The following is a 144,179-nucleotide window of genomic DNA, read 5'->3' on the forward strand; positions in this document are numbered from 1 at the left end:
TCGATAATAAAAAATTTAAATTGTTTAAACTTAATTAAAATGTAATGGAAAACTTGGCAATTAAAAGTTAAGAATTATATAATTTATTTGAATTTAATATAATTTAAAATGTTCTGAAATTTATTTTCGTACTCCTTATCTCATAATATTTAAATATTATATATAAAATATATTAGACGATGAAGAATTATGAATTTTAATTTAAAAAGGAGAATAGCAAAATTGATTTAGATTCAAATATATAATAATTTATTCGAGGAAAGTTTTTAATTTATCAGACAGATTAATGAGAAAAGATTTTGAAATGGAAATTTCATAAATTCTTTTATTTATGTGATAATTAATTACTTTTATGTATTAAAATTAATTAATAAAATTGGAATTAAAAAATAAATAAATAAAATTGAGTGACCTTTTAAATTTCTTGCTTTTTAATATAGATTAAGTGTTTAAGTTTATGAATGTTTGTTTTATATTTACTTATTGATTTATAAAATAAATATTTAAAAAATTAATTTAAAAAAACGATGAATTCAATCGTCATTTTTCACTGGTTTATCTTCTCATTATTTATCCATTTATATTCAATTCCCTTTCATTCCTGATATCTATTTATCTACATGAAGATTTGCCCTAAAGCTCTATAAAAGAATTACTTATTATATATATATATATGAGGATAATCGTTTATATACAAATATTATCAAAATAATTTTCACTAGCAAACTTCAGCTTAAAGCTTATTCGATAACCTTTTAATATGGAATAATATAAAGCCAAATATTTATCTTTAAAAATATTTATATTCATATTAAAAACACTAAAAGGCTATTTTTATTTTAATATTTTAAATTATTGAGCTTCGATCGCTTTGCTCTCTCAGCTTATTTTTTTACACTCAAATGTCTTTGGATTTAAATAAAATCTTCCGTAACCACTTGACGGATCTCGACTAAAATTGGTATGGACATCAAGTCCAGGTCGGTGAATGTCGTAAGCTATATAGAATCTTGATCAGATCGTGCTATTCAGGAATATCACTGGAAATCTCTACCATAGATTAAGGTGGGATTTTGGGTGCTTACAAAGCGTTCGCAGCTGTTCAGTTTTGTTTACAAGCGTAACCAAACACACGTCACTCAATGTTTTCTCGGCACTTCTCGAATTTAAATAACGATTTAACGTGGCAATTGAGTTTGAACCCCAGCCTGTAGTTCTATATTCGTTTGTATATTTCTAAACATCGCTGGCTGGCACACTGAACAAGCTCAAAAGCTATTACGAACTGAATTGAGTCGTTCTGAACTAAAGTCTGAAAGGAATCAAGTTTTCAAAATCAGATATCATTGCTTTTGTTTTGAAACACACCGAATAAACTCGAGATTTAAGCATAAATCTTGCTCAATTCACTTTACAGGCGATGAAAACAAAGAATGTGATCCTTATATAATTTTATATTTTAACTAATGAGAATTGCGGCAAATAACTTCTTCTCTGCACTGGAAAATTACAATGTATCGATTGTTTTTCTTTTTTGCTTTTTTATAAAATATATATTTAAAAATATATTTATGCATATACATAAACCACAAAAATCCACTTATCCAATAATATTTTCTAAAAATAAAGACAATAATCTAAGAACTCATCTAATGTTAGAAATGTCATTATCTTCTGTAATGTAAATCGTCTAATCAAAGAAAAGAAATTTCTCGATATTTGAAAGAATATTTTTTGTTCAAATTTTATCTTTAATAAATAAAGTCAAGAATACACTTCTTTTTTCAATATAAAAAGTAATTTCTTGAGGAATTTCAACATCATCAATACAGCTACTTATCGCAGCTGGAAGTTATGACTCAACCTCTATTATGACTTGATGGAATTTTATTCTATTGGAAATTTTTTATACGTTCAAACAATAAATCGACGAAGATAGTTCTATACGTTATTAAAAAGGCTGAAATAAATCGTAGCATGGTCATTTCTTACTTGATTCTATATACAGTAGGCCTATTCTTAGGTGTAGACCTAAAAGTCATTCGTTATATACTGTATTTTAAGTTTTAAAAATATAGTATAGAGAGGTAACTGATTAAATCTGAACTTGTTAAAAGTTTGTAATAATTGGTTTATATATAAAAATTACAATATTAAGACAGGATTTTAATATTTAAAATATTAAATATTATGTAGTAAAAATCTAAGCAGTTATCTTAATATAATGCAAGCTTTTCTACATAAGTTAACCTATTATTTTAACACTATCAATAAAGGAAAAATATTATTCCGATATCTTTTACTCTATTCTCAATGCATCTACATTTATTTAAAATTCCAAATTTTTTCGATATGATTTTCTTTTATTAACTGTTTGTAACCTAAGGCAAGATTATTTTTGCAGAGCTAACAAAATGTTCCCCCGTTCAATCGACTGTCAATTTGTTTTTTCTTTCCCGGAGGCAAACGTCACCAACAGAACACGCGACAGAAGACAAGTGACTCCCATCATAAAGGGTGGCAGGGCCTCATTTTCACACCCACTCAGTTTTTGTGCCTGGCGGTATCGATATGTGACCGTACTATCTTTTTAGGAGATCGTTCTTGTAATCATTATCAGTTTCCAACAAAGAGAGCATCTTTTAAAAAAAGAAAAAATATTGGTAACTTTGGCTAAAAGATGCGTTTCATACATTGTATGAAGGAATGGGGATACTATTGAATTTTTAATTTCGATTATCTTTCAAAAATGTAAGCCCAATTCTTAAAATTTTCAGCAGCCATTTTTTAAACTTACCAGCTATTTTTTAACCGAATACCAAATAATTTTTACGTGTTATTTAATTTATTTCCTTTTAATAATTGTAAGGTTGTTCTTTGTTAAACGCGCTATGAAATTATCAGCAAATAAATTTAGGCTAAGTTTGCTAAATATTATAATTTGAATTTTATCTAGCAAAATAAATACAATATTTTAATCTAAACAGCGATTTGCTAAATGAAATTTATGCGTAATATTAAAATAAATTTAAATTGGTTAATCTAATATTAAATCAAATTTAATCAATATTACTTATTATTCTACACAATTTTGATCTTGCTTATCTCAATTGGATATACTTGAACCTGAATGAATACCTTATACTTAAAATTTCAAGATAGATACACACAGTAGGAGGTTCTAATGTAATATATTTAAAAATATATTACTATAAAATAATATCCTATAACCTAATTTAACGATTCAAATATTCAAAATATGTTTTTAAATATTATAAAAAATTAAAAAATAATCTAACTTGAATAAATTTAGTATATTTAATTAAATCTGGTTTACTCTACATAAATAAAATTCCTCTTAATTTATATTAAAATTAGAACCAATAAAGAATAACGATGATGTTTAAGCACTATGTCATTAAACAATTTTCATTATTCCTATTTTCTTAAAAATACAATTCAACAGATGTTCAAATTGATTTAACAGATTAATTAAAAATATAACGTTTTTTACAACTTTCATAAATTTAGATGAATAAAGAACGTCGATTTTTCGAAATTTATTCAAAAGACTGGCTAAAAATAGTTTTAGGTCATACATAAAGCGTAAAAGAAATTTACTTAATTATGAAATAAATTTAAAATTATCTTCGAGTAAACCTAATTCTTTTTTTTTTTTTTTTTTTTTTAAGTAAAAGAAATTGCCTTAAGATATTTAACAAAGTCACTAGTAAATTTTAAAATGCTCGAGTACTTCTTCTCCATAACAATCTTTTAATAGACTCTTGAAATCTCACCTCACGTCCTGAGAATGTCCTCTTTAAGAAATCTCACTTTGAACATTAACCATATCTGATCACTTCACACGCTCGAAACCATCTAGTTATAATCTCCCAAATTACGACATCAACACTTTCCCACTGTTACTTTAAAGCATTTCTTATCATTTGATGTTTATCTCAATATCTCTTTATATACGTGACCCGGTGACGTACCTGAGAAACTCTACACCGGATTTTTTAACTTATCTTTTCTTCTACTAACGCACGCTTTCTGTATTTTTCAAAGAAATCTTATCTGATCGTCCATCGTTGATTTATGGAAGAGCGATAGTCAAACTCGAGCTTAATTGTGCTACCTTTGACCTATTATAGGTAATGGATTCTCACGGACTCTTTCAAATTAAATCATCTTGTTTTGTCATTTTGTTCACACGGTCGGTGACATGGCCAGTCCGGTTCTTTGATTCTCTTTAATTAAATTCTCGCCGAGTAAAACTGGTTGGCTTGATTACAAAGTTTGGTTTACGTCTTAATGAATTTTACCCTCAAAATGTAATTTGATTAGTAGTGAAAGTAAATGTTATTCCACGTTCAACGCATTTAACTACGGAGACATTTTCCTACACTACACTCATTTGGCTTCATTTAAAACTTACTGCTGATTGTTCTTGTTGATTTAACTAATTTTCTTCCAAAGTAATGTCTCAAGATATTAAACTCATTAATTATATCATATTTTTTCTAACGTTCTTGTTTGATTTTAAGTTTACATCTTGATATTTTAGTTACAAAGGAAATAAATTGCAACAGTTTGGTCCGATTTAATTGGTTTTACCTTGACCCGGTTTTGATTAAATGCCAATTCCAGACCCTGAAAAGCCTCATATAACTTTAATTGACGTGGAGAACAATTTCATTAGAATTTCTAATTAAAATTTAATAGTAAATATTTAATTTTTTTTCTCATCCTTCGTGGTCTATTTGATATTTAAAAAATTCAAATTCTTTCTTTAAATTTAGTGATCATCTACGTAATTAATTAACAAATATTTAATTTTAATAGCTATTTACTATTTTAAAATAAATAATATCGAACTTAATTGAATATTTAATTAATTTTACTTTTATTAATGGCTGTTAAAGCTTGAGATACATTAATACTTACTAATAAAATTTATCTCTGGTAACAAATCAAAGAATTTTAAGTATGTATATATCATTAATTAAGCTAATGGCTTTAAATTAAGATTATTTATGGTATAAAATAATTATAAAAAATAGTTAGAAGTAATTTTAATTGTATTTTATTTAATAAAGACATTGTTAGTATTGCGTGTTATACACAATTACTCGTAATATTCTTATATGAAAAATGATAAATTTTATTTTAATGTATTAAGTTGAGTCATATTGGCTTAGCGTAATTGTTTTCATATCTTTAGACATATTATTTTTAAAATTACAAACCGTATCGTTATCTTACAGGAAACAACCTTAATTACGTGTAATTACATATTATGAACTGTTGCTTATGATGATGATAATTAAAACTGTGATAATTATCTAAGCATAAATTAACCTTGTAGGTTCACAATTCAATTAACAAATTTTTTTTCCTATTTTATTAATATATATTTAAAAAAATACAAATATTAAATTAAAATCATTAAAATACCTCTCGTAACCTATGATGCTTTATGATAACGATTTAAATATCCTTAAATTAACTTAAATTTTAACACTTTCTGATGGATTTAAGAAAGATAACAAAGGGTAGAGTCTGGGATATGAGAAATAAAATATTAGACTCGAGCCGAATTTTATAAAAGTTTGCAAAATAGTTTAAATTTGACTTAGTTACATGTAAAAGTTGCCAAAGGTCACTTTTTTTCCTTAATATTTTTTTTTTTTTTTTTTACTTGAGATAAGGTTGGGTGTGCCTCACTCGCTTCCATCCTCGGGGGGTAAATGTATTAATAATAATAAGAAGCATTTTGCATTAATGAGCTCAGTATGTTGTATTAATAATAAGGAAGATATACAACTTTGCATACCACTAAATTCCGTTCAACTTCTTTGAATAATGCTTTCGTTAGATGAGCCTTCCGCCAATTCTCGCATCGCTTCGGTAGTTTTGATGCTGTTCTTTTATTAATAGAGATATGTATCTTTATGTTTTATCTGCAATTAATGAAGATAACATATTTTAATATCGTAAAATAAATACTTGCTTATGATAAAATCATCAAAGCCAATCTGTAGGAGTGGCCATGTTTAATCTTAGTCATGCCATAATATGAATATAAAGTTAAAATTCTGATTAAATGGTTTAACTTACGAGATGTGCTTAAAATATATAAATATCGTAACAGTTTTTCTATATTTAAATTTTATTTATATTACTATTTGATAGTCTTTTTTTCCTTCCTTTTAAAAGCGTTTTAATTTAATTATGTTAAATGATATAATTTAACTTTATTAATATTTATTTTAAAGAAATAAAAATATTATCTTTAAATATAATAATCAATTTAAACTCAGTTATTTATTAAATTAATTTTTTATAGATAATTATAGCGTAAAATATCGTTTAAAATTGAAAAAAATTGAAGGTCATGAGTCGTTTTGTCATAAAAAATATATAGAAAAACGAGAAAATATCTTTTCTAGAAAGTTAAAAATAAATCCTTTTCAAAGTCAAATAATCAATTTAAATAATTGATACAAAAATACAGCATTTAAAGTTATTTTTAGTAATTTTTTATTGATTAGAACGATAGGTCAAACAAAATTCATAATAACGATTGTAGTAAATTATAAAATATAATTTTTTATTTCGAATATATTATTTTATAAAGCTCAAAAATAGAAATATTTATTAAATAAATATTCAATTATATTTTAAAAACGGAGTGTAAATGAATACATAATACAATTTTATTCATAATTTTTTCTTTAAATATATAAATAAGAATGTAAATCTTCATTATCATTGTGATTTAATCAATTAAATGATTAAAAATAAAAAATAATTTTATTTTAAAATTACTTTAAGGATGAAGAAAATATATAATCTATTCTTTTTTTCGTGCATTAAAATAGTAATAAGGTGGTTTTTTTTTGTTTTAATAAAGCCATAACTGGCACATATGATAATTTAAGTCATTCATATTTCATGTCTGTCATAACTTTTATTTTATTCTTTTTATTAGAAAATTATAAAGTTTTATCTGTCCAACAGATGACAGTTGATCTGTCATGGAATTGATTTTGAAGAACTAATTTTATAAGGAAAGATTTTCGTATTGATAGCTAGACATTGATTTAAGAAGAGTGTATGATGTTGCTTACAGGTTACTACAACTATTTTAATACTGCAAATACTTTCATACAAATTTGTAAATATTGTAAAGAAAATACTACTAAACAAACAATTTTTTCTTCTTGTAATAAGAATATCTTTAAAATTTTACACAGAAATTCATTAAACATAATCAGATTACGTATTTCAATGCCCATATTCAATAAAAGAAATATATGAAATTTGCAGATATATATATAAATAGAAAATAAAGTAATGAACTTTTTATTCCGGCATATTGTTTTCTTCTTCTTCTTCACTTTATTCTTTTACGAGATTCAATGAGATGTCAAATTTAAATTCAGATTTTAAAAAAGAATTTGCATTTGTATAAGAAACAGACATAACTAGTACACGAAAAGGTATATATTTAAATCAGACTTACATAAGGAAATTTTATAATTATCTTAAATAAATTTTTAGAATAATTTAACTGACAGGTATGCTACCTGTCTACAAAATTAAATATAACTATTATATGTTAACCTGTTAAAGAGAATAGGAAGAGATTTTCTAGTTAAAAATCATTTTTAATTAATAAAAAAATTGAGTATCCAAATAAGTAAAAATGAATACATTATATAAAATCAATATTTTAATCTAGTTTAACGAATATTACTTTAAAATTTTCGTTTTAATAAATATATTCTATTTAATATCGATTAAAAGTTTTTATATATTTAATTATAGAAAAATCTATAAAAATTGCTTTAAAGATCTTTCAAATTAATTGAAGAACAACAACGAAATTATCTATTATACAACTAAAAGTAATCCTATTATTATGCAGTTGAACCTCCAATAAAGGCCACCTTCCAACAACGACCATTCTTTTATGTCTCGTCAGTGGCTGTTGTTCGGAGATTCGACTGTATCTTGGTTATAAAATTAAAATATTTTAAAACCTGTTTAAAGAATATTATTTTTGTAGTTTTTAATAATTTAATTAATGTCCAATCTTCTCTTTTATGTAGTAGATTGAAAGATTTTATATACCTTATTATTAACTTATATACTGAAATTTATGTTCAAATTCACATTTTATCATTACAATATGACAGCGAAAATCGTAGTAATAAATCAATGTTAAATAAACTAATTTATTTAATGAATATTTTCTAAAACTATTTAATAAATTTTTTTAAAATTCGTCATTAAAGAATGTTAATTAATTACTTCTTTCTTCCATTTACGTCAGAATTTTATTCACTTAATTAATGCTTTTATTTACTATTTATAAACAATATTACATTGGAATATATTCAGAAAAAATTAATTAAGGTTATTTTTAAACTTTTTTATAAAGATAATTATAGAATATATTCTTATTACATTATAAAATTAGTCAATAAATCAAAATTTCTTTAATATTTTAATTTTCTGGAGTAAGGAGTGAAACTTTTATGTAATTCACAGCATATAAAGTTTTATTCGTAAGTTTTATCTAAATTTTATTTTATTAAAAATAAATTTTTAAAACTGATTTAGTTAATCGCTGTGAAAAATCTGTGTGATCGAATCCCGAGAAAATACTATTATTCGAAAATTTTTTGTCAGCACAAACCAGACTCGATGCATCAATCCCTCATTCCTTATCTTTCCTTGACTTCATCGAAAATATAGCCAGTCAATCATGGTGATAAGATTTTCTAAAACTAGTCTGCCGTGATAGAACTCATTATTAACTTTTAAACTGGCATGAAATTAATTATAACCAATTACCAATGAATAAAAATTTAAAAATATAAAAGTGTATATACATATATTTGTTTTGTTTAAATGCCCTATCATTAATTTTTTTTTTTTTTTTAAATTCTGCATATATTTTTACTTTTCTTGCTGTTAAAGTAATAGAAGAAAAGTATTGTAATTGGTGAAATGGTGATCTTCTGGGTTTTAAGGTCCCTAATTTAAATATATATGTATATAAACAGAGTTCAAAATTATGTATGTGTTTTTTGCCTGTATATTGCTTTATATCTGAGTACCCCATGGATCAAAAATTTTGAAATTTGGCAGGAATACATCTATATATGGGGCATTGGTGTTGTTATATTTTGGAGATTATAAGTCAAGGAGTAGGAGAGATAGAGGTTGTAGGAGTCGTATCTCTAGTGGGATCAGACTTAATAAAAATTTACTTATTTTAGCTTATTAGAAATAAATATTATTTGCATTCATAATGTTTAACCTTACCCCTACCTTTAAAAATAAGGCTTAACCTCTTGTTGAGTGTCAGGAAAGCCGTGGAAGAGCTCTTGCCGAGTTTTTTCATTTTATAAATGGTCTTCGGGACGTAACTCACATCCATATTATACAATTCCAAACCTATTTTTCACATAAAATTTTAATTTATGTAATTAAAAGCGTTTATTAAATCCCATATATTATTCCTCTCGTAATATCTTGCATCTGCAATGATTAATTTGATATTAAATCTATGATGATAATTGAAACGGGAAGGAAATTCATTCTCATTTTAACGCAATTCATGCATAAGCTGAACACAAAAAAACATCCGTAATTACTTTAAATTTTATTTTTTAATTAGAAATTTATCTATGGGCTCATATATTTCTATAAAACATTATAAATTGTAAAGCAAAATGTTCATGTAATAAAGGAGTAAATAAATGAAATAATAAAGGAAAAAAGTCTAATCACTACTATAAGAATTACTAATTTTATAGTTTTAAGTATAAATAGTTTTAAAGATTAGCTTCTTATATAAAATTAAATGTTTTCCCGCTATAAGAAGTACAAAGAATTCCTTCGTAATCATTAATTTGGTCGTTTTCAGTCCATACATTTAACTTAACACGTTACTTTCTCACTCTAATCTATCTTTAAGGTAGCTTAGATAGAAAGTTAGCACTCTAAAGATTTATAGTAGAGAAAAAGAACACCAAAATTTAAGCTTACGACTTTATACAGTAGATGTACAATCAAATTTTTATTGTTTAATTAACTAAATCGTCCCAAAATCGATTTGGTTTATTGGATTTTGATTTTGTAATTACATCTTCTGTGTGTCCACTGAAACTTTTATCAATTTCGTGAAATTCCGAACAATTTTTGTGAAAAATACAATAAAAATATGGCGGTGAGATTGATCTAATATTGTTTCAAAATGTTATATTTCAAAAATGATAGATCTGAGCGAAAACAAAACGAAATTCTTTTAAATCAATGGATGTAATCTACAACGTCTGTCAAATTTTTCTTCAAAACGGATACAATAAATAAACGCAAAATTCAGTATTATTTTTTAGTTTTTTTTCCTAAAACCGGCTCAGTTCAAACCATTTTACTTAGGAAAAAATAATAATTTATAGATTTAAGACCATATATTTTAAAATTTTCCAAAATTAAAAACTGTTTAAGTTTTGTACAGAAGTTCAACTTTCTCCTGCTTTCAAAGCAAAACTTTAATGTAATTTTTATACATTTGGTGATATTTTAAATTAAAATCATCATTGTAGTTAAAGACTTTGTAATTAATAAATTAAAAATTTTCTTTATAAAAAGAAATGCCATCATAATTTGTTATGATATTCTTTTAATTGAACTATCTCGCGAATGAAATTGAGAATTTACAATTATTAAATTCCTAAATTTGTATGACGTTTTTCAACACTCTTATCGCAATTAAACAATATATAAAATGTAAAAATTATAAAAGATTCATTATATATAGAATTCTAATACCTAAATTTCATAATAGAATTACTGTATTATTAACAATGCTTTAACAGTCACAATAACTATCTGTATAATGATTCGTTGACTGTTAAAAAAAATATTTTAGTAATTAAAATAAAAATATTATATAATGAAATCTAATTGTCTATTTTTGTACAGTAAAACCTGTATAAACCAGAATCACACAGCACTGAAATTTTTCCACTTTTGGCAAGTTTTCGTTTTACTCAGGTTCCGTTTTAGGCAGGTTTTACTACACATAACTTTAAAAAAAGTGTTTTGAAAATAATAGAACAAAAAGAATAATGCAAAAAGTTTATATAATATAAATTTATAATACTATAACGTCAAATCTAATTGTCTTTTTTAAATTAATAATTATCTATTAGAAAAAAATAGAAAATATATGTAATCTGGTTTACTTTAATATCATTATATTTCAATGGACTTATGTAAAATAAGTCCATTGAAATATAATCTGAAATATAATCTGATATAATTGAAATTGACTAAAACGCTAAATTAAAGAATTAAAAATATATGCTAATTGAATAATATAAATCGAGAGTAATAAGATAAAATTACATATAATTTGAAGACAAAAAAAAAATGTATTAAAAATAATTCGATATCTTCTTAGTAACAATTTTCATTCATTCCACGGAAAAAATTAAAAACAAAAGGGGCCAATTTTTCTTCGTAGGCTCCTGTTCAAATCTACATAAATTTGCTTTTTGAATTTTGGTATAGTGTCAGGATATAAAAATTCTATAACAAACATCGTCAGAATGCCGGGCTGCAATTTTTAATTATATTTTTTAATTTATTTAATTTAAAATATATGCTCTCCACCTAAAATTAGTAGTGGCATGCCCCTGTACAGTACTTTTCTTTTAGCAATCGAGTCGTGCCGGTCGTCTATCTAACTTCTTTCAGGGGAATTTTTGAATCGAAGTAACGTGACGTCCGGTTTGTATCGGAGGTTAATCGGAGCCTTCTGCCCCTAAGGTTTCCATGTCTTGTCTCGGATTTTATCTATCTAACTCCTTTCTTGAGATTAAGGAAGGACGGACAGACAGCTGAAAGTAGGAATTTATAGGTTTACAATTTTTTCAAATTGCAACCCAATAAAAATACTAACCCAATGTAACCTCCTCTTGTGTTTAATTGTCTTATGGCACGAGACGAACGTACAGTAAAAAAAAGTTTTTGACGTAGGCCTACAAAAAGACTACTAATTTTCTCTGAAATTATGTATATTTTTAATTTATTTTTTATGTTTTAATTGTTTAAAATTGAATAAATTTTGGTCTCAATTAAAACAAAATATTTTCATTAAAAATAATATATAGTAACTTATATATTTTCAAAATATTATGTTTGATTTAAACATTTTTATTAAAGAATTCAAATTCTAACTTTGTTTTTAAAATTATAATGGAATTAATGGCAATTAAAGATATTTTAAAGTCGTAAATAAGAAAATACATTTCTTCGTCTTATTTAAAAGCTGAAATTTTAGGCCTACTCATTAAGTTTAGTTTTATTCTAATCGCCTTAAATGTATTCTTGCATTGGATCTTTCTTTCCTCTCGGTGATGATATCATTCAGAAGACATTTGAAGAGAATAAAGAAACAAAAAGGAGTCTTGTCGGATTCTTCTTCATGAATGAAAAGCTCTAGTCTATAATCTTTTGATTTCTATTCTTATTCTGACAGAACTTCTCTAAACACGACAATTCTGTTTATTTTTCCAATAAAAAAGAAACTTTATCAGGAAGAAAAGATTATAGACAATTTTTAAAGAACAGAAATCGCTAGATCAGTTTGTCTTCGCGACCATCTATTTTTCTCATTTTTCTTATCTCGTTTTTATCTTATACAATAAGACTCGAGTTCTGTAATTTGATTTTTCTTCCTATCTTTAAAACCTGACATGTTAGATACCTCATCTATCATACTCTAAAATTGATCTGATGTCGGAACTTTCAATTTATTCGTTATAACACGGGTAGAAAATGTAAATATAATATTTAAATTATTTATTCGTAAATAAAATAAGTAAATTAAGTAATTTTTAAACTTTTTAATTCATTTTTTTTAAATTGTATTATACATAAATTGATAGCAAATGCCTATTTTTTAATAATTGAAGTGGTTTTATTACTTAAGTTTAAATGGTGTTTTTTGATAAAAAGTCAAGGAGAATTTGGAATTATTTTTAATAAAAAATTAGGTTAAAGATTTTTTTTTTGTATTATAGAACTTAGCACTTATCTCTTTACTTTATAAAAATAAAAGTTTTTAGTCTCTTTCTTTTATTAAAAGTTCCGAAAAACACTAACTCATGGAATTATATCTGCAGATAAAATTAATAATAAAGTTTATATAACATTACGTAAGCTCAAACGAAAGAAAATTTTTTAATTTATTAAGTGAAAATTAGTTTAAAAAATTAAACTACAATGTTTAATTTTTTAAAATAATTTTCATTTAGAATCTAGTTAATAAATTTAGAAATAAATTAATCTTATAATACATTAAAAACTGTCTTTTTAAAATTAATTGAGAAGAATTTTTTTTTAAAGTTAATAAATTATTTAATAATAAATTTCGCAAAATTTTTACTTTTTATAACAAATTTTAAATTTTAAAATATATTAATAAGTTAAATTAAGATTTATTTAGAATTTATCCTTTTATTTTCCATAAAATATTAAATTCGCTTATTATCCGTATGAACTTTTTAATTAATGGATAATTATAATGGATAGACTTTTTTTAATAATAATTATTGAGAAAATCAAAAATTATAATCACGTTTAAGGTTAAATAAATACGATTATTCTGTAGCTACTATCGTAATGTTGTCTTAAATTTTACTGGTTTCTTCTGAATATTTTATTTCTTCACAACTAAATTAAAAATTTAACAAGGCAAATTCTTTACATAATTAGTAATGTTGTAAAATTCCGTTTATGATACACATATAGACTTTTATTATCTATTCAAGTTATTATTTATGTTGTTATTATTTTTAAGCCTGTATTCATTCTATTTTAAACATTTTGGGCTTGCAACGATTAGCTTTTAATAAAAAATAATGTTGTATAGATGCTGTATAACGAGGTAACGAGGTATAAAATTTGGCCTGCGTTATATCGAGTTTATATATTTTTCTGTAATTGATTTTTAAAAAAAGATGTAATAATATACTGTACAATGTTTTCGGATGTAAAAAATAAAGATTTCTATTAAATTGAAAAGACGTAAAATTGAGGACAACCTTTGATCGTGTTGTAAGCGATTTTACATTGTAGGAAGTAGCGTTATATCGGATGTACAGAGCAATATAAAAATGTTATTTAATTAATTTCTAATTTAATACGTTAATATATAAAAGTAAAACGGTAATATCACTCGCGTAAAAATAGTTATTAATTAACTCTTAATAGTTATTAATTAATTAATATATTTTATGTAATATATATGTAAAAAATAGATTATTTAAAGGACTAGACATATCATTTACACGAATTTATTAAGATATGTTAGTAATTATGATTCATCAAATTTTATTTATTCAGATTTAGTCTTAAATAAATAAAATTTGATGGATCTTTATTACTATCGTTTCTTATTATAATCATATAAGGATTAATAAATAATTAGCTCAGTTTTAGGTCCTAAATTTAAGCCAACTGTTGTTGTATATAAACTCCGTATCAAATAATACTTAATATTCTACATATTAAAGTTTAATTTTATACCACTACAGAGTATTGTTAATTAAGGATATATATTTGTGCATGTCTAGGACTATAAAAAAAGCGCGAGTTCCAAGGTAAAAATCTATTACTTAAGCTTAATTTTCCATTGTAACTAGCTGATATTGTCATAATTATAGGCTTGACATATAAATGATTATAAATGGAGGACAAAATCTTCTGAAAGGAGGACATTAAAGGTGAGTTTGAATAGCGGGAGGACATTTTTTTACAATATCCTCCGTCTATTCAGAAGGATATGCCCTCTAGATGATATCAAAAAGAAGGATATGTTCTCATTTTGGAGGACATATTCTTTAAAATATCGTATGGTAACACCACATAATTACATCAATCTTAAAACACAATTAAGAATAAATATAAAAAATAATGAATAAAATTAAAATCTAATAGAAAAACAAGAATTCAGCTTATAAAAATGACAAAAAATTAATTTTGAAAGAAGAAATATCAAATCAAATCCATAAGAAAGATTTATATATATATTATATAAATAATAATAATAATAAAAATCTCTATCAAAACTTTACAGAGATAAAAATTATAGTTTGTAATTCTTTTTACTCCCGCATCTTTAATTAATTTCATTAATTATAAAATAAATAAAGTTTTAAAATTAATTAAACTAATTAAAAATGTTTAAATTATGAAATTATTCGTATAAACGAAAAGTATAAAATTAAAATACGTATATATATATACGTATTAAAATACTAAATATTAACTTCATTTAACCTACAATAGATTGAAAAAAAAGTAATCGAATTTAAAATATAATAACTATAAATTGCATTGCAAATCATTATTTAAAGTTAACTGGAACTAAGAAAAGTAATGAAAACTGGACGTTTGTAAAAGAAAATTCAGTAATTTAATCCTAATTACAATTAATTACTTCGTATACACGATTAAAACGAAAAAATGCAATTTTTATAAACATGTAATAAAATGCATCATATAAGTAAAAAAAAAAAACAAAAAATTCGACTAAGACCCACTGCTATTATCAAATTTCAAATTATGTCTGGTAATTGAAGTAGTTTGATAAAGGGGGAAAAAAATTGTTTGGACATCACTTTATCAATTTTCTTGTTTTAAATTTAAAATAAAATCTTAAATTTTACCTAATCTTAAAGAGATTTTATCTTGATAAATTTCATAAAATAGAGGTAAAATTTTATTAAATAAACAGTTATTTATTTATTTAACTTAGAACAGATTTAAATCTCATTTACGTTATTGATAATATCTTGAAAGTACGAAGAGATTTTAAAAAGAGAATATCAGATAATGCTCGGTAAGAAGAAACGCATCATATAATTTACCAATAAAGAAAATTAAATAAAGAAGATTAATAGTAAAATATATATATATATATATATACACTGTATACATTTTTAATGCCGATAAATATTCAGAAAATAAAAATATGGAAATTTTATTTTTGAAGAAGAAAAGAAACCGTAACTATTCAAATATATTGTTGAGGTATATCTCACATATGAAAGTACTCAGGGAATTGTGTTTTATGGATCACTATAACCGACTTGTTTAACTTGGAACAAATAAGGTTTCTGCATTCACAACACGTTTGTACAATCTTTAGCAGATTACCCTGAAATCCGTCGGCCTTTTTGGGTTGTGATGTTTTTTGAGATTGACTTTGTGACCTCTTTTATTTATGTTTTTTAAACCATATCTTCACTTCTTTAATTGGATCGATGGAAACTATTCATTTTGTTTGCTTGATCATAAAAATTTTCATTTCGACTTTCCAATGAAATAATTATTGATAAATTCTTTTAAAGATATAACGGCATTCTTATGAGATTTCTGATAATATATAGCAGAGAAAAAGTATGGCGAGCGGTCAAAAAGCTGATCCACCTTCCAAGATTTTTATATTCTTGGGCTCAGGGGTCCTTGAAACGTCGAGAAATGCAAAAAAGTTCGTGGGTTCTTCTGTGCAGTATGTATGAATGTTAGTATGTGTGTATAGCTTATAGCACAATTTTGCTCACTCTCTTTGAAACTTAATAACTCCCGTGATTTATGTCGCAAATTTCTGAAATTTTGCAGGAAGATTTGTGTATTAAGGGGATTGTTGCTGTTAATGTTGGTGGTTAAAGGTCGACGGAGTGGAGTTTTATGGGTCGTGTGTCGTATCTCGATTAGAGTGGACTTATTGACGATTTTCCTCGCTATTAGCATTTCCGTTTTATAATAATTAAAAATATAAAGAGCTTTTTAAGTAAAATATCATAACAGATGGCGCCATCAAAATGATAAATGTTGCCGGGAAAGTTAAGCAACTCGTTGCTAGGTTTTATTTTTTACAGGAACTTGAAACTTACAGACGTTTTTCTCAAAATCATTTTGGTTTCTTTTTTTTTTTTTGAATTCAACGAAACGAAGGAACATGATTTGTTTCCTTCAAGCGGTGACGAATTTCCCGATACAATTATTGGATAAAGTGTGAAGAGAAACGAGGTCGAGAGAAAATTCCAATACTTCTATTGATTTTTCTTATTTTGTGTGCAGATCCCAACCTTTCAAGTTTGACGAAATTTTACAGCTTTTCTACCAGGACTGTAGTTGCCATGCAAATAGAAACAGTTTTCTTTCCTCTTGTTGAGAAGAACGACAGATTGTTTTCTTTTCTTTTGTTGTGGAATTCTTGCTTGAATGAGTAATTTGTAAAGGTAATGGATCCGAAACTAGATCCTAAGTATTATTACCTCTTAGAAGTGAGTTTGACATTCCAATTACATGAAGTGATCACGAATGAATGGCTTCTCCGTTTATAAGTGGAACGAATTAATTTTTTTTTTTTTTTTTTTGGTTTTGTGGATTACATAGAACATTTTTTAAAGTCTTCTAATTATAAACGTGGAGATTCAAACAATACCACTTGCCAATCAATTCTTTTACGTAGATTAGTGTTGTACCATTTTTCCCAGAATAATTTTGTTCTTTAATTAATTTTTTTCCCTAATGCTACAGTTCGCTTTAATAGTTTAAATGTATCGATATTACTAAAATATATATATACTTTTTTGGTTTAGAAATTAAAATTTATTACTGTAGATACTTTTAACATTTTTTAAAATAATTATTTAAATTTATTTTTTCACTTTTTAAACCAGTTTTTTTAAATTTTATTTACATTTTAATTTTGAACATCTAAACCAATGCACTTTTTAATATCTCTCAATATTATAATAATATATTAAAATATTTTTATTTCAAAATTTAATTATAGAAGTAATATTTTAAAGTAAAACTTTCATGCTTGAGAGTAATTTTACTTTGATTTCTTTTTGCCTCAAGAGCTTTAACCTAGCAACACGTTCTTCGTGTTGTATTCGATATAATTAAAAATTTCGACATACACGGAACTTTTTAAATTTCTCTTGTAATTTTACAGAAAATTTGCAAAACAAGTTTTTGAAATTAAGCAATTTTTTTTTCTTTTTTTTTGAGTCGAGTATCGATTAAATGATCGAAAATTTATGAAAATAATCAATGGAAACTGACGGAACAAAAAACCATTACGTTTCTAGATAAGAGCGTTACATATTTCAGATTACATTTAGAACTAGATTATATTTAACGATCAAATTTAATTATTCTTGTATATTTATGATAATTAAATTACTGAAAAGTTAAGAATTTTCGTCTTTTTTTTTTTCTTTAATCTAAATTTTCAAAATTTAACAAAGTTATATATGAAGTATCTTCTTAAGTGTAATTAATACAACTCATTTATTAAATATTTTATCTAATTAAAATTATATTGGTCTTAAAACAAAACGGAATAATTTTTTAAAATGTTTAGGAAATATTATACGCTGCGCTGTAAAAAATCCGTAAAGATATAAAACTCAAATAAAGATACGCTTAAAAGTTTTTAAATTCATTACGTAAACATATTTTTGTACACAACTTGTACAAGTGTGTAAATGTGTATAAGTCTACTACACGTGTATAAATACTTGTACACTTATACGTGTGTAAAAGTGTACAAGCGTGCAATGTGTGTAAATATACTAATATCACATTATGTTCTAGAAAGTATAAGTATTCTAGATTTAATTTATTTTCAAATGAAACTCGTAATTAATATCTTTTCCCTCCCAAAAAAAAGTTACTGTTTTTCTTTTTCTGGAATTTCACTTCATTTGTCTGTCGTCATTTGTTTTCTTTCTTTCTTGCTATGTGACTTTTTCGATCATTCATCGAGTTAAAGAAATCCTAATTTTTTCTAGGTCCTACATTATCAATTTATTCTACATTTATAATTCTGTATTAAATCATACTATCTTATGTTTACATAAAAGTTAAGAATTTCAAAAGATTTGAGGGAAATCGTACAATTTCATAAGATAGATGTAGTGATTTCGAAGCATTCGTTTAACTATAGTGAAATGAAATCATGTCGCTTCGTCCATGGAATAATTTTATGATGTTTGAATATCATTATAATATTTCAGTTATATACACAGGTTTTATTCTCTGTTTCAGATACACTTCTTCACAATAGATCTATAATAAATTAATTTTAATCAACGTGTTTTTTTTATCACCATCCTGTATATTTTATAGAGTATTATATGTTATACACTATATCATAAAGCGTTTTGATTAATTGTAATTAAATTTAATAATAGCCGGTTTTTTTGGGCTAGTTTTAACAGTTTAATAAGCCTACAATTGAAGGAAATTCTATTAACAAATGTATTTTTATAACTGTATTTATAATTTGGAGTTAATGCTTTTTTGTTTTGATATTCTCATTTATTCATATATAGCATATATAGGCTAATTTAATATCTTACCTATTTCTGTATGCTTTATAGTTTATGTAGCTGTACGCTCGACTTTTAATAATATCTTGATTTATCTTCCTAAAATATTTATGCAGATTAATATCATTTATATAAATTGAATATCAAGTATGATAAAAGTTTATCGATAAATAACCATAATTTTCAAGTTAATACAGCATTTTCACGCAAACAGAATACATTTCTACCGGTTGTTCGGCTGAATGGAAATTTGATTTTAAGATTTTTTGTTGCTAATGTTCGAATTGGTGAACCGCAAATTTTAGATTGATGTAATGGAAAAATGATCTGTTATTCCTTAATGATAAAAGTTGATTGCAATTTAACGTTTATTTAGAAGAAAAAATCTTAATTTTTTTTTATTAACGCCTCTCGATTTATCCTTTTCTTTAATAACCTACCGTCGTTGAAAGGAAGCAGCCTCTTACCTCTTTACCAAGAAAAGTGCAGAAAAATACTTAAAACATTTTCTTTTAGATTTATAAAACTAGTATAAAATGATATATTCTGCCATGTAGATTTTAAATTTCAGCAAATATATAAATATAAACCTATATTATCTTCTAAATTTCAAATTCATAGTGAAAAAATTAGTTATTCCCTCAATATTCACAGTAAATTTTAAAATTCTATATGTTAAAATCAATATAACTGTTTAATAAATAAATTCGATTAGTTATATTATTCTTTACACATTAAAAAATAAAAATAATTATTAAAAATACGAAGCATTAAGTTATATTTAGTTAACGTTATATTTAATTTTCATACTGATAAATCTAATAGCCTTTTATTATAAGTAATAATGATAGCTTTCTTACTATAATGATTTTTCTGTAAGTATTGTACAATAGACAACAGATATAAAAGAATATCTCTTAAATGTTCTTAGAGTAAAGAATAGCCAACTTCTGCTATTGAAAGCTGGAAAAAAATTATAAAAAAATATGATAAAGATGCTGCAGTTGAATATGTCACATAATGTTTACACGGGTATCAGATTATTGGGCTTATATTATATTCTTGAAATAATAGGAGCTTATTTATAGAAAACTTATGAAATTTTTTTTTTATTTAATTGAAATCATCAAAAGAAAACGTTCTCATCTTTCTCAAAAATAAAATAATCTGCAACGAATTCAGTTTAACACGTTAGATGTCATTGATGGTTCTTTTACTTTTTGTAATTTCCTTTGTTTACTTTCAACACTGTAGGGTGAGTCGCGATAAATGAAACAATTTTTTTATTATTTTTTTATTTTACAACTTTATCAGTTAACATTGATACGAGATTTTTATTTTTGATAAAAAGTGTATATCAGAATTAAAAGTTTTGTGGGAAACTTCTTAAATATAATCGATAATATGATCGATTTCTTATAAATCAGTAAGACCCAACTATTTCTAATTTCATTAGCTTAAGATAAATATAAAGCTGAACAGTCTCTATTTTCTCCACTTGTATTAAATATGGTTTTTGTTAACAAGACATTAACATTGTGGATGATGCTTTAATTGAATCAAATATATGAAATTGGAATGAAATAAATGACACAAATTAAACTATTTTAATATTTTTAAGTCCAAATATAATCATCAAGTTTATTATCATTAAATTTGCATATCATCGTCGTGGATTTATTTTTTTAATTAAAACTTTTTTTAATCTTTTACTTGTTTTATGAATAAAATATAAAATAAATACGTTAATTTTAATAATTAAAAAGCTGATTAAACCATGGCTTTAATATGCATTCTATTATTTACATGTCATATAAGTTGAGGGGAAAAGATATTATTAATTAAAGCATACCATTATCGAAAAACATGAATAAACAAATAGTTGAATAATTAATGTGCTCAGTATATTTTATCCACAGCACCAGTGATTTATGACACTTTTGTTTCATTGTTATATAAACAACTTTATTTTAACTTATTAATTGTCATGTATAAATAGAAGATGAAGATCAATCATTTTCTTTTTATTTATATAAAAATATCGAATTAAAATAAGTACAGATGTAATTATATTTTCCATTATTATTGATTAAATTGATTTTGAATCGAGTGTCATTCAACGAAATTTTAATCCAATCTAGAAAATCATTGACTCTTTGAATTATAAGGCTTTTTTAAATATGAAATAATCGAGAAAACTTAAATTGAAGAGCGCAGAAAATCATATTTGCAATTAAAATTTACCGTTTTTTAAAATAATTTTTGCTAAATTCACTCGAAACTTTACAAAAGTTATCCTTTCACAGATGACATCGACATCTTATTTTATTTAATTATTTATTTGTCAATTGAAACTAACAAGGAAAATTCTGAAAGTAAAATCAAAAGAGTACACTAACAGGTTATACAATAATCATAAATCAGAACCTTTATCAATTTTTTTAATGAAACTTCTTCCAGTCAACATTTGAATGAAAGAAAAACATTTCCTTCTATAAGTATTTATATATAAAACTCGGACATAATTTCGAAGTATTTAGAAATATTAATTTATGAAACAAAATTTTCATCTTATTGATCTAAATGCGGCCAATAAGATGAAAATTTAATATAAAAATATTTTTCTGAAAATAATTCAATTCTTTCAATTTCATCCTCTAATAAAAATTTATATAAGATATACGAAGGGAATAAATATACAATCACGTATAGGCAGGAGAGTATTCAGGAGGGTGCGCACGATGCTACAGCTTCCTTCGATATCCAAAACAATCAATTTTCCTACTTTAAATATAAATATAAATGTAATATTGTCCCTGCATCCCTTCGACATTCTCTTTTTGAATTACATCATACATGAATAAATAAATTAATATAATCTATATACAATAATAAATGAAATAAATTAGGGAAATTCCCTTAAATACATATAGTGTGCTCTTAAATACACCATGTTTTTATATTCGTTAATTGGTAGCACATTAAATAAATTTTTATTATTTTAAATTTAGCAAAAAATAAACTTGTTAAAGTAACAAAATTTAGAAAAATCACATTGAATTTAGAAGTAAATAAACACTTTTTAAAATTAATTAGAATCTAGTAATTAATTTTTAAAAAAATTGTATTTTTGTATTTGTTTCATACGTTGAAAATCTTTTCACGCACTCGATTTTTACGAAATTTTATTAAATATTAAAATTATTACTATTTATTTAACAGTACGATTTTGTAAATTACATTTTCTATTATTTATTTTGATTCAATCTTGCTAGAACAAATAGTTCAATATATAGCAATATTATTAAATAAATAAAGTGAAAAGAAGTAGGAAGAATTGTTAATTAAAAATTAAAAATTATCTTAAAAACAAGTGATTTGTAAGTTTATAAATTTTTTAACGAATTATTAATTATTTATCAAATGGACAGTCACCGCATTAAATTTTCACTAGGGAGAAAAACATTAAACACTAGAAACTAAATGTATAACAACTTTGAAAATAATGTAATAGTAAGCGAATTGTGAAATGCTGAACGGAAATAATAAAATTAAAATAAAATTTCGACATTTATATATTTATTTTTAATGGAATATGAATATTTATATTTAATAAACGTAAAGGAGAAAGAATTTTTAAACCGAAATCCAGTTTGAGATTGATGATCAAATTTTCAAATAAAGTTTAAAAGACATTATGTAAATGTTTTTAAAACTTTTCCAACAACAAGATTTACGATAGAATATGATATATAATGTCTTCTTTCTTCATTATTTTTCGTAAAACTTTGAGCTTTTAGCTATGCTTGATTTCCTATATTCCTATATTTCCTATATTTAGCTATGCTTGATTTCCTATATTCGCTTGATTTCCTATACGTGTGGATATAATTTTATGTATTTATATTTAAATACTCGAATAAAACTGATAGAAGAACAATAACTTTTTAAGCATTGATATATTTGTTTTTATATGTAATGAATAGAAGTTCATAATAACTCGTAGAGAATAATTGAAGATAAATTATCTCATATATAATATAAATATTTCGTAAACGAAATATCTTTTCAAGCAATTCTCGTAATAATATAAAAATTAGAAGGCACAAAATTTAACAAAAACTATACAACTAGGTCCTAAATTTCAGATGAAATTCGTTCCTAAAAATGTGTACAAAAGTCGAGGAATGTCTTGTAAATATAATCACTAACTTCCCTAATAACTTAATTAATAGGTTCATACAATTAATATTATATTATAAATTAAATATTATTATAGTACAAATTTAACAAGATAATTAAATATTTATTTAATTAATTTGTACTATAATATTAAATGACAATTATAAATTACAGACTACAATTATTAAAACGCAATATTTAATTTTATTAGCATTGTAAAAAGTAGTTTTATTGTTATAAAAATAAGGAAAGAAAGCAAATTATATAACTTATGATAATAGTATTTGGTAAAAATTATAGAAAAAGAGAATATTTTATAACTTTTCCATCGTTTTTATAGGAAAAAAATCCTCATTAAAGAGGTTAATTTTTGTTATACGTTCCTCTACGTCTTCATGAATTAGACATGAATTGATTGATCATTTTATCTTTTCATGGATTAATCATAGATTCTTATCATAATTATAGATATGTTTATAGAAATCTCTTACAGGAAAAGTCTTTTTAAGTTTTACTTAGTCTCCAGGAAAACTTTTATATTGAATTCTCTTCTATACGACATCTAAGTTCGTCACTGGAAGAGATTGACGGCCTCACTTTTCATTTTTATATAATCGAAATACCTTTCATACTATATTTTATTTTCATTTGATGATAGTATTTTTTTTATTATATAAAACTTTATAAAAGTCACAATTGCTTTTATATTAAATTATTCTAAAATATTAAAATAATAATAAATAGTCGCCAATATTTTACAATTGATATTGGAATGTACGTACAGTACCATTGCTCAATAATTGAAAAAATTTTTCTATTTTATTAAATTTAAATATTTCCATTTTAAAAGGAAGAAAAATTCAGTCCCTTCTTTTTATATATATATTTTTAAATAGTTTAAATTTCTTGGAATGAATTTTTTGAATCGGCTTTTAGTCCAGAATAGGAACTTGAGGATTTCTAAAATATATTTAATCTCTTCTAACTGTATTTCGATCAATTGAAAAGTTTCTTTCGAAATAAATTTCGATAAAAGTGGAAAAAGAATGACAGTTTCGGAAATTGAATGATATGAAAATGTTCAAAACTGAATTTTATGGAGAGGTAATCCGAGTTCTGTTCTTCTCACGTCAGAAAAGACGAATATGGATCAGAATTCGATCGTCATTCTTTTTCTCTTTATTTATCTCTTATCTAAAAGAATTCGAGATTTCTTCCGAAAAGAGATATTACTGATTTACTAATGATAAATCTAATTTAAAATGGATTATTCACCATTGATCAATACTGTCACCGCAAACGTTAAAGAAAAGAATGCTTTATTTACTGAAATACGAGAAGACATATATGTACGAGTATATATAACCCTTTCATCGAAACTTTTCAGTATCTACAGTACTTATTCTAAAGCAATCTCGCCTAGAAAATAAGTAAAAATAATAATAATTTGCATGCTATTTTGGAAAATAATGAGTTACTTAAGCTTACTTAGCTAAGGGCATTGTATTGATATCGGATTTGGATCTCATGCTGTACTCAAGAGCTTAGTAAGCTTAACATGATCTTCTAAGAATAGGATTAAGAAAGTTAAGCTTATATTAATTTAGAAAAATGTAGATATATTCTATTCTGTTGAGAACTAAACTCCATCTTTCTATAAGAGCTAATTAGGAAGCTGAAAGATCTGGTCGTTACCCTTTATCTACAAAAAATACGAAGGTCTATTAGCAGATAACCTACATTTTCTTAATAGAAGAATTTTATTGTATTATATGCAAGTAGCTCAATTAGTAAATATTTTGAATTTATTTAATAAATATAATTAAGGCCTAAATTAATAATAAACTTTTATTCTAATTAATGAAACTAATTATAAAAGTTATGATTAAATAAATTTAATACATATTTATTTTTTAATATTAGTAAATGAATCTGGTTTAAATAATTAAAGAAAATTATTTTATTTATAAATAAAAATTCTTGTATTATAGATTTAAACAAGAGTTTTCTTTAAACATATCAAGATAATATTTTATATAAAATTATTGATTTTTCAAGCTTACTTTTATTATAGTTTTAACAAGTTTTATCATTGCACACATAGATTCTACACTATAATATTTAAAAAAAACTGATTATAAGTTAAACATTGGAAGCTTCTTAAAATACATAAAACCATAAATAGGCGATCAATCAATTTTAAAATATGCAAAAGTCAAGGTGTAGGGTAAACCACAAGCAAAAACTTTCGATCGATCAATCAAAGTTTACTTTAGAGGGGGAAAACAAGAAAATCGATAAATAATAAAGATCCACTTAGGCCTACGCTTGAATATTTATATCCACTGGTTAAAAAAAACAACTATTTTATTTTATTTTTTATTTGAAACGAAATTGGAAAAGGATAAGAATTGCAGACACAAATGGGATAGATGGTGATTGGTTTTCGACTTCTTGCTCATTTCGATGAACATCGATTTCTGACAAATAGGTCAAGTTTCTTTTTATTCTTTCGCTAACTTTCTTCCGAACTTTAGACACCAAGAAATCTTTATCTTATCTGAACAATAAGTCAGAAATGGTAAGTTATATCTTTCACTCAGGCGTAGATATCTAATGCAATACGTGAATTAAACAAACAAAAAAACACCATAAAAATATGAGTTTATTCTTCAATTTTTTCTCGTATTTAACCATATTTATATTTATTAATTTTATGATTTCACTTTTTAATTTAAGAATTAAAATAATTTTTCGGCTTTATTCTTCAGTAGATTGTACTGTTTCTACCAGTTAATTCGTTCAATAAAATTTTATCTCTTGTCAAACAGTTCAGAAATCTTTTTAATATAATTTTCACAACCTTGTTTTGTTATAATACACAATTCTAGTTGTATTTAATTTCTCTTAAATTGCTTTAAAAGAATTAATGCTTACATAAACAATATTAAAGAAGTACAGTACTGTAGTTTCTAAAAATAAAGCTTCTGTAGAGAAATTATGCATACACAATATTTAAATATAAGGCATATCTTCAACTTTTCTCGTTTTTTATGTTTTTTCTTTGACGTTTTCGGTATCAGAAATAGAGAAAATCCTATCGTATGTGGCTCTTCAATACTATCTTTCAGGAATATGGTTGAGAAACTTCGATATTCCATTATTTTCTATTTATGGTATGGACTTTATCGCATAACCGTAGAACTACCAATGGGAAAAATAAATAACTCTTAACAAGATTGACATAATCTTAATACAAATTTAATATTTAAAAGAATTTTTAAATATTTTATAAAAATTTAATATTATACCGATAATACAAAAATAAATTTTAAATTATAAACTATTGAGTTATAGGATAGATCTGTGTAATTTAAATATATACTAGACTGTGAATTGGCCTACGAAATAAAATTCTATTATTTTTGTTTATAGCTGTACATTCTATATATATTCAATTTTTTGATTTACATAAGTATTTTTTAATGCAAAAAAATATAGATAAGAAATTCGAGCGATATTTTACATTTAAGAAAGAAATATTCTGGCTACATGTGATTCTGATTGAAATGATAGAAGTTTTGGATGACTAACACGTGACGATTTTACAAACACATTTTGAGAAATTGCACCCATCTATACTTTTATCCTTTCAATATTTTATAAAATATGTGATAACTTTTTCCAAAGAATCTTCTTCATATACTTCCATTTTTATTATTAATGTATTTTTCTATCATAGTCTTTTAATGTATTTTATTCTCTTTCTTATTTTTGTTTCTGCTCCTCTTAATGTATTTTTCCACTATATTTAGGATTGATTAACGATTTGACATATATATATATATATATAACATAAATAAAAATATAAATATTCGATTATTTTTTGTGGAAAAAATGTAACTTAGCGGAAATTTCTGTAAATGGATTTTTAAATCATCATTTTGATAGATCAAATTTAAATGTTTTACTTCAAATTTTCAACGAATTCAACTGTGTAAATATGTAATAAAATTGTAATTTGTTTATAAATTTTTAACTTGATCAATATAAATTTTTTTATTTATCTAAAGAAAGATAAATTTGGTGAATATAATTAACAGCTTATAACTAAATATTTTCACATATAAATGTTTCAAAAAATTAAGAAAAAAATAATAATAGAAGAAATAACCGTCTTGAATGTATAACAAGCAGAAAATATAAATTTTTTTTCTATAATTTATAAAATTTAATTGCAATATGTCACATTTAAATACAAACATTCAAACCAAAATGAAATGGAAATTTTACAATTCTACGCAATGAAAGTAAAACTTTACGACGATATTCAGTTGAGGAATTGATAATTTTACAATAAAAATTTTTCTTATATCATGACACCTTTTAAAACTCTTATGATCCATAATAAAATTTACTAAGATGAGTTCTACTTGGCTGGCTATTTTATTCTAATAATAATTTAAAAATTCTAATAGCAAAAGTTTCCACTCAAAGCTTTCGTAACTAATAATAACTTTTCAGGTCATTTATAACATAGAGATCAGAGAAACATTTTTATCTTTGGATTATTTTCTCCATCACTCATTATTATTATGCGTAAGAATTTATTTCAATATTCCAATATTTCTCTCATAAGACAAAGGATAATAAAAACTGGTTTTTACTTTCTTTTCCATAAATCATTACACTCTGCAAATAAGAGAAACAAACGTATATTACAAAACTATTTTCCAAAGTAACATTAACCAAAATAATTACGTCACAAATCAAGTTTTGTTACGGCGCAGGTGTCTTGATAAAAATCAAATTGGCAAAACACGTCGTAAATAGAAGCTTGCTTCTTCTCTTATCGATGTTTATTTCCCTTCTGCTAAACATAAAACAGCTTCTTCCTTTTTGTTTATTTACTATCGATACACTACTAGGTTGTATTTTATTTTGCGTGACACATTTTTACCGTGTAAATTTTACGATTAGATGAAGGAATGTAGTATTTCCACTGTGGTATTTTTACATTTGCTTTCAAAAGTTTACTTCTCCTTTTGTTCTATTATGATGGAAATATTCTTTTGTTAAAGAATGCAATTCAGTCTTACTAGTTATGCCACTGCCATGTAAATCCCTGATTTTAATTATCTATCCGAGTTACGAATTGAAATCTGCTTCATTTGAATATGAATAGTACAGTACTTTTCCTTTGACGAAAATTTTCTTCCTACCGAATATGAATAAAATAAGAATTATTTTCTAATCGATTTGTTTATTTTTTTAAAATATTTTTTAACACTTTACTCTTTCGTTTAATTAACTTTATTTTAATTTATAAATTTTATTCTTAAAGATCATTTTGTTTACATTAATGTTCATTTAATATCGATCGTTAAATAATACGTATTCACTTTTATATTCAATTGATATATTATACTTGTAAATTAATGCCGAAATAACAAATTTGACATGCATATTTTCAGCGAAGAAAATTTAATTAGCTTATTTGCTTACTATTCCATTTCGTACAACTTTTTGAAATAAAATAATAACGGAATTTTGTGTAAAATTTTAAATAAATTAATGAACTCTATTCTAATTTTTATACTTTATTTAGTTCTTTCAGTTTATTATGCATGCTATTAATTATATTTATTTACTCACTTTTATTCTTAACAAAAGGATCTAATTTTCTGCTTCAGTAAGTAACTTGAAATTTGAAAATAAAGATTTAGAGTACATTTTCGCAAAATCCCTAAAGTCTTATATCTAAAAATGTGATATTTTAAATCAGTTTTAATTTTTAAATTTAAGAATTGTTCAATTTAAAGCTTACAATTTGAATATTTCAATAGAGAAAGAAAATTTAATGTGTTTTTTATTAATTATGTCTTTATCTCTGCATATTTCTAAATTTTCTAGTCATTTATTGAAAATTTTCTTGAAGTTGTTCGAAGAACAATGCTAAAAATAATATATATATTCACAGTAATTATACTTTATATAAATACTGAATACTTTATGTTTAGTTTAATTCCTTAAATGATTTAGTTTTAAAATAATTGAAAATATTTAAACTTACATTAGGAAAAAAGCATTCGTTTATTATTATTAACAGAGTCTACGTATTTATAATTATTATTAATAAGAAAAATGTACAGTCAATAAATATACACTATGTACAATTGATATTATTAATACAAATTCTACTGTATTGTACATAAGAAAACTATTCCATTATTAATGGATCCAGAAAATTTTATCATATAAGATAGTATACAAATAGGCAACATATAAACTAAATAAAGATTAAGATTTTAAAATTCATTACTTCCAATTTATATTTCTATATCCGATTTGAGAAATAGCAATCGCGTTAATTAAATTTATTACAGATTTACAATAAATGGTTATTATTTTTCATAAGCTTCTTCAGAATCTCCAACTAACAATAATATTACATTTACTACATTTAATTTATCTATTACCCTAAGATTTACGTAAGATACCTGCGATATAAATATCATTAATTTTAAAGAGAAAATATTTAAGGAAACATAACCTATAAGCGAGTGAAGAGATAAAATAAATACTGTTTACATCATTCGGAGGATATCTAAGAAGTAAATATTTAAAATTTTAAAACACTTTCCAATGTATTTCAAAGTTAAAATTGCGTAAAACGAGTTTTAAAACGAAAAAAATAAAATAAACACGGATTTTAAAACTTAAAATGACTGAAATGCTTATTATGATCATACCATAGATAATATTATTGTATGAATTATGTGCTTTATATTTATGTGCCTTACGTCACGTTTAATATATTGATTTTACTCTTATTACGTGTAGCAAATTATATAAAAGCGTGGAATGCTTTTAAATGGCATCCATGCTGATTAAGTAGCATTATGATCATGATGCCATTTGGCCTAAATTTAAATAGACATTATCGTTCTTGTTGCAGATAAATTATATAATATCTAAAAATATTCAGATGAGATTATTGCAATTGCTTTTGAAGTCTTTAGAAAACATTTCGTCCATCTGTTATTGAAAGAACAATTACCTATTAGAAGTTTACGGTGTTTTGTAAAAATTTTAATTTTCCTAATTTTGTTAATAGTTTCGCATTTGATAAATAACCCATTTTCTCAGTTATCTTTTTAATGGGCATTATTTTTAATGTTATAAATAAGCTTAAATTAAATTTTTAAAATGGAATCATTTCTATTTTAAGTGTCGCAAAACAATTGGATTACATTAACTAATGCTTTCTTCTTTGCGCTAAAAAGCTAAGTAAATCTCCATATTTATAGAATTTACCTTTATTTTTTTATTTATTAATTAAAAATTCAATGAATTATTAATATATTTTTGTAAATAAAACTTATTACAATAAAAATATTCCAGATTTTACTCATTTATTCATGCTTGAAAGCAAGGATTTGGAAAGAAAATACTGTTTTCTAAATAAAATTAAGTTTCTATTCAAATCAAAGTAAATAAAATGAAATAAAAATCTGGAAAAGTTTATAATTATTTTAGGAAAATGCGAAAAAAATCTCTCTACACTTAAAATATAAATTCTACACTTAACATCTTTCTCACAAGCAATATCAACTCAATGAGGATACTGAAACTTTAAATTAGAAGATCAAAGGATTAATTATACAATAAATTTAAAAGAAAATTAAGAAATAAGAGACGATAATTTTTATTTTTATTATGTCTTAAAGGTATTCTTTAAGGTCTTAAATATAGATATAATAACAATTTATATAAAGAAATACTTATTCTATATAAGAAATATCGAATTTTTTTTAATGAAGTATTTCTGAATATTGTAGAAAATATATAACTTTTATTCTGTCGTGTTCGATTTAAAATAATACAATTATAATTAATACATAATAAAAATTATTTTGCTTCTTCAGAATATTTTTAATGTTAATTTTTAAACAAATCTTAAATATAATATTCATTTAATTAGGGATAATGAAATTTTAAATTTAAAATATAACTTAGTTTGACATGTTCTAAATCATTTAGTTATAATTTAATTTTAATTTAAATCTACTTCTGATCGGAATTAAATTATAGAATAAAATGGATTTGGAATTAAAATTACCGTTTGAAGCAAATTTTAGCTGACTAATCACTAAAAATCATTTTTCTTTAACTGAATTATTCTGCTTCTTAAAGTAGATTTAATTGATTCATTTATGTTTATTATTTATTTGAATTTTATAGGTTTAGTTATAACAAAATGATGATAGATGTGTATATATGTATATATATATACATAAGTTACTTATAAGCAAGACTTTTCAAAGTGTCTGTCTAAATCTTTGATATTCCTCATGATTTATTCTTATGAATCATGAAGAAACATATTTTTATAAAGTAGAAAAAACGTGTAAACATTATTACGTTGTAATATATAAGAGAAATTTTAAAATAATATTGTGTTCTTATGTTTTTTTATATTTAGAATTTAGATAACAGCCTTTTAAATGGATGTTATTCAGACACGAATCTTCTTCAATCTATTTATTTAAATAAACAGATACACAGGATTTATATAAATGGATGCAGAGTTATGATTTTATTTTACATTTTAACCTTATCATTTAAATAAATTTAGAATAAACAGTTTGATTTTAAAAAAGACAATCAAAATATTAAGGTAAGCTATGTGAAAAATGCCTTAATTCTCTTAAGAGATTTAATTTCAAACTTTCTAATTTTGTCTTCTGCATTAGAGGAATTTAAAAGGCAAAAAAACGATATAATAAATAATTCCTTGTGATAAAGCTACTTTTAGCAGTGTTTATGTGTCTAATTTAATGAGTTTCTACAAAAAATAATAATAAAAAAGACTATTTTAACGTTGTCAGACCTTACTTATTAATAATTTATACTATATAAATCCTATCAAATTATTAAGAAATTTGATATGAAGAAGTGGAAAAATGATGTGGAAAACAATACATAAATAATGAAAGATAAATATGTAATCATTTTTAAATGAAAAATAGTAAAATTATTATTTTTTTTCTAAGCAATTTTTGCGATTAAAAATTTTTACAAATTATATAGAATTTTAGAACAATTTCATTGTTTTAGAATGTAACTGCAATCTCAACAGTTATTTAGATCTATATTATAGAAGGTATTCTTTCAGAATTGATGCTAAGTAGGTTAATTTTACATGAACATAAATAAATTCTACAGATCTTGGAAACCACCAACAGATTTCTTCATATAAGTAATAAAAATAGACGATTTAACGACTAGAATTTTTCTTTCATAATTTATTTGTAAATTACTAATACCAACGTTATTGAGCCTATACTCAACTTATCTTCAGAATCGAAAAGACCTTAAATTTGAAAATGCACGTTTTATAATGTATGAGATTTAATCTGTTGCATTACATTATCGTGAGGATGATGTCACGAATCGGGAATGAACCAAAATTCGATAAGCAACGCTCCTAAAGGACTCGTTTTAACAGGATTTACATCCCTTTAATTCTCGATAAGTTACCTATTCCAATAGGATGTTTCATCTATAGAATAGGCTAGCTTTCTACGAAGCTAAATTTGTGCGCTTCAATAGCAGTTGGCTGTTTTGCCTGACGTTGATCGATGCATCGTTTTTTGTCGTTCGACCTAATTGCAGAAAGATTCGTCTTGCTAATGTTATCCACTTTCTATTTGTCACCTTGACAAATATGGGGTCTTTGCTAATTTGTTCTCCGGTTGATGTCTAACTGCCATTGATTAGGCTCGTGTGGTTACTATATGTTACTTTCACGAATTGGCTTTACACGATTTTTTTTAGTATTGTACGTTTAATTAGTAAATTATGCGAATTTTAAACGTAATTTCTGTAAATATACAGGTTGTTTTTTGTTATCTTTAAACAATAATGTGATTAATTTTACATTAATTACTTTTGTTACATGCATAAGTAACAGTTACCGTGTATCAGCGTAAACAATGCTTTCTTTTATCCACTAGTTGCACACTACAGACGTAATTTAATAGTCCTTTATTTCATTCTATAAAAATGTTAAATTACACTATAAAATGAGCTTATCTTTAAAAATAATTATAATTTAAGATTAAAATATATAATGATTACGTTAGCTTATTAATGTTAAGAGCTTAACGTTAAAAGCTACTATTAAGTAAGTATTAAAAAATTGCAGATCCTCTAAGAGAAGTTTAACTTCTAGAAAATCTCTAAATAGTATTTCTAATTAAAGTTAACGATGTCTTTCAGCTAAGATTAAACCAGACAAAAGCATAAAAGTTGTCATCCACAAGAGACTAGGGAAAGTAACTAAACCGCATTATTTGTAGCATGTGTAAATTTTCTTTTTCTTCACTTCTCATCTCTTTCTCTTTAATTTCTCTTTAGTTTGCTTCATTCTTTTCGTCACGTAAGACGATAATAACTTACCGATAAATTATCCATCAGCGTGTGCTTATTTTACTCGAAAACTATTATTTTCTATCAAACCAAATGTAGTACTTACCGTTTATACAGTACGTACGAGAAAAAGAATATATTTTATCATTTATTTTAAATTTTAATTTAAAAAAAAAATTAATTTAATTTATAATAAATGCTCTAACTAATTATCTGTATAATAAATTTAATATAATTAAAGATATAATTTAATTATATTTAATGGAATATTATCTGAAGATAGCTATTAGCAATCGAGGTTCACTGCAGGAGATGTTTCAAAATGACTCGTACAATCTTCAAACAGTTTGGAGTCTTAATAAATGTTCTTGCACTGTCAAATTAATTTCCCGTAAATGTTTCACTCTTTAGAAAATATCATTTATTGCTATTTTCCTTCCACTCATACGAATTTAGATAGAAAATAATTAAAATTTGGATTATTTCCTGATTTTTTTTTTTCCTAATGATTCTTCAATGAAATGAAAGAGATAATTAAGTTGCTTAACTTTATTAAATATTTGTTAAAATATCTAACCGAATGGAATTAAATTTAAGTATAGAAAGTTTGTATATACAGTAGACCCTCGATTTAACGGACTAATTGGGATGGGCGCGCGCTATTGCCAATAGAACGTTAAATCGAGAACCTACTTAATTTTTGAAAGATATCATTTATTTTAAGTCTAATTTGAAAGAGAAATAAATTAAGATAAAATGTGTAATTTTTTTACAACGATAATATTTATTTTGTATCTAAGTTTAATCATTTGTTTATAAATTTTTACACAAATAAATAATGTTTTTGGAATTTAAAACAATTTTTTTTTAATTCTTTAAATTAAACACTTTAATTTTTCATTATAAAAACATTAAAAAAATTATAATGAAACTTTAATGAATTAGAATGAGAAAAATTTAAAAAAATAAAAAATAAATTTCTCGATTTAATCAATTCTACTCGGTAGAAATCTCATGAATTAAATATTAAATCTATCATGTTTAAAGTACGACTTTTGAACTATTAGACTTTATAATCATTAAACAAATTAAAATTTGATGCGTTAATACTTAATGAAACGTATGTTTATGTTACATTGTTTCGCAAATAACAATAAATTAGAAAATAATCTTGCTGAAGGAGCAAATGGACAAGTACTTTGGAAGATCAATAAAAGCCCAAACGAGAATAGAAATATTAGCCAGAAAGGTTAGAAACACCACATATTGAATCATCAGACTGAATTGGCAACAGGAAATAAACCAATCAATCCAATGCCATATCGAGAGAAATAGAAAACTGCCTTATGAAATTCGGCATTTCACAAGATCGCCCTATTAATTTTTCATAAGAATGAAATTCTATCAACAGAGCTCGATTATTGGAAATGCTTTTTCTCTGTCAAGAGCCTTTTCTCTTTATCCTACCAATTTTATTCTTGTCATTCTTTTTTCTTTTCTTTTGTACTCACTTCATACAAGTTATAGACTTTAATGTAATTTGTCCATTCTGTGTTTTTAATGCCAGAAATTTACTAAAATTGTTTTATTATTGTAATATAAGCTATCAATATATCTATCTATATATATAAAGACAGATATTTTCTATTGTAAAAAATATACCGTCGTATATGAGACGGATATTAATCCGTAAAAAGTTTTACAAAACTTTAATAGAAAATTAATAATTTAATTCGCTTTTTAATCTAATTTACCTTAATTATTGATTTATAAAGCTTTTCCTAACTATAATTGTGGCAAAATTTATTTATATTTTTACTAATTAAGGATGAATCATGTAAAAAATGTAACTTTTTAAATGTTATTCACCTTTAAGTAAGGATAAATTAACAATTAAAATAAGAATGATTATTGAAATTATTAATTTTTAAAGAACTTTCTCTAGAATGAAAGCAAAAGATTAGTTATTCATCGTTAGAAAATGTCAATATTATATTTTCATTACAATCCTGTCGAAACAAATGACTGTTAAATCATGTGATACATTTGGGAATGGTAAATTATTGAGTTCTCAGAACAATGAAACACTTTAAATGGAGAAATATTTTAACTTTTCTCTCATTTTAATAGATAATAAAGCAGAATGACACGAAGATAACTGAACGATTCTTTTTAAAATTTAAACCTCGTACGAAATGCATTACGAATCGAGTTATATTAATAGAATTGTTCGAGAAAGCATTACTCTTCTCATTATTAAACATAAATTAAATTTCTATATCGTAAATCTCATTTATATTATAATTTCTCCCTCGTATTATAATAATAAGAATATTTTTCAATAATTTTTACCGTTGTTTTCGTAAAATTATACAGTAATTTTTAAGCGTGTAATTATTAAAATTAAAAAGAAAAAAATATGGAGATGATAATGAAATATGGCAAGTATAATTTAAGTTTTTAAATTTATAAATAAATAAATATAATATTATATATATATATATTTAATGCAAGAGAAGACAAGCAGAATTTTGAGTAATGCTTCTTATTACATAAATCAGTTAAATCTTGTGGAAATTATTAGATATAAATGTTTCATTCTAAATTTAATGCAACTTCATATTATTAATCATTCTTTTAAGCCCTATCTACATTAAACATTTTTATCCCTTTAGATTCGGTCTTTTCATATCTATTTTTCTTGTTTACAGTAAAATATGAGTTGATTGATTATAATCCCTCAAGATTAAAGAATGGGCAGTAACATTTTCCATTAGTTTTCTTTTTCTGTTAACGAAAATATTAAAAAGAAAAAAAAAATACTTTGCTTATAATTAATAATAGAATGCTGCATTCTCTCTTAAACTTTGTTAAATTCACTAAAGCATACGTGAATTACTTAAATTTAAACAGCGCTTAAGCTTATAATTGAAAATTTTTGAATAAAAATAACGTTTTTAACTCAAGTACTACTTCAATTAAAATAATTTAATTATTTAGTAAAGTTTAATTAATAAACTTATTTTTAACAAGTTATAAAAATATTAAAAATTTTATAATTTATTTATTTTTAAAGCAAATTTAAATATAAAATATATATATATATATATTATTTTAAATTAATACAAAACAATTTATCCGAGTAAACAGGTTAAAACAAAATTTTAAAATTAATTATTTAGTAATTTTAAAAAATATGAATATAAATTATCGATTTTATCTTTAAAAAATTATTATTATTATTATTTTTTTCTATTTTGTAAATATTTTTATTTATTTATTTATATTTAAAGGTTTAATTAGCTTTATTAAGAAGGAGAATATTGCAAAAGTTTATATTTTTAGAATAATTAGACTATAAATTTTGTCAAAGTTCTTTGAAGAAGATTTAGTTTTTGTTTAAGCTTAATTAGAATTTCATGTACAAGTACTGTACGTTTTAAATGGGTTTAGTTAGAAAATTATTAATTTATTTTTCGAATTTGGTAAAAGCTTTATCAAAACTATTTGATAATGAAAAATCTTCTTTATTTCTCTCATTAATTTCACCGAATTTATTTAATTTTTTTTCATATTTTTGCTCGAAGACAATAAATTAATACCTTCAAGTTTATATTAATTAATATTTAAATCAAATATCAATTATTAAATATTATAATCTTGTTTGTTTTTCAAATCATTAAAAATTTTATTTTATTTTATTTTTTCCAATTTTTAACTTTAATTAATTCAATTTACGATTTTTTTTCCGTCTTAATTTTCAAAATAAAATTACATAAAATACTTTTTAATGATTGTAATTATTACATTTAAATTTATTTATTTATTTATTTACTTAAAAATTTTTAATTCTAAACTAACTCTACTATTTTATATTTTAAAAAAAATGTTATAAATAATACTTAAATATAATTTTTAAAAAAAATACACTATAAAAATTCTTTTAATTTTACCCTTTTCAAGCTAAAAAAGTAGAAAATTAAAATTGAAAATAATTAAAATTAAAGTATTTACTTTTAATCTAAACATTATTTAACGTGAATAAATATTTAAAAGAATATTTACGAATAAATTAAATAAAAATTGTTGTCATGCATTATAATAATCAAAAAGAATATTATTAATTTATTTATTAAACAAACTCTGTTGTCATTTTAATTTTAATGTGAAATTATTGGAAAAAATTATTCACTTATTTATTTATTTTTTTAAAGGAATTCATCATTAAAATTGTATCAGAAAATAAATATCATCATTTATTTTGATGTTTTCACTTTTTTCCTCGAGGTGAACGACCATTTGGTTTTTACTATTCACGATTTCAAGAGTGAAATAAACAAAAGTTTCCAACTTAAAATCATAAATAAATAAACAAAAACAAAGTAAATAAGTCTTTTATTTTTATATTGTTTTTCTGATAAAGTAAACGATTATTATTTATTTATTTATTTATTCTTTTCTTTAACTCGAATTATATTTAAACGTTGCTACGTGATAATATTTAATTTCTAAATATTTTATATTTATTACTACAAATTTCTAATAAAGTAAACTATTTTAAGAGCTTAATTTGAAATTATACTTATAATTTTTTTTCTTTTCTTTAACTATAATCGTAATTAAAAACAAGTCATTTAAATGACAAAGAAAACGGCGTATAAATTATTAATACGACGAGGGACATTAATGATTTAATTTTATTATAAAAATTACATTTATACTAATTAAATCATTAAAAAACAATGCTTATTTTAAATGTATAATAAAGTTATAATCGAATTAATAAAATTAAATAATGCATTTTATTTTTAAAATGATAAATTTTTGAATTCAATTTTAATACATGAAAAATTTATTTATTTCCTTTCCTTTTTTTTTTTTTACTTAAATTTAATTTAAACAAAACGAATTTAAAGCAATTTATTCATTATTCATTTTAATAACAAGAGTTTAAAACCTTTTTTTTTTTTTTTTTTTTTTTTTGAAAAGAACTAAAACGAAAACTTTAGTAATTTTGCATGATAAAAGCTTCTTATTTACTACATTTGCCTGTAATATACGTTCCCCTGTGCACTTTAATTTCAAAGCGGATTAGGTATATTAAATCTTGGTAAAAATAGAAAAAAAAAGAGAGGAATATTTTAAAATTATTTTAGTCTTTTAATGAGCTACTCTTGCACATAATTCCTCGCTCGAGTTTAAGAGATAATATTTTAAAAATACTTACCTGTGACAACATTCAACTTTGCTGCTTTTCGTCTAACTAAATTTTGCGCCTTTAGGATATTCCGAGTTACCGAGAAGGATAATGAATGTTTACATCTCTGCATAATATTATTTAATGTAGAAAACATGATCTTCGCATCCTATAGAAGCTTCCAGGCATTTATATAAAAAACAAAATCTTCTAGAATAATAAAAAAAAATACGTAAGAAAAATTGAGATGAATCAAGAATGAAGAGAAGTAATTATGCATAAATTCAAACTGATATAGAAGAGTCATCCAGCTGGTTATCAAAAGATGATATTTAGTATGAATAAGTTATGAGGCGGTTTCCAAATTATGGAGTGCGCTTTCTTTAGAGGCGCCAATGAATTTAATAGGGTGCAACAGCTACCGAATGATAGATACTTCATTATAGGATGCTGTATAAGATTTAAAAAAAATTTTTTATCTTTCAAATTTACACACGGAAATCTTTAAAAAATAAATAAATAAAATTTCATTTTTTTATAATTTAGATCAATTGTATATAATAATGATACAAACGTATCGAATTACAGCAATAAAATGATTATATTCTAATGTTATTTATTCAAAGTTTTAACAACTCTACTAAAATGGCCTGACAAATATATGTTTAATCATTTCTATAATAAGATTTTATTATAATTTTGTTTAATAGGTTACGAGAATCATTAAATAGGTGAAGTTACTTTATTTTTTAAAAAAAGATTTTTATATTTAAATATGAAAAAAAAAATCCTATAATGTGCTTCACATTAATGAGGTTTTATTAATAATTTCTGTAAGATTATTTCATTGTAAATTTTAATAAATTATAAAATAGATTACAGAGAAATATTTTATTAATTTTTTTAAAGTATTTCTTAGTATAAATTTTAAAAAATAAAAATTATAATAAACTCCGTTCGGCAGCTTGTATGCATCATTCGGTACTCGTTATAACTTAATACGTTTTATTATATCTTTTATAAAATATATTAATTATGAAATAATTAACAGGATTTTCATATAAAGAATTAATTAATATTTAAGTAAGTATCGATATTAATTAACTGAAAAATTATAATTTTCTATTCTATTAATAGATTTTATTGCAAACTTTATTTTCATGTTAACCACTTTTAATTGGTTATAAAGTTATATCGAGCTTAGTTAATACATAAATGTAATCAAAGAGAATTATTATAATCATTTACAGAAGTTTAATTATTATTTAAATAAATATAACTTGAGAAAAGCATCATTGAGAAAACAGAAAATGTCAAAAACGATTAGAATTGCGTTTAATTCAAATTATGTTGAATTAAAATTACAATATTTCAAATTACGACTCGTCTTAATTATTTATATAATAATTTCTAAATACATTTTAGTCCTAATTCGAAGCCGTTACAATTTACGTTTTCACTTTCACAATTAAATATAATTTGGATCTTTTTAAAAAAATAAAATAAAATACAAAAGTGAAAACCGGCGAGGTTAAAATTAACTTAAAAACTCGAACACTTACGAGTCGTAATGACGATGTTTACGTCGTCATAATGACTTTTGGATCATGTGACAAATACGTAATTTTTTTGAGTCAATTTTAACCCGTTCATATTTTCGTTACTATTAATAGATTCTTATTAGGATTAAGGATAAATGCGGAGAATTTTGATATTGTTGTAACTGTATAAACTGGCATTATCGCTTGAATTGCAACTTATGTTTTGGTGTCGCCTGAAGCGGGCTTGCGCCGTGACTGGAGAGTCTCTACCCAATCAGAAGGAGCATTCACGTCACGTATTGTAGGGCAGCCAAGTTTTGATGAGGTGAGGAATAGAAGGCGGCTGAGTGTGTCGTGAACATGACTCCAGTACGGTGTCGACGTTTCATTCGGGATACCGAACTTGACGTTCACGTGGATTGTCGGAACTCTAATTATGGCTTCGATATTGATACTTATTCTTTCGGTGAGTATTGTTACGTATTCATGTGTATTGTTCTTATCTTTTTTTTTTTCTTTTCTTCCTTTTATTTTAAGTCTTGTATATTGATTCGGCTTTGTAGCTGTGCGTGATCATTTTTATTTTGGGGTTATATGATTCAAGCTTTCTCAATTTATCATTTCGAGTAGGTCTATTCACGTTCTGCTCTGTTTAGTTAGACTTCAGAATATCATATCTTTTGATATATTGATATAGTTAGGCGTTTTTATATATGTGCTTAGAATAATATCGGATAAACTTGGAATTTTTTTAATGATTTGCTACTCGTATTCAATTTTTGGTGTAAAATTAATGTATTTTTTTTAATAGGAAGGAAAGATTTTAAAGCTTGATTAATTCGTTTTATTCTAAGTAAATTAAATTAGGAAATGAATGTTGAAATTTATAACTTTTTTTAATGCTAAACAATTAAAATGTTTTATAATAAAAATCTTCTTAATTAGCTTATTTTCATCAATTAAATATTTTAGTTTAATTTATTTATATATCAATGATAATTTTATAATTATATTCTCTTCTAGATGTGCCGAAATTTATATATAAACACAAAACTGTAGCTCTGTTCGAATTATAAATATATTCGTCAATTAATAGAAACTTCCGAATGTAGACAATGTAATGCTTATATATTATATATATATATATATATATATATATAAATTGACAAATATTATCTTATTGGATCCATTGATAATTCTGTTTAATAATCTGAAAAATCGCGTGTTGTTAAAGAGAGGAAATCACTACGATCAATTTTTGTTTCAGCGATGTTCGAGTTTCTATTTATAGAAAGTGGGAGCGAAGTCGAATTTGGCGACATCAGACCCGGCTTAGTGACATTTTAGTGTTCGTACGTTTAGATTTTTATCAATATATCGAGTAAACTATTAATAGAGGATTTATTTCTGTTATACTTTTTTATACAGATAAAAAAAATATCCTTTTTATATCAAGCTTACTATTTAAGTGGTTAAATGGTTAAGATATAAATAAAAAATAACGTAAGGATCTAATAAATAAATGTAATATCTGTTTACGCTTTGATTTTTAATAAAATTATTTAAAAAGTTGTAGAAATTGGATTATTTTTTAAAATAATTTAATTCAATTATTGAGAATTATTTAACATTAGGCATGAAAACACATTAAATTCATTTAGGATTGTACGATTTAATTCTTAAAGAATAAAGTTTTGAAAAATAATTTAAAATTTTATTATAGCCTTAAAGTAATTTTTTTAAATATTTTATAACTTTAAAAGGTTTAAATAATAAATTAATTTGAAAGTGTTCTCTTATAGCTAAGTATTCATTTTAGTGTATTATTTGTATACTCTCCTTGTACCGAGTTTGATTATTTTGCATTAGGATAGTCTATAAAATATAAGAATATTTTATTTTCGTAATATTTAAATAAATAAATAGAATAAAGTATGCATAACATTAGTTAAGAAAGTATACAGAAAATAGGATATAGAGTATAATTTAGAGTAACGAGAAGTGGAAGTTATATGAATATTTAAAGCAAACTTTATAATTGATATTCTAGAAAGATTATGAAACTTGAGAGGAAAATTTCCAGAAGGATAAATGGGTCATTTGTAAAGGCTACTTTATGTTTATGATGGGAATGAAAAAAAAACATTAATTTTATCATATTAAAAAAATTAATCAATCAACAGAAATGGAAAATATGTAGTCACCATTAACTTGACTACAAGAAAAAGACAATTGTATTAGAATAAAAGAAAAAAATGCTGAATATATTGTACTTTATTTTGATATCGTAGATAGTATCTGTTCAGTTTAAGATGGATCATGATGTTTTTATGTAAAAAGCCAAGAATACTAAAAATATATTCCTATGGGAAATCTGCGAGTAGAATGTTATTTTACCGGATAATAGATTGAATTGGAGAAAGTTTCGTAGTCTAGCTGTTCCTTATAATTTAGCATTCTGTAGAAGTAAATTGATATGAATTGTTTTATCAATATTAGAAGGAGGAAAGAGATAATACTCGATCTGAAAAATTTCGAAAAAATTTATGAAAGGAACGAGCATTATACGGATATATTAGAATTTTCATCATTTGCTCGTTTCGCATAAAACGAGATTGTATGTTAAAGAAGAGTTAGAAAAGAAAACAAAGAATTAAATGTATTAAAAAATTAATTAAATGCTTTAGTGAATTAGAAACAAATGAAATTTGTCAGTTTCTGGAAGTAGTAAGCAGTGGAGTATGAAACGATCAATATTAAAAAAAATTTACGAATTAAAAAGAAAAAAGAATAATGGATTTTTCTAACAGGAAGAATGGTTATAGAAGCGAGATATATATATAAAAGTTGCATACGAACGTAACATAAAGGAGGATTCTTAAACTACTGTATTACGGTTTTCCATTCTTCTCAATACAAGAAACTAACCACTAACTAGGAGGATCGAGAAAAAATTTCAGAAATTATAATCGTAAAAATGATTGAGATACGTAACCGTACACCCTCGATCATGGCAGTGGGACATCATATCTTCTTGAGGACCCTAGCAAATTTGAATTAGGGGGCCCCATGTACTGTACAGTGTTGACTTCGGACATTATTCTTTGTTGGAACTATTTTCGGGAAATATTTTCTTATAAAAGATTAATTTGGGGTCCCTTGTTGGTGGGGTTTTAGGCAATTTCTCTTTTTTCCCACAGGACAACTCACCACTGGATCACGGGACACTTTTTCTGTTTTTATGTATTGATACAACACCGTATTCTCTAATCTATTTTGTGAAAAAACGTCTCTTAAAATTAAATAATTAAATAATAAAAAATTTATCGATATAATTATTTGTCTCCAAGCTTTTCCCCCTTGGAAAATTTTCTGCGGGAAGACCATGCCACTAACTATCAAATTACATTGCCTAAATGGTGGTCGAAGTTTAGATACGGTAGAGAATACGACATCGTGTTAATTAAAATAAGAAACCACATCTAATTTATGATTTGTAAAGGTGGAATATAATAGATTCGTGATATCTTCCGTTAATAATAGCAACAACAGTAAATATAAAAAGAGCAATTTGCGATTTGTTACGGAGATAGAAGCTATTTAATAAATTTATTTTCCCCTATAAAACAGAATGGATAAGGTTATTAATACAATGTCATCTACATAAGCGAAGGCATGAATGTAAGTATAACTTATTTTGACATCGGTGTAGTGGTATAAAAAATATTATATAAATCTTTAATGAATATGATGAAGAGGTTAAGGCTAATTGAATTATCTAGGGGCAACATTAAACAAGAAGCGAATCGGAAAATTTGTTATTCTGTTAGATTTTCTTGGAGAAAAATTCGTGAATAATTTAGCAATTATTTTAATAAATTTAATACTAATTTGAAGTGGTAGAAATTTATTTATAAGTTCGGAATAATGGCATGTTAAAATCACTACATCAACTAAAAACAACTTTTAAATTAATAAATCTTAATATAAATTACGACCTTTGTTGAAGTGGGAATGAAGTCGAGGAATTAGAAGATAAATTGTCGACTCTGCACCTTCTTGTCAGAAATCGAATTCAGGGCCACTAATCAAAGAATTTTCAACGAGCTAATTCCTCAATCTTGCCTGTTAACATAGTAGAGATGATTAAAATATAGAAATTACTAATAACTACAATGAGTATTGAGGAAGTAGGCTATACGACATTTACTAACAGTTTTTGGACAAAGTTATTATATTAATTAGCCCAGAATTAGTGGAAGTAGTGAAAATTATATACTAAAAATTAGCGGAAGAAGTTGTATTATTAATAAAATATAAATTAAGCAATATAAAATATTATTTTATGTATAAAATGTTTAAAATAGAAGAAGATATATCGTAATTAAGACGGGTAAAGACAAGCTTAAGGTGTGTATTTATTTGTCGGACTAGAAAAATAATTTTAAGGGTGGATCAAGAGCTATCGAATATCCAAAATAATACAGATAATACGAGGGCGGTGTTGTAATTTATATGTAAAAAATTCTTTTATTAATGAGAATATAAGTATACGAATGCTTGTAGGATATAATACATCGTTTATTTTTATCAAAAAGTCTAGTTTAGTAGCTGGTTAATACTGTTAAATTGTCTTCTCTTATTTTTTTATAATTCTATATGATAAATTTTATAAAATATAAAAAAAATTATCTCTACAGATTTCCTAAATTCAATCATTAAAGTAAATATTCAGACAATAAAATAATGTTTTTTTATGTATTAAAAAATAATTAAATTATTTAATAGAAACTACAGAATTATAAATTAATAATTATAATTAATTTTCGTATTATTTTTTAATACTCTTCGAATTTCAATATTTGAACGAATAAATATATTAATATAGTTGATTAAATTGGCAAATAAACGTTTATTTCAATTATAAAAAAATATTCTTTTTTTTGTATATTTAAAGCTTTAAAAATATTTTATTGAGTTTTCGTTTCGTTTTTTATATTATTATTATTATTATTTCATTACTTTTTATATACTCCACTCCTTTTTATTTTTCAAAATTTACATTCTATGATAAAAAAAATAATTTTTATGATTCTTCTGATGGTATTTTTTCTCTTTCATAATGTAATTATTTACGAAGAATTTTTCATTTAGATGGTGGAATTTTATTCTAAATAAGATTGAAATTTTAATAATTCGTACACAATAAAAAACACTTTTATATTACAAAAAATATATATTGTTTATTAAAAATTAGCAAATAACTTGCGCGCTATATATGGATAAGTTTTGTTGATTTATACAAAAAAAAATGAATTATAAATTATATTTTTAAATATTACAAATTCCTGACCATATTTGGTATGTTTAAACTTTCCTTTTTTTCGAATCATATACAGCATCTCTCTCTTTATAAACTAAATTAAGTGATAGTACTTACATTTTGTTTATATTAATTAATGGCGTTTTATCTGATTTAAATGTATAATCACATCCAAATACAGTCGAACCTGTAATAAAGGACACCTGTAAACGGCGGCCATTCTTTCGGGATTCTCTCTTTTTAAAATGCGTACAAAAATCACCTTCAAACAACGGACAGCGATCATTTATGTTCCCATTCGTATCCGTTGTTCACAGGTTTGGCTGCAACTTATTTATTTTTTTCTTAATTTTAAAGGAGGGAAGAATTTATCAACATTTTAAAAATAATTTTTCTATAATAATAACTTGTTTTAAGATTTAATTAAGTTACATCTTAATTAATTAATTTAAAAATAAATTGGTTTCAAAAGTAATAATATTAAAAAAATAAATTAAATCTATACTTTATATTTAATTTACTGCTTTTTATTTATTTTATATTCACGAGCGCGTTATAAACAAATTTAATTGAAAATATAAACATTGAAATTTAAATTAATTAATATTAATTTAATTTTTAAATATAGAAGAACTTTAAAATTCTTCAACTCTTAGTAAAAATTTAAAAAATTTATAAACGTACTTATGCTGGGATTTTACGTAAATTTACTAAATAATTTATATAAAATTTTTAATAATAATAATAATAATTTTATAACCTAATAATAAATTAGATTAATTGAATAATATAGCTGATAAAAATTATAAGATTTTATGTTTGATACTAATAGCAAACGTCATAATTCGAATTTAATAAGCAATGGCGAATTCCACATAGGCTCACTAGACACAGGCTAAGGGTGGGCAAGAGTTAGGGACAAAAATTCAAAATAATAACAATAAAATGAAGAATTAAGTACGAACAAATTAAGACGTATCAGTTGAGCAGTGTTAATATACGAATACATTTTGCATGAACAGAGTCGTAATACTGATGACTTGTGTTTTCAATAGCAGTGTTCTTTGCTCTTTCGATATTTAAAAATCTGCCTGCAATTATTGAAGAATTAAAATTATGAAATAGAATCATTCGGTGCAAAAATGACACTATTTTCGGTGCGCTCGCATATCGTGATATTCAGGAGCCCACAAACTAGTGCTATTTTGTGCCATAGTGGTGCATTTATAAATATGGGCGAAGGAGCGCCATATTTTTAAATGCAATACAGTGAATAAGATGTGTATGAAATTTTAAAAGAAGATCAAATTTTGTTTATTTTTTAGATCTGGTTAACTGGAGAGAGAAGCGGATCAATCGCTCTTGGATACAAACGACCATCTTTTTGTGAAAATATCAAGGTATATTATTCTATATTTTCTATATTTTAGCTTCTTACATGTTCATTTTAATAAATACGATTAAAGAGTATCGTTATATATAATAAATTTACTGGAAAATAATTTTTAAAAAAGTTTATGGACAAAAAGTGTGTTTACGGAGTTTCCTAAAATAAATTAAATAAACGAATTTTATGATAAATTTTTTTAATAATCTAGATTATGTTAAATTAAATAATTCATTTACTTCAGAAATAAGAAATTTGATACAATTTTCATAAATTAATTGCAATTTTTAAAAAATTTTCCTATCATTTTACGTAAAAACTTTAAATTAAATTATAAATAATTATTTGAAGCTGATCAGCGTTAATCATATCTAATTCAATTTAAAAGTTTTATTATTAATTCAGTTGAAAATTTATCAAATTTTGACAAAAATATCATTTAATATTGAAAAACATTATTCATTTTCCATATTAAATCATTATAAGAACCTATATTCAATATTTAATTATATTCTTTTATTTACGTCTAGACTAAACGACAAAAAAAAATGATATATAATAAATATTCGAGTAAAATTTTCATTAATTCGACGTCACATTTTTGAATTATTATATATTTAACTGGAAGAAAAACGGAGCAAACTTTATTGCTTTTTCCATCATTATTTTTCTATTTATTCCTGTACTTTTAAATTATCATCATTAATCAGGCAAACTCTAACCTGATGCAGTTTTACAACTAAAAACATCATTATTTCCTATTTCGTTTCATAGCTGACTATCTAAAAAATCATTAAAATTTTAATTGATAATTAAAACTTTCGGATAAATTTACTCTCGATGACTGAATACATTTCGGAAAGATTTACATAGTAACATCTGTTGTCTTGTAAACAGTATTTGTACATTATTGTTTACATTAGTACACATGTCGTGTAGAAAAGACAATCAAGAGGATAATCAATCAATGTGACATTATTTTTAGAAGATGACAAGGCTGAGAAAGCGTACTAGTCTCTTTGGATATCTAACTTTGCCTTAGGGGATCGTTATGCTTCTTTACTTTCCTTCCACTTGAAATCTGTGGTCTTATGAGGCTATTCCAGTGTTCCAATTGTTACATTTTCAGATTGGATAGGATGTAAACACACATCTATTAAATCTCTAATGTCTTGTATGTAACATTTTTCTTTAATGTTACTTTTACGGACGATGAAATCTAAATCCTCTTAAAAACTACTCGTGTGATCCCATAAGGAATGACCTTTATCGATTAACTTGCGTTATTTTGATGAGAAACGATTTGCAATATGATATATATATTATTTGATTTTATTTAGCACATAAATAATCTTACATCGTTACGTGATCGGATGACATTTTTCAAAAGCTTCATGGATGATTGTCGTTATTAGACGTCATTTTCTTCTTCTTTTTTTGGTCGTGGAATCCCGAATCCCGCTATTTAAGTAATTCTTTTGCTAGAACAAAGTAGACAAGGAAAACAACTTTCTCTGTACATTTTGTTCATAAACTTTTGGCAGATACTTGTCAATATGGAGACGTTTGGAATTGACTTGTATTGAGTTTATTGGGACAGTACATGAGATGCAATTTGTGACTGTCTATTTATTTATAGGCTGATAAAAAAGTTTGTTCGGGTGATCTAATATATAGTATAAAATATATAGATATATTGCTTTAACTTTAGTTGTATGAAACTATCTATTACCATAAATTTATGTACAAAAATTATATTGTATAAGAAGCATGTTTGATCGCCATTTTATAATATTTAACACGTTCTCTCTCTAATTTATACAGTTGATATTTAGATCCCTATTGCCTTCTCCAAAACACATGGAGCAGGCAATAGGGAATAAGTTTATAACTTCATTTACTCTCCGCTTATTCTACTAAATTCAATTTATTTATCGAAAATTCAAAAATTAAATCTATAATAATCCTTTATTTACAAATAATATCAAGTGTAACGAAAATTAAATGAATTGAAATAGCATTAAATTTCCTCTGAAATTATTCTAACTATAATTGACATTTGAAAGATTTAATAAAGGACATTATTGCTAATATCTCAATAAACAGAACGTTTGTAAATGCATTATCAACTCAACATTGTTGACAATATTGAGAAACTCATTAATAGATTGTCATATGTGACGATATTTTGGAGTAGAATCTTATTGGTGATGCCTATATAAATTACCTAGGAATGTGGACAGAGCATTAATAGAATGACATTATTACCGTTGGCGATGTATTAATGAATTGGCTATTGCTATTGACAAACCCTTAATAAAATTAGAAGACCTACCATGGCATTTTCTTAGTAAATTAACACTGTCTTAACGGATATGAGAAATGATTTAACGAGAATAGATTTAACAATATATTACAAAATAATCTTTTATTTTAAGTTTCTAATTCACTTTTCTAAACGGTAAATCGAAGAAGCGATTAAAGTATAAATTGAACTACAAGAAGTCTGAAGAAACAAATATATATATATATATATACTCTTTATATAAGTTCTTTTACTATTTACTAAAACTCTAAAAATCCAATTTCCTTAATCTATTTATGCAACTTTAAAAGCCGATCAATCCCAAATGAAAGAGAAGTAAATACTTCAGCTTTCTGAAGAAGAGTCGAATAAGTCTTGAGTATATTAAATTGCCAGTTGGAAAGTGCTTTCTACCACTTTTAAATTTGGTGAGGTGAATATATATATCGTTATATATATATATTCTAATGGTTATCCAACGCAGATTCAATCATAAAAAAAATTTAAAGTTAGATCCTCTCTGGAAAAGAATTCTAAACTGTAAATTACTTGATATCTGGTCGGATCAGCAAATGTCAGTTTTACTTTAAAGGAGAGAAATGAAGTATTTTATCTTAATTCATTTTACTTAGATAACTTATCTCTGTCGGCGTTTTGTCAATTTGTCGAATGAAGAACATATAAAAGTTGTTCCTGCTTCTTCATTTTAATCTGTATCAAAAGGAAAAAGTATAGTTAAAGGGGGGTTTTTTTTGTATATAACTCATTCGATAAGTTTATATAAAAAAAGTTATGTTAGCATTTTTTTCTATTTAAGTTTAATGTATTTTTTTAAAAAGTTTAAAAAGATATCAAAAAGATAATTTTGATACTGTGCCATTTAACTTTTTATTCTTATTATTGTTATTTAAAGAAGACGGATAAGATTTAGAAATTTCGATTTTAAAATCTAGCTTATTTACAGTTTAAGAAAAAATTTAAAAATAAATCTGGAAATTGTATTAAATAAAAAGAAATAGAATATTTTCTTTTAATATACTTTGGCAGTCGAACAGAACTTATCACAAAACTTAATGTTGTTTAGATTAATGTTTTTTGATGTATGTACAATGTTAACTGTATTTTTAAATTGTTTTCTTACAATGAAGAAAATTCCAAAGTCATAAACTATAACGATTTAAGTTACTATTAAAGTACACTTACAGTTACTATTTACAGTACAATTATAATTTCTATCTACTTACCATTTACAGGCGTATTCAACAATAAACATCACATAACGTCTTATAAAAGGTGATTTTTAAGCATTCAAATTACTTAACTATTTAATTATTTTATAACGAAATTTATAAATTTTATCTATGAATAAATTCTTATGAATATAGATTAATTTTACTTTTATTTAAAGTGAAATTGCCGTTCTGCTCCTTCGTCATTAGAAATTGTATGAAGTTTCTTTTATCGTTACATCCTTTTGTGTGTAAAAATCATTTTAAAATGCATTTACCTAAAAAATAAACAAATTTAATTATTCTTTTTAAGTCTAATTATATTACATTTTTAATGGAAATAGTAATTTTATTCAATTTTTGTTTAGAATAATAACATTAAAACAATTTACATGGGCTTTATTTATGGTTTTATATATTATACAAAGAAGTAAAAAAGTCGTATCCAATATAATATTAAATTAAACTTAATGTAATATTAATGAAAATTCTATCTATTATAAAAAGATTAGAAAGAAAACTAATGATAGAAAATATTTTTAATACAAAATGAATCATAGTTTTTTGTTCACAAGAGTTTATTTACGATAAAGTGTGGCAGGTGTTAGTAAAAGATAAATATACAAAAAAATAGTATAAAAATAAGACGTGAAAATACAATAAATAGGCAAAGATGTACAGGATACAAACGATGCTCTATGCAAGTATAAGAGGCCTGCACAGTCGATCTATTAAAGGAAGTAGTAGGCTAACTGTAAAGAATGCTGATCGTCAGACAATTTCCACAGAACTTTAGAAGAATAAATAATTACAGCTTTCCAAATATAATGATAGCTTTTAGAAAACTGAAAACCTCTGAGAAAAGTTTCTTACCTCCTTCTAAAACACGCTAGTATACACTCATTTCGATTTGGATTTGTACAATACCTTAACGATTTTTCTTTATTTTTAAGCCCGTAAATATAAAATAGCACTTTAAATATATAAAAATAAATATTTACTTAAGATTTTTATAGATATTTTCTATTTAAAATCAACGCAATTAAAAATAATTTTTATGTAATAACAAAAGATAATAAGTATTTGTCAGTTATCGATTTGTAAGAAGTTCTTTTTTATAAATTACAAGTCATTCTTTAAAATAATATATATACTAAAAGATATTTTGCTTTATTTAAACAAATGATCTCGAAGATGTTAGCAACTGTCAGCAACACATTGCGCTCTTCTCACAAATCTAAAGGGATGCTTTCAAAGTAAACAGATGGGATGGATGTGGTATGAATTTGAAGTCCATGTTCTCACTCATCTGTCACTAGAAGCGCTTGCAGATTTTGCTTCACTATTGACAGTAGAATGACCGATAACCTGTCACTAGAAATTGTGACAATCTCTGGCTAAGTTTTCTCCACAACACGACCGTCTATCGATTTTCATTTGATCTCTACTCACGCTCTGAAAAGGTCTTCACTTGTTTCATGTTTACTCTTAACTGACTACAGCTTACAGCTATCGTATCAGACAAGGGTCGTTAAGATACCCGATAAAATTTTCATATTAATAGAACTTTGTCTACGTTTTTATATATAATTTACATTTTAAATTCAAAATGACTGAATTTACTGTTAATTATGTACAAGAATATTCTATCGTGTAAAGATTTTAATTAGAAATTTTAACGCTTAACAAATAATTTCTGTTTAAAAAATATATTAACGTTTTTACTCTTTCCAGTTGTTTATTGGTATTAAAAATTATAATTAGATACTACATCAACTAAGTAATATTACGCATGAAATAAATTTAACAATGTTTTAAAATTATATTTAATATTTTATAAATAGTTTTTAAAATATTGTTAAATATATTCAATTCCAAATAAGAGATATCTTATATTTTTCTTTATTATTTTAACAAGTAAAAAACTCTGTTCCTAATGATTGAATCGTTCCTAAATTTCGTACTTATTAAATTAGTTTTTCCATTCTGTTTATTATTTAGAGTAAATTTCTAACTACAGTATTTAGTAATTTCCAATCGATTATAGTATAAATATTTAGCAATTTTTAAGCAAATTTCAAGCAAGAATTCAATTTGAAGCCGTAAAATGCTTCAATTTGTATCAAAACTATTAAAAATTAATTAATAAAAATTAAAAAGAAATGTTATTTTAATGCTGTAATTGCTGATATTTTCTCAAATTTCGTGATACTGAAACAAAGTATTAGCAGATTATAAATGAAATAACTATATTAATTAAATATTTATTAATAAAATTCAAGATAAGTAAATTATATACCTTGCTTTTAATTATATACTTTATAAAGAATATAAGAGAAAGTTTGTTGTATAATGAGAATAAGTAAGTAAATAAATAAATAAACAATGAAATAAAATAGAAGTTTTTATATTAAATAATATATCAATAAGCAAAATAAGAGATTCACGAACAAAATTATTTATCTACAAACAATCTATTATTGTGTTTGTTGATATACAATTGTTTTCTTTGCAAAACATCCGAACTCCATTGAAACTATTATAGCCTGAATGAACTATTTTCGAATTCAAATCTCTTAGGATACTTATTTTTTTTCTATTTTTTTTATTTTTATTTTTTCAATGCATTTGAAATTAAATTAGATTCCATTTCGCAGCCATCTCCATTCGAATTCAATACCACTTTAATTCTTTTCATGAAAAATAAAATAAAAAATCTATCAATGAAAATTCAGGAAATTATTAATAATAAAACGATATAATTTAATTTAAATTATTTTAAAAATGTCATTAATATTCAAACTAAAATTTTCTCGCCCATAATGTTGTTGATGTTCATTTATACAGATTTAATTATAAAGTAAAATAGAGGGGGGGAAATAATGTAAAACTGTTGATAGAAGAAGAAATGATAACGTATTATTTAGAAAAAAACTCTTGTTAGAATCTTTTAAAAAATTGAAATTTTAAATAGGCTGCAAAGTAAACACTCATTGGACTTCGTAATTCGATTTAGTGATGTTTAGAGACTTTCGACGTCAGCATGGAAAAATTATTCTTTGTTAAGAGAAGAAAATGGTATCAGATTCATGAAACTTCCCACCAATTTATTTGGACTAAAAGTAATCTTAACATTTATTTTTTTAAGAAATAAAATATTTTCTCTTCCTCTTACAGCTGTTTATTTTCACTGTTTTTATAATAAATAGATTTAATGTAAAAAATATTTAATAAAACAATATAATTTTTTAAGAGACATCATTACAAGAAATTTTTATTGCGTTACAATTTTAAATTAAATTATATTTAAAAGGATATACGTCCCTTTTAATTTACAAAATATAATTATCTTGATTTTAAGCACAACGAGAAACTACGTATATATATATATATATATATATATATATATATATATATATTTTAAACAGAAAAAAAAATTAAATAATTAAAGAATATATTTGCTTCAAAATTAAATTATAAATGTCCAAGATTTTATTTTATTTTATTTTTTTTTAATGTTAATTTTAAAAATTATAAAAAATGACTCGTACACATCTTCTTTAAAATTAGTTTTTCTCGTGTCTGTAGTACAATTCTCGAAATTATTTAATATTTAAATTTTCGAAATATACCAAAAAGTCATTCAAAAGTGACAAAAATAAATGGTAGCTCTAACAGATGATAAATCGGATCATTTATCATCCAGAATTTTTTTTTTAAACTAGAGGTTAGTATCTAAAAAAAAATAATGTTGGATAATTGTCATACGTCTTTTATAATGGAATTTTTGTTAAGTTCTTAGAAGCGTTAAGAAATCTGTAGTTAAATGATATTTCTTTTTAAAGAGGAATTAAAATGATTTTTATTGATATTCAATTTTGATAGGAATGTTTAAATTTTAACATATTTATCTTCACGAATATAAATCAGATAACAGCATTACAGTATAATAATAACATAATTTACATTCTACTTTCGTTATAAATTATAATTTCAATATTTTAATAAATTATATTTATTTTTTCCTTCATCTTCTATTGTTTCTGATAGGCTTTTCCAGCTCGTTCTATCCTTCATCCGCATCATCTTCGATTTTTTTTCTAATAGCCTATTCTATAGAAATTAAATAAATTGAAATAAATCTATATTTAATTTATTGAAGAAATTAATTATTTCTTACACACAATTTATTTATAGTAACAAATTATCTTAATTCGTTTGCGAAAAGTGTAACTATTTAATGCCACGTGACTTTGTAATTATCAGTAACAAATAATACACACAAAGCTAGATTATTATTAAGAAAATTAAATTAAATTTAAATTAGTATTAAGTGTGCAACTCCGTTCGTAATGCATATGTCAAGTTAAAGTAAAGTTTCAGATCTTTCATTTAATTTATGTGCTACGGTTTTATGAAATTTTTCATTTTTAATATTAAAAATAATAAATAAATAAATTGTATTTATATTAAGGAATAAATCTACAATTTTAGCTGATAAAAATATAACTCCATTATTTTATAATCTACAGTTTAAGCCTCCATTTTTAATAATCAAAACTAATTTATCGTTAGATATTATGATGCACGATGCAAAAGCTTGAAGAATATTCTCTTTTCTATTTTAATTTTTATACAAATAAGCGTAAGATTTAATGGAAATATTTATTTAAATAAAAGTCTATACAATTAAATAATAATAATTATCTCACGAATTTTAGATAATAGTTAATACACAGTTGAACTCATTAGTTTAATATTATAAACTGTATTCAATACATGAATAATCACATTATAGTGCTCATGATAATGATGCCTTCATCTAGTTCACAACGTAATGTTCTCATGTAAATGTTATTATTTTCATGGTTGCCAAGCATTAACGGAGATAGCGGTTATTAATGTTGTTTTAATGTGAGCCTGTATACGTGCGAAATGTCTGCAACGTATTACATTGTATTTGTAGAATGTCTATATACCTAAATCATTTTCTGTACGTGTACAGCAATAATGCAGAATAAACTCGAGAAATGACGTTCTTAGTAAGTTTAAATCAAATTTTTATGTCAAAAATCTCGTGGAAGAAAGGAGTAGATTATATTACTCGTACTTTATCCTTTACCCCACTTTCTAATCTTCCTTATACACTCGCAAACCAAATGATGAATTCTTGTAACAAGTTTTACAAGAAAAATGGTTCTTTGTGCCTACAAATCGAATACAATAGCTAATATATTATAGGAGAAAATGATTTAATTATTAATTTTTAATTTATTATGATATTTACTTACATACTAAATCCGAAAACTTGTAAATAAAATATTTTAAAATTAATTAAACCAATAAGTGTTTCTAGAGAATTGCAGGCAACAACTCTAAATTGAAATTTGTAAAAATCAATATTTGGCGCGTAAAACGTTAGCATATATTTAAGTCATCTTAATTATTCACCTTAAACTCGTACGTGGATTTAACGATGCTTACTTTAGTTGGACGTGACAGGTTTATCAAGAAAAAGTAAGAAAATTCATTCAGTTCGACTTTTTATCTATCATCATAAAAGTTTACTCAGATGTTACTGCTTTACGGCTTCTTCTGTACATCTGCTGCAATGGGTGTCAAATAAAAGAGATAATCCTCAAAGACTAGAAAACACGAATAAGAGCAAAAGTTTTTAAGTTTAGTTCACTTGGAAACTTTTTCTTTATACTTCTCTACTTCCGATTTTACTTTTTCAATTCATTTTCACAAAAAAAAGACTATAAAATTAGTAAAATATTTAAATTTGACTAACTTTATAGCGTTTTTTTTAAATTTTTAAATAGTCCAGATTAAGTATTAAAGTTTAAAAACATGTAAAAAGAAAATAACGTTTGGATTTGTTCGACATAAAATCTTTACTCTAGCCCATTTTTCAATCTGCTATTAAACTTTTTTTTTATTAATTTGAAGATTTAAACTAAGATAATAATATTTTAGTTTTTGTCTATAAGCACTAAACTCATTCTCGTGGGAATTAATTAGATAAAGTGAGGTAATTGCAAAGTGCTTTCAAACTTTTAACCTCTGATACGTTTATCAAAAACCTCTAACTTTAGTTAAAAGAGATAAAAGTTATTATTTAAATTTTTTTTTTCCACAGATATATTTTAATTGTACACCACAGTATATATATATATATTTTAATAACAATTTTTTCTTATTGAACATTTCCTACTTAACCTTTATACAAGTGATCTTTGAACCAAATTAAACTAGTTACTCCCTCGATAGAAGGACACTAATGGAGTTGGTTTGTCGAGGGAGTAGCTGTCAAACTGTCAGCTCTGTATAGAAGAAGGTTAGATTTATAAGTTGCCTTTAGAAATTTGTATTGTGACGGTGAATAGTAAGGTCTAAAGTTGATCTATTTCAAGTAATTTACAACAATTAAACAAATTAAAAGTAGCCTTTAAAATACGACATTGCGAAGTAGTTCAGGACAGTTGATAAATGTTTATGGTCTTTATTTTTTATTTCTTCTATTTTTTTCAGCGTTTATAGAGTAAAATTAGAAAATAATAAGCTTTTTTTCTAGCTATAATAAGGGTTTCTTTACTTCTACATACAATTATAATTAAGCACTTGTAATGTCGTTAATAGTTATGACTACTTTTATATTGCTCTTTTATGTCTCTCTTGATATATCAATTTGTTATTCTTGTACTGATTTTTCTCATAATTCACTCTTAATGGGTCCCTTAATAGATAAATATCACGCTAGTATTAAATAAATAAATTGTAGACATCTGCTATACTTTCGAATTGTATACTGAATTAAAAATCTTACAAAAATTTCTAATAAAAATAAAACTGTTGAAGAAGTTAAATTAAATTATTATTATATTTTATCATCGAAAACACAATTTTTTTTCATCATCTTTATGATTTACTCGACTCCATATCGTTATTTTGCTTACTATTTTTTATACTGCATCTTTGATAAATTGTCTTTATTATATTGCTCTATCTTTGGGATTGTTTGGTTCATGTTATGGAGACTTATTGGCTTTGTCTTGTGAGGGAAAGACCATCGTCTTCGCTTCTTTATAATTTGTTTTGTACTTTAAGGATAGTTGAACACTTCTTGATTATAAATATTTCGTTTCTCACTTTAATTTTGTTTCATATTGTTTATGTATAAGGTTTCTGTTTCACGGTTTAACATTTTGTGTTTTATTTTATTTTGTTTGAAGATTTACTGAATTATTTTATACCATAGTTGTTCCATATCTGCGATTGAATATTATTGAATTTTTTTTATTCTGCTTTTTATTGTTATTAGTTTGCTTCTTTTAATAATATTGGTTTTCTTATTTGGCATTACAGCATTCACTTTATTTCCTGTAGTATTATTAGTTTCACTCTACATTGTTGTTAGTTTTCCTTTTAGTGCTCTTGGAATTGCCTCTAGTATTGTAGATATTTTCCTCGACTTTGTTAAGTTTTCCCTCGAGTTTTTTTAAGTCTTTCACTTGGCTTCCTTTTTTTTATCTGTTTATTGACTTTAATAACGAGTTAAATTATTAAATACAAATATTTGTAATTATAATTTTCTTGAATGTTTATGTTATTTTATTAGGGGTCACTAATCGCCAAGTTGGTAATTAGTGCAAATGCTTTGAATATCTATATTTCTAGTCATGCAGAGAGGGAAGTTTTAAGTTACACATTATATACTTAATGCTAATTACAAATGCTGCTGTGCGGATTGTATCGTGTTATCAATTCTTCGTTTCAACTTTGTAAGAGTTATTGAAGAGGTGATTTTAATACTACATTTCTCTATTTTGATTTTGTTTTGGAGAATATTTAAAATTTAGAAAGCACTACGCATTTTATTAAGATAAATTAAAGATTTTTAAAAATATTAAATTTAAGAGAAAGAAAAAAATGCAACTGACAAATGTAATTCAAAAATAAAGAATTGAATTGCTGCCAAAAAATTCTCTTTTCGAGCGTAATCATTTAATGGCATTCTACTGAAAGAATTGCAATTTGAATTATTTCCTAGAGATAATTGAATTGTTCGAACAGATTCGTGTTTTGATGTTACAATATTAATGAAGGAAAAACTTTTCAATCTTTCAAAATGTCTTACAATACATTTTATCTTTTATTCAATTTAGACGATAAATTTTGAAAGATGTCACAGGGATAAAAAGTCATTCTGGTCATTTTTGAGACCAAGTATCGCTGAATAATGCACAAGTATCGCAACCGACCTTTAAGGGCTGTTACATTCAACCATGAATCTCTTGTTACTGCAAAAGCAAGGATTTCTTCTTTCTTCCCCTATTCCTTTATAACAACAAATTTTTATATATTTAACAACCTCATTCAGAATTACAAAATACTCTAATTTGGTATATTTTCTACAAACATTTTTTAAATAAGATATCAGAGTAGAGTCTCACAAAGAAGTGCCATTATTACAACTTTTGCAATATAGAAATGATTTATTATACTGAAACTCGTGATATTATTAACTATTTAGGAATATATTACTAATATAAAGCATGCGTATCAATTAAATAATACATATTTAACATCTTACTATTTATTTATGTGGAAAAGTTTTCATATATACTGTATTATATAGTTAAAAGTTGCAAGTTTTCACGTGGACTTATCACTTATTAACTAAAGTTTAATAATAAAATATTAAACTTATTATAATGATAATTTAATTATTAATCCACAGAATATATTATATATGCGTTTTATTTATAATTTGGATATTTGTTTTGAAATAAATAAATATTACGAGTTATAAAGGTGGAAAATGTCACGTTATATACCAATTTAAATTATAAAACTAATTTTTATTTAAATAATTTACTGATGTATAAATCATTAGAGTAGTCATCAATATTAGTATTAATGTAATTATTATTTAAGTAATATTAATTGCAACAAATTTAACCAATTTTAAACTTTATCCTTTAATTTAAATATAATATTTTAATTGCTTTAAAGTAAAATATTGTCATAATTCAAGTTTATTTGATATGGGATTACATTAGGCTCTTTGGTTAGAATTTTAAGCATTAGTTAAGGATTCGACATGTGAATTCGATTATTTCAAAAAATCATAAAGTCTAACGTAAACAATTTAATATTATTTTTTTAGATGAAACTTTATTCTTTCAAAAAATTAACTAAATAAAAAGCAGCTGTTTTCTATTATATAATAAAAGTATATCAATCAAACAAGTAGAGTTCATGTATCTAAAATCTACATTTTTTCATACCACTAGTTGATATTAAAGTTTCTTGACCAGAAAATTGAAATTTGCTCTAACCGATTATATTTCAATAGTGAAACTATTTAAGCGAAATGATCAAAATTTACATTTTTTTTTATTCGGTTGTCGAATTGGTTGCATATAAATTTGTTGCTTTTTTTTGATAGTTTATCGTATGAAGGAATAATACATCTTAATCTTGAAAGTAACTATAACTATAACTGCAAATTTTCCTGCAGGTTTGCATATTACTGTATTTTAAACTCTAACAATTTTAATTAAAGAATTGTTCGAATTTAAAGTCTATCCGCATAAAGTTTGGTTTATTTGTTTACGGCAAGATGACACGTGGGCAATCTGGGTGAGGGTATGTCTTTTGGGAGCTCTTTTATGGGAAACTGGCGCCTATTTAGCTGTTACAAACGTGAAGAAAACCCGAAAAACTCCACGTGGCCAGCCCATCGGCGAGGCGTAAACCCACGATCAATGTTTAGTGGTTTTTATCCATTCGGCCACTGATCGGGATTTGCATAAGGTTTAATTTATTAATTGCTATTTTTCGTTCTTTTTACTACTGATATTCAGATGTTAAGTATAATAGATTTTTTTCTAAGTTTTTTTAAATTATAACTTCGGAGCTTCATTTTTTTCGGAATTAATGATTTTAAATGAGATTCTATTATTCTTTAAAGTCTTGTGATGCTGTATAATGAATGAATATATTAATATAGCCCCCGGTGCTCTTCGTGATCCTTAAAGAAAACCGAGCAATTGTTTTTTTTGTTTTTTTTTTTTTTTTTTTAATTTCAAATTATCAAAGCAAGTCCTGAAGAACTCCTGAGGGATTTTTGATGTTTTCTGGGTTCTATCGTAATCTCATGTAACCGAACTCTTCATAACTCTTTTGGGATTACTTCAACGAAGGATATGTTCTTTCGTGAAGATTTTGGGCATTAGTTAAAGATTCGACATGTGAATTCCATTATTTCAAAAATCATAAAGTCTAACATAAAGAATGATATTTGAGTTAAAATGTAAGAAGTAGATAGAAAAACCTTAAAATCATTAAATCTTTGTCTTTTTTTTCTAATTATTAATTCTATTATTAATTTCACACTATTTAATGCTTGATATATAATAAAATATCATTCTTTATTTGGAAATAAATAAAAGGTTCTAAGTATTTGAAGAGTTCTTTCTTAAAACATCGGTTCAAAGTAACAGTAATAAAATTTTAATTGCTATTGAGTAGATTTATCAAATAGGAGACTTGGGATTGGACTTTTCTTTACCTAAATAAAATATATCCTGTACTATAGTTCGCTTATATACTGTCGTTTTTAAGGAAGAGTATAGTTAAACTTTTTAAATCGTATTAGAATTTAACATTATCTATTCATTTTCAATACACTTTAAAAAAATTCTTACAAGAAAATCCCAGTGTATCCTATAAAATGGAGAAAAATTTATGCTCGAGAACGTCGTTTATCAAATTTAGACAAATCAGGCAAACCAGAAATTCTTAAACCATGCGACTAGAACCATTCATTCTGTCAAGCAGATTTTGCTATTATAATATTGTTTTATTTTAAACGATCGAAGTTAAACAAAATATTTTTGATATTTTTTCGTAAAAATAAGATTTCAAAACTTGTTTTCAAAATTATTAAAGCTGAAACAAATCGATGAAAAAAAAAAAAAAAATAGGTCATTTGGATTCTGACATTGTATTGTAAAGTTGGTGTTGTCCTTTATTTACTTAACCTTTATTATATTATATTAGAGTATTTATATATATATATATTTTGAATTATACAGTGTGGTCGCTCTAATCCGACCAGTGGTAGTTCGGATTAATGAAAATTTCGGATTAACAGCATAGAAGGTAATAGTATAGTAGCAGTATAGAAGATAATAGTAAGGATATGATGATACGCTTTAAGGCCATTGTTTATCGTTGAAAGATACTTTACAGCAGCAAACAGAGATTAGAATTGTTAAGTCAAACAGGGTCACAGAAAAAGATGAGAATCAATGCTCACACGTTATTTATGTTTACTTTACACGTGAGATACAAATATGCATTTTAGTTAGAGAATGGTAGTTTTTCGGATTATAAGGGAGTTCGGAACCATATTGCAATATGTTTTCATGTCTATATATATAAATTTTATAGCAATTCGATTATCAGATTATTATTTAATTGATCTGTTTTAGCTTATTCTAGTCGTATTATTGCCTAAAATAAGTTCTTATTGTAACACCATATTGTAACTTATTATTAAATGACATATTTTTGAATGATTAGAAGAAATTTACACATAACAATTTTTCAATTTCGCAGAATGATCAGCACTCGTCTTTTCTATGGACAATCAAGAGAGAACCCCCCTCCTACTTTTTCGGGACCATTCATGTACCCTACACAAGAGTGTGGGATTACATTCCGGACAATGCCAAGCAAGCCTTCGAATCGTCAGACAATGTTTATTTCGAATTGGACTTGATGGATCCATACACAATTTCAGCATTGGCTAATTGCCAGATGTTGCCTCAGGGTAAGAATCTAGCAGACATTATACCAGATGACATTTACTGGAGGCTAAAGAGACATTTGGATTACATAAAGGGCAAGATGCCTTCTTGGATGAGTGCAGATCAAAGAGGTAGAGGACGTTATGGCGACTATTTGTTTAATGCCATAACTGGAAACTGGGAGCGAAAGAGGCCAGTTTGGGTAATGCTTATGGTTAACTCTTTGACAGAGAATGACGTCAAATCTAGGGGAATCCCTGTTTTAGACTTATACTTGGCTCAGCAAGCCGAAAGAATGAAGAAAAAGACGGGTGCAGTGGAGAAAGTAGAAGAACAGTGTATACCTCTAAATGGACTTAATATCTCTCAGGTATGCAGATGTCATCTTTATAAAATTTAATTTTAATTGTAAAATAAAATGTGAACCGTTTATAAAGAAAACGTTTGACGATTTCACAATAAATTAAATTATGACTGAAAATATTTTATCTAATAAATTTTATAGAGATATTGAATGCATGGACATGTCTACAGCGAAATCAGTTTAATTTATTCTATTAAATAAATTATTTTCTGATTAGTTCTCTTAATTAAAGAATTAACTGGATAGCATTATTACTAGTTTACAGATAATTAAGAGATAACGATAAACAAGGTTTAAATTTATCATTTCTCTCTATAAAAATTACTGTAGATAGTTTGGAAGGATTTCTCTTCATTTATATTAATTATGCATTTAAAGAAGAAATGTTATTTAATATTAAAAAGTGTATAGATACATCATAAAATATACAGAAATTAAGTTAGTCTGTCTCTACTTTAGATGCTTAAATTGGTTTCTCCATTTTTGAAATTGTTTCACTCTTTTTTTATCTTTTCCCCGAAGGATCAAAGTGGCAAAACCTTACTATAAAATAAATAAAATAATATTTATAGTATTAGATTATTTTTAAGTGTAAATAAAATGTTTATAAGTTCTTGTAGTGTTAAAGTTGAAATTAACATTTTGCTTTTATTCTTTCAATTTTTAATGCCCAGTTTAATTTCTTCTTCGATATTCTAAATAATTCAAAAATATTTTTAGAAGTTTTGTAAAGAGTTTAAACATTTTTTAAAAGCGTTTTTTGGGGTGAATTTTACAAAATGGAATAGATCCTTAGCCAAGAGAATACTGAAATGAATTATTACTTTAAAACATGATACATTATTCTATTGAAAACTGGGACAAGTTTCCTTTTTTATCAGATGAGTTTCTTTAAGCATTTCGAAAAAAAGTTATTTTTTATATTAATTTATAAAAAATTACTTGATAAATACAACACCTAATCAATTATAACATATAAATATCTCTTAAACACATTAAGAGAATTAACGATCGATTAATCGATTCAATTTCACGTCACGTTTTATCAGAAGATTACAGATCCTGCTGATATTATCTTAATAATCAACATAATCAACAATATTTTGTTTCGGATCGACGCATAATAAAATCGGATGAATAATATTGCAAAGATAAACTTTGCCGAAAGTAATTTAACAAATCTCTAGTTTTATGGGAAATTCGTGAAACACTAGATACGAGAAAAAATAAACAGATACCACATTCCATTGCAATAAACGTTGACGAGGGAATTCAGGAAAGTTTTTTTCTTTACCAGAAGCACCAAAATGACTCTCTGCATCACTTCTAGAAAATATTTCTCTCTCAAGATTGAAAAAAAGAAAATAGACTTGTTTAGTATTCAGTTTCGGATCTCGCTCCTTTCCCTTGACGTAAAGTATTGAGTAAAAGTTCTTTTTCTTACAAATAAAATCGAGTAAATAATGTAAAGGTAAACTTTAGGTGAAAGTTACTCACTACAGTATTAAGCAAGAAATTTAAGACTATATTTTATAAGAACAAATTGTATTTATGCAAGGTCGTGCACAATGGGGTTTGGGAATTTAACTACATATCTGGAAATAATTAAAAAAATTAACAAAACAATATAATATATATAACATATTTATACCCGTTCAGTTTCTCTTTAGTTTACTATAGTATATATATATATATATATATATATATATATATATATATATATATACGAATATTGTAAAAATTAATAAATTAAGTTACGAAAATATGTGTTTTTAAATACTACCCTTTAAAATTCTAGCTCAAAGGATAATTTCTGAATCTAATTTGAAAAACTCATAAGAACTAATTACTAATTTCTAACAAAAGAAGACAGAAAACAAAATAAATAAAAATTAGTAATATATTTAAAATTATTAATTTATTTAAAAATAATAAGAAGTTATTAAACTTACTGATATATACTAGTTTTTCTAATGTTAAGTAATCTTAGAGTTTTACAAAAGAAAAAAAAAAAAAATACTTTTCAGAAGTAGTTTCATCATTATTGATCGCATGTTGATTCAACTTTCCTACGAGATTTTAATGGATTTATTTATTATTACTTCATAATAGAATATTATAAAAAGTAAATGGAAAGTTTTGAAATATATTCAACGCATTTTGATTTTCTTGAAGAAAATTTCAGTTTCGAAACTGAAGATTTGAATCTTTAGAAATTTCCTTTCGGAAAAGTCCCCAGATGAGTCAATTTCTTATTTCAACTGAAGCTTATCCTTGATATGGAATTGTAAAATTTTTGTTTTCTTATAAACTAAAGTTCAATCTTCTTCTTTAAGCGAAAGCTACGACTGGAATATCAGAATTTCAATAACTTTTTTCGTCACGCATTTTCTGACTTTACCGAAAATATATTTTTTAAAAAACAATTCATAACCTCTCTAAATAGATCTACATTTATGACAGTACTCAATATTTAAGTAATTTACTTCATTAAATTGTTTGTGTAAGTTATATTTATCTCAATTAAAAAAAAACAAAAAAATGGAAATTTTCAATGGTAAAAAGTTAATTTTTTTATAAAGTTGTTATGACTATGACGTATTTGCCTGATGATAATTTATTTAAAACATGGTGAAATGAATAATTGAGATCGACATTATTTTACCGTGCAATAAATCTACGAGAGAAATTGCATCATCCTCTTCTCTTATTTGCTATTTAAATTAATTTAAACCCTGAATTATTTTATGTTACGCACATAGATTTTTGCTTACTTTTTCTACATTATCAATTTTTTATTACACCAAAAAATAAAAGTATTTTCTATAACCACGCAATGTTATTTGGCTCGCACTATAGTTGAAAGTTCATTTTTCATCCCATTTTTTTCTCCTTATTATTTTTAGTTTTTCAATTTTCGAAAGATGGATTTTCTCCATCACCCAATTCTTGTCTGTACGATCTCTAAAAAAAACTGGAATTAATGTAATATACATTCGTCAATTTTTTGAGATCCAATTTCAGAATTTCTCCTCCCTCCATCACTCGATGAATTTTAATAATTTTACAATGTTATAAATATTAAAATAATTCCTCTTCTAGTTCTAAACCAATGAGTTATTAAGAAGTTTAATATTTAGAGAATGACACACTCGAAAATAATTGTGGTAAATTATAGCTTTTACTATCTTAAGAGACAAAATGGTGGAAAGATGTTGATTGATGTGCTAACTCATTTCAATGATAGGTTTTCTTTTTAGTATGATGCTTATAGTTATACAGATAAGAACTATTCACTCTAAAATCATTAAAAATAAGGCTGATCATTTTCTTTTTTTTACTTATCACTGACCTCGGTAAGATGTTTTTGGTAAAAATGAAAATAAATAAATAAAAAAGAAATTCCAGCGGCATCATCTATCCAAGCTGCATATATGAATATAAAATGTGGAGATGTATTTAAAAAAATTACTAACAGTTCAAGGCGTGTGTCCTGAATGAGAAAATGTGGATAAATTTTATCTTTTTACAACAATCAAATGCAAATTGTTCTCCTGTTAAGAGTGTACTTATGTTAAAGTGAAACATTTATCCCAGTTTTGTTTTAAATATGATCAGAAATTCTTGGCCGCTTCGTTAAATAGGATTTAAAGAAGGAGATATAAATAAGAGAAAATTGTGTTGAGAGGAAGTGAAAGCTTGAATAAAACTTTATTCGTTTGGTTTTATATATATTTAATACCATAATTATTCGTCATTATTCGTCAACGTTGTATACATATACATATACAGTACATATACAACGTTGGTGAATAATTACGGAATTTTTATTTATTATTTACTAAAAGTGGGAAGTAGTAATAATATAAATAAAATATTTTATTTATCAGGATATAAAACTTAGTGTTTCGAGTGAATAATATTTTGAAATTAGGTTAATAGAATAAAATTCTTTATTAGTAATAAATATGAAAAAATAGGTGAATAAATATTAATTAATTATCTTGCTAAATGTATTTACAAAATATTTCAACTTATAAATTTAAAAATTTTTAAGTAACAAGGTTTTAATTCATTTAAAAATTAATATAATAACTGATTTATTTTAAGAACTTAAAGATAAGACATGTTCTTAAAGGGAGGAAGTTTTATTTCGTTATTTAATCAATATATTTTATTTATATACTAGTTTAAAATTCTAAATTCAGAGAAGCAGAGTTCAATCTTAAATATTTCCCATAAATGAACCAGTCACTTGTTTTATTTCAGAGAGAATTAAAAAAAGGGGGGGAATACAGAACACATAGAAAGTTCACATTTTATATTCTTAATATTTCAAAAAGATGTATATGACGGGCAATCTATAGTAAAGATTATTTTAACCATAAAAAAGATCCGAAAAGAATGTAAAAATTCAAGTTATTAAACTTTCAAAAGAAAGGTTTCTATCGATTAAAACCGGGCATATTTTCATAACTGGTGAAGTATCTGCATAGCTGCTGTTCTTTGTATATGTTTGTGACTGCCTATGGAGAATAGGATATGTTTGGAAAGTTTCCAGAATGCGTCTGACATACTGACTGTCACATATATCAAATACTGAAAACATTCCCATTCTTGTCCTTTCACCATTGTGCTCTATCGACTCGGCTTGTTCTTTAAATAACCAAATGTTGCGTTAACATTGACCTCTTTATTTTCATTTATATTCCATCTTCGACTGTACTTAAGGGAAATTACATTATTTTTAAGATTGTGATTTTTCTCCAAATTTCTTTAAAGAATAAATATTTACAATCAGATGATAAAGTTTATGGTTATAATATTTAACAATCTAGAACACGTATTCAACAAAGCTTTAGAAATATGTATATATATATATATAGATTTTTCTATACAAGCATCATAGTTTTATTATCTTTTCTAAGTTAAAAATGATAAGTAGAAGCAAAGAGAAAGTTATGATCGATTAGTTTTATACTCGGTTGGTATCTGCAAAACCAAAATTGATCCATTGAATATTAAATATATCACTTCAGACATTCGAGAGAATTTGGATATTCGATTGAAGCAGTTTTGAGTAGAGGAATATTGATTATATATTAAAATCGATAATTAATTTATTTGAAAAAAGTAAAATTGTTTAAAAGTTAAGGGAGAAAAGCCTTAGATAATTTTATAAAATCTATATTTAAAAAAACAAAAGAAAATAAATTTATGGTTTTTGACATTTTGAATGACAAAAAGAAAAAAAAACAACCGAAAATTAGAAAGATTGAAAGTGTCTTCAATCAAACTGATGTGTTGAAATTATTTTCAAAATCGCTTGAAAATTTTGCCTAGTGAAATCAGATTAAATTTTTGAAAAGAAGATGGAGTTGATGATTTTTGATAAATGAAACCTCAGCAAAATTTGAAACTACTCCAATCCGAAAATCATTACTAAACATAAAAATTTGACTCAAATAAAATCTCAGCGAAATTTGAATCAAATGCTGTAATTTGTTTTTATAAAAATTCTCAATGAGATCATTTTCAAGTTATTTTCGGTATTAAATTCGAATTGATAAAAAAAGTAATATAATAATTTCAATTTTAATAAATTCTCTTAAGGAATTTTTTAAACAATTAAATCTTATCTCATTAAATTTCAAATTTGCTTATTAAGAGCTAGAATGAATTTCATTTCCTTTAACGGGTATTTTTTCTTTTATCCTAAGAGAAATAAAAAAAAAACAGGAAATTTTCTCCTAGAAAGTAAACACTACGTGATAAAAATACCATAATACCCGAATTTTTGTATAAATCTTTTTATTTTGTTTATAAAAAAAAATAAATAGAATTAAAAGGAAATCGACAAAATTCGGTTTAACTAATCTTATATATAGTTCCAAACTATTTTCTAAACACAGAAAATTGTTTTTTGTATATAAAATATCGATTTAAAAATAGTCTTTTAAAACATTAGATAATCTTGGCCTTAAATATATATATATATATATATGTGTGTATATATAGTCCCTTAGGTGGGATTGTATAGAGTGAAGCAATTTTCTTGGAAAAATCTCTCTTGATTAGGATACCTTCTCTGGATAATTCTGAGTATCATTTATCAATCCTGTTTCCGAATGTCTACTAAAGTGATCAAAGAAGGTTTTTTGCTTCTGTCTTTTTACAAATGATTCTTATTTTTAGTGTTGCTGCGACTTTCACGTCGTCTTTCATTTCAAGTGTGGATTTTATAGAGTAAGATGAATGTTTGAGATATTGCAAGATGGATTTTTGCCTGTTTTGTAGTAATTTTTTATATACATTTCTCTATTATTTCTTGACTTTTTGATGATTTTTTTAAAGATTTATGGAATTTGTATTTTAAAAAATTTCGCATATTTATTTTTTGTAGTAATATATCGAAATTTTCAATAGATTTCGATATATTCAAAAAGCAGAAACATCAGCACGGTAACATATTTAAATATGAGGAGTGTTGTATCTATTTATAATGTGTATTGTAAATAGAAGGAAATATTTTTCCCATAAAAGAATAACCTGTATTTGAATAAATTTAACGTGTGAATATACTGTATACGCTTTCGAATATTGATTATTTAATGGATGCTTTAAAATATTTTTAGCACTTCGATAAAATTCGAATTTTTAAAAATAAATTTTATTTAGAATAAAATTAATAAGAAGAATTTTTTTTTAAATGAGAAAGGAAAAGGAAAAAAAGTAAATAAATTATTAAATAAATTACATTACTATTAAAGTAATGTAAATTCTATATAACGCAGACTTTCTAAATTATTATAAAATCAATTTTTTAAAGATTTTTAAATATTTTTGTCTGAATTTTTTGACGATTTTAACAGAAATTATCGAGAATTTAACTTAAATTTTCCATTATTTTACAAATTAAATGTTTTAAAAATGGGAAAATTCGAGTTAAAATGTTACAAATGAAGAGTTGTAACGTTATTTAACGTAAAAAAAATCAAAATTTTAAAACAAAAACGTAAAAATTAACATTAGAGATCAAAATAGGAACAACTACTTGAATTCAATTTTCAAACTTTAATGAATAAGAAAAAGAGTTTCTCAAAAAAGAAATTATTCGAACAACAAAAATAAATATAATAAAGAAAGAATTTAATCTAAAACTTATTGTTAAGGTATATTTAATTAATAAAATACTGATTCACTTAATTAATTCTACAAGTTATTAACGACTTTTCATAATATGCAAATACCCGCATTTATGTAAGAAGGAAAAAAGGAAAAAACTTCAAAAGAAGGAAGAAAAAAACTATAACAGAAAGTCACTGAAGATTTCTCTTGTAAATAAATCTATTGAAGTCTTAATTTAAGAGAAGTATATCTTTTGTCATTTTTTCCAACTAAAAGATAATTAATTTCATCTGATGTATACTTAATGAACCCCCTTTTTTATACAAATAATTCAAAAAATATATAAAGAATTGTTTTACTAATTAAAGAAATTGTTTACTTTTTATCTATATTTATTAACAAATTATTTTTAAATCTCATGGTTCGTATTAACTCTACATATATATTCTTTTATAAATAAATTAATTTATTCTTTTATTCGAATAAAGTAAAGTAAAGTTAGGGTATACTTTAACATTAACTTTTATTTTCTCAATTAATTGTTAGATAGCATTTATCTTTTCGAGTGAAGACAGATAAGAGTAAAAGAAGTAGAAAATGATACATCAGGAAGATAAATTGAGTAACTGATGTTTTAAACCAAATTGTTCGCTATCTAAAACACGCAAACTATTCTTTAAACAATAAATGGTTGTTAGATAAAGTGTAAAAATAAAATTTATATTTAAATTCTTATGATATAAACAATTTAAATAGATATGTTAATGACATTTCCATTTTACTTTTATAAGTTTTCATTATAGAAATTGATAAGTATAACCATTATCTGAAGAAAGTAGTAAAATTTTTATTTTATTTTCTTCTCTCTAGCAGTATAAAACTCTCTCTTCTCATTAGAATTTTTTTTTTGTATATATATTTTAAAGAAAGAGCTTATATTTTATCTGTTTTAAAATAAATTTATATTTTAAAAACTTTTACAATAAACCGAACAACTTAATTACTTTCCTCAATGGCTTCTCATGGTTTACGAACGTGTTCAATTTTATTATTCCCCTTCCTTTTTTTTTTTTTATTTGAAAACTGTCCTCAAGACTTTTCTTGCTGATCTACACTTTAAAGTGAGCATTCAGCAATATTTTATACAAATGAAAAGAAATTTGGGAGTAGATTTTATACTAAAACTAATTTCTTTTACATTTTTTAACTGAAAAATGTGAATTTATTACTATTATTTTCAAAATTTCTCTGTCAGAGAAACAGATTTCACTAGATTTTTTTAAATATTTTATCTGCAGGTTTCTTTCGCGATATTTAAAAATAACTTTTTGTTCTATTATACATTTTTTGAAACCCGTGTATTAAATATATCCTAGATTAATTTTAAAAGAATTTCTTAAAATACGAGTAAGAATTTTTGTTTTCAGTTTCCAACTATTTATGAGTTGGATTCTGAAGATGAATGAGAATATGATCCTTGAAAGAGCCAATGTTTTTCTTTAGAGATGGATACCACTAAAGGAAACATTGATCTTCAAGGTATCACACTTCAGGGAGATTTCCCGAACTGGGCAAGATCCTTTAATCCTCAAAGCGAGGTTTTTAAGGTTAAACCTTTTTTTGGAAGAAGTAGAACCTTCAGGTATTAGCATTGGAGACTTTATATATTTTCACAGCCAATGATTTTATTTAGAGAATAACAAATTGAAGTTCCTCAGCGGTAAGATTCGAATATATATATATATATATATATAAAGGGTATCCAGATACTATTTTTAAAATCAATTTTAAAATATTAAATCGTAAAAAACGGACATAAAATCATATAAAGCGATTTGGTGATTGTCTTAGTTTTAGCAGGAAGAAAAAAAGAAGCAAATATATAATGCTGAATAATTCAACAAAAGTTATAAATTTCGTAATTCCATTCAAGAAAAGATCATAAAAGTTTCGAATAACAGTAAATTTATAAGAAAATTATTGCAAATATTTGGTTAAATATACAGATGATTCCCTATTCGACCTTCTTGATGTCTCTTATTTCGTTTTTTAATATTATTTCTGTCCATTTTCCTAAGAAATTTTTCTTTATATTGTATATAAATTTATAGGAATAGTCTCAAAATAATCTATAGTTTATTTTCAATAATGTAATTGTAATATATTTTAAAAGAAATTTAAAAAAAAAATAAAATAAAACAAACTTTTCTCTATTCGAAATTAAAATATTCCGAAGCGTAAAAAAACCTTCGTCAAATTTAAGTTATTTTTGATGTTAAATTAATAATTTTAAAGTATAATAATTTTTTCTTCCTTTTGGAAATTAATTATTTTTTTGTTATAAAAATACAGATAATTAAAAAATATTTTAAGAAATTTTTGAAAATTTTTAAATAGGAAAAAGAAAATTTGTTTTTCTTAAATGAATTTTTAAAATTTCTCAGTTCTAAATTCTTCTTTTTATAATATTTAAAACTTGTGATTCTTCTCTAAAAACAAAAGAAATGAAAATGTTCTAAACTTCTCTTTTTTAAAACAGATTCTTTCTATCATTCAGAAGCTGTAGAAGCATCTTCAAAGCTGTCTTTAATTTTTATAAATTGTTTTACTTTTAGACGAACATCAAACTTTAAAAAAAAAGAAATTAATCTGAAAACGATTCTACTTTTCTAGACATAGGCTATACATTTTTTATTCGGTTTAAATGAAAGAAATAGGTTATAATTTCGAAGTTAAAAGTTTTAATCTTTATAAAAATATTAAGAATACTTTGAAAATTGTTAAAGTAATATTATCTAGAATAAAAATTACTGTATTTATAAATTGATTTACAATCCAAGTTTTAATTAAATATTAATTTTTGTACATAATTACAAGTTTGCTTTGTAATATATAAATTTATAAGGCCCTTCTATAATAAAGCCACTGTCAGACTTCTTTATCACGTAGAATAGTTTGGCCTGGGTTTCATATTACGGGGCCTCAAAAACATTACATTCGTTATAAAATATGAATGTTGTTGCACTTCTTGCGTACCTGGTCGTCTAGAGACGGGGGCAAACGGGCCACTTACCCCTCTCGGAATCGAGTAAAAAACTTTACAAATTATAATCGTAAAAGTGATTGAGATATGAAACGTATTTAACCTTACTCCCTCGACTATGGGACACACTGTCTATCTTTTTGTATTGATGGAATACTATGTTCTACAATCTACTTTTGAAAAAACCCAAAATTCACGCTTTGCCCTGGAAAATTTTCTGCGGATGTCCGTGCCTGTGTACATTCTTGTGTTTTTTTTTTGTCAAATTTTGTTATATTTTTAAAGCTTATTTAAGCATCCATTTATGCAGATTCTTCATATAAGATACCACAGAGGGTGTTTTTAATATACAATAATACTAAGGATAGTATTGGGCCCTCAAAAAAGTTAAGTGATCAGGGCCTCAAGCAATCTCTGAGAGGCTCCGACCATATTTTATTTTACAAATTAGGCTAAGTTAGAAGTTTATTCTGTTTAAATATATATATATATATATATGTACGTAAAAGTTAATAAAATTCGCCAATTTAATTGTATTAAAATCGATGTATTCGAATAAAAGCGAAAGTTTAAAGTGAATTTTAAAAAATTTATAAAAAAGTCATTAATAAAAATTCGATTTGTAGATTATGAGCTAATATTAATATCTGTGCATATTTAGCAAGTTTTTGGAATTTAATTACTTCAATAATGGCTTCCTTTTCTTCTTTAACCTTTTGCGTTTTTGAGGTTGGCTTTTCTTTTAATAGTTGCTAATTTGTGGCAGCTGCAGTTGAATGAAGATCATTATCAACATCAGAGATTTTTGCAGATGCTCATCTGGACTTAAAAATCAAATCTTCGGCTTTATTTATATCATCGTTTATATCATATTCTGTATTAATATCAAAGTTAATTGATTTATATAAGAGTTTTAAGTAAAATGATGCTTAAGATTTCATTTTATTACCATTTTTTTTTAATTGCTTGATATTAATTTATATAAATGAAGATGCCATTCTTTAAGCAGTTACAATTTGTCTGATTATTATCAAGGGCTAATTCTGATAATTCTTTTCTTTTATGATAATGTTAATCACAAGAATTTAATTAAAAAAAATTTTTTAAATATTTGATTAAAGTGTAAAGAGTGATTTGCTCTGCCACAAGAGGCAGAGAATTTATAAACATGTGATAGAAAATCAATAAATAAAAGCATTCAGTCAAGTATAAAAATAATTGTACATTTTATACAATTGCTTTTTAATCATATTAACTGAATAATTTCTATAATTATCTGTCGAAAATCTGTGTACTATCTCTCTTTACCCGTATGCCTCAACCATGTATCCAGAATAATAATAGGTTGAAAAGTCAGAATTCATGCATCAATATGTTTAAGAAATTAATACAGATATTTTTTTATAATTAGATTGTAGATAAATATTCGCTTTAAGGGTATTTTTATGCTGTTTTTATATAAGATACCACGGGAAGAATTTTTAATATCTAATAATACCAAGAATGAAAAACAGAATTAACCAACGCTTCTTTGATCTTTTAAGCATTGAATAAGAAAAAATACAAGTACTCATTAATATTGTGTAACCACGTATCAAATTTTGCGCAGAATTATCAAATAAAATACTCGAAACCAAAACCTACGTTCGGAAATTAATTTTAGAAAATATTAACACGACGTTTTATTGATAATTAATAGACAAACGAAGGTCCATTTTATCAATTTCTATTTCTTAAAATAATCATTGTTAAGAAATTTAAATTATCATTTAATTTAAAATCTTTAAAGCCGGATATCTAACATAACAAATGACACATTTTCTGCTTATTTCTTCGTCTGTAATTTCTTCCAAAGAATTTAATAAATTACACACACACACACACACACACACATATATATATATATATATATATATTAATTTGCCTTTATATAATTTTCTTGAGAAATATAACACATTTATCTACAAATTTACATTGGTCTTTTTTAAAAAATGAAATAAATACTCGTATAACTCTTGCATCATGAAACTTAGATAATGGTAAAGTGCGTGGAGCCTATTTATTAATTTATTCGTAATTTTCATAAAAGGAACATTTGTTAATTTTTCTTTTAAAAAAAAGGTAATTTATCTAACAATTTCCATTTAAATAGCGGATGATATATTTCACGAAATTTTGTTTTTTTTTATTATTAAGTAAACTTATAAAGATAAAATATTTCCTCATTTATAATTTTAACCGTAAAGATAAGCTGCAGTGAAAATTTAATTGATTTCTTCGAATAAAAAATAAAAGATATTCATTAACGTTTATGCGTAATTTTCTAGATTTATTTTTATTTACACAAAAACAAAAAAAGAAAAAAAAAATTCATTTAATTATTTAAGCGATTTTTTATGTTGATTAGTTTCTTAAAGAACATTATTATTATTATTATTATTATTATTTTTATTTCTTTAATAAATTTTAAGTTGTAACTGCGATTCTTAATTACGGAAATTGCTCGTTATGATATATACATATTTTTTTTATTAACAATTATTTGACTTTAAAGAAAATTATTTAATTGCCATTTTGACATTTATAAACGTACGAAATGAAAGTTTAATTAGGTGTTGTTTGTTTTTTTACAGGAATAATTTCAGAAAATGCACATCTAAAATGAGAAATTTAACATTATATAAGTCATAACTTAGATTCTTTTTTTTGTAGTAGCTTAATTAAGACGGAACGTTTTTGGATTGAAGAAGACACAACGTATAAATCTACGAGTAAATTTGGCATCGGTGCTGTATTTAATGTTTAACTATAATAATTTGTAACGATAATCTACTTTCTCAACTTGTCATATTTGTGATGAGGGAGAGTGTAGTGGGTTACGTTTCTCTTCGATCGCGTGGCTATAATCCACACCAAGTTGTCAAGCATAGCATGAATTATAGCCACGAAAATCGAAAAAAATTCTAATAGCAAAACCTAAACGAAATTTTCCTGAATGCTTGAACTAATAAAATATTATGGCCTCTAAATACCGATTGGGTTTAAAAATTCCTTCCATTGATATAATACTTTTCGATAAACGAAGTTTCGTTTTAATGGTATATAATTAAAATTAATTGAAAAGTTTATTTTAATATCCATTTCAAACTTCATCATACGTATCTATTGTAATAAATGTAAATCAATATAAATAGAAAACTTTCATTTCCAGAATAAATAGAAAATGTATTGAATGAACTTGATGAACTTTGAATATTTTTTCGAAATCTAGAAATTTGAAAATGTCATAGAATTACTTTGAAAAGGAAATACTTTTACTAAAATCGCCATTCAAATACGGAAATCAAAACTAAGCTTTGCTTTCTTAATGACTTTTTCCTTTGTAACAGTACACCAGGGAACCATTTTCTACTTCCTTCTTTTCACAATTTCCTTTAGACTACATTACCTAATGAAACTTATAGTATCTGTCACTGAGACGTTCATTCCGGATATCTCTTCCTTATTTTTTTTTCTCCTCCATTCCGTCTTCTGTTGAGACAACATTCCATTTTCTACACCAAATGCTATTAACTTGCGAATATATCTGATTAAGTATAAGTGCAGGAAGTGTTAATTTTCTTTCCGTGGGGATTTTAGTTTCTTTTTTTTTATTTCTTGGTTAATGGTGAGAAAACATTCAAACTTCCTTTACTTTTATTAGCACTTCGTTTTAATGACCGATTTCACTTGTACATTTTAATGTTTAGGATTGTTACAATCTTCATTACGGTTTCTAAATCTATTGTAATGTTTCTTTCACTCTGGTAACATTTATAGATTTTTCCACACGAAAATCTTTATCACATTCATCTAAATATGCAATTCTCTTTTAGTTATATTAAGCTGATGATACTCTTATATTTATTTATTAAATCTTATCTTGAAATTTGCTAGAATGTAAGAAGAAAATATGAATTTTAATATATAAAAATGTACTGTACTTTTATACTTATAGTTTAAACCTTATTTTTATATTTAAAAAAAACTTATTTAAATATAACATGAACTTTGATCTACTGTATATATAGATTTATATAAATACATAAATATATAGTGAATACATGAAAAATATAATTTGCTCAACAAACAAAATGTCTTCACATATAATGGCTCTTTACTCAAAAAAATGTTGAAACTAAATCGTTCAGTATAAAATTTTATAGTGCTATCTGACGAGATGCAAATTTTTAAGATATAAAAGTAGATTTTTTTTTTTTACGTAGGATTTCCAAATTCATAAAACTTCTATTTGACTTTAAATATTGGCTTCTCTTGCTTGAGATATTAAAATATTCTTGAAAAATTTTGTAAGATGTCTACTTCGGATCTCGAGAAGAATCTAATGATATACATTTTATCTGATATTTTAATCAGAGGCATTCAAAATATTCGTTGGTTCAATATCTTATCATTATTTTTCAAATTCAAGTAGAGTTTTTTTTTCCTTTTTAATAACAAACATTTCAATGTAAAGCATAAGCTATTTTGTCACAATTGGACGATGAAAAATATAAAAAGGAAAGAAAATTACAAAAATTAGCTTTAAAAATCTTATATTTTCCACTTAAAAATGGTTTTTAGCTTATTTTATCTCTTCAAATTATTAATATTTTTATTGTTACACTAGACAGTTAATGTATTAAAACAGTTTTAAATGTTAAAATTTGAAATTTAATTTATTCCATTCTAAAATTATCATCATTATTGCCACTAAGATGATTTCTGATCTGCACTGAAGAATAATTTATTAGTTATTTTGTTAGCAACACTGCTTCTGCCACTTTTGCACTCTTACCCAATGATTTACGTGGCCCTATTGACTGAAAAAAGTTATTTATGCTTAAGCCTGTCCTACTTTACTGACTCTTAGCCGTTTGCTTTTATCCGGATGGCATAAAATATTAAAGAAAATAACTTTATTCTATTCCTTTTCTTCGTCTAGTCTTGTTTTGCATTATTACAATAGTGAATATGAAATGACTCAGTTGAGACAATAGTAAACAATAAATTATGAACTAGAGATATTTTAAAAATTAAATTTTTCATTGTTTTATAACAATGAAAATTTAATTTTTAATATAGTAAAAATTTCATAAAGAGAGTTGATTCATTGTTAGCCATGTAAAATTTTGGAAGTTATCCAATCATTAGATTTTGGCAACGGTTCAGTAATCATTAAATAGTTTATAATTTGTCTAATAATCGCGATTTTGATAGGTGATCGACTTATTTATTTATTTTTTTTTTAAAGGAGGGAAAAAATCCCTCGTGTACAAGAAGAAATTCCTACTCATTGGGGTATAAGTTCGGATGTACAATTTATGTTAAAGAGACTATCGAGAACATCTGCGCCATCGAATCGAACTCGTAAATTAAAGACTAGATGTGAAAAGTAAAAGAAAAAGAAACTAGAAATGCGGAATTGCAAATATTAAAGCAGATAGATCATTGAATAAATTTATGTTGAAAATTTGTAAGCAAAATTTGATGTAATATATTTGCATTTTTTAACTTGCCAACTATATTTTCCACCCCCCTCTTTATTATTAATTTTATTTTTCAAACAATTCTACTTTCTTTTGTTGCCATTTGGAATTTTTGATTAGACAATATGTAAGTCATTTATGATAAAATTCAATTTGCAATAATAGCCCATAAGGTATTGAGTTGTTTGTAAAATTAAATTAAATATGTAACCATAAAATATTTCGGAATATCTTTTGAGTAAATATATATATATTTTCTCAAATTATGAATTTAATTTTCGGAAATCTAATTAAATAATTATATTAAAAAATAATTAAAGAGACAGTGAATTTTTTATATTTAATTTTTAATTACTCGTAGTATTGTAAGAGATGATAAATTAAGAGAATTTAAACTAATATATAAAAAATTAATGAAATATTTTATTTAATTAACATAGAATTTTTATACTAATTAAAGTAAATACTGTTTAATAAATTAATCTTATTAAATTATCGAATTATTTAAACTTTTTTTTTTAATGATAAACTTTATAAAATTTCAGGTGAACTTTTAAAGAAATTTAATATTTATATGTTAAATAAATCATATTTTATGATATTTTTTTAATAAAGAAAGAAATATATTTTTAAATTTGGATTTATTAATCTTCAATTCTTCACCTCTTTCATATATTACAGTTTATTTTATATTTATTCATTCATATTCAATTATTTCTGTATTTAATTTAACACAGTAGTAACGCTGGTTCTACAATTTTAGATTAAAAAATAAATAAATCAATTAATTTTTACTAAATTTTTCATTTAAAAAGTATATATATTTTATAAAAATAAACCTATAAAAGACATATTTTTAATTAGAAAAAAAATAATTTAAAATATTTCTGTAACATCATATGATACACGTGTATCATATTACACTTCCTGTACCATAAAGTTACAAGTACTGTATTTAAATGAGATAAACTTTATCGTGATTAATTTTATTTTTATGTATGAATAATATTATTAAAAGTCTAAAATTTCATTACATATAATAGAATTTTTTTAATTTTGTAAACATAATTTAAGCAAATTCCTTGAATATATTTACTTGAATTCACTTGAGTTGTCTTAGTTTTTGTAATATTACTTATAAAAATATATTACAAAATACATTTATAAATATATTTAGTAGTATATTTTGCGATAAATATTGCAAAATATTAAAAAAAAGTGATAATTTATTTAAAAATTTATTAATATTTGTGACTTAATAAATAGGTAAAGTAATTATTGAATATTCAGAATTTATGTGAATAATTTTAATTTATTTCTAATAATATTTATTTGTTTATTGAATTTTCAATGTAAGACGAAATTGGCATTCAATATAATCTTTTATTAAATAGATATGTTTTTGTAAATGGTGAAGGATCCTTGTTTATGTGTTTTGATCTGTTCTTACATTAAATATAATAAATATTAAAGTCAATGTAAGCAGGGACAAAAATATAAAACAAAATTGGGGTCAAGTAGGAGATGAAATAACTTTACAAAAAAATCAATAGGAGAAAAGGGAAAAAATACCCATATGACAGATATGGAGAATATGAAATAAATAAATAAATAAATAAAATAAAACAGGACACGACATGATAGCTTTATAAATTTTTATAAAACACTTAAATTTTAAATATTTTTAAATCAAACTTTATATTTAAGAAAATTGATTAAATTAAAGGAAAAGTTTGGAAAGTTTTGCTAAAATTTAATTACATTTTTGTTTTCCAACAGGTGCTATTTGCTCTTAATCAGACGTTACAGAGACACGAAAATGGAAGAATGAGTGACGTCAACATTTCTCAAACAACAGATGATCTGATCCTGCACTACAATTGTGGAGACTTAAATTCGGTAATTTTCAGTCAAGACACGACGCAGTTGCCCAAACTGACCAACAGCTCCATGAAATCCGAGGATAAGGATGTTGCACGTGACATCGACCATTATTTCCGGGAGGAGCTCATCTTCAAGCGAAACAAGAGGATAGGCGATCGGGTCATTCAACTTCTTTTGGCTCATCCCAACGAAACCTTTTTCTTCGCATTTGGTGCAGGTAACTATTTACTGTTATATATATATATATAAAACAGTAATTTATTATGGCTTAGTGTCGAACATGTATTATTTTCTATAAAAAAAAAGTACTTTTAACCTTTCTTACGAAGGTAAAATTGTAAAATCTAATATTATACGACTCAAAATTTAGTTTAAAATGAATATAATATTATTTAAACTGTTTAATTTTTTATTGTATTGCTTTAAAATTCATTTATATTGCTTTTTAGTTTTTTAAAAAGAAATACAATTTTATGAGGATATAAAGTTATAAAAATGGTATATATTATTTTTAAGTACCCTTTTATCATTCTAATTTTATAAATTTCGGAAATAATAATAATAATAATAATAAAGTTTAATTAATTTAATCCAACAATCGAGATAATAAATATTATAATAAAAAGAAATAAATTAATTACCGAAAAAATTTTTTTAATAAATATAATATATATAAATGTAATTACCGAATACAGAAGATAAATTTTCAGGATTATAAAAAAAGATAATAAAAAGTAGTTTACATTTAACTCTGTACCTAGTAATAAAAATCAAATTTGAAACGAAAATATAAAAATCATAAAAATAATGTGTTAAGGGAATAAAATTTCAAGAAAAATAAAATAAAATAAAAAATACACATATCCACTCATAAAAATGTTTGATTTTTAATTTGATACACCATACATCATTCGCTTCCCCTAAATCAATATTTATTACTGCAATGCAAATATATAAATAAAATGTAAAATATGACGTGTCAGAAATTCAAACATTAAAAAAACAAAAAAAAAAAAATTTTTTTTTTGAATTTTCTACTAATTTTTCGAGATTCGTGATTTCATTTCCACTTTACTCGCGACGAAAGTAAACATGATTAATAGAGCGTGTGTTATTAGCCATTATTGGATTTGAAAACCGTGAGGGGAAAATCCCTTTTCCCTTTTACAGGGGGCTACAATCTATTATATAAGCAAATCCACTCGGTTTGACTCCATCTTAGCATATAGATTACGAAATGCGGCCATCAAGTTAATGGATCAGAAACGTGATTCAGTTCAAACAATGCTATCCGATATGCTGCACGATTTGTTGGAACGGTTGCAGATTTAACATATATTTTATCTATCACTGGGATGTCTCTAATGGACATCTCTAATGCTAGCATATCATCTTTAATCAGTCAGATTTTTCCATATATTGTACCTTTATCATTACCTTTTTCTACATTCTCTGATGGTTCTTCTTCTTCTTCTTCTCCCCAACTTGTACTTGCTCTTTTTTTATTATTATTTTTTTCAGCTTTTTTTCTGTTTTATGGAGCGTGTGATCGAAAATTGTTTCTTAAAGTTGTTAATTTACTGCAAAGATTTTAAAGTAGAAGCAGAGGCGTTAACAAGATTTATTTTTCTTTCTATTTTTTTACTTGTGTGCTTAGTTATAATTTATAGTTATATTTCACACTGCGGATTTTTTTAAAATTGACTTTTAAAAAGTTAAAATTTTCAAGCCAAATTATTAAATATGAAAGTAAACATTAAATATATATATATATATATATATATATATATATATATATATATATATACATTTCAGTCTGAATTTGCAATTTATTTTAATTTCTATTAGTTTTATATACACGCTAATTTGAAAATCGTATGTGCGGTTCATACTCTTGAAGGACGTATAATTTAGTTATGTAAAAAATATACTACGACGCTTCCTACTTATTTAATTATTGTACAAATGAAAGCTAACACAGCCAATTTATATTAAAAATAATATTTAATATAAACTACTCCGTTTTGTTTTTTGTAAACAAGACATTAAGACTCCTTCTTTTCTGTTTATTTACACAGAAAACCGACGATTTTTTAATGTATAACATCAAATAAACTTTCTTAAAAGTAAATTATATTTAATTAAAACCGAAGATTCTTTTTACGAAAGTCATTTTTAGTTTGAAATTAAATCGAGGAACGTTCTCCCGTAAAATCTAAAAGAAAACTACATCTAGAACTAACTAATTTACAATAATTTCCTTTGCATATTATTCAAGTTAACAGTTAATTTATACGATTTATAAAAGGAAATTATCGAAAATTTCGAAGTAAATTCCGTAGAGGGGAGACTAACAACGCATTTCGTTCGTATCTAACGGTATATAAGCTTCATTAAAATGGAAAAAGTGGCTATTTAATAGATAAACAGGGGGTTTACTATTGACGGAATACTTTCTAGTTGCAGCAATTGATTGAATTAACATGTTTGTTCTTCTCATATCATCAGAAAGTGAACAGATCTTGTTTGACTTAAACACTTTACTTTAATCGAGTTAAACAAACCAACTTTTAATTTAATAGGCCTTTAGGGTCTCTACATTTGGTTACATAGCAATTAAACATTGTAATTTATTTATAAAATATTTAATTTATTAACAAACAAAATGTATTATTATAATCTTTTTTTAAAAAATATATATATATATATATTTGATAAGATCTTTCGATTTAATAAGAATTATTTATTAATTGTTGTATCATTATTGAATTCCGAAACGGCTTATGCAGTAACTGTAATTTTAATTATTTTCCTAAAATTCTTTGTTTTTTATTTATTTAATCATTGGAGATTAATTCTGATGATAATGAAAAGTTCGGAGCAAGTTCTTTAATTAATTTATGAAACGTGTGTTCTTTATAATTACATAAAAAATGGGAAATGTCGGATTTATATAACAAAGAATATATTAAAAATGAAAACTAAAACAAAAATATAATTAATATTACTTAAATGTAATTTAAAAAAAAATAGTCGTAAAAATAATTTAATCGGTTTAAAAATCCAATATTTGTAATTTTTAAATCTTGTAATTAATTAGTGTAAATGGAAATTTAAAAATAATTTTATAAAAATTACAGAGATTTATTTGTTCTAAGTCGCTTTTCAAAACAAAGATTAACTGGAAACTTAATAAAAATAGTTGATTTCTAACGTTGAGAATTACTTTAATTTTTTTTAAATATTTAACATTTTCATCAAATTTATTTATTTAAAGCAATTGGAGATCTTTTAAAGGAATTAATCGCTTGTATAATTCAATTGAATATATAAACTTTCATGGAAGCGAAAAGTGTTTAAATTTTCAAAACAGTTTCTTCGACTTGATAAACTGGAAATCATTTTTTATATATATTCGATCTCGAAAAATTTCTGTACATTTTGCCTCAATAAGGATTTTGTAACATTTTCTAGAGGAAACAGTTGAAATGTTCAGAAAAAATCATTGAGAATTCTTATTTATTTTTTTATTTTGTCCCTTTGGAAATCCATTACCTCTTGGGAACGAAACATTACTTAGGGGGGTACTGATTCTTAGAGGTTCTCGGTTCGAATTCCTTTGATATTCTCTAGAATTTTTTTTCTTGTGTGTGTGTGTTTATTTTGTGTTTACTTTACTCAAAAAATGAAAGATTTGGAAGACTTTAATGAATTGTTGAAACTGCATTATCAGGAATTTCACTCCGTTTTCTTTCGCAAGTTTACAGATTATAGATTTGCTAGTTTTGTAGAAAAGGGATTAAAGTTTTATTTCTCAAGAGAATTCCTCTCTAAATCGTCAAATCATGTTTAAAAATCTTAGAGCTTCTTTAAAACAGATTAAATATATATATAATTCTTTTTATAATGTTCTATCCTCATCACGAAAATTTTACTGAAAGTTACCAATAAAAATAATTGTGTGTATCTTCCTTTCACTTCATCACTCTTGTATAAGGGTGAAGTTTTTACGTTTTAAGAGTGTTTTGCAGTCATTTATAATATTATATTTCTGTATCCAGGATGTTCTCTGTAAATCACGTAGCATTTGGGAAAGTTCTGCCACCAGAAGGGACCAGAAGGGAATTTTCGTCATATATCTTCGTTGGCTGTCTATTAAATCTCTACTTTCCCTTTCCCTTAGCCTAGAGCGGAGATGCTTTAGATGGAAAATCGTAAAAACGTGATTGGGATAACATTTAGTTTGCAAAAGAAAAGAGGAAAGAAAAAAAGGAATAGCAAATTCAACGATTTTTTTTTATAATGTTTGTTTCATTACATTATATAAAACTTTATATTGAAGCTATTAATTAATTTATAAATTTTTAAAAATTTTTTATCGCTTTATTTATATAAAAATCTACACTTAAAAATATTTTAAAATAATAATTTTGGAAAAGTAAATATTTACATTTTTTCTCAAATTTTGATTTGCTTTTAAGAGAGGGAGAAGAAAGAGAATTGAAGAGAAGAAGGAAAGAGTTTAATGTATTTTCTTTATAGAAAAATATTTTAAACTTAAAAGAAAAAATAACTAAATATTATAGATACTTTGAATAAATACATATTTTATTTCGGATTTATAAATATTTAAATTTAGTTAATACCGAAATATTCTTATAAAATGTGAGTGAGTGACGAATATGAAAACAACGTGCAAATCAATCAATCAGAATTTCGGTCAATTAAGGTTTGGTCGACTGTCTCATCTCGTTACCTGTGACATTTCTTCACTTCTACCTTTTTTTCTTTCTTTTTTTTTCTTCTCCTTGCTTACGTCCAGATTATGTCTTTAACTCCTTTCTTTCTTCTGTAATGGCTTTCTGTGTCGATCATTGGGATTGACGTAAGCTGCACTTAGATAAAAACAAATATCCAACAAACATTGTGGATAAAAACAAAATAAAGAAAGCAAAAGTTGATGTGTAATTGGAAAATGTAATTGAATCTCAAAAGATTTTCATTTAATAATTCCCCTTTCGATTTTTTCCCCTGTAAAGTAGATAGAGAAAACAGTTTCAGTTCAAGGAACTGCACTTACTTTGTAATCTATAATGTAGAGGAAAAGGCAATTTTTCAAATGAAGAAGGTCGTGTGGTGAAAACGCCTCTTTTACACCCACTGAAATACGAGAGAGGAGAAGTGTTGACATGTTACAAAATACAGATAAAGTACCACCTGTTAAAATGTTTGTCGTTTGTGTTGGCTTAAAGAAAACACATCGTTTGTTTTGATTGTTGGAACGAATTTTTGATGTGAAAGTTTTTTATTTATATATGTAGTCTATATATAAATTGTTTTTAAAAGATCGATCTTCCAGTAAAATCTTCGTATACAATTACTCACTCGGTTGGCTTCCCTTTCCTTTTGATAAAAGTAATTAATGATACTAAAGAAAAATGATTACACTATACATGATCAATATATTTATAGTATCAAAGAGAGAATTAATTAAGAATGTTATATCAGGGCCATCTTTGATATATTTTTTCGGTTATTTCCGGTATAATAAATATATATTTTATTTATATAACAGTACTTTATATGATTTAAATTAATAAATTATTAAAATAAAACAACGTTTAAAGAAGAACAGGCAATTTTATCCTTGATTGGATAGGTCTTTTTTTAAGGGTCTTCTGGCTTCGTTCTTTAATTAGTGTTATATAAACAAAAGCAAAATATTATAACAGAATACGAAAGGAAGTTTTCACTCAATTTTAAAATTAATTTTAAGCTTTGAAGTTGAAACATTTGTGAAAAGATGACTTGTCTCTCGAAGATAGCGATTACAATCGCCTTGTTGGTAATATACATGCTAATTTACTATCTAAACAGTAAAGTATTTGGTTGATGTACTCGATGGTGCACCATTAAAACTAGATTGACTCTGTCCACCATATTCTCTTTCGGTTAATTGAGAAATAACTTATATGTGTAGTATCTAATCTGCCTACGAATGATGCACAAGGGAATTGTTCATGAGTGAACTTTAATTTACGAATAGATTAATACCTTTTAGCTAAAGAACTATACAAAAGTGAATTGTACTTTATAATTTATTTAAGAATTTAATATAATATTTCAAAAGTTTAAAAAATATTAAATAAATTATTGATTTGTGAAGATAATTCAAATTAAATTATCATTTGGAATTTAATTAACAAGCAATAATCGTTATGTTGTGAAAAATTATAATTATAATCAGTACAAGATAAGATATAATATGTTAATTATCTTTGTACAATTATAAAGCATTAATAGTCATTGAGGATTTAAAACATTTCAATTAATTAATGATTTCTATATTTTCAATTAAAATAAAATGATAATTTTCAAATTTCTAATTAATTTATTTATAAAAGACAATGAACGAAATAGAAGTCATATTTATAATTAAAAATTTTATATAAATCAAATAAATCTTCTCAATTTACACTCGAATCTGTTTTAATATATAAATTAATTTATAAATAATTAATGAATAAATATGTATTTATATTTAGAATCTTTTAAAACTAAATTATGTTTTATTGAATTGCAATTATTTTTGATTAATGTCAGTTATTTTTGATAAGGGAAAGATTAATCATAATTAAATACAGTAAATTGTTACAAGTTCGAATTTGTATTTACTGTCAGGTAAATGAAAATTGTTTTATTTAGTTAAACTTAAAGAAAATTTTTAAATTCTATTTTCTTCTTTTAATGCCATTAAATTAGCGGATGGGTCCACCCGTTTAGAAACTTAACTCTTTAAAAGTTAATGAAGGGTAAAGACGGCAGATGTCGCTATAATAGAATTTAAATTTTGAAATTTTCACTTGCATATTAGAGAACTTTCTAATATGCGAGTGACCTCTAACCGAAAAAAACAGGTTATAAATTGTAAAAATATTAAAAATTTAAATTTTTCTAAAGAAACAAATTAAATTTTTACCATTTTATTATTATTATTATTATTATTATTTGAATTTAGGTCATTTTCTGGGCAACAATACCGTTTTGGATTTCGTCCAATCAAAAGGATTTCAAATTGATCACGTGCCAGCCAATAAAAAAATTCGAGGGTGAGTAGCCTATATACTGCTTTTTTTTCCCCTGTTTTTGGTAAGGTTGTGACACTTTTCCAATTCCGCTTCATTTAAAGATGAAAGCCAAAAAATTGGGCGAGGAAAGAAGTGAAATTGAAAAATCATTCAGGACCGACATCCGATATAATTAATTAACGTTAAGAAATTCATTTTAACTTATTAAAACATGGATATTTTTACATCTGAAAGCGTATTTATTATTATGTTTTTAATTAAATTACTTGATATAACAATCTCTAAATTCTAGAATCATTTTTCTCTTCAAAAATTTAAAGATTTTAGCGAAGATAAATGAAATTTCGTGTTAAAATTTAAAGCCAAATACAATAAAATTTCCTGTTTAATGCTCGAATAAATGCGATTTTAATTATAGAAAATTCTTATATTAAATTTTATACACGAAATTTTATTTCATCGTTAAAACAAAGAATATATCTTCAGTACAGCTTAGATCATTAGGCTGAAATTTTTACGTTGCAGACGTAAACCTCCCTACCGTCGCCCGTCTGTCCGTCTGTCCTTCGAAAAGGCGTTGGATATATGAAAATCGAGACCAAATCTGAAAAGTTTAGGGGCCAGGGACATCGTTAAACTATATACGAACTTCCGGTCTGGACGGGAAGTAACGTGATGAAATTAGCATCTTCATCATTATTTGCATGTACGATTTTTAACCGTTTTAAAATCCTTACTAAAACAAAAATAAAGAAATTACTTCTTCAATTTTAAGCACTACACAAACAAAGTAGTTGGCTAGTGTCAACATAGCATGGAAGATGCCTTCCTGCTGAACATAATTACGGAAGTGGAGACCCGCTTTCGTCATTAGCAGCAGCAGCCATAACGTCAAAGTGTTCATCGTTTCTCCTCCGGAAGAAATTTTACTCCATGAATGACGTATCATCTAAAGCAACTTATTATTAAATGGCTTTACGAAATTGATGAAATGTGAGATAAATGAAATTTGCGTTTGATTTTCTTAAATTCAATTTCTTAGAATAGTAAACAAAATAAAGAAGAAGAAGAGAATTTCTAAATCTTCCTGTTTACTACGAGAAGTTTGTACATAAATTTAAATAAAACTGTCGAAGAGTTTGTAAGGTTGGACTTTTTAAAAACCTTGCTAAGTTAAACAAAGAATAATTAAAATTACTATTAAATTAAAAATTATAACACTTCTAGATTTCTATTAAGAGAAAGTTAGAAAATATAAAATTGTTTATAAGTGGAATAAAATATGACATCGCTGCGAATTGTAGAGATGTTAAAGGATCAATACAGAAATATTATCACGTTCGTAATAATATTTTCGGTCAATAAAAGTGGAAAATGGTATGAATCCTCAAGCAATTACTTTGCTTTCGTCACGTTCTTTAACCTTTTGTAATGTTACACGGGGGATAGTAAATTTTCTAAACTCTCTTTCCGTGTCATATTCGGATATTTGTGAAAAGTATAAGTAAATTGTACGGAAGAACAGAACCCGGGGCGGAAGAACTTCTGATCGACTTTAGTAGAGTCGGCCGTTTAATTAGCAAATAGTAATTAACTTTAATTGGATATTTCAATGAATAATTAATTTAAGTAGTAAATAATGGTTGAATTATCATTAGCTTGTCTTCTAGAGTTTTAATTAAACGATTGTCGAGATAATCTTGCTTTTCCTTCTAAACAGGAAAAGTTTTTATTATTTCGACTTTGTGGAAAAGGGGTTTTTTTTCTTTCTTTTTTGTTTTGTTTCCTCTAAAATTGGTCTCCATTAAAGAAAATCATCAAGAGATCTCTTTTTGATCTTTAATTCTTTTTCCTTGCTTTATATTTTTCTTTATTTTTGATCAACGAGGATATAAAAGACTTTAAAATCAAACAGAGAAGAGAAAGAAAAATACAACAGGTTGAAAATAACAAACATATATCATAGAATTTCTTCATGGAAAGAAGATCAAGTAGATCATACAACTTTTTAAAATTACAATCGTATCAACTTAGTTCATCCACGCAATTATCAGTTTGAAAGACGTAAATTATTCGTGTGAATAAAAGTATAAAAATATATATTGTTTCCTTCAAACAATATTTATTACCATATTAAAATTTTCCTCATACAAAAAAATTAAATAAAAAAAAATTGTTTAAATCCGCAATAAAAAAGTTTTGGGCTAAATAAATCAAACGAGAATCTTGTAAATTATATTTAAAAATATATATTAAATATACTGTAATAAATTTAAGTTCAGATAGATCTTTTTACTGCTTTTATTCATAGTAAATTTTAAATAAGTTAGTATAAAGTAAAACTATAATGCCTCTAAACGGCATTAGAACAATTGCTGAAAATTTGAAGATTTTTAGGATAGATAAATCTATATAAGAACAGATTTTCGTTAGAAGAGTAAAATGTTATCAGAATCCGATAAACAAAAAAGGAAGAAATACCATTTTATTGGATCTATTCTCGGATAGTTAATCCCGAAAACTACACAAGCAGGGTTTTGTCCCGCAGGTATAGAACCTTCTGGATGAGACAACAATCGTGAACTCGATCGAGAGACTGGATTTAGATCTGCTGTCGACGACTACGACCAGACAACAGTATAATTTATGAGGCAAAGGCAGTAAAACTTTGTACGATAGGTACTAACGTTCCAGATATGTAGTAGTAGATAACGATCGCCGTTAAGGGAGATTCGGAAGAAGAAATCCTTCTTTGACAGTTCTTTTCGTATAAAATATCGTCAGTTTTACTGCACACACACACACTAGTCTGTGTGAAGATGGTGCAAAAGATATTTTTCCGCTAATGCTGCCGAATATCGTGCTATTAGGTCTATAGTACTTATAAGTATTTGTTCAGTAGAAGATGTGGTTAAGAAAAGTGATCTTGATCCCGCAAACTGGTACGATAATTAATACAAGATAAACGTTATAATAAATTCTATAAATATATTTTATCCACGTGTTAAACTAAATTACTTTCATGTAAAAAAAAAAAAAAGTAAAAATGTAAGCGTAAAATAAATTTAAAACTACTCAGCTCCAACATTAAAGCCTCGTATGTCATACGAAGAACAACATAAAAACGAAGAATAGCGTGACTATAAGTCGAATAGAAAAATAATGTGTTATATAAAGTTTGTTTTGTAATTCCGAACATTGCAATCTACAAAATTAAAGTTCTAAATATATATATATATATATATTTTTCATTATTCGATGAAAGAAAGCGACCTACTCACTTCCCTCATTTCTTCTGGAGATTTTAATATATTTAAAAAATAGTAATTTTTTTTTAAAAATTATATTCTAGATACCGACCGGTAGTTGAAAAACGTTTATAAAATATCCAAATTTACCACACGTTCGCTTAAATTAAAGTTTTTTGATGTAACACATGACTGACACTATCAATTATCTTTCTGGGGAGTGGGTGATAAAAAATGGCATCCATCGATGTCGCATGTTGTGATTAATTAATGTTGTTGCTGACTAAATGAAAAAAGGATTCCCTGCTGTTTCTGAATTCTTTAATCTTTCTGAAAAAATAGAATAAGGGGAAAAAATTTAAATATTGTTAATCGCAATTCTCTTCCTTATTTTTTAATACTAACTTTTAAAAATATTTTAAATAAAATATTAATGTTATATTTATTGGTAAATTAGTAAGAGTTTTAAAATTTAATTTAGAATTAAATTTTTATTTTTAGTGTTATTTTTTTCTCATTGATGAGCTGTAAGATATAAATTATCATTTAGCATCTATAGATAAAAACTAAGTGCTGCACTTTAAATAAAATATAATATTCTTAATAAATTTCTAAATTAATTTCAAGAATTCTTAATAAATTAAGAATTTTTCTTATATTAATTTAGAAATTCTTACACTAAATTTAATTTTAGCAGTGGTTTTTTTTTTTCTTATCCATGAAGAACCATTGTATTATTCGGCAGCTACCAACGTTTCTAACGTTGTGTTTATAAGACCATATATCTTCAAACTTCTAAAATTTCATGTGAAATAAAATCTTTTTGCTGATAAGAAACAAACCGACGAGAGACTCGACTAAAACATAAAGTAAAATATATTTATCCGTGACTAATTAGCACTGCTTGTCATGTATCAACTTTTTATATCCTTAATCACGTCTAATCTTCTTAAATTAATAAAAAAAAAACTTCTTTAAAATGATAATTATATAAGATATTTTTATAGGTTAATCTTCCTAATTAAGAATAATTTTTTATAGATTAAGTTAAATAGAAAAATCAATTATTTTTCAGGCAAAAGACTCGAGATTTTAATATGGGTAGAATGTTAGCCGATTGGAATCAAGCCAGCGATCCTAACATACAGAAAATGAATGCTATTGACGTCATCGATGATGCTAGAAGAGGACATCACAAAAGAAGGCAAAATAGAAGATTAAGTAGTTCCAAATATCTAACAACAACGCAATCTCCCAACAAGCAAAGGATGTTTAATGATCTTGGGTCAGGCTCGAAGCTGTTACAACAAGGTAAAAAAGTGCTCCGAGAAAAACTTTCTTAGTTATTTTCTATCAGCTAAAAAGGTAAAATAATAAGAAGTAAAACTAACTTCACATTAATTAAAAGAATAAGTAAAGTTTTCATTACTTATTTTTGAGTAGGGTAATTACAATACAATTGTAACTTGAAAAGTAGGCCTACATCATTACTACTAATGAACAAAAAAAAATTAATTTTATTTATTAATTAATAAAAAAATGTTTTTAATTTTAATTTAATTTTCGTCTGGTTTTTTGAATACATTTTATTACAATTTATCATTCTATAAACATATTACATGTCATTGATAAAACGTTCAATCATTCAGTTCTAAGAATGAAAGAGAAAGTTAAAATATAATCTTCACAGTTTTCCGCCTCATTAATTAATTATTTCAAAGCTGAAAACTTTAAGAATGTGCTAATTATATTTTTATAATTTAATAATTTATTTAAATGCATCCTTTTAAAGGCGTGACCTTTGTCTAATGATAAAATACATTAATTAAGTAAAGTTTATAAAGAAATTAAGTAAAACAACTGCACAGATTTCCTTCTCTAATTACTTGTTTTGAAAATTACTATCATTAAAAAACAAATATAAGCAATTTTTGTTCTACGAATGACCACAGAGAACAGTGCTCTCTTGTTCTCTTATATCGTTGTATAGATTACAAGGTTTATGGCTCTCTTTGAAACCGTTTGACACAAAATGTTATTTTTAACATTTCAGATAATGAATGATGCTTGATAATCAGCAGGAGATGTAAAATTATCCTTAGTAATCTTTTTATTTTAAGATTTAGTTCTATACAGTCTCTGTACTGAATTAGATAGATGATATCTAGTTAAGAGCTCATAAAGACTTTATATTTGGCCAAAAGTCAGTTCATCATTCCATAAAAGTTTCTTTTTTTTTCTTCCTTTATACAGAAAGACCGCTTTCTGATGCTTCTCTATTAATCCTGGATCAAATACAATAGCTTCCCTTTAAATTATACTAGATTCTTATATTTCGAATCAAATTTTTATCTTTATAAATGATTTCAAAACACTTTAAATCGAGAAGAAAAGTAATTTTTTTTTTTTTTTTAATATTACAAAGAATTTTACATAAGATTTATTATTTTATTTTACTTTCAGGACTACAAAACCGCTTACTTCCAGTACAGATAAAGACGATGCCATGACCATTCAGAAAGCTTTACACGTTTGGTACGGATTAAAAAATTGTAGCTGCTACTTATCTAACTGTATATGGATAACAATACTTTTATTAAGTACAAGATGGAAATACGTATTAGCGTGATGCATCTTTAATAAAAATAATATCTAGAGATATAAGCATCTAATATATATATGGCGTGGAAATAATATCAAGGATGGAAAGGAGTTATTAAGAAAATTACATTTCGCTAATAAAAAAACAAAGAGAAAGAAATAAAATTCATTTAAAGAAGAGGGGGAAAACGTACAGTACATAAAACTGGAACTAACCAAAGAATCCAATTAAAATATGTACTAATTAAGTAATTAAGAAATGGAGTTCATCACGCTATTTTCCATAAAAAGAAAATGATGAGGATGAAGAATTCATGCACATAAATTTTCCTTTATTTTCGTTTAAGGGAATTAAAAATATATATAATTTTAAAAAATATATGTGCATGTTTTTAGTTTTAAATGTCTAATAGGTTTGCTTCTTTTCTAATTTATAAAATTACATGTTTTTTTTGTAATTTTTACTCATAACTTACTTATATTTAATAAACGGTACTCGTAAAAATGTGAATTTTTTCTGAATTATATATATTCTATAATGTATAAAAAATTCAAGTTGTAATTTATAAATATATATACATATACATACATATATATATATATATATATATATATATTTTTGTTGTAAAATTATAATAATAATTATAATAATAATAGTTATTATTGTCTTTATAGTGTGGTATTTTTTATTATTTTGTGAATTTTGTAAATATTACACGAAACTGTAAATTTATAGTCAGAGATATTTGTTTTAATAATAAGAAATATTAAAGGTCACTTTTTGAGCCTTTAATCTATGGAATCTGGTTGTTTTCACATAAAAATTATTTGTTCATTCAGATTTTCCTGGAAAATATATATATATAATAATTTATAATGATGAATTTAAGTTGTTTTTTAGGATGAAAATAAAAAAAAACCTTTTTATTAAAGTATATAATTGTTTGTTTTAATTATAATTTAATATCTTCAGCTTTAATACCTTTAAAATAACACTAATTTAATCAATTTTTTCCGTTAAAATATGCTTTATCACGATCCGAGAACTGTAAATAAGTTATTTACGAAGATTTTAATAGAAATTGCTTATTATTATTTTCAGTTTTTAGGTTTTTAAAACCTAAAAATAAGAATTTATATATAAAATATGGAAAATAATACTTGATGGGGAATAAAGAATGGAAAAGTTTCTGTACGATACTGATACACTTCTTTGTGGAATGTAAATATTTAATGGGTCCGAAGTATTAAACGCTTTACTAAAAATGGTATGGAACCGAAAATGGATTTTTGAGAATGTTATCAAGAGACCAATTCTCCTGAGAATATGGTCCTTGGATCTTCACCAGATTTGGTAAAGAAAAAGCACTTAATGAAGTATTCTTGAGCTATCCTTTTACTTTTGTTGACCCACCATCTTCTGTTCGCAATATCCACTATGTACCTACTTCTTCATCTCCCTTATACGTGAAAAATCAATTTTCAAGTACAATAAAGTTGACTTAAAACCTGGAAAATAAAAAAATACCAGTGTACAGTACATTATATAATAAAAAAAATATATAAAATCTTGGTTCACTTCATTCATTCAGAAAGCAAGTTCTTCTTCTTTTTTTATTAAAGATTTTTTTTAATCAAAAGTTTTCAAATATATCTTACAAAACTTTATAGTTTTGATTAATAACTTACCGTAGATAGCATCGTACAACTTGAAATAATTGAAAGTTCTTCGTAAATAAAATTTTCTTTTCTAACTCTTTGTTATTGTAATGGTTTGAAATTTAATGATCGCATGAACATGCATCATTTGATTATTGGAGCCTTTTCAAAATTTCTGTAAATGGTTTTCAAGTATCCTACTTTGCAAGTAGAAAATATTATCATAGTAATTGTCGTCAGAGGCAGTCATTTAAATGATTAAAGTTTGGACTGTTAAACATATTGGAATTTGTATCGTGTTCCTCCTTAGTACTAAGTTTATTTTATTTAAAAAAAGTTTTACCAAGAAATAAACGAACAATATTTGATTGTAAATAAAGTTTATATTTTATAATAAAAGTTTTACTAATTATTTAAATTTTAACTTATATTTCTCTTAAAAATAAAATTAAAGTATTTTTTCTATGAAAAAAACGAACTTATTTTAAAATTATATATGTTACTTGTTAACAATTCTAAATATCATTTTAAATATTTTTTTAAAAAAGTTTTAAATACTGTACAGTAAATAAAATTCATTTAGATTTGAGGTAACCACCGCTATTTATTGATACAATAACCTGAACAAATCCATAAATAAAAATAAAATACGAGCTTAAAAATACAATACATATAAAATATAATATAAACATAAAATAAACAATATACATGCTTGAATATAACTTCAAAAAAATACAATTTATCTTAATAATTCTTTGAATTTTTCTCGTAAAATTTCAATTTTTAATTATTTTGTAGATAAATTTTATTAACATCAGAATCGATTTTACAATAGAAAATGTTAATAAAATTCTTATTTTATTTTCGGGGGATTTACAGAAAGGAATTAAGTAAATATCAAATTAAAAATTATTTATAAATATTTAATTATTAATTGTTTAATACGACAATTATGCTTCATGCCAGAAACATAAATATATAAAATTTTAATCGCCACAAATTCCAGTAATATAATTGAAATTACTGTTTTGTCTAATTAAGAATTATTCTATTTTAAGATCATTTCATAAGTTAATGTTAAATATATTAAGAATTAATAGCCATATCATTAATCATAAAGCCGTCCTTCTACCGAATAAACTTGAAACAAAAATCGAAGATGTGCGAGTAGAATTAATTAATTCAACAAACGATCATTTAATTGCTCATCCAAACTCCCTTTTCACATTATACCTTTGATAATGTAAAGAGGATTAAATGAATAACGATTTCTCATCAATATTTTCACTCTAACAAGCAATTATCTTAAGATGAAGAGACAGAGAATTTTTCCTTAATCTTAAAAAAAATATATATATATATATATTAAAAAGAAGTAAATTTTTAATCAGAGACAACTCAAAAAATATTTAAAATTGGCCAAACTCGTTAACAAATTTAACATTTTACTTAAATAAATCATTTGATATGTTAATAGGTAAGTCAGGTGTTCTTCACAGTAATACTATTGTCCTTCTTGTATCCTCTGATTTAATTAATTTAATTAAGATAATTGTAATAATAATATTTTTGAATTTTAATAATATAACTCACTAAAAATTTTTAACACTAATTTAAGAAATTTTATTAATAAAAGCTAATTCAGATTTATCATTTTGAATATCGTAAAATACAATTAAATACTTAGCACAGTTAAGAATTATTATATAAAATGTTGAATTGCGTGATATCTATATTTTATAAAACAAGAAAATCTCCTTTGATATCTTAAAATTTACTTTGATTTTGATAATTATTAAAGAAATACCTTATTAAATATGCAAAGAAGTTAAAGTGTTTAGACATATCGAACTTAATATAGTGAAATAAATAAAATTTGTCATATTATATCTGCCAAACTAAAAATAACTTCGTAAATTCAGTGACACTCTTCTTGGAACCAGGTCAAAAAATATCGTTTTCTCCAAAATATCTCAAAAGAGAAAAACTTTAAACTTAGAATTAAAAAAAGTGCACATGAATTCCAATAATAATAAATATTTTATCATACGCATTTTTTATTTTATTAATGGAATTATTATTATTATTACAAACTTTATACAGATTTTATTTTATAAAAAATTATTAAATTCCTTTTATTAACATTGTATAATATTTGTAACTAAGTTAATTTCTTTGTGTAACTGATAGAGTTTCATAACAGAATATACTATAGGAAATATGAAATTGCAAGGAAAAAAAAAATTATGAATTGCTCCTGTTTGTTATAAATGAATAACAAAAATTTAATTCACTTCTAAAGTTTCATATAATATTTAGATATAAACAAAATAAAACTGTTTGGTTAGATATAGTATGAAAAAGATCGCATCCGTACAATTACTGTATGTCTATTTTAATATATTAATTTATACGCTCCATTCTTATGAAGACTCTTATTATTTTATTTAAAAAATTAATTTAAATTTTAAGCATGGATACAAATAAAAATATTTATAATATTTCTAATACATTCTTTTCTTATTAAGCTCTTAATATTGATTAAATAGAAGAGATCAGTTTAATTTAATTGTTATTTTTATAGAAAATTATTGAATTTTTAAAATAATTTTCAAATGTAATTAGCATACACCATTCTAGAAGTCTGTTAATTTATTTATTAATTTGCAGATTAATGTATTGCGATTGTTGGAAATTATTATTGACGTATTCGTAAATTTGTGAATATTTGCCAACATTTATAATTTCAAAACACTCATGTTTATGTATCAAATTTATAATTGGTGCTAGTAATATTTTACATGTTCTATTTATATTTAGTTCCCACTGATTTCTATAGATATAAGGAAGGAAGGGATATATTCTTTATTTCCTTTTTTTCCAAACAACTTTCTTCAACTTTTATTTGTGATTTCTTTGATTCTAGATAAATCTATTTTCTAACATATGTCAAGAAACGTTTCTATGTGTGTCAACTTTCCCAGAATTGAGGTTAACTGACACATGATACTAGGTGTTAATAGCAGAGGAAAGTTGATTTTTTTATAAGAATGACAGATAAAAAATTTATATATACGTTTTCCTAATATTAAATGTTTAAATAAAAATTTTATTGTATAATTAATTTGTTTTATTACATTATTAAAACAATAAAATTATTTTTAAAAATCTACATTTACATCATTGATTGGTTTTGTTAACATATTTAACTTTCACTGAATCAATCTGTAATTAAAAAAGAAATTTAAATAAAATATCATCATCATCATCTTCTTCTTCTCTCATTTTATCCACTTCTATATGGACATTGCTGTTTTTAATTAGCTAACTTCCAGGTTATTCTATCCCTCATTCATAACTTCTTTACCTTTTTTTTGAGTAAAAAGATATTTATAAATAAATAAAATTTATTTTTATTCAAATAAATTTTAAGAGATGAGGGATATTAAAAATTTTAAGTAAAGATTTGCCTAAAAAGCAGAGAAAATCAAATATAACTTATGTGTTAACCAAAGCGAAGATATATCTATAAACACGATATAAATAATAGAGCTATACATTTAGAATGACTTATGATAATTAATTATATTCCTCGTTGTATTCAGCAAAGCGCTTTAGTATTATTCACTTACTTAATTCATGGGCATTCAATAATAAACTGTCAGATCCAGATATACAAACTTAACATTAAAGCTTCAGCAAATATATTTATATTAATATTTATGCATATCTAAATGCTAAATAAAATTATAAAATAAAAATAAAATTTTCATAATTTAATTTTATGAAAACAATTAATTAATAGATTAATTTAACTTTAATTGACTGAAATTTCCATTACGAAAATTTTTTTAAATTACTATTATCAGTTAGAACCGAAACAAATTAAAGAGTAGAGGATTAATAGAAATATTATTGATAACTTATTTAATAAAAGGAATTTAATAAATTACTCAGATTAATTATCCTTCATCTTTACACAGGATAGCCATAAGTCGCTTTACCATTTAAAAACTTAATAATTGTTATGCTGTAATACATTTTAAAGTTTTTGTTTGCTGGAATATTTTATGGAAAAATTCACGACGGAGCAACGCATAAAAATCATTGAATTTTATTCCCAAAATCAGCGCTACATTATTTTAACGCAGAGCACGTACACGCGCTATTTCCATGTCAGGAAGCCACCTACAAACCAGTGACTTTTTCTTAGGAGTTACCTGAAAAACCGGATGTGTGCTAGTAAGCTCCGGACCATCCATCAGCTTAAATACAACATTGGAAAGAAATTCAAGCTCTAAAGCCAAACATCTTAAGATCTGTCATGGAAAATGTGTAGAAACAGCCCATGCTTGCCAAGGAAAAAATCGAAGTGATTTACGTAAAATCATTTTTCATACATAGTTAAAGATTTCCATTACCCGAATTTTATTATTATATAGAAAATACAAAACAAATAATTAGTTTTTTACTAATCAATTTATTTTATATTACTTTTTTGCTTCTAGGATATGAGAAAGTATTCAATTTAATATAGCCAGTGGAATATTATCTTATGGGCAAAAAGAGAATCGCCTGAGGCCCCACCAATGTGGCCCCGCCACAAACCAATCTTTTATAAGAAAATATTTTTCCCAAAAAATTCCCACGAATAAAAATGTCTAAAGACAACACTGTATAATACATAGAAATCCCTAATTCAAATTCGCCTATCCCCATGAAGCTAAAACATGCCACCGAATATAGCGCACATTTTTTACATGCGAATAAAGATTAAAATTTAAATATTAAAAGTTTATTACACATTTATATAAGCAAACACGCCGAAATTTAATTACATTATATATATATGTATATATATTATTATTTATTTTTAAAATTCCATTAAATTTTAAATTTCCATCTTTATCTTCCATAATTCCCCTTACCCTCTATTAACTAAACAGCAAAAAAAAAAAAAAAAAAAAAAAAAACACTGTTCTTTAACAAGTTTTAGTGAATCACACCAGCTATTTTTTTATAGACAAATTATTTTTCATAAGATAGTTTCCAACTTTATAAATGGAAGTTGTTATGGTAGGTTACATCAAGAAATAGTAGGACCATTTAATGGAACGGAAACGATTTTTCTTTACTCCACTAAACGAACCGTTTAAACGTTTAGACATGTTCTTGCTTTCTGCACTTCATCTTTTACATATGTTATTAAAAAATAACAATAATTATTATATTTCTGTATAAAATTATTACATTTCATTCATATATACATTACATTTTTGAAAAAAAAAATATAATTAAAAGTGTGATATTCTACACGAGAAGATAATTCTATACTCTTCTTCTTTTGTCATCCAGATAATTTACACTTTCTAATTCTTCTACGCTTAAAAATAAACTAAAAATAATATAAATTCATTAGTTTATAGTTAAAATGATGTATAAAATATATTTTCTTATATTTTTATTAATTTATTCAGTAGATATTTGATTATATTTTCTAAATATACCCCCAGAGAAAGGGGATGTATCACTGAAAATCTAACAAGATTATTGAGAATATTGTATAAAATATTTTTTATATTAAATTTTTAAAAAAAACAAGAAAACTTTTCGCTGAACTTTAATGTTTTTAAATAAAGCTCAAGAATGGCTTCAGTTTTTGTAAAATATTTTTATAAGTTATTCAAATATTCATGACGGCATGTATTTACAATTGTTTATATACTAAATGGACGTTTTTATATAAGTATTATCTGATATTTATTGACTGAAGATAGCAAACAAATTCAAAAAAGATAATACAATTTTTATCCTGAGGCAAAATTTTACTGTTTCATAATTTTTTTTATTTTTATTTTTTTCCTCGGAGATGACGAAGAGAAGAAGAAAGATGGTGACAAATTTTCAATTAAAAATATTTAATCTCATGATATAAATTCTATTTATAAAGTCAATAAAAATAATTTATTAACTACAACTTAATTACAATCGTATAAATTATGCTTAAGGATAATTACAAAAAGAAATGATCTTTTTACATATAAATTGTGAAATAAATTTTTAATTAAACAATTAATGAACTAAATTAAAGTTATAACGAATTATATCAATGTATATTAGTAAAGATTATTAATTAATATATATTACTGGTTATTAATTTTATATATTTATAAAATTTTTAAAATATTTTAAAGAAGAAACACACAAAAGAAAGGAGATAAAAATCCTACTCTTTTCATAAACGTTATTTTGTTTATATATCTGATTTTAAAAATATTTGACAAGTAAAAGTAAAGAATTATTATTTTACTACGTGTTACGTCACAAGAGGTAAGTAACTCATTTCGCAATGTCATGACTATGAATAGTGGGTCGCGTGCTGATAATAAATTGAATATGAGTATACACGGAATAATAAATATTTCAGAGCTTGAGAATCATAGTATTTTACACTCTTCTGGTCTTATTCCTTTTCAGAACCAGTCCAAAAATTTAAAATAAAGGAGATCTTAAATCATTAATGCAGCTAAAAAAAGATAAGAAAGAAGAAGAAGAAGAGAAAAAATGTATGTAGAATTTTACAAGAATAAAATACAAACACGTTTTATGTAAGAATATCTTTTTATAATAAAAATTTTATCTTTCATTCTTATAAAATTCTGCATATTTTAGCGTTATATATATATATATTCTCTATATTCTATGTATAGATGTGTAGATGTATATGTATACTTTTAGTAGTAAACAAACTTCAAGAATTAACATCGAAATATAATTTTGAAAATAATATTTTTCATTAATTTATATATATATATATATATATATATATATATATATAACTTTGCAATATTAAAAATTTAATTAATGGAATTTATGTTAAAAAATACTGAAAATATATTTGTATACGTTTGAATTATGAGAAGATAATATATATATATTGAATTATTCAGCGATTAATGAAGAGAATAATGTTAAAATAATTTACAAAATATTAATAAATTAATTATAAGTAAGTAAATATATTCGAAAGTAATGTCTTATAATTAGCTTTTTTATTACTATTAAATATATTGAAAAAAGGCATCTAGCCAAATTTATTTTTTGTGAAAAATCAAAATAAATATAGTACTAGAATGATAGGAACAGGAAATATTTATTTAATTGTAACAAAATGAGGCAAAATAATAAAATAATTAGATTTTTTTTTAAAGAACTAATGATTTACAACCGCTTTAATTAAATTTTTTTTATCTACTTGATTCGTTTTAAGTAGCATATTCCAATTATCTTAAAGCTAATTTTAAGGCCTAATTTTAAATTAATTTAAAGGAAAGAACATTAATAATTCGGCGATCTTCGGATTATATTTAATAAAAACGGTATAAAAATATGCTAAAAGTGCTGTATTTTGAATTTAATCATTAACAGAAAATCATTTTAATTAAGTAAAATAAAATAACGTCAATACAGAACGATTTTCAGCATTGGTTAAGTAATAAATGAAAGAGGTTTGTTACGGGAATTTGAATTCATTAGAAGCAATAGTTCAATAATTAGAAGGAATACAATCCAATTTAAGCTAAGCATCAATCAATATCAAGATAGATGCAGTCTTTCTAAACAATTCAATATTTTCTCTTAACAGTTATTTAAATTAATTATTAAATAAATTTTCGACTTATTAAAATTTTTCTGTAAAAATTTTTTCCTTATTCAAAAAACTTTTTAAACGCGAATTTAATAATATATACACAGATAAAGATGTCAAATTTAACATTTAATGACAGTAAATTTGAACGTATCTACGCTAAATATTTAATAATAAAACGTGAGGTAAAGATATAAAGTGAATTTATGTATATTAATGTCAGTTTTTCAGTTTAAAAATTAAAATTAAGGAAGTTTTAAAGGTATATTTTTGACAGTAAATTTGCTTTTAATGTCACTTTTGTAAATGCCTAGTAAAATATATAAGAAGTTTATTATATCCTTTTTATTTTAATTATAAATTCTGATTATAAACTATTTAAAACTAATAAAATTAAGAACTAATGTAATTTTTAATAAATTATTAGCAAGTACGTCCGGTTTATTATGCCAAAATATAATTTTACTCTCTTTTATTTTTAATAATTTCTTTATTAAATTTTTCATTGCATAACTTTATACAATCGTTTAAGTTTCATTATATTATAAAAATAAATGATAAATTTCTATAGTAAGATTATAAAAAGCTTAATTTGTAAGTGAGATTTTCTTTTTAAATATTAAAATCCACGAAAATTTCGTATGGGGGCAATTAAAATTTGAATTTTAAATCAAATAGAAAATTAATTATCTTATAATTTCTTATACAAGAAAAACAATTTACTGTATTATATTGCAACAATAATATACAGAAAATTGACACTAGATGCTAAGTTCTCAATACTTTAGTTGTGAACGTATTATTAATAATTCACCTATATAGGCCTACATACGTCTATATCTCTAGTACTTGATGATGCCAGTCTGTAGGTCTGTTATTTCTCATCGTATTTCTCATGAAAAATTTCAGTCGTCTCAATATAAAAACAAAATCTTTTGTTTGCACAAGTGGTTATTGGCAATGTACTTGTAATTTTTTTAAACTTTCTCCACGTAAAAACGAAACGAAATTCTTCAAAAATTACGCATAATTCTACAATTTTCTTTATTTCTAATGCTTTTTTCCTCCTTCCACAATTTTACTTCGATAAGAAAAATAGCTTAATTTTCTTGGGATCTGTTTCCATTTGACGTATAAAATCGAGTAAAAGCTATTGTTATTTTTATTCAATGAAGTCTAGATGAAAAAATTATCGGCTAATATATTATATTATTTTTTCTGTCTTTATTAGATTTACATTACTAAATTATAAAGAAAAAGATAAAGATTGAACCTTTCTTTTTACTATAAAGCTATTCAGTAGTTGATGAAGGAATGCTGTTTTAATACTGCGATCGAGATATTTTTATTTCATCTCCTTCCAAACATGAAAAAGGGATTGAAATGTTTTTAAAAAAGTACCTAAATTCACTGTCTAAACTTGCTTTTATTTTACCTAAAACCAAAAAATAAACAGCAGAGACGGCGTAAGATATTGTCTTTTTTTTAAAATTGATATTAATCGTCTGTGAATATCGACTTAATGCTTTTTCTATAGAAAAAAATAGCTTATTGTCTACAAAGATATTATAAAATCTGATTTTTTTACAACGTTTAAAATACAACTTATAGGAAAAAAAAATACTTGTTATTCTATTCAACGATTTATTGTAATGATGACTATTGAGAGTTGCTTTAAATAATTCTGCCAGTTAATTTACTTTGTGACATTAATCTAATCTTACTTTTGCTATTAATTCTTGACAATTCGATATAAAGATTATATTGAGTAGAGAACTAAATGATCAATTCTAAAAATATTTTCTTAATAGATTAAGAATAATCAGTTATTATATGTAGGCTATACGAAATTATTTTCAGAACACTTCTTGCCTCATGGCATGTAAAACTAAACATAGTAATTACATATTTAAGCAAATATTCATAAAATAACACTCCGGTAATTACTTTATGCCATAATGCTAGCACTTTTCAACACACACACATTAAGATATTCATTATTATTAAATGAACTATAAACAGAGACGTTTCACGGCTAGATTATTTAACTAGCAAATTCTTCACAACAACAAATGAACACATGTTTATTAAGTAATTTATATCTAAACATGCATATGGAAACACTAAACTACTAAACTTTTATCTTTCAACAATGAGGAAACATGAAAAGAAAAAAAAAGTAAATTAAAAATGTTTATTAAACATAATTAAATTTAATTTAGTTATAAAAATATCTTCAATATTATTATCAAATGTCAATTTTCCAATTTCAAAACACATAGACGTATTATTCTGCACGTGAAAGTGTCTTTAAAGATTAACCTAATTCCTAAATGTATACTGTCTAATGCTACGTTTATCAAGTTATTCATTTGAATAATTTATAATATTTTATATTAAAAAGCTATTGCATTACTGGATATACTCGAATGAATTGTACCGATCACTGTATATTAGAGTAAGGATTCAAAACTTTAGCAATGCAAAACATTACGAAAAAAATAAAAGAATATTTTACTAGATTAAAATTATATTTATTAAATTAATAAACATTGTAGTTTAAAATAATATCAATGATAAGATAATTCACTATAACTCGTATAAAACCAGAGGAATTCATGAGGGAGAACCAAAAAGAGAAATGTGCCTCCGGGAAATAAATGAGAATAAAGTCCCAAAAACTCTTAATTGGTAGTATTCATCATTCCCGCTTAGTGTTCTCAGAGCAAAAAGATGGCCTCACAGCACTGTATTAAAAAAATATTTACCGTTATTGATTGCCATTAAAGCATGAAAATTTTATATAGTCCTTGGGCTTTAAATCCATGATACGCATCAACAGAAATTTTAATCTATTTTTGTATGAAAATACAGTAGTTTCAATGTTAAAATCTTTACATTATTAATTGGAAAATTTTAATTAATATTTATAAATGATTGGATATATTTAATTTTCTATTTAAAGAAAATAAAATCTACTTGTTGATTTTAATTTGTTTACAATTTATTTTATTTACGTATATGATTAAACATAGTACCGGTAAATATTTACGAAAATGCAGTAAAAATATAAAATTGTTTATAGATTTTTTAAAAATAGATGTGAAGTAACGTGTGTTTAGAAACTTATTAAAAGTACTTAGATCAATTTTAGTGATTAAAATTTAAAAAAAAAAAACGATAAAATTAATAATAAAAATGGATTTAAATTTAAATGAATAAAATAACTGCTTTAATTACGTTAGCCATTAAGCTATCGTAATTAAATCCTATTTAATGTTTATTGTTATTGTTAATATTGTTTTTATAAGAGGAAAAATTTCTTTCATATTGTTTAGAATTGCTCTTTTTACTTTGTTTTTCTTGCTTTAAATTCGCAAATTTAATTCAGGTTTTCAATGCGATAACTTAATTTAGCTTGAAAAATATTTCTACCTTTAACCTTAAATTACATTTTAGTGATAATGTTTTTTAAAATACCCATTTTAAATTTTAATTTATTATTATTCTTTTAAAGAAAACTGTGAAGAAGAGGTTTCTATTCTGTCGTCATTAAAATATATAATTTATTTAACTATTAATATAATATTTAATTGTATATATTTAATATAATACAATTTATTTTGCAATATTAAACAACATTACAATTTATTTTATATTAACAATAATTATAGAACTAAACAAAATTAATAAATAACGATGTTATGTTAAAGACTTTATTATAAAAATTTTTAAACACGTATTTATTCGATTCGCAATTCAAACAGAGAAATAAATGAATATATATTTTGAATAATTAATATTGTAAAATTATTTTTTTCGTAGAGAAATGCAGGACAATACATTTTTTAATTAAAATACAATGTTCAAATATCGTTAATACGAAATAATTTATAATAGTTAAAAGAAAATCCACGGCTGCAGTCTACGGTTCTAGAACAACCCTGAATCGAATCCGACGATGTAAAAAAAACTGTAGGAATATTTTAGGAAGATGATTTATTCCAAATATGTTGAGACCCGTCCCATTCGTTCCATTGTGAGCATAGCTGAACCCAACATTGGCTCGCTAAAAAGACCCTTTTAGTGCCCACAGGGCGGAGAGAGTTAAAAATATAACGGCGAAACTAATATAGTTAAACCTGTGAACGATGGCCACTGATGAGAACATTAAAAAATGCCATTGTTTAGAGGTTATTTTATATGGATTTTTGTTTTAAATAGTTCCAGAAAAAATAACCGCTGTTTAGAGATTGTCATTATTGCAGGTTCGACTGTATTTAAAATGTTATCCTCAAATTAATATAATTTTTATTTATTAAAGACAAATTTTTTAAAATATAAAAATCAAATATATTTATATCATTCAATTTTAAAATATAAATATTTTCCTTTCAATTTAATTTTATTTAATGAAGTGTATAACGTAAACCAAATTGTTTGTTTTTAATTATAGTCTATTATATTTAATTTTTGTATAAAAGTTTGGCATATATATATATATATATATATATAGAGAGAGAGAGAAGGGATTCTTCGATTCAATCAGTATGTATGTATCAATTTATATTCAATCGGTGCTGTGCTGTCTGTCGGTATAAATTACATTTACATCATATAAGACCAATGAATGTGATACCTGTAGAAAGACAAAGGGGGAAAATGTCTAAAAACTCTGCAATAGGAATGTATCACATACTAGCGGGTGGGCCCGGCGTTGCTCGGGCAAAAGTAACAATACCGAAGATTAAGATTATTACCTTACTCGTTTTCACAGAATGCAAGAATTGGGTCCCCCTGTTTCCAGATTAATTAGAGAATTTTTAGATGAATCTAAAAATATGTTTGATTTCCCGCAAAAACGAAAAAAACTGCATATGCGTCTTGCACGTCGCTTTCTCTCAACAATTCCATTGTTACGTAATACTTTCATTGTTGACACTTCCATTGTCACTTAACACTTCCATTGTTGATGGAAGTGTTAAGACTTAATCCTGTCCCTCTCCCCCGTGGGGAGGAATTTTGAAAAATCCCTTCTCAGTGTGCGTTCTCGTGACGTGCCCTAACTGTGTACCAAAATTCAACTTTCAACTCCTAACCGTTTGGGCTCTGCGCTGATTATTATTATTATCAACTCGTCTCGATTATATAGCTACATACTACAGTCGAAATTAAAATAGAGCTGAGCTGACAGCCGAATGGCCAAGATGGTAAAGACAACCGATTCCAATTTTCTCAGGTTCTGATTTTAATCTTCTTCAAAGTTTCATAAATTTTTAATGGCTACCTTGATTCGCATATGTCGAATTTCAATCCTTAGTACCAGCTACTTCCGTTGTTGTTTTGAATGACCACGACCATACGAAATGGATTCTCTTAGTGTCTTCAGAGCGGAAAGAGTTTCAGGAGGAAAATAAAAAAATAAATCGCAGGCACCATATGCCACATGAACGATGTATGCAATGTTTCTATGAAACTGTAATTTCACTTACAGTTTCTTAGTTATTATTTTTATTAACTTACGCATATTTTCATTATTTAAACCTAAAATATATTAAATTGTAATTTTAACACTAGTCTTATCAAACAACAATTTCGTATCCTGAGTAATATATTGCATGTAGTTCATTATAAAACTGTAAAAGTAAGCCTACATCAGATAAAAGAGCCGATGCACTTCATCGCTCGTTTGTTCCATACAGAGTCCTTTTATCATAATCTTCCTATTCAATTTTGAATACTCAAGAGTTTAGATTTAATTAATATACGATTTAAATTTGTTATGTAATATTTACATTTTCTGATATTACAAAATGTTAATAGAAATTCCTTTCAAAAGTAAAAAATTTTAAGTGTTTATCGTAAACAGCTATTAAAATTTGTTTACTATATTTCAATTTCATTATTATTCATTAATTTAGCGATTTGTACTAGTGAATGAGAATTTATAATTTAATAATTACTTGTTTACACAATTTCTGATCAATTTTAGAATGTTCGATAATTCTTGTTTGCACTTAATTTGCATGATTCGTATCGCTTTAGGCACAGAATAATTTTTTTACACCTGTCATTTTTATATACTCTTCTTTTCTATTAAAAAGCATAATACTTTCAAAACATATTTGCGTATTTTTAAAATAAATTAAATAGATATGTAAATGTTTAAACTAAATTATAACGTTGTTACAATAGGTAAAGACCTATTGTATAGATATAATTTAGTTTTGACTTTAGACCAAAAACACCCGACAATACAGGACCTAACATCCGGACCAGACTTCATGATAAAAATAAAGAAGAAAGGGAAAGGAGACAGCGCGAGAAGGACCAAGAAAAGCAGCGTGGATCCAGAAATGGACTTCTAGCCGATGGCCATCCATTATCCACCAGTTGCCAGTTGCTCAAACCACCATCTGTCTTCTGTCCAACTATCAAGTCGTGTATGGGCCCAAAGACAACTTTGTGATTCTACCATTTGATTATCCATTGCTACCAAATCCGCGATCAATATCCATCGCTCCATCATCATCCGATTATCATTAGAAGACTCCAGACCCATCTCCAGACCACCAACCTTATATTTTTAGAGATTCAATGTTTGTGACCGCTGTCCATTGGAACTCACACGACACTAATAACTAAATGGATGCCACAGATAATCGTTGAGGTCACGTAGATCAATCGCTCGAGCCTGACCGCATCGTGTACCCAAAAAAGCAAAAGTTTACAGATGTATGCATTATTATTAACGAATGCAGTCGGTATTTATTGCAATTCAGTATTATATAATACAAAGCTCTTGAAATTTTGTAGAACACGAAAGGCTTCCTGAATTTAATTTTACTGATATTTTTAGGAAATTTGTAATTATCGAACGATCTTATCAATTTTTTTCCTCGTAAAGAAATCAATATGTAGACTGTATATTTTACTCATACATTACGAGATTCATCATCAGAGGTTTACAAATATTGATATTTTTTTTATATATATGTACATTTAATTATCATATTATCATATTTCAACTTAGTATTTGTAATTTAATTTTTATCATGTATTTTCTACAATATTTTAAGTTATAGTTTCTTCTTACAAACTTTCTCTTTGATATGCAAAAAATTTCTTTTCAAAATGAATTACTTATCACATTATTAATATATTTTAAACTTTAAATATTTCTTTTTACATCTTAATTTTAAATATTTACATCTTATTTACATATTTTAGTATAATAATAATTATTATTACATTTTAATTAACTCTTTGAAATAACGAGTGTATTACACGAATAGTTTGTCTTGTTATAAATGTTTATAAATGTTACAGCCCATTTTTTTTTTATTATTCAAATTCCAGAACGAAAAATAATTTAGGAAAATAAACTGAAATATTATCTAAATTCATGTATATTACTCTGGTTTCATTTAAATAACTATTTTTATTTGCATAAATCTGAAGCAAACACATTGATATGTTCCCTGTAAAATTGTAGATTTTGTATTCGATATCGTATGCCTTCATGTTTAAAGTATAATACGGAAGTGTATAAATATTTATACTTCTCAATATTGGATGTATATTTATATTTTAACCATAAATAAGATTCAGCACCGAGGAAAAATCAAGAGGGACACATTGACTGTCGACCAAATGGTTCGGTAAGAGAAGTTTATGGTGAAATTTATGGTACAATTTATTCGATCAATTAAATTTAATGAATTGTTCAGCTGCCGCTAACAAAATTCTGTAGCATTCAGCTAAAAGATAAATGACATGTGCACGTATTCTGTGAAAACTATTGATACCAATGCTAATAACGTCGCCGTTGACGCGCCATAAAACACTAAACATAGAATGCAGCTTAATGACTGCAAGCCAGCAAAGTAAACAAAATATTACTAATTGCTGCAATTTCGTTTGAAATAAAGATTTACTTTATGACGCGATTTGTGTGGCAGGAGTGGTGATTAAAGAAGATCTAGAGATTTAAATTGAACCTCCTCTAAACGCTTTATTAAATGCTTTATGACTGTCCGAATTGGCATAACACAGGAAGTGCCTGTGGATGCGTGTTGTTGCTTCAGCCACCAACCATCAAAAGAAACTAAATGTTGCTTCAGTAAAATCCTAAATTTGTTTTACGATTGTATTTAACAGCAAAGGATAATATTTGCAATCAGTTTTATGACACGTCGTATTGCAAGTTGTCATTAAAATATGCAGTGAACTGAACAGAAGTCAATCAACTGATTAAATGTGAAGATATAGCAATTAGTTTCTGCTTATTACTAGAAGTGATTGAGATCGATATGGCAACTGACCCTTTTAATGAACACGTTGGCCAATTTGTGTTAAATATTCTATCGCGTTACATACGATATTCTTCTTCAAATATAAATAAATCCAAGTTTTATCATTCAAATCTATATTTAAATCTAATTCCATTGTACAATGTCTTAAATTATTATTATTTAATTTGGTAGTCAGATATTTATCATGTGTAATTTTTGGTTATAAAATTCCGAATTAAAACCTATTTTTAATTTCAGTTCTTTTATATAAATACTTTATTTACCGTGGACATTTTGAAGATTTTTATGCATATAACATTTAAAATCTTATAAGAAATTTTGTAAAAATTATTAAGAATAACTCTGCATTCAGGTTTTATTTGACCCTTCCTTTATTTGAAAAAAATGTATATTAAAAAATACAATAAAAGTTGCCGTTTTTAAACGTTCTATTTAAGATCCTCCTTAGTCCTGTGCCTTTCACCTATCTAGTTGCTGTATTAGATAACGAGTACAAATATTTTTGTAAAATTCTATAAAATTTTATTTCTCTTTACTTTACTTTCTGAAATAAATAAGGAAATAAAAAAATAAATAAAAGTTTTTCTTTCTTTCTATATATATAATACACACATCTTAAATATTTCTACGACTTTCTCTCAGAAATATGGTTCATCGTACGAATTTAACAAAGAACTTAGCTACAGGCATGAACTTCAATCAGAATATTCTATCCATTTTCACATCTATCAAAACATTTCTTTGTACATTTTCAGGAGACATTCTACATAAAACTTGAAAGATTTTCAAATGGAAGGTACTTACGTCGACCCGTTACTTTGTCCTCTTACATTTTTTAACGTATCAAATATACAGAAACTAAAATATAAAAGTTGTATGTATGATATATATATATATAGGATATATATGTAACATTTTACATGTTATTTAATATTAATGTAATGTTAAATTTATTATATTCTTTCGAAACGAAATCGTTCATCTTTGTTTACATTTTCTAAAAATTACATTATTTTATACTGTTTTTTTTTAAATCATGTTTTCATTTAAAAAGAAATTAATGATGATAACAGAATAACTAAATATTTTATTTAAATAATGAGTTAATGCTATCTATTAAAATTAAATGTAATCTTGTGACATTAAAATTGAATTATTCTCAGTGTTTAAAGTTTGCAATAGTTCCTTGTCGTATTATGAAATGATTATTATTTATTTTATTTTTCATTATGTGTTGTTTGAAATTTGAAAATTCGAATCCATAGAATCTATATAAAGTACCAGTTTTTAATTGGCGTAGTTTTGAATATTAGCTAATAGTAATAAATAGGGTGGTCCAAGGCTCAGTTAATAGCCAACTGTGGGGCTTTTTTTTTTATATATTTGATTATACCTTTATGATTATAAATAGCAAATTGAGTTTAGAGCAACATGTTTTCTTTTATAAGATTAGTATACATTGCACCAATTTCGGTACAATTGGTAAAAAATATTAAAAAAAAAAAATAATAATAAGATCAGTTACAAACAAAAACCTAACTTAATATATATAGGCTAATAAAAGTACTAATATACATGTTCATACTTATTAATTACAAAATACGACCAGAAATTTAGCATTTACAATGGACTTTTAGGCTACCCTATATACAAAACCAACAAAATATAAAGAATTTGTTGCATATTAGAATATATAAAGTAATTTTTCTATATAATTGTTTTTATTATATTATAATTTTATATTTATAATAATAATAATAATAATATCACAGTTGCATTTTTAAAGTCATGTTATAGAAAGGGAAACAAAAAATAAAATTACATAATAATTAACTTAATTAGATTGATTAGTTGAAAAGATGAGTGCAGAACTGGCTTCTTTTCAAGAGTGATTTCTTGTTATTTAGCTTTAATTAAAGGATAAGATTGTTAATCAGAGAATGCAACAACCATGCGATCGATCAGCACGATAAACTTTCAGAAAAATAAATTTATATTATTTTATTTTAAGTTAAAAATAAAAACAAACTGATAAATCTTAAAATTACTTAACTTCTGAGATTTCTAAAATAATTTCATTTAATAAACGTTGTTTCAAAGTAAAAGTTTAACTAAATAAAGAAAAAAATATATTATTAATTATTTAATCGAGTTTGAAATTACTTTTAAAAAAATAATATAAATTAAAAAATCCATATATATGAATGCAAGCTGAAAATTCATCCCTATAAAGTAACACACGATACAATAAATTATATTTATTTTGATTAAAAATAAAAATTCTTTCTGCATAGAAATAGGTTAATATTTCCACCGAGAGAACTTTATTTTCAGTTCTTCTTCAAAGCATAATTTATCTTTCTTCCATACGGATGCTTTTCTTAACACAGACTACAGTATATTATCGTTAATGTAGAGTTTCATGTGGAAAATAATTTCAAAAAAATATGATCGTTCGCTACAGAAATTATTAGTAAATTTATTATTAATATAAGATTTAAGAAAATTTAGTAAAGGTAAATCAAAGGGGTTGTTGGTGTTAAAGTTTCTTCGACATATTGTACAATAAGATACTTAAAATGACGTCACAAATAGATTTGTTTGTTTGATACGGCTGTGGGGAAGCATGACTTTCAGATCAATTACGACCTGATGAAATTTAAAAAAAAATGACATTTTTAGAAGTTTATTGCTTCTAATTTATCTAAAATGGGAAGAAAAATAGCTAGTATATTTTCATATTTGATTTATATTTTTTATTATTTATTATATTGCATCCTGTATATATATGCTGAATTTATACATTTATTCAACGTACATTGCAACACGTGACCTTAGATATCTTTTTTTAAATTTGAATATGGCGTTCTGAATAATATTTTGTGGAGCCCAGAGCAAAATATAAATGCAGGACATTGTCGATATACTTCAAACAGAGTTTTAGTCGTATGCGGGGCCTCTCTAGGCCCTATGAGCGTGGGCCATGTACTGTACTTATGCAAAGCTCCACGATGCCGTAGGTATAGACTTTCGATTAAAAATTGTCATTGTTAATAATTAATTCAAATAACGTAAACATCTGTACGAATTTTGAGTAAAAACGTAATAAATAATTTATAAAAATGTACATAAAAAGTATTTGTAAACAAAAGCATTAATTAAAAATAAATAAATTATTTCTTAACAACAACAACAATAATGTTATTGAACAATTAGGAAGAGTCCCTGATGGAAGAAGGTACAATATAAAGATTCGAGATGATAAATATAATAATTTAAAAAATGAGAGATGACAGTAATAATAAATCTTTAATGATAGTTATTAAAAAACAAAAAGTAGTAGGAGCTTAACAATATAAGAGAGAAAAAAAGTCAATGATGATGGTCGAATTAAAAGAAGGAATTGGTATTCTATTCCGACCGAATCCTCAAACATTTTGAAGTTAATTTTAACGTCCTACTCAACCTTCAACTGAACTGGATCTTGTAATCCGCCAATGCTCTTATTCAATCATACTCTGAAGAAATCCAGTCACTACAACAAACTACTTTCTATTCGTGGTACAAACAATTCCTTCTGAGTGTTTATCCCAATTTTAAAATGTAAAATACTGCAACTTTCATAATTTCCCACTCATTTACTTCAGTGATGTGGTATAAAACTCAAAAAAAAAGATGCAAATAATAAAACTACATTTAAAATATAAGTGTAGAAGATAAATTCTCGATATGTATAAAAAGTTTAATTAAACGCTGTTAAATAAGGTTATTAACTTATAAAATATAATTATATTGAATGAATTTAGAATGCAACTTAAAGTATGAACTGCAGTATCAAAGATGAATTATAGTATACAAAATTTAAAATGCATATAAAATTATTTAAATTTTAAAGAAAAAAATTATAAAATAGAAAATATGTCAACATCACTTCATTAATACTTCTACAATTAAATTTAATAATAATAACAATAACAACAATAATAATAATAAAATCTTACAGCCAATGCTTGCTTCGTTTTCTTCTTCTTTGAAGATGAAAACAAGAGAGATGCATAATAGAAGAAGAAGAGAAAAATTCGATTTAAGAAATTTAAACAACTGTAAAATAAAAGTACTTAAATATCGTTTATATCAGCTTTATACGACATTAAAAATTGATCTTGAAAAGCCATTACACGCATGTATTGTAGTCTAGCTGTTAATTAAAAATTTTTTTTTCAATTTATTTTTATTGTGTTTATAAATAACAATAAAGAAAAAAAAGGTAAAAAAAAATAACGAAAGAAACGTAAAAATAAATCTATCTTGGTATAAAATGAAAATAAAACTTAATAAATCTCTTAAACACGACTATAACAACAGGAGATGCAATAAAACTTAAGAATTTACATAAATTCGCTTATACTAGACATACCAAATAGACATAATATAAAATATACTCAATTTTTATTTTCTCTTTAGAATGATAACGGAAAAATTTGTTATTCAATAGTTCGGGAATTGTTAAAATGACACATGTGAATGATTACTTCGGAGAATAAAATAAGGAAAAAGATGAGCAAAAATAAAATAAAACGTTTGTTTAAGACAATTGAAAATAGTTTTTTCTTTATTTTTTTTATTAAATTTTTATATTATAGGACAAGTATTTTGCCTTAATTATATAAAACTATTTATTAAAACATTGTATAAAACTATGTATTTAGATAGGAGCTGATTATTTCACTAAAGATCTTAATAACTTGAGAGATCGATCAGGGAAGAGGAGAAGAAAAATTATTCTTGTCTCAGCAAATATCAGAAAGAGGAAAAAATATCCATTAAAATATTGTTCTGATACATATTCATATGAATTAGAAAGAGGAAGAAGTATTCATTAAATATTCAATAAAAACTATTCAATACTGATTTGAGTTAATTATTTCGCTAAAATTCTTAATCATAATTTGAGAAATCGATTTAAAAGAGAAAATTATAATTCAAATCGAGATGAAACTCTTGAATGAAATTCATTTAACAAACGAATTTTGTCGGAAGAAACGATGACTAATTTTAAATGTCCTTAAATGTACTGATTGTGGTAGAAAAGGCGTTAACGTAACGACCTATAATCGTTAGATTACTCACACCTTTGACTTTAAAAAAACTATAAATAACCTGTATTTATGAAAGTTTTAACAGTCGAGAATTAATTGCACTTCTTCAAAATTTTATATTAAGATGAGGATAAAATTGTATGTTTTTGTTACAAATTTTAATTTAAAAAAAAATTGTTTTCAGAGTACAGTACATAATTTTAATTTTCTGCACTTGTAAAAAATTAATAATGAAAAAGTTTATTTTATGTAAATAATAATAACATTGTTGTTGTTAAGGATAGAGTCTAATCAAAGGTCTAGGCTGAAGGAAGGAAGAAAGAAAAGGATAAGAAAGAGGATGAGAAAGAGGAGAAAAGATCCAAATAAGGTACTGAGTAGATGGAGTGAATCAGAAAAAACTTGTTTACAAGGAATGACAACATTCAGCATTTACAAAGAAATAAACTTGTTTTTTCATATCTGTGGAAACAGTGACAAAGAAATGTAGAACTTAAAACTAAAAATTTAAATTAAAATGTATTTGAAAAAAAATTTTTAACTTGGATATTTATCTTTACGAGTTCCTAATATATAAAAGAAGCAGTTTCACTATAGAAAATGATTATAAAACTAGAAAATATCATATATAAATTAATATTATATTATATTTTTAGAAAGGAGTATTATAGAGCAAAGGTTTCTTTGGTTTTTATAATACTCCTTTTCAATAACTTACTTGTAACTTTAACAGATCGAAAAAATACCTATTCAATAGCAAATTCAGTGAGACGATCCATTGTAAGGAAACCTTCTGGAAGGTGGATTCGATCAGTTTTTCTATTCACTCCGAAACATATTGTCCTACATAAATTTGCATCATAAAAACGAAAATTTCAATTGATACAATCAACATACATTAATATTTAAAATAAATCTATATTTAAAATTTACATATCCTATTAAATATTTTATGCATGCATCTATAAAGATAGAAAGTTATATATTTACTTATTTCATTATTCATTTTAAAATACTAGAGTTGAATGTTTGGAAATTATATGATAAAATATTTCATATTTTAGCTTATGAAATCCATTTTGTAATTTTTTCGTATACATAATTTATAAATGTTGTTGATAGAAACTTCTATTTTCATCAATTACAAACTTTAATATAGAAAAAAAAATTAAATAAATAAAAAAATAATTCGTGAAAGTACTGTATTTAAAGCTGTTGTCAGAATAAAGCCCTCTGTAGTGTATACTATTACGTCAACTTGCCGTCATACCCATATTTTCTTTTGAAATTAGAAAGATTAATATGACATTAAACTGACATCATTTTACACTTCGCCATTACGTAAACTTAACTTGAATTGAACTTTAATTACGTCATAATGCATTACAATCAAGTAGCATTATTATAGACGGTAATACTTAAGTTTATTTGACAAAGTTGTGTTGATAAGAAGCATTTTGATGGGAACGTTAAAACTAAAATATCACTTTTATTTATAGCAAAAATAACAATAAATTAGTTTATTCCAGACTAAACAGTGTAGAACAGCTTTATTGGATTTTTAAAAAAAAAAAATTATTTCCACCAGTAACGCCATCAAACACCAGTAATTGGTTGTGGGTTCGCGCGCCTGGCCACGTGGAATTTTTCGTGTTTTTTCTAACACTTTTCACGTCTAACACTTAAATAGGGCCGGTCTTTTATAACGTGTCAGGGGCCAGTTTCTAATATGGTCAAGTGAAAGCTTTTCGGGTTTTTTTTTAACGTGTATAGCACCTAAACAGGAGCCAGTTTCCTCATACTTTCCCATAGAATGTCCTCCCAGAAGGTACCCAGATTACCAATCAATTCAATACTTTGAATTATGCAAATTAAGAAACTATAACGATAACTTATATATCATCTTCAACCTCATATTTTCAAGTATTTTATTGAAAAATGATCTTGATTATTTTAAAATTCAAATAATAAAAATTCTTACGATCGATAAGTAAACGATATAAGAAAATGATTTATAAAAATATATTTATATAATAAATCTCTTGTAATTCATAATCACATTTATATAGATTTCAAATAAAAATTATATAATTAATTAATTAATTACATGTTGGAGTAAATAATCCCTTTAGAAATGAATGTTCTAATAATTCAATTTATAATAAAATTAGATTTTCGAATATTTAACGACAATAACGATACCCCATTCGACTAAATGTAAATTAAATTACGTTTATTCAAGTAATGTATTAAAGTAACATTAAAAATGTTTATCTGATTTTCTGAGATTACAAAATTTTATTAAAATGACAATATTAGTTGTCACATAACAGCAGGCGTCATTTGACTCAATTTTTGGATATGGTTCACTTGATTGAGAAGATAATTGAAATTATCTAATTAGGAAAAATTACAAATTTCCTTTGTCTCCCATTACTAATTTTAAAAATTTCTAATGGATAACAGAAGGTTGATACATTTAATCTTATTTTAAATTGCGTATGGAATCATAATGTTAATTATACTGAAAATTTTGATAATTAAGAAATATTATATTAAATTTTCTAACTTCAGTTATGTTAATGTCTAAAATTTATGTAAAATCCAGCAAAAAGTTGCCTAACTTTTCCGGCTAAAAAAATAAAAAAACATTTAAAATTGTAATGGCGTCATCTGTTACGACATTTTATTTTAAAAACTTTGTATAATTATTATAAAATGGAAAAAAAACTTAATTTTGAAGATAGAGATGAGTTTTATAATAAAAAAATTGTAATTAACGAGTGAAATCTTCATTAAGTCCGATCCCAATTGAGATATCAAACACGACCCCACTCGACCTTCAACCACCAAAATTTAATAGCATTAATCCCCTTAATACACAAAATTTCAGTAATTTTCGGCACAGGAGTTAAGAAAATAATGCTTTCCCTCACACATACAAACACCCAAACGTACAGAAACCCCTCGAATTTTTTTGGGGGGTCATATTTTGACCAATAGTCATACTTTCCCTCTAAAAAAACAGTTAATCATTATAATAAATAAAAATAATACCACACTACTACTAATTTTATACGTGGTTTTTTACCTTTTCTAACTTAAAATCGAGTGCTTCTTAAATTCAGGATTATTCATTAAATGTTATACGCTGATTCCTCGCTTTCATTATACATAATGAAAGCAAGGAACCAGCTTATTTTATATGCTATGCCTAGCCACAATTATGCTAATTATAAGCTGGCATAACTCGCGTGCATCGAATAGCATGGGTGGAAAAAATGGGGAACGATGCCCAGATTCCTCGTAGGTGTGTGGTATAAGTTACTTTATCGCGCTTATATAATAATAATTATATAATACTTTTGTTAATTATACTTTAATTTAAAGTATTTTGCTAAATTTTTAAAACTAGTTTTCTAATTATCATTTAATTTTTTCCTGAAAAATCTCATTTTAAAAGTCAAAGCACGCATTGTTATTGAATTTAAATTAAAAAAAATATTTATTATAAAATTAAGAAAAAAATTTAATTATAAAATTCGTATGATTTTCATGAAAAAACTCGAATGATCACGCAATGAAAACTCACTTACACTTTTAAATACGATTTATTTATTACAGGTCAACATGATTTATTTCATGCCATTTAAAGCATGAATTACATTTTGTAATTAATTTTGATAGATTATGAAATAACAAATATAATTATCAGTCATTAAAAAAAATAATTTATAAATCAATTATTAACAAATAACAACCGATGAAATATAATAAAATATAATATAAATTACTTAGAAAGCTTTGCTTCTGTTTACATTTTTCTCATAAATACAAAAGTATAGTTGCATTTTAAATGACAATTTTTCATTAAAAATTCATTTTATGGGATGAAAAATTCTATTTTGAAATTATAAATTTTAATATTATATCATAAATAATCATTTATTTATGGCTTACTTTTATGACTGTGATTGATTTAATGCTTTAAAATAAACATTTTATTTTAAAATCATAACTGCAAATGCAAAATTATTAAACACATTTTAGTAATTATTATAAATGTAATTTTATTAATAAAAAATAAATTTTAATTTAAAATTTAAATAAAAGTTATTTCTTTTTATAGAGTTTAACTTTTTAAGAGTGTTAAATGTTTAAAATTAATTTAATAACGTATTAAATTAATTTTTAATTGTGCTTGTTAGTTAGTTTACAGCATTATGTATTGATTTTACAGCAAAAATTTAATTTGTTTTTCTTTAATTTATAAGGTGTAGATAAAATAAAAGACATAAACTTTCGTTGTTTACAATGCTCGACTAGAGAATTTATTATTATTTTTTAAATAAATAATTTCTAGTTTGTTGGTTTCTAACATTATTTTTCATGTTTATAAAACTAAATAAACCTTAATAAAAACTACTACACATTATTTTATAGAAAATTGTACTCAAATTAATTTATCTTTACGAATGAGAAGCATGTTTCACACCAAACTAAATAAATTTGTACATTTATATACAGTTTAACTGAATGTTTGTAATAAAATAATCTTTTTATTATTCATATAACAAAAATGATTTTATACAAACATTTAGCTAAACTATTAAAGAAAAAATAATATTATGTAAATAATTTACGAACACTATTTATTAATTTTATGAAGTAAAACTCATTCTGAATAATAGAAACTTAAATAATTCATCAATGTACATTTTTTACAATTATTTTAAAGCTTCGATTTTACAAAAAGCTGCAGTAGAGCGTTATCCTATAGGCAAAAATGGCAATTGCCTGGGTCCCCTGTTAATAGGGCCCAGACAATTAGTCCTGCCGGTCCTGGATCTAAATAGATCCAGGACCGGCAGGACTAATTGATCCAGGATCGGCGCTAATTATATAAGTTTACATCACGTGCCCCTCACTGGAAAAAATTCATAACAATAAACAGATTATTTAAATGAAATTTTTGTTACATATAATTAAGAATCACACGTTCTTGATTATGCAATATTTTTCACATTAAAAAAAGTGAAATTAGATAGAAGAATCTGGCTTTGATAAGTAACACGGATACCTAGAACCAAATCAATATTAAACTAAATTACTGCTTCTGCTTTGCTTTGATATTTGAGGCTTGACGTAAATTCATATCTTAAACATCAAAGCAGAGAGGATCAGAGCAAGTGTAGAACTAGTATTGAACTGTATCAAGTGTATTATTTTTTGGGAAAGAAAGTTCATTTCGTTCGAGTCAATATATTTCAATAAAAATACTAGAGTTTAAGTTGATAAATACAGTGTATATTGTTTGTAGAGAACAGTGTTTAGCTTGTGTTTTCTGCAGAGTTTACGATTAAAACACGGTTGGTGAAAGGGGGTGAGGCCTTACTCGGCGGTATAGCCCTAGAAGAAAGAAAAGAGGGAAGGAGGAGACAGGAGGTGGGATAAGGAGAGGTGGGGAGGGGATTAGGGAATGGAAATAGAGGAGGGAAGAGGAGGAAAACACAAGCATAATTTAATAAAATCCGTTTTTTTTAAAAAAATCATAATTCTTTACTTTTTATCTACCCATATTGTGCATTTGTTTATTTAATAGAATTTGTACATAAAAACTGAGATTAGCTTTTAATATAGAAAAATAAACTGAGAAATATAAACGATAAATCATTTTTATAATGGAATTTGTAACATCAGAAAATATACTAGTAATTTATTTCTTTAAAACAAGAATAAAAATAAAAATTAATGAGTGATTCATTAAATTTTCTTATTGCAAAATTCAAATATAAAATCTCCAAAATTAATTTTCTCCCTTAATGAAATTATTTACTAATAGAGTACATTTAAGCAGACAATGTAATATTAAGAAAAATTGAGAAAATATACAAATAAAAATCACAGAACCATGGAAATTTCGATGTAGAAGAATTTCTATTGACAGAATTTTGTTAGAAGCTCAACAGGGTCAATTACTTTTCTTGCAAGTAACACAACGAGTCGATTCCTTATTTTTATGGAAGTTTATTGACCAACTTCCAATTTCGAATGATCAGAGTGAGTATCCTCTCATTACCGATCACACTGAGTAGAGAACTGATCTGTCTCGTTAAATAAAGTAGCAGCAATCATATATGTATGCGTAGCGATGGATCGAATAACAATATCGAAAGACATTAGCATTGCAGACACAAAAGAAACTCATAATAGGATCTATATAAAAACTAAGAAGTGTATAAGTAATAGGATCTATATAAGATCTATATTAACATTAAAGGCAGAGTACAGGAAGTTAAAGGAAGTTAAGTAATAGGATCTATATAAAAAGTTTGGTCTTTCATGAATCTACTCACTATTATTATCGCAATTGCTGGGTATTAATAATTCTTTCAAGTATTGGCATTTTATTTGCTATAATTTTTTAATATCTTCATTTCTTTTTACGAAAAAGTTTATGATTTTGTTAGTTTTCAGGACTTTATTCTCATTAAAAATGGAAGTAATAAACTTTTAATATATATTTATTATATCTTACTATACACTGTGTATAAATAAATAGCACTTAGTAATGAAAAGTAATTGAGCATAAATAAAAATAAAATAATTATTTTCAAATCAATAATAGTTATGTAATTATTAAAACACCCAAATTCTGAACAAAGGCCACTGACGAGAACATAAAAACTGCCGTTGTTTGGAGGTTATGTATACATTTTTGTTCAGAAAAAGATCTTAAAAAAATGGCCTTTGTTCAGAGGTGGCCGCTGTTTGAGAAGACGATTCGGCCTGTTTTATAGGTTCGAGTGTATATTTATACAGTAAAACCTGCGTAAACCGGAATCGCAGGGTAGCGAATACTTTTTCCAGTTTGGAAGCTTTCCGTTTTGAACAGGTTTTTTTTTAACATAAAAAAAAACGTTCCGTTTCGAAGAATTCTTCCTCTTTAGGCAGGTTTTCGTTTTATTCAGGTTCCGTCTTTAACAGGTTTTACTATATATCTGAAATTGACTTTTTTGTGGCCTTAGTATTCTGCGAATACGCTCTATCCAATACAAAGACAAATGTCCAATTGTAACCTCTACGATTTTAGCTTATTCTGAAAGGCAGAATGTCTAATTGTTAGTAGGCTAATAATTATACCATAAAAAACTAATGTTTGGGCCCTCCTGAAAAATTATATTACAGTGGGTAATCGGTTAACGTACACAATCCGTTCCAAGAGTTTGTTCGCTATCCAAATTATTCGTTAACCGATCACCCACTGTACTTTTGTGGCATGAAGCAAGCCCCAGCTATATTTTCTGAAAATAGTATATAATTAAATTAATTTGAAAATGTTTATAGCGATTTTAATTTAAAAAGTGTATATTTGATTTATTTTAAAGCAATTTAACAAGAAATTTATTTAATTTATACTTAAATTACAGTTTCTTAAGGCATACACAGTCAAACCTCTGAACAACGGTCACTGACGGAAACATTAAAAAAATGGCCGTTGTTTACAGGTTATTTCTTATACAATTTTATTCAAACTAATGTAAGATTTATATACCCAGTCATTTTTCCACTCAAATGGCTGCTGTTTAGAGGTGGTCGCTCTTGTGAGGTTTGGACATATTTATTAAAGTCTCTGTTATATTAAAGGAAAAAGAGGTGTGAAATTTAATAAATCATTTATATTTATTATATAAATGTCCTATATTATTATTATTTAAAACAAAAATTTCACTCCTACAATGGAAATAAAATATTAACAGTTTATACTGTCATAAAATTTATAATGTTAAAAAAATGTTCCTCAATCTGATGCAGCTGCCGCCACTATATGTGTTAGCTAAAAAATATTTTTCATCTGCCGCCTGTCTATGCTATAAAAATATTTTATAAGTTAAATGAAATTTATCAAAATTTTCTTTCTTACTTGACGATTTCAAGTTCTTAGTTTTTACTTTTATTTTTCAACTAAACAAGAGAACTTTCTATAATGTGTCAGCCACTTTTTAGATTTATAAGAATAATATAATTTAACTTTTGGATAATAAATTTAAAAAATATGTACTTAATTTTCTTATAAATAACAATATTTTATACAATTTTCTTTATTATTGTAAGAAAGATATTGATTTTTTTCCTCCTTTCTGTCATATATATGTCATTATTTGTCAAAATAGACAAATATATGCTGAAAGATTTAAAGAGACAGATGATGACACGATCTTTTCAAAATTCTTGACGCATTTCCTTCCCCTGTGTATTTTTATAAGTTTAATAATGAAAGATGTGGGAATGTTCGGTTAGATGTGACAGCTGACAGCCAAAATTTAGTAAGACTTTCATATAAAATATTTCTCTACAGCGATATCATTATAGGACAAAAGGTGCGAAATCTACTGTTATTTTATGATAAATTTTACAAGCTTGACACTATGATAACCTTATTTTTCATTGGATTTTAACCTGTTCTAAACGTAGATTAAGTAAACATATTTTCTATGCTTTATGTAAATTTTAAATCATCATCATCATTATTATTATTACAGTAATTTCATTAGTTCAATGGAGCAGATCAATGGATTAACTGTAAGGTTAAGTGTTGAGATTAAAATATGAATGAATTGTAAATATAAAAATGTGAGTGAAATTACAGATAGAAGTGGGGTTTTGTCTGAACTCTGAAAAGTTTGTCAAAGTGTTTAGGAGTTTAATAAGAAGGATAAAATCAGGAGCATTGTGGTCAGTGGCGTGTTGCTCTATGGACAAAAAGGGCAATTGCCGGGATTCTTACTAACAGGGGGCCCAACCAATCTTTTATAAGAAAATTTTCCCCCGAAGAAGAATGTCTGAAGTCAACACTATACATGGGGCACCCTAATACACATTCGTCTGGCCCCATGACAATGCATCATTGTTTGTGGTAGCATATATTTTCCTGGGTCCTAGAAATAAATATAAAAAATGTGGTGCAAATCGTCAATTGGTTTAGAAGTGTATAGAGAACAGATAGACGACAAACATTCTATTTTGTATATACAGTATAAATAATAATGAAATGAATTTTACTGCATATTTTCTTATTTACGCTCAATTATATATTGATTGATTTAATAACATGGTAAGCTTTTTAAGCAATATAGAAATCATCTGTTTCTAAGTGTAAAATTCTTAAATATACTTGTGATAAGATATATCTTATCAATGCATAAAAATTTTATGCATATACTAGTAAAAATATTTGAAATAATCAATATTTTTTTTGAAATGACATAAGTAAATTAAAGTATCTTATTAAGGAGCAATTAAAATTGGTTAGTTAACAGGCATATTTCCGATAAATAAATTTTTAAAAATGTTTAAATAGGAAACGATTTTTAGCAAGATATAAATAACTTTATCTCGCTGAAAATAAAAGTAAATATATTTTAAAAAATCGAAAAAATTTTTGAAATAACGAGAGAGTTTCGTAAATAGAATATTATAATTCAGGAGTTAAAATGTAAAGGGTCGAATTATGATAACACGGCTTTCCTCTCTGTTGTTGATGTTTTTTTTTTTTCCTTCTTGTTATAGGCCAAAAAACGGAAAAGAAATGGATTGTAGAATTCAAAGAAAAGGAATATAACATACAGAATACGAGAAAAGAGTAGAAAGATCTCTTACAGAAAACATTTTTATGCTTTACATGGATTCGATAAACAACTTCTTTAGCATTTTCTTATCGGTTTATCACTTTCCTTGTTCAGTTTTTGTACTAATGCCTCGCTTGGGGAAAAAAAGGAAAAAGATAAATAAAAAAATCTTTCTGTTTATTTTTATTATTTTTTTAAAAAAATAGAAGCTTATCCAAAGCTGTAAAGAATGCTTTTATACGTGTTAAATACAATGTTAACAAAAATATTTTCCTGTAAGAAATTGGTTAAAAGTATTATTATTACTTTTTTTACTTTATTTTATTTTATATACTAGTATATTTGTTCAAAGTATCGAGGGATAGTTTAGTGTAAAAGGACCATGTTGATAACTGTAACGAAAATTGAAGGGAAAGGAAGTAGATAGAAAACATCTGTACTTGAATAATGGAATAAGATATAATTTGTTTATTTATTTATTCAATTTACCTTATTGTATAAAAATGGTATGATGTTATAATATTTGTTTACTTATATGAAATTCGATCTTTATTCTTAACGTTTCGTGAAATTTTAATTAATTTATATGTAAATTAACGTTTGTAAATGACGTAAATCTATCACAAAATTTTCTTTAAAATTTAATATTAAAATATAATTATAAATAAAAATGGCATAAATGTAAAGTTTATTGCCATACTTTTAATTTATTTAATTTAAAATATATGCTCTTGATTCCAAATTAGCAGTGTTTTCCCTTGTAAATCATACTTTTCCTGTTAACAGCAGTCATACCGGTGATCTAACTCCTAAATTTTGAATTAAACTCACGTGACTTTCAGTCTATACCGGAAGTTAATATATAGTTAATCAGGGCCTCCTACTCGTACGCTTTCCAAATCTTCTCTCATCTTTCATCTATCTAACTCTATTCTCGATATCGAGGAAGGACAGACAGGTGGGAATTTATAGGTCTACAGTTTTTGCAAATTGTAGCCCAATTATTTTAATGTTATTGATCATTATATATATTATAATATACTTGTATATAATAACCAATAACAGAATAATTTATTCCGAATTTTTCATATTGATATAAATATAAATATATTTTTCTATCAATGTATCATAATTAAAGTTTAAAGGCTTGCATATATTTTTGATGATTCTGTGTATCTTTTTGGCAAGATTTCGAAGATGCGGATACTTTAAGGGGAAAAAAAGGAAAGAAAAGAATCGGTTGGACTGAAATTTGGAAAATAGATTTGCTTGTTTTCTTTGATTTTTATCACGTGTTCCCTGAAGCAAATGGTAATGCGTAACACGTGAGAACATAGCAAATTTTACCATTGAAAATCTGATAATATGATGTTCACACACGAAAAAAAAATTCAATCTATTGTTCTTTGTATCAATAAACTTTGCAAAAGCAATGTATAATATCCAATTTCGATTTTATTTTTGTTTTAAATAATAAAAAAATGTTATTACCATCTACAATTGAAAGCTTTTAAGAACATAAAGAGACGAACTGAAATTAAAAACGTAAATTTTTAGATAATAAAATTATTTTAGAAAATATTAAAATATTTTTTTTAGATGTTTAATTCAAAAATTTACTTAATTTAATAATTAATTTGCCCGTCATTCATATTAATGATTAATAATAATTAAGTTTGACGAATAAAGGATGGGTGTTAAAGTTTTACCTCGCATATTTAAATTCAATTTACCGATTTAATTTAATTTTTTCACAATAAAAAAAAATTCGATGTATTATATTATAAAATATATAAAAAATATTCTCTATTTTTATTGAATAAAAAATTCCTACAAGTAATATAATCAATAAAATTCCCGTTATTTTATATTGGCTACTTTTGGTAATTCACGGTGATTTGGGTTGAAAGTGACAAGTTTACTTGATAAAAGAGAAATTTTATCAAGTAAACTAAAGAAAAAAAAAAGATAAAATAAAGGGAAAAAGTTTGGCAACTTTCTGAAATATTTTGTTTGAAAAACTAAAATTAAGTAAACAGAATAAAAGATATTCTGAGATCGTCCGGAGAGTTTTAGATGAAATATTACAAAAGCAGAGTTGAATATCAATTCCTGATATCCACTACACTATACCTATCCCCTCTCAATCTAAAGAAAAAGAATGGAAGAAATCCATCCACGGATGTCTCAATTCGAAAACAGATTGCTTTGTGCAATATTCTAGATTTGAGACGTGCACAAATTGAAAAAAGTTTCTACATTTTGATGAATAGATGCAACTATACATACGATTTCGTATTGAGTTCTTCAATTGAAAGCTAAACAAATGAAAATAGACTTCTTCCTATTTTCAACTTCTTGATAGAAATTATTTAAATAAGAGTAATCGCGCAGAAAATTTAGTTTTTCACAAAAAGTTTCCCCCTTCTCTCCTTTTTTTAATAAGAAGTAGAATTTCTCATAAAGTAAACTTTATTACTAAGAAAGTTTAAATGTGAAATCGTATTAAATTTCTGTCACTTTCTAAGTTATTTTTAAATTATCGAAGCGTAAATTCTTTAATTTATGAAATAAATTATAAATTTTATTATTAATTTTTGTAATAAAATAAATAAAAATATTCGAAAACTTTATGTGTAAATCAGTTTTCAATGGCAGAATTAAACGATCGATTCGAAGACGTTTTCCCAAATCGATTATTTAAAGATATTGTCGATATGTTTAGCCAGAAGGTGAAATATATTAGGGAAACCACAGAAAAAAAATCTTTGGTCCGAAATGAATGATATGGAAAAAGCACGTTCCCGATCTGGAAGAAGTACTTTAACATTGTCAGACTAGTCAAACAGAATTGATGTTAGTGTAGGTTAGTATGCTGACACTGAAATGCAATATCGGTTGGCTGAATTTGGAATTCTAAGTTTATGGTGTTCTTTATTTTCAAAACTAATGTAATTCTGGCAAAGGAATAGTCTCCAGCTGCATCAAAGATTTCGTTTTATATACTTCTTTTTATCTTTTAATCTTATCGAGCTTTCCTCTTTATTATAATTCTTGTATTTTAATATAAAGATTGGGTTAATTAAATGTCACCAATGTATAATAAAATTTACCTCTGTCTTATATTGAATATATAGAAATTTGAAACCGTAGAGAAAGCTGATCTTTAATAAACATGTTTTATTAATAAGCATGAGAATATTTTAATAAATATCGTATAAAATTTTAAATTTTTAAAACATTAACTTAATTTATAGTGTAAATTAATATATAAATATAAATTTTTCTAGACAATTTTAAGAAATTACATTATTTAATTTTACGCGTGTAAAATTTAATACTATGTAAACGTTAGTTATAGCCTATATAGAACACATAACAAATTGCTTTGTAGGTTATATATTGTTAAGTATTTAAACTGAGAAAACTTTATTAATTTGTAAGCGCTAATAATTGTAATAAATTCTATCAAAATGCGTTAAAGTTTACATGGAAAAGACAATTTACAAATTGAAACTATTAATTTATTTGTAATATTTAATTGAAATGGAACAGATATAAGATACCTTTTAGGATTTACATACTCGCCCAGTTGTCAGTTTTGTTATGTGACCAGTGGGAATGTTGGATGGCTTCCAATTTGTATCTCACACGCTATCCGCCTCATATATCACTAACTGCAGACATTCACGATCTTCACTCTCGCCATTCTAACCCAACTTTGCTACTCTTCCACCCAATGTAGCGTTAACATTGACCTCTATACATTACTTATTTTTTCTTCTCTCTTTCCATTTTAACTTTTTAAACAAACTACAATGCTTTATTGTGTAAATTATAAGTAAATCTTAAAATTTTCTATATCTAGAGATAGATAAATCATTTTAAATGAGAAATTTTCAATTTATTTCGTATTAGTGAAGTGAGATATAAATTCGTATGGTAAATACCTCTTTTCATTATTCTTAAACAATTTATGGAGAATAAATTCTGAAGCATAAATATTTATTTAACAAACTTCTAAACTTTATAAGAGGGGACGATTTAAATATATATTGAACGAATAATTAAAGAATTTTGTTATATATATATATATATACGTTCAATTAGCCTATAAATTTGATATTTTGAGATCAGTAGAAGAATTTTTAATTCTTTAACGCATAAAATTAATTTTATAAACTATCGGTTTTAATATATTTCTTTATTATTTTTAACAGGAAAGGATATTAAATTAAAATGTGAAAGTGAAATTTCAGCCAAATCAGATCCCTTCTGTGAAACTCAAATATGCTTTCTGTGCCAAACTTCTATTACTAAATGTAACAACAAACAGCAAAACCTTTGCTTTTTATTCATTTTTCCGGCATGAAGTAAGGCAGATAATGTTTATCGATATTTTCTCCATATCAGACTAAGTTTTGCTTGAAGATATTGTTCTGCAATCACGTCTGACAGCAAATCGATTGCTTCTATCAGATTTTCTTATTACGATAATATTAGTTCGTATTTTATGGAAGAAATTCTGCTTTTTTTTTTTATTCGTAATGAATTTGTTGAATGAAAAGCTACTCGAAATGCATTAATAACTAAGTTTTAATACTAAAGTGATTAATTTGTTTCTATCTTAATACGCTTTTAAACTGATTCGACAGAATTAACATTTAATCGGCTTATGAAAGTTAATAACTGAACTGTGTATTTCAAACATGAAAATACTAAAATTCATAATTTAGATTTAAAATGTTTATTAGTTTATTTTAAATTTGAAACTAACGATATTCATGCATTAAACTCGTTATTAAATGAAAAGTTATTTGAATTAAAAATATTAAATTATTAAATTTGCTTAATATATTCATTTCAAATCTTATTTTATTTTCTCTAAATTACATTTAAAAACTTTTTCAATTTAACAATTAGCCTTAATTTTTAATAACTCTAAGCTAATATTAAGATGCCATCAATCAATTTATGAAAAGCATCACATATAACTGATTATAAAAATCCAAAATAAATAATAATTTTGATTTTATTTTTTAGAAAATTTAGATATTATATTATTTAAATTAAGTCTATTATATTTTTAACTATTGTGGTAAGAATAAATCTGTGTAAATTTATGTATATTCATAAAATTCCCTATCTAATAGTTCTTATTAATAAAAATCTATGTTTTCAAACTATGTAGATAATAAAAATAGAGTAAAAAATAATTCGAAAATCACTAAATTTATTTAGATTATTGCAGATTTTCGAGTTATACTTTGAAAATATTTTTAAAACTTTCACTGCAAAGCTATTAGGGACTTATCTGTATCTTGGGGAAAAATCTAATTAGAAGGTCAATAATTGCTATATGAATTATTTAATTTTTGAAATTATATTAAGAATCATCTATGAAATATCTTATTTCAAATATTGCATCAATATTAGAAATTATATTTGCATTAAACAGAAGACACAGTGTATTATGAGCAGGGTAACTCAGAGAGTAACGGGGGGCTTGGGACAAAATACATATTGGGGTCCTGGAGCAAATGAAATTATTATGTTAAAGGAAGTAAACAAAAAAAAAATAAAAATACACACTCTATAGGATTCCTACTTTCATATAACCCAGGGCGATTTGCTCTTTTTGCACCCCTCTGTGAGCCCCTGATTAAATGGTCTTATATAACGTTTATAATTAAATAAATTATCAAGAAAGCAAACAAAAATATTTTTAAATTGCCTTTTTTAATTAAAAACGTTAATTGATTTTCAGTTCTTTAAAATAATTTCATTCCCCAGTGAAACAAAAACTTAATTTAACAAAAAAAATTTAATGTTTATCTTTTAATGTTATTCTTTTATAATCTCTTTATTCTAAAATTTATGTACATAGATTTAAAAAGATATGGAATATCTTATAATTAAATATATTTTTTTGTATCACTTACTTCATTATCATTATTTTGAAAATTTGTTAAGAACTGAAGCTCCTTTCTTTCTATATGAATATTAATAAATTATATCTTTTCACCCGAATTTCCGCGTTATTATTAAAAATATGTACTGTACTCTACATTTATATGCAAAAGTCAACAGCAAATATCCTAAGAATTGAATATCAAAACAAATTTTGATATTTTCTTTTCATTAAAACAAATATTGAAACCAAATATTTTCATTTCTATTGGGATTTATTTTATCATAACAGTTCGATTCAATTCGTTTTGACTTTGATTATTTCCCTTATCCTCAAGACAGAATACAAACAAAACAATTATGATTGAGAGTTAACACAACGATATTTAATATATTAAAGTAAAATTTCAGGTTTACAAAACGTTAAATACGAGAATATAATGAATTGTTTTACTTAGTAACTTAGATGAATTTAACAATATATTTTGAAAGAAAAGAATCAATGCTGATCCAACTTAGTAAAAATAATTTTAACAAAATATACTTATTTAAATAGAGTTGTTTTGTTTAAATATTTGTAGTAGTTTCTGTCTGGAAGGAACCTTAATCACACAACAGAACAAAAACTCACACACACAACGTATACATAAACTCACACAGACACACATACACAAAAACTATTTCGTAATAGAGCGAATCAGCTTTTTTTGTTGTTTATACTTTAACCAGATGACTGTATTTTTGGCAGTTTTTGACATTATAACAAAAATTTATTTTATTTAATCTGATTTGTAACAAAATCGAGATTGCCTCGTAGGGAAGATTGCACTGATAAGAATAGTTGACTCTATCTAAACTAAAAGAGTATCAGGAATGAAAACATTGAAGTCAGTTTTGTCAAGATCAAGTTTTAGTGACTGCTGAGTTCACCAGGAAGTCAAAAATGGCCAATAGACTTTAAGATAGTTCGTATCAGACAACATCAAAGTTGGTTTAAAACATGCTGTGACCAAAGAGCTTTAAACCAATCTATTTTTACTCATGGTGAGAATAATTTTTACATTATTTACTGCAATAAAATATGTTCAAGAGAATTCGAAAAATAATGTTTGTTCATTAGAAAATTTTTAATTAAATTAATTATATTAATTTTTAATTGAAAGTCTTACTGTTTCGATTCAGTAGTTGACAAGAACTGTAGTTTGTCAACCAATTTGTTAAAATTTTAAGTGCCCAAATTATCGCCGAGTAGACACCAATTATTTTATAATAGTGGTAAAATAAACTATTTTAATCTGTTAATAATGATATTAAAATATAATTAATTGTAACATTATCCGCTTGAGAAATGTCATTATATTTCTTACGTATCGATAAATTTAAAGTCTTATTTTATAATTAGAATATCTGCTTAAAAAATAGTGAAAATAGCTCCTCTCTTTTATCGATTGATCCAACTTTTAAAATCGATAATAAAATATAAAATGCTGTCAGTTTAAAAATTAAAACTTCAGAAAAAATTCGTGTCATTTCTCCACAAAAAAAGTATTCTAGAAAGTAATCCCACAGCGTATTCTAAAAAAATTCTTTAGAAAATTTTAAAAATTAGATGTTATGTTAGAATTTTTTTTTTAAATTAAACTTATCTACGTTATCGTAGATAGAAAGTAGAATCTCGGAATAGTGATAATGTAGTCAAATTTCTATATAACGCTATCCTAAATAGCGCCATCCACGTAAAGCTCCATTGAATATCTGTGTGAATCTTCCTCATAAATATTAGAGTACCCGTATTCGTGAATTACTAAATGCGCGATTTTGCATTGCAAACGTTTACTAAATCACATGGTTTTCAAAAACATAAACTCAAACATGTATAGATTTCGTTACTATATACAAAGTGATCGTAATTAAAATACCCCTATTCAAAACTGTTTAGAAAAATATTTACCAGTCCAATTGTAACCAAATCTAGTATGGTGGCATTTCAAAACATGCGGAAGAATTTCCGTAAAAAATTAGTGCCAACAACTCGCAATTATGGCATTTTGGGGGTTGCGAACAACAAAACGGCAGGTTTCTTCTCTTAAGGACATGTATTGCAGTATTCTGGGTGCACATGTAATATGATGGCAATTGAGTATAACCTGTTGTGGTACAGTGTTGAAAGTACTGCTATCTGTATAATATCAGCCAAAAAGCAGCAGGGTAACCCGACTTGACCTATGCATTGACATTCCTTGCCAGAATAGAAGTCGTGAACACGAGAGATCCTGTGAGCGAAGAGATACATTTTTACCTCATTGAAACAGTAAACATTCATAACTGTCTCATTTGGGCCGTGGATAATCTTCATGTTTTCCAGCAGACTCTTCTGTACTCGCCTAAAGTTAGTATGGGTGGATTCACAGTCATGTTTATCTTTGGACTATTGCTGCTGGTCTCAAAAGGCCTGGGCATTCTCTGTGACAGCTCAGATATCGAAAGATATTCAATACTTTTATCGTAACCCAATTTCTAAAGCGAAAATACCTTGAGTCAACCACTTTCACTCAAGATGGAGCGCTTCCACATAGCTGACGCTGCGTACAGAAGTTTCTGCAATGACATTTCATCGAGAACAAAGTGATTAGTCGTGCTTTTCCTACTGCTTTTCCTACTGCCAACTCGTTCTCTGGATCTTAATTTGTGTAATTTTTGGTAGTATGGACATTTAAAACATATGGTTTATTGTGGACATGTTGCAAATCTTGCAACCTTGAAGGATAGTATCATACTATTTGTGAGATGCATCACAGAGGATCGATTACGGTCGGGATTCAAGTTGTATACCTTCAGAATGGGTATAACGTGACTTTCAACGCTAAAAGTGCCATAGTGGTGAGTTTTGTTACCAATTTCTTTACAGAAATATCTTCTGCGTGTTCCAAAATGTTACCAGATTTGATTGCATTTAGACTGTTAAATGATTCTGTAAACAGAGGTGAATAAGGGTACTTAAATTATGAAATCCCCGGTATACATTTTATGTTTGAGGTATTTCAATTTAGATATGCCTGTTTTAAATGCAAGCAAATAATGATGATAAATCGAAATTCGGCTGTATAGAAAATTTTAAAATTACGAAACTTTTTATAATTAGACATGATAAAAATATTAATTATAACAAACAATTTTTTATTATTGTATTTGTCTTCTGTCTGATATTATACAGTCTCTCATACACCCATGATCAAACACTCAAACACTTTGAAAACTACATATTCATATGACAATAATATAATTTTAAATAGGCCAACTCTATTTATATGACAATATGTAATGACTATACATCAGTTGTCTCTATTTTATACATTAGTATACTTTAATTATGCTTTGCATAAATAATTAAAGCCTAACATGTATTATAATTATAAATTTGCATAATAAAGTTAAACTTTTGAAATTTATTTGTATCAGCATAACAAAGACGATAAAAATATTGTATTTGTTATACATTATATATATATTATTATACACTCGAAATAATAAACTTGTTATGAAAGGTGTCATTTAAAATTATGAAAGATATTGTTTTATTATTAATTATAATCATTTTTTTAATTTTTAAAAATTGAAATTGTCTTTAAACAATTAGTATCGCTCTATTAATAAAACAATATATCTTTATATGTTATATTTATAAGACATGATATTATATAAAATGCCATGTTTGTAGACCAAAATTATTCGATGTATAATAATGTATATCTAGTTATATAGTCAAATATATTCTATTTATGTCCTTAAAATACATTAAAGACTTTATATCAACATCATAATCATCATGTTATACTATTTATGATGATGATTATATACAGTAAATCAGGATATTTTGTCAAATATATTAAATTAGTAAATCATTAATTAAACCCAAAAAGATATCCTTTCTTTATTATATATCTACAGTACTGAATAATCATAAAAAATTATAATTAATAAATAACTAACAAAACTTTTAAATTTAAAATAATTTGCTAGTTAAACATTTATCTTTCGAAACACATTAACCACGACTTCAATTAAAATAAGAACAAAGATAAACATTTATTTTTCTATGATGATAACAATAATAATAATAATTCTTATAAAATAATAGCAAAATTGTACTTTTGTTAATTCAATTTTCATGTAGATAATAAATAATTCTTTTTAGCTTTTTAATATATTTAAATCAGCATGAAGAAAGGTGAATTTTACAAAATAAATTAACAATTGTTTTACATACACTTTGAATTTTGAATTAATGTTGTACTTGTATCTCGAAAACAATTCCTTAAAAGTAATTATATACGCATTCGATAAGAGTTTTTGAAAGAAAAGTTAATCGATAATAAACATTTATGTGTACACATAATAATTAAAATACATAAATCAGATTTTATAGGTGTATAATTACTACATAACATTTAATACAATTCTGAACTTTTACACAAAGAATAGATGTTTACCCAGCACTTTTGTAACCTAATATTTTGCCTCTTCCACTCGTGAAAATTTAATGAAAATTTACACGAGTGGAAGAGCACTTTAGTATGCTTTCTAAATTATTTCTGTTTCTTTAAGTTAGAATTTATCACCCCTCAGGAAGAGAGATTTGATATATGATACCGTACTATCAAGCTGACTTTTCGATACTTTTATAACACTAATAGTTCCTAAAATATCTACAAAATATGATTATTATTATATATTTTCAAACTTGTAAATGGAAACACGTGTCAGTTCTGGCTTTTATCTTGATATTATCATCAAATTTTAGAATGAGAAATAATACGTATACACGAAAAATACTGTAGTATAATAATTAAAATAATTAATTAAAATTTTTAATACTGTATCACGTTTTAAAATCTGTTGAGAATTACGTAAAAAGTCTCTTTTAATTTAATCATATTATCTGTAAAGCACTTAATCTACTTAAAGAAATAAACATTTAATTAAGAAATATCTAAATGCGATTAAATAATTTAAATTTAATCATATTTGTTATAATAATAGAAATTATTACGTGGAAATTATAGAAAAATAAAATATTAAATGGTAATTTAGTAATTAACAGTTAATTACAATATCATAAAAATTTAAAGAAAATAATTCAGCTAAAAATTCATGTCCATAATTGAATTCTCTTTTGCTATCAAGAGTAATTCGAATGATATATAAGCCAATAATTTTTATCTTCTTGCTTTTAAACAGCGGACTTAGCTGCATATTTTTCTTCTTATAAATTCAAATAATAGTATTAAATGCTTTAAATTTAATTGAGAATTACGATTTCATACGTAATTAAAATATTCGTTAATTATATTTAATCGAAAAAATTAAAGTTAATATATTGATTATGAATTTCAAGTAGTGAGTTAAGTTTATTTTGAAGACAATTGTCAATTTTCTAATTAAAAGAAAAGAAGAAAATATATAAACAAATTTAAAATAGGAAGTTTTCAATTTGGTTAAAATTTATTTTCGATTACCGATTAAATAAAAACGAGATAAGCTCCAACTAAAACTATTTAATTACTAAATTAAAATTAATTCATTAAAGTTAAGTTAGTTAGCAAGTTTTTATTTTAGTGTAGAATAAATTAATTCTTCAATATAATTGTCATTCAAATAATATTTTCATTAAAAATATTTCTGTTTTTTTTTTCTTGTAATTTATCCAGAAGACAGATAAATGATTTTAGAAAATGCCTATGTACAGTACAAGCTTTGTAACTATACAACATTGATTACTCCTAAGCTATGAAAAATGAAGTTTGCTATATACATATATATATATTAAAAAAAGATTTTCAAAATAAAATAAAAGATTGTTATATTATTTATTTACAAATAAAGCTAAAGAAATAAATATTTAAATGATTAATGCAGTGAATTTTAAGAAATATGGATAAGTTACTCTATCAGATTCTTAAGTGTACACCTTTAAAATATATATATACACATAAATACACACTCTAAAGTATTGACATAATATTAAAAAGATAAACAAATATATAAATACATTAAATATTAATATATGATAAACAGATCAAAGAGTATCATATCATCCGATGCAAATAAATAAATAATTTAGAATTTCAAGTAAAAAAAATTATTTAGGTTGCTTCATAAAATATTTAGATAATATAATAATTATTTTAAATATATTTAAATTAAAAATACTTGGATAGATTAATTCTATTCGTAAGCTGACTGCAAGAAGATTCTTTATTATACTTTTGTATGCATGATATGCATTTCAAGTATGATTTAACATAGTGAAATGCATATCATGTATACAAAGATGTAATAAAGAATTTTTTCCAAGTCTCTGTTGAGGAAATCTTAGAAATAGAATCAATCTATCCAAGTATTCTTAATTTAAAAGAATATAAAAATTACTTCAGATAATGATAAATTAAATTTGGAAAAAGTTTTTCACATTTTATTAATTTAAAAAATAAATTTATACATTTTATCCAGAACATGTTACACGTAAAAAGAATTTAAAAACAAGTAATGCGCGTTACATATAAGCGATTTTAACAGGTTTATAAAATATTTTATTTTAATATTGCTTTATATAAAAGTTAGGAAAGTTAAGCAAAGAATAATAAGAAGTTTAGAAAATTTTAAGTGAAATAAGTATACGAAGTCAGAGTTTATTTACAGTCTCAGACTTAAAATTCTCTAATAAAAAATGAAATTAATAATAAGTAAAACATGTAAGAAGAACAAGTGATATTTAAAGGTATACAAGGCAGAATAAAATAAGAAAATTTTCGTAAAGTTAAATGTGCATTAATCATTAATATTTTACTGCTCTACTTTATAGAGAGAAAATAAACTTCTAGAACTTTTTTTTTTATAAATTTCTTACTAGATTTATTATAAATGTCAAGTGTCAACGAAAGATCCTAAGACATCGATATCGAAGTATCTCGAATAGTCCATAAAAATGTCCTTTTTACTGACGTTACAAAATTTGCATGTAGTTTTACTGACGGTGACAAAGTCACTTGATTTGAAGAAGAGTTAAAATCTATCGAGTCAGCCGCCCGAAGAATTATTTTGTGGAATAAATTGTGTTCTTCCAGGAAATAAAAAAAAAATTATACGAAATTTAAACAACCGAAAATATCATTCTGTATTTGTGAAACCGAATTATTTGTTAATCTGGTAAATTGTAGATCAGATAAGTATTTTAAAGACAAAAATACTTTCTATGGTAATTTTCGTAGCAAATTAAAGGTCAAATTATTTGCCTACAGTTTATATGACTACTAATTTTAATATTTAAGATCTAATTTAAGCCATAAAATTAATATATAATATTTAACTTTATGTAATATTTTCGAAGTTTTCTTAGACAGGCAATGGCAAAGTTCCATTTCATAGGAAACGGATTATGCCATTAGTTCATTTACTGTAGCTTGCTATTTAGAAGCAGCCTATATTTAGTTTTAGAAAGTATACTTTTAATGGTTTCAGAAATTCGTAACAAAATAATAATATTCAAATGGAAGACGATTGCATTTCCAGCAGATTACAACGCCAAGTTCGACGTAAACCATCCATTTTGAAATTTTGGCGTTAAACATTTGACTTCTAACAATGAATTTTACTACTAAATGACAGAAAATTCTTATTTTTTACACATTTTAACCGATTTAATGTAGTTTTGGTAATAAATTTAAACTATTTACCATAGATAACTTCTCGGCAATATAGTTTTATTATTGAGAACTAAACTCTTATGATTTTTTAATTAACAATACGAAAACAAAATATACTTTGATTCTTCATGCATTTAAAAAAAAATTATTACAAAGTTTTGATTTATTTTAAAGCTAAACTTTATCTTTTGATTAAGCACAAGCTCATTGAATACATTATGATTAATGCCTTAAAAATTAACTTCAGCTATAATTAACAATGTAATTTTAGCATTTTATAAATTGAATATATTTAAAATTATAGCTATATAAAAGATTTATGCCACAAAATATTCATCTATAACTGCATTAATAACAGAAGCTATTAAATCTGTTTCGAAACTCGTATAATTATAACGTGTTACATGCGCTTGTAAATCATATAACATATAATTAAATGTCACCATTTCAGTTTCAGTTATCAAAAATATGCCAAAAATAAGTCAAAAAATAAAGAATTTTTTCTCTGTTATTACATATATTAACTGAATACGAAATGTCATTTTTTCGGATGAAAATTATTTAAATAAAGAGCAAAAATGTGATTAAAAATTGTTAATTTTTTAAACCTCCTAAGCTTTCCATATCTGATCTCGACTTTTATCTATTTAACATCGTTATTGAGATTAAGGAAGGATAAACAGACAGACGAACGGCAGTGAAAATTTATAGGTGTACAATTTTTTTAAATTGCAGCCCAATCTTTAAAATTCCTAAGACCTTCCTAAATTTAAATTTTTATAAAACCGTTATTTATTTATTCAGGCAGAAAATCTGAGGTGTATTGAATAAAAATATGTCCCAAGTAATTCGGTCGAATGGACGGATTAAGTCTGTACAATGGCATGAGCTAAAAAGAGCTTTATTGAACCATATTGTCCTTTAGATAAAATTTCAACTCGATTGAGCATCTGTTACGACTATTATTGATCTCAAGAAAAGCGAGGGATAGGTAAATTTGATTCTTTTTTACATGTAAATATCATAAATCACTCGGGCATTGTTAACCTTGGTACAAAATTTGAGTTCAATCAGAGAGACTCTATAAAAGTCAACGTAAGCGGATAAAATCTCCATAGAAATGTGCTTCAAAAATAAAAAAATAAATAAAAAAATACATATTTTTTAAAGATTTCAAAAGTCCAACATTGTAAAAAAATTCACAAAGTATAAAAATTTTAAAAATTCTAAGTGTTTCAAGTTTTAAATTACAATATAATTGTTTAGGAAACAATGCGAAAATTATGGGAAGGTGTCTAAATGGTCACGTGTACGTGGTACGTAACGTATCGCTGTAAGAAATCCGGTTTCGAATCCTATCCAAAGCCACATAATTTATCATAGGCGAAGACATCTTTTCCCATCTCTATCTATGCTGACCGATTCCATTACAAAAGAGATAATAATGGTGGTCTGTATAGTCTAAATGTGCTAGTATCGTGCTTTAAATAATTAATAAATCGATCATTCAGGGAATTTATCATAATTATTCGTTTTAAAATTTTAATATGTTAAAATATATATATATAACTTTGTATTTTTGTTGCATAAATTAATCATTAAATTCAGGATAATACTTCATTTTAATTCATAAACTTTAAATTATTTTTTATATACTTTAAAATTCGAACTTAATTTAATTCTTTACGATTATTTATTTACAATATATTCGAATTTTTATATTAATATATCGAACTATTTCATCAATTTACGATTTAAATTTTTAATAAATTTATCCGAAGTTATAATGTAACAAATGATAGTAAATTTATTATTAAATTTCGTTTGTAGTTCTTGAATAATACAAATAAATCCTTTAAAGAGAAATTGAATTTTAATATTTTCAAATGTAAAATTTTATTCTTTATACCACGTATTTAATATCTATACATGCGTTTTTAATGAAATAAGATACTTTCATAATTTTTTAAAACATTTATTTAATTAATAATAAACTATAAAAATTTATTAATTTTCACGGAGTTAACCTTAATTGATAATCTTTTAATAAATTTTATTTATTAATCCCTTGGTAACAATTTCTTAACAAATATTTGAACGTACAGCACGTAAAAGAATATTGAAAATAATAAAATAAATTATATTAAATAGAAAGATAGAATCAAAATCATATACCGAATTTTAATTAAAATATTTAATAACGTAAATTGATAAATTATTTTATTTAAGAAGAATATATTAAGTAAGATTTAGAAGACAATTCAAATGTTAATAGATTTTATAATTTCATTTAATAATCGTAACCTGTGTTAATTGATTTTATTTATTTTTCACTCCTATTAAATTATTTTCATGTTTATTCTAATCTAACTCGTGATGAATATATTAAATTATTCAAATCTTTACATTTTAAAGTAATAAATAATTAATTTTGATTAATTATCTAAGCTCAAAATAAGCAGCGTAACAATGGTGAGTTTTACATAGAGGTGACCTAACCTTTGGCTTTAAACGTAGTATTTTTAGTAGCCTCAATACCTTATCGAATTATACGTGTTTAATACTATATACTACCACTATGTGTAGTATGCAAACAGTATGGTACTGTATACTATATACACTATGCATCCACTTGCACAGGATATACACTATGCCTATATACTATCTACAATGCATACTGTGTAGTACTAAACAGTATAAATCCCTCAAAGTTTATGCAATATATAAACTATATATATATTTAATTATTTTATAGTATTAATTTATATCATTAGAATAAACTAATTAAGGTAGACTTTCAGTTAACTTATCTTTTATCTTGTATTATATTTAAATCATATAATATTCCATATTATTTTTTTTTTCAAATATTGTCAAGAATTATAAAATTTATTTTATTTTTTTAATTTTAAAAGTTTTAAAACTATTTTTTTGCTAGTTGAAATGAAATTCTTTGTTGTTTTCTCGATCCTGTTATGTGGGTTGGAATGTATTTTATTTCCGAAGGCGGAAAGAGAATCAAAGTGTAAAAATCCCACCCTCAGTGGGCATTGAAAGTCTTTTTATGTTTCTAGAAAAATCTAAAAATCACAGCTGTTTTTGTTGACCGTGTTTTTAAAGCCAGTACACATGTTGTACCTTCTCTTTCAGCCCACAAACTTGTATTCCAAGACATAGAAACACATTGGTTTGAATCCCGATCGAGTGGAAATTCTAATCAAATTTTACCTAAAATAATTATCGTGTAGGTTTATAAGACAAAAGAAAAAAGAATTTTAAAATATATAAATAAAATATTTTTAAAAAATTAAGACATTTTTATTTATTTATTATTTATTAATTAATTTTAAATCATCGAAATTTCTTTCAAAGGATCCTTTCTAATATCGTTTACATGAATTAATATTGATCCTTTCTAATATAATTTTGTAATATTTACTAAATATTAACAATTTTTCAAATAGTCTTATCTTAAAATTTTGAATAATAAATAATAAATTAATATTTTTATCATCAAAAAATTGAAGATCTTAAGCCAATTTGTAATTGAAAATACAAAATGCTTAATTGTGAATTATCCTTTGAGTTGTTTTTCTGCTATTTTAAATAAGACATTAAAAGCTTAAACAAATTTAATTTATAACATTGAATAATTGATAATTGAAATTTATGTAATTTTATAATTAATTTCCATTACTTTTACTTCATTACATTATTTAATTGTTAACACTACACTACGAATTCCTTCGCTTAAATACAAATAAAATATAATTAAAAAAACCATTTAACAAACTTTTTTTCTTCTGTTAATGGTTAATTTAAAATTGTGTTTTGATAAGATAAATGCTAAAATTTTCTATTATATTGAAACTTCTTGTTCAGCTGTCTTGACCATAAGAAATAACTTTGAAGAGCATAAGAAAATTATCTTCGATTTTAACAGTTAAAACTTAATTAAGCAATTTATAATTTCGAAAATTTAACTGTAGTTAAATAAGTAATGAGCTTATAACAAAACAGTTCTCCCTCCTCCTCCTCCTCTTCATCATCATCATTATGATTTTCGGGGATTCAATTACTTTCTGTTTGATAATTAATACATAAGTTATCATATTTTGCTATACTTTTTTATAATTACTGCTCCAAAATCATTATATAAATTGATTTAAGTCGCAAATTTACCCTTCATCTTTAATAAAAACAACTGTTTATTCCAAATAATAAAATTGAAATTCTTTATTAGAATTTAATTTACACTAAAATAACTTAGAACATTGTAAACTTTAAAGCTTCTATATCTATGGATATCGATTATATTTTTTCTTATATCAAATCAATAAAATATAATCGATAAATAAGTAACTTAGATCTTTCGATTCCATGAACTAAATGTTTGCATTCACTATCTAAAACTTCGATCTTAAAGCTTCTAGTTATATCACACAATTCTGATCTCTGATTCTTTATATT

General features: G+C 24.7%; 1 protein-coding gene across 1 annotated transcript; it reads left to right on the forward strand.

Annotated features, from left to right (window-relative positions):
- Positions 1–41,118: 41,118 nt before the first annotated feature.
- On the forward strand, positions 41,119–93,896 carry LOC136984636 (metalloprotease TIKI1-like). Its single transcript, XM_067281703.1, has 7 exons — positions 41,119–41,262; positions 47,445–47,519; positions 62,672–63,232; positions 80,705–81,026; positions 87,828–87,918; positions 92,221–92,456; positions 93,609–93,896. Exons 1-7 carry the CDS (start codon positions 41,233–41,235, stop codon positions 93,653–93,655), a joined length of 1,362 nt encoding a protein of 453 aa, XP_067137804.1. The 5' UTR covers positions 41,119–41,232; the 3' UTR covers positions 93,656–93,896.
- The last annotated feature ends 50,283 nt before the right edge of the window (positions 93,897–144,179 follow it).

Source organism: Centruroides vittatus, unplaced genomic scaffold, assembly GCF_030686945.1.
Source record: "Centruroides vittatus isolate TY-2023 unplaced genomic scaffold, ASM3068694v2 contig_926, whole genome shotgun sequence".
NCBI lineage: Eukaryota > Metazoa > Arthropoda > Arachnida > Scorpiones > Buthidae > Centruroides > Centruroides vittatus.

Excerpts from the sequence above, each read along its gene's own strand:
- LOC136984636 (XM_067281703.1), top strand. The coding sequence starts at position 41,233 with ATGGCTTCGATATTGATACTTATTCTTTCG. Across the intron at positions 41,263-47,444 it reads TATTGATACTTATTCTTTCG|ATCTGGTTAACTGGAGAGAG; the intron begins GTGAGTATTGTT and ends TTTATTTTTTAG. Across the intron at positions 92,457-93,608 it reads CTCGAAGCTGTTACAACAAG|GACTACAAAACCGCTTACTT; the intron begins GTAAAAAAGTGC and ends TTTTACTTTCAG.